Source organism: Callionymus lyra, chromosome 11 (assembly GCF_982586985.1).
Source record: "Callionymus lyra chromosome 11, fCalLyr1.hap1.1, whole genome shotgun sequence".
Classification (NCBI taxonomy): Eukaryota; Metazoa; Chordata; class Actinopteri; order Syngnathiformes; family Callionymidae; genus Callionymus; species Callionymus lyra.
Genome location: NC_141828.1, coordinates 1,210,021 through 1,354,199, shown reverse-complemented (window position 1 = coordinate 1,354,199; position 144,179 = coordinate 1,210,021). Strand labels below are relative to the sequence as shown.

General features: G+C 39.9%; 1 protein-coding gene across 2 annotated transcripts; it reads left to right on the top strand.

Annotated features, from left to right (window-relative positions):
* The first annotated feature begins 26,756 nt into the window (after positions 1–26,756).
* Positions 26,757–121,138, top strand: meis1b (Meis homeobox 1 b). 2 transcript variants are annotated; one of them, XM_087802030.1, is made up of 13 exons: positions 26,757–27,427; positions 28,450–28,670; positions 29,599–29,740; positions 30,391–30,441; positions 30,739–30,789; positions 32,014–32,160; positions 45,767–45,878; positions 70,278–70,423; positions 91,613–91,689; positions 112,907–112,965; positions 114,696–114,785; positions 116,345–116,442; positions 120,471–121,138. In XM_087802030.1, the coding sequence occupies exons 1-12, from the start codon at positions 27,416–27,418 to the stop codon at positions 116,401–116,403; spliced, it is 1,167 nt and encodes a 388-aa protein (XP_087658156.1). In that variant the 5' UTR covers positions 26,757–27,415; the 3' UTR covers positions 116,404–116,442; positions 120,471–121,138. The 2 variants fall into 2 exon arrangements, with proteins under 2 accessions (XP_087658156.1, XP_087658155.1); XM_087802029.1 differs by having other exon boundaries at positions 112,907–112,969; positions 114,700–114,785.
* The last annotated feature ends 23,041 nt before the right edge of the window (positions 121,139–144,179 follow it).

Sequence of the window (144,179 nt, the reverse complement as noted above, 5' to 3'; positions counted from 1 at the left end):
ACTCTGAAGATAATGACACTGTTTCATGAAGCGTCTACAACACATCACTACCATCTAGTGGACTCTGAAGATAATGACACTGTTTCATGAAGCTTCTACAACACATCACTACCATCTAGTGGACTCTGAAGATAATGACACTGTTTCATGAAGCTTCATCAACACATCACTACCATCTAGTGGACTCTGAAGATAATGACACTGTTTCATAAAGCTTCATCAACACATCACTACCATCTAGTGGACTCTGAAGATAATGACACTGTTTCATGAAGCTTCATCAACACATCACTACCATCTAGTGGACTCTGAAGCTAATGATTCTGTTTCATGAAGCTTCATCAACATATCACTACCATCTAGTGGACTCTGAAGATAATGACACTGTTTCATGAAACTTCATCAACACATCACTACCATCTAGTGGACTCTGAAGATAATGACACTGTTTCATGAAACTTCATCAACACATCACTACCATCTAGTGGACTCTGAAGATAATGACACTGTTTCATGAAACTTCATCAACACATCACTACCATCTAGTGGACTCTGAAGATAATGACACTGTTTCATGAAACTTCATCAACACATCACTACCATCTAGTGGACTCTGAAGATAATGACACTGTTTCATGAAACTTCATCAACACATCACTACCATCTAGTGGACTCTGAAGATAATGACACTGTTTCATGAAACTTCATCAACACATCACTACCATCTAGTGGACTCTGAAGATAATGACACTGTTTCATGAAACTTCATCAACACATCACTAGAGTAAAGCTGTAAATACAGTCAATGTAATAGAAGACGTCTATTCTCCTAAGAACTAGGAAGTGACACGCATTTATACCTTCTTTTTACACCACGTCAAATCCTTCTTTATCCCCCAAACTCCTGTGTGAAGCTGCTCTGTAAAGTTGTGAAAACATGAATAATAATCCTGAGAAGGACGTCCAGGTTGCATAAAATGACATCTGTTACAATACAATATAAAATAATCAAACGTAGTTGCATAAAGAAATAATGCGGAAACATATTTTCTAGAATCATAATATTATATTATATCAGTGACTAGATCTTGATTCGCTCACAAGGTTTCAACGGCTGATCTATAATTTAAAAAAAACCAAGAGGCTGAAATACATTCAATGTGTTGCCGAATGTTCAAGAGGGAAAGACTCCTTTTTCCCTTTCCGTCTTTAACAAAGGAGCCCTGGAGCTCAGGTTCATCTTCCTCCAAAAAGACACTTAAAAACATCCAACATATACAAAGACAAATGCAAAAACATTGTTATTTGTGTTTGTCTGGAAAATGTGTCCCTCATGTGTTAAAGTCTCAGGATACGGTGCTTATGACTCGTACAGAACTGGATCAAACTGCCTTTAAGTTTTCTGCACCGTCTTCATGGAATAATCTGCAGAAGCAGCTCAAGCTTCAGGATCCAGTAACTTTTAACGAATTCAAGGCTGTTGTCACAAGTTTGACGTCGGACTCCATCGTAAATTGTGAATGTTTTTAGTCTGTAATCTTGTTTTTTTCTCCTTATGTTGTACTTTTGCACTTAATATTGAACTTGTAATCGTTTATTTATTTTTAAGTGTGTTCAGCTGTCCATCCTTGCCAGGTCTCTTGTAAAAGAGATTTTAATCTCAATGAGACTAACCTGGTTAAATAAAGGATGAATAAATAAAATAAGAAATACCTCCGTGGTGCTCGTCTGTAATGTTCATCTTGTGTTGAAGCCTCGACAGGAAGAATGTTCGGCTTTGATCTTATAGTTAAGTAAATAAAAAACGTAAAGTTTGATGAGAAAATGGCCTTATTTCACGGTGAAGACCACAAAATATAAATGAATTAAAGACTAGATAAAGCCACAGTTGAAAGGTTCTCCAGCCTGTTTGTTCAAGAACTGACCTCTGATGGCGACGCAGCCAGTTCAGTTCGACACTCTTGCTCTGAAGTCAAACGTTGTCGTCCATCGTGACTCTTAAATAAATAGCTCTTGAAAGGCCAGAACTAATTTGATCATTAGATTATTTCACTTTTGATGTGGTAAATGTTTATTTTCTTGTTGAGTTATATCGACAAGAGACACATTAAAGTCATCATGTCATGTGTATTTTAATACTCGCTCAAAGACTCCAAAATTAAATCCTATCTGAACAAAAATTAAAACCAACTCAGTCAAATGTTTAAAAAAAAATCTAAAGTTAGACGTGGATGAGCGACTGCCTTTGAAATACTTTAATCCACACTGCTGTAATGTATTTAATTTCACACCCTGTGATGGTGTTGCCCCTTCTTAGGATTACTCAAGTGAGGAGGAGGGCGGGGGCGCGAGGGCATGACCGGAGGAGGCGGCAGCTGTTTGTGCAGCAGAACAAGAATTAAAAACAGAGAGATTTGAGCGTCCAGAGGAGCAATCACGAAGGTGGCGGAAACACGTCAGCAAAGGTTCAAGCAGAATCTCAGGACGGTCAGGGTGGAGAGCAGCTAAAGTATTTATGGAAGCGTAACAAAGATGAAGCCGCCTTCAGAGTAAAAAGAAGAATGCCACTTTACAATTTGGAATGCTTGTATTTAAATAAGAGGTCGGAGCTTTAGAGTCCAAAGAATGCAGCGATATCTGCATCGTCACACCCCCCCCCCCCCCCTGCCTGGATGAGGGGAAAAGACACCCTAGCAAATCCTATTGTAGAGCTCGGGAGCTTCATGAAAGTTAAGGAGCGATGGATACAGTCTTGGCCCCCTTATGAGATGAGGATCTATCTGGCCGGGCTTTCGGAAGCCCGTAGACGCGTACAAGGGGGATATCGGAGGCAATAATTCCTCGGGACGGGAGCGCACACAGGCTCCTTTATATCGCCCCCTAATATCCAATTTACGGGCTCAGGCCGTTCGCCAGAGCAGCCCCCGAGAACTTAGAATGCACAAACGCCAGCGTGAGATGGAATTAAGGCCAAGTTCTCTTTTCTTCTGTTCGCCAAAAGTTTGAGGCTTACAGAAATATGCAACTGTTTTTCTCCCTCCTTCATCCCTGCCGTGTCCTGCTCCCACCCCATCCCTGGTCATCCGTTTAATAGATGCCCGGCCCGGAGCCTGATCCAGTGCAGCGCCGCACGGAAAGAAACCATCAAATATGAATCATTAAAACTAAAACTTATATACTGTGTTTATAAATATATATGCGAGTGTGTGTGTATAAGCAGGACGCGGTCGTACGAGGAGAAGTTTCATTATATAACGGCAAAGTACGGAAGAGTGACGAGAGTCTATCATGCTTTGATGAGTGAGGATTTATTTGGGTTTTGGATGAAAAAGGAAAACTTAGAAAGTGTATACATGCTTAAGAAGCGTGATATTCCCCCTCTGCTGATCTCCTTATCCTCTCCTTAGCCTTTCTAAGCGGAACACACACACACACACACACACACACACACACACTCACACACTCACACACTCACACACACACACACACACTCACACACTCACACACACACTGTCTCACTCTGCTGTTGCCGGATGAGTGTCCCATGAACCCTGCCAGCCTCGCCTGCCTGTGGATGTATTTACTCATAACAAGGGCTTAGGCCAATAAGAATATATGGTGATTTATACTGAGACCAGCAGGGGATTGTGTCGCCCCTGATGGTTCCAGTATTTTTACACTTTGCTAAACTCTCCGGGGACAAAAATGCCTCCCATTTGTCTGGAAGCCATCTCGTGCTGCCGACGAGCAACAACAATGCAACGATACAGCGATTGAACACGAGGACAGATACGTGTCAATCCACACATTTACATTTGAACGCTGAGAAGGAACCAGCGAGTATGTTGGTGACAACAGGAAAGAAAAGGAACTGAAAGAACAGAACGATTCATTTGATACAAGAGAAAATAAATGAAGCTTCAATCGTGATTAGAAGTCGATCATCATTAAAGTTTCTCCTACAACATTTATCATTGTTTTTATTGCCTCTGTCATTGATTTATTACCATTTATTGTCTTTTATTTGTTTTATTTTAGCCTCTTGCTATCGTACAGTGGGAGGAAACCAGAGTATTTAGAAGATGCCTGCACATGTATCCGGATTTTTACTTTAGAAAATGTGACTTCAAAGATTTTTCACCCATATTGAACCCAAACTTTTTAAACTACTGACATAAATTAAAGTGTATTTATCTATTGAGACATTTTAGAATCACAACTATAAGTTGTTGTTTTTTTAATTTAAAGGAAATGCATTCTTTAGTTTTCAACATATTCACAAGTAAGTGTTGCAATTCAAACTATTCGATCCTTTGGATTAATTATACTTTTAAACATACATCGAAGTAATAATCTCCAGGATTATTGCACGTGTGTCAAACTCAGGTAAAGCCTGAGATTCATGTTGACATGTTGAGACCCCAGTCTTTAGGATAAGATATTTTCAATGTCAACATTTATACAAAGACTGAACGTAAAACTGACATAGATGAAAATGAATTTGATCTTTTGAAGGACGACAAACTCTGAGATCATCAAAGTAGTCCAGGGCGATAAAGAGAGAATCAGAAAAGTATCAGAACCAGACTCTTGCTGTTGAAGACAGTGTTTCACAGGATCCTCAGGAAGAGCTTCATCGCTCAGAGACGGTTTCCTTCTGCAGGTGCTGCATAGAGTCCATTCTACTGTGTATCTGTTAGCTCGGCCATGAGGAGAGTCGGCTTCTACTCTTTCCATCCTGGTCACTCACTGTTGCCATCAGGCAACGAAAGCCAGAGCAAACAGACTTAAAAACAGTTTTTACCCGACAGAAATAATCATAATCAATGCCATAAAAAACTCTAACACGATACAATACTGTGACGATGCAATATAACATAATAAGGACAGACATGCATGTGCTTTACTGCAGATCGGGGTTGTGTTTTCTTATCTGTTTATTAATAAATGTCGTTTTTATCAGTGTCATGTGCAGTTTAATAGTAATTGTTGTAGCAACATTTGTGTTTTTGTTCCATTTAATTCTGCACCAACTGTTTGACACCTTAGCGCTCTATAGATATAAATTACTTATTTATTTAATCTCGTTGTACCCGTTGCCATGACAATCAAGGACTGAACTGAACATGATTGCTGAAACATTTTGGCCCCTCGTGTGATTCATTGATTGGATTAGCGAGAAGGAACATACATGTTCAATGGATACATTGTTTTATTCAAATAATGCGTCGACCTGTTGCGTCGCTCGGATCCACAGAACCGACGTCAGTCTTTGATGAAGTTCATCCTCTCATTATCGTGATGTAATTCATTTCCAAGCTGTCGTCGTTTCTTTCTTCACCTCGAGCCTTTTCGGGAAAAAGTGCTTCCATATGTAACGATCGGTCTTCGTGCTCAGCTCTTTACGCCCGAGCACTCACTCGGACAAAAAAAAAAAAAAAAAAAAGCGGTGACCTCAGACAACCTCTCAATCTGGCTCTTCATCTTCATGGAAATCCGTCATTGTCTCGGTTTGCCGGGTCGGTCCAGCCGGAGTCTCGCCGCGCACGAGAACCTGATGCTGATATCATCTACCTTTCTTCCCAGAAGGGTCACCGAGAGTGTGCCCGAGTCGTAAAATCCCCCATCTCATTATTTCAGCATTTCTCCGGCCGGTGGCAGAGCTGCAGCGCCGTGGAAATGGAGTGATATATTGCAGGTGATCAATAGTCGATCCATAATGACTGTGTTGTTGGCTTTCACTTTAGAATAATTTATATCCGCCGTGATCAATAACTAATCTTGGGCATAGTCACTGCTGAAATAAAGAGGAGAATGATGGCGATGGCCCAGTGGAGAGGCTCTCCTGGAATGTGAGTGACCCCCCCCCCGTTGTACACACACACACACACCTACACACCTACACACACTCTCTCATGTCATTTTTTTTGTATTAAAGTGTTCTATTGGTGCAACTTCCTGAAGAAATAAAGATATATTTCAGGCTAAAACACCAGAAAAATGTGGGTTTTTAACGTCTTGAACGACACATGTGTGAGTGTGTATGTGTGTGTGTGTGAGTGTGTATGTGTGTGTGTGTGTGTGTGTGTGTGTGTGTGCGTGCGTGTGTGTGTTGTTGGCCTGTGGATCTGAGGGGGCTGAACCCTCTGCCCTCAGATTAGCCCCTGGTTGATAGGATTAGGCTCTAATGACTGGGACTTGGAAGACAAAGGGAGTTTCTGCAAAGAGGCTTAGATATGGAAGAATTAGCAGCAACCTTCCATTGCTCTGTCTTTTTCACTTTTCTGCTGCCTCATTCACTCCTTCTCTCCCTCTCCTGCTTCCTTTATGACCTTTTCTCCCTCCCTCTCATTGTCTCTGGCCTGCACTTTGTCTTGTAATGCTTTATTTTTAACTCCTTTGACCTGCCAAAGTGCTTTTTTTTTTGCACCTTCTTTCTGCATAAGTCAACACTTCCAGTCCAAACGAGGATTCACTTCAGGTTTTGTGAAATCACTGCTGAGCGTGAGTCAATATCTGAGGATTCCATAAACAAATCAGGTCTACTCTAGACTTCTAAAGGTCCAGGATTTTTTTAATCACCTTGTGTTTCTTACCATGTTGTGTATGTTTGGGAATTTAAATACTTCCAACAGGGGGCGCTGCCATCCGTACGATCAGATAACGCTAGATCCCAGAATGAGTTGTTGGTTAATAAATAATAATGAAGGATTCAAGTGGAAATTGAGTAATAATTTATTTTCATAGCAGAATAAAGCAGAGAGAGTCACTCACACAGTTGACCAGGTTCGATTTGCAACTGGCAACACCACAACAAAACTGAAAACAATATTTGTGTATTTTTCTGTATTTGCTACAAAAAGAGAAAAGTACTCTCTCGTTGTTGGTTCACTTCCTCTAAGGAAGGCCCTTGAGCAGATTTCTCGCGGCCCTGTGAGGTCCTTTACAAACTGTATTATTCAACTAGAGAGTAAATAAAATGTTTTAAGTTCCCACAAGTGTAAAAGAAAAGGACACCAAGTTGGTGTTGTTGCTATATTTTTTGGTCTGTGAAGAAAATTCCATTTTGTGTTGAATAGTTTGATGGTATTAGGGTTATATTTGGAACTTCTGAATGACTCTTGGTAAGATGTCAGATGTGGCCCTCCTTAAAGAAAGTTGGAACACCCCTGATCTAAGGTGCACGTTAACAATAGTAAGTGATCACAGACTAGGGTTGACTTCCTACATTGGATAAAATATACCTGAGCAGCCATATTGTGATTTCTCTCCAATACCATTGTTATAAATGTACTGTATTGCTATATTTAAACACTTTTAATAGCATTTTAAAATCTTATTTATGTCAATAAAAGTTGTTTACTTGTTCAAATGGATCAGCAGGTTCCAGCAGATAACACCACCCTTTAGAAACCAAGCAAGAAGGACCGTCACGATACCAACATGTCACTAGTTGATTCCAAATAACAGTAAACATTTCCAAAACCATTGTTGAGAAAAGAAGCCTTTACTTTGAATTACACAGCTTTATTAAATGAAGAAAACCAACAAACTATCAATTCAGAAACTTTAATTGGCAGTGTAAGGATACAACAATTTTACTGTAATCGATCATCTACATTTAACACACATTTCAAATAATCACTTGATTAACTGATAATCTTTCATATTTAATTCATATTAAATAATCATTGCCTTGCATTTATATCCATGTTCTCAGCTATTCTTCAGGTCAAACCTACTCTCACACTGAGAGATACACAACAATCTCTCAGCTAGTCAAGGACAAGGACAGACATCTGCGTAAGTCAACGGATAAACAGATTCTCTCTAGACGACATACAACTGCTGTAACTTCCCAAAAACCACCACATGGCACGACCATCTTAGAAGACAAGTGTTTAAAGTATCTGAACAACCATACATGCACGAATGACTAGAGGCGTTTACCTGAATATTCTCACTATAAAAGATCCTCCATTTCGTTGGAACTTTGTGCTCTTTACTCGAATACATCTCTGCGATAGATCCTTGTTTTGCTAAGAGCCCATGATCATGTATGTTGTGTCTCTGACTTTTGAATATTTCACTACGAACGATCATTTTCTCTTAAACTCATTCCTGTGTCTGTCCTTCTTTATCACCACCAGGTATCGAGACTAGGGAGGGGTCAGTTCATCGTAACAAAACCCTAACAGTCGTAAACACAAAAGGTTTTTGTGGTGAAAAAATGGGATGAACATTTTATTTCACCTTCAGGTAAAATGACAAACCTTCTTCAAACATTTGTCTCATAAATGTGAAAAAATTTACATAACCCAAAAATACATCACGTTCAAACAGTGTTTAACAGCCTTCACGTATAATAACAAACAGAAATATTTGTCGTACAAATGTGTAAATAAATAAGAAAATCAAATACATTTTAACTGCAGTGATGAGCATAAAAAAAGAGAACATTTTTGTATTATAAGTGTGTAAATAAATAATTATTATTAATCCAAACGGTGGTGATGAACATAATTCAAGTATAAAACCACACGTTTTCAAATATTTCTCAATGTCGTCTGAATGATGCTGTGAAAGAATAAGGAGAAATTAAGTTTTAGCAACTCATCTTATTATGTTACATTACATAAAAGTATTGTCACATTAAGTTAAGTTAATGTTAAGTATTATAAACGTTGACATCTGCAGTGAAGTATCTCCGTCTCAAACAACAGAGTTTTTGGATCATCTGATCCAGAACCTTCTCCATTACACATGTTTACATCCAACACACAATCAAGATTTTCAGCCAAGAATTGGAAGATTTGAATAATACTGTGGGTCAAGAAGACCCAAACCCACAACAATATATTCATTATTTTAAAAACAGAAAAGCTTAAAAACAACAGACGTGTTTTCTGTATTTCCCAAGAGGTTTTTTGTGCAATTAAAAAAACAACTAAACACAACATCAGTCTGGTTTGAGGTGGAAATAGTTTCTGAGAATGTGAAGGATGTTGAGGTGGAATCAACTTTGGGCTGCTGGTAGTTAGAGGTAAATACATGTTTAGTTTCTTTATTGCATGTTTATCACATAAAGGTTTTCTTCTTCTTTGTTTTATTTAAAAAAAAATTGCTACATTTTCATAGTTTTTAGTTTTGTTTACTTTAAAAAAAAAGAAAAACGTGGTTCACTCAGTTATGTTGTTGTATTAAACTACATTATTAAAAAAACCATTCGCCAGTGAGACGACCACGAAACAAAACAACAACCCAGTGTGACTCAGAGACGAAGTATAGACAAGTTCACCTGAACAAAATTAAGAAACAGAAAAACTCTTGTTGAAAAGCAAAACAGCTGATTTGTTTTGAACCTCAAAGCAACAACACTTTTGCAAAGTAAAATATGAATCTTGACTTCTGAACTCACGATCTACAGTCAGTCATTACCATTTAATCCAAATCTCTGACTCTGATCGCACACTTTTGTTTCAACTCAGTAGCATCAAATCTTAGCGCCGCGGTTATGTTGGGTCACGCGGCCCTATTAGCTCCGACGCTAAAGGCTCCGATGCTCCGAGGCTCCTCTAATTGCCTCGGACTCAGATGCCGCGTGGAGACACAGAGCAACACAACACAACGACAAAATAGAAGGATTTAGGAGATTTTCTGCCAGCTTACATAAGAAGCTGTTCCTCGACTCGAGCAGCGGCTGCTTGTGTTTTTTATGTACGCATGGATTTATCCATTGGTGGATGAAGCCATTAGAGAAGTGTTGCACAATAGGACTGTATTTTAATTTGGATCCATATGTGTGCGAACAGAGAGTGATGAAGGAGAGAGAGTTTGATTCCCTGAGCACCAGCTGGGATTTAATCCGACGTCTGTCAACCTGTCCGGGCCAAAGAGCCGCCGATCAGTAGACACTTTTAATCCAGTGATTGAGCTGTTTATTTAGTTTCTAAACGGCTTTCTGTCTGAACTACAAACCTGTAACCATCGCTCGTAACAAAGCTGGACATCACCTGGACGGTTCATTTGTACCTGGACACTGTAGAGGCTAACTTGCTGCCCTGGAGCTGCTAATGCTTCATCTCCAGCGGTTCCACTTACTCTACATGACTCGACTCGACCCGGTTTGTGTTGTGTTTCCACCGACAGCACGTGGAAGCAGATACTATTTTAAGTGCTAAGAAAGTTTTAAGTTCTTACACGCCTGGTGTTTAACTATGGTACAGTCACAAACGTTGGGTAGTAAATGAAATAAAATATGAATACAAGCCTGAAAGTACATTAATCCAGATTGCAAGAACCCACTTGGCATCTTAAAAGAACGTCTTTTGTACGACTCGCTCCGGAAGTTTTCCAGGCATTGCGACATTTTCCTAGAAAGCCAAGTCAGACGCCCCTTTTCCAATGGATAGTTTTATCAAGTACTTTTTATTAGTGCTGATTAACTTCTGCCTTGTTCACTTCTTCATTCCGCGGATAAAGTTGTTGTCGTATGGAATATTCACAAAATAATACAAATGCCTGAAAATATATTTCAGTTTTGGCCCAGAGATACAGTGAGGAGCTCAGTCATTTGAGAGACACTCAAAGTAGAACCACTCCCTAGAAGAACCAACCCTACTGTCATCTTCTGGACTTGACCGTCAACGCGTGGATGACCAGGCCTGTGGATACATCCAAAATATTTGTACGAAATTTAGCTGAGTTGGGCCGGAACTGTGTCATTGAAAAGCACCATATCTATACCTATACCTACAGTATACCTATACCTATATCTATACCACACCTTCTCTCACAGGGGTCACTGCGACTTTGGGACCTCTTGTCCATGTACTTTGGGAGGAGGCCGCGGGGCAGACCCAGGACACGTTGGGGACACCGTGTCTCTCACATTTATTCGTAGAACCGTGGGTTAAGTTAGGAAGTTAGGTAACCCGGGTTTTTTGTTGCGTCTGGTCCATTGTCTTTTTTCTAATTGTTATTTGTCATCTGACTAGAAGGAGTTTAAGTATCGAGGGGATCGATTCCTCCACTAGATGTCACTAGATGTTAAACCCTTTTAAACTAGCTCAAGATTCAAGTTGTAACTTGTTTGCAGTTGCGTTTATTATCTGTTTTCTGAGTAAAAGTTTCCCCAAATAGACTCGCAGAAACACACATGACTAATTATGCGACTAATTTGGCCTGATGTGTTAATACTCGGCTGCGGTTTCCCCGGCGCTGAGTTCAAAGGCGGCCCGTGGAGCTGGTAGGTCTGCGGAACAGCCTCGCCGCACATGTCTGAGGCCGCCACATGCACGAATCCTCAAAGCCAAATCAAGCGCGTTTACAGTATAATAACGGTGACATCATGCCGTTTTCCTGACTATCCCCGGAGTTCTGTTGGGTCCAATTTGCTCCCAAATACTCAGGCGTACACACACAACAGCGCACGATCATGCCCACCATTCTCCCCCGTGTTGCTCACATGGTTGGCTTTTATCCTGGACCGACACCAGATGAGGACCAGATGCAGCTACACTGCGTTCGGTGGAACAACGAGAGGCGTTTTAACGGAGCCGTAAACGCAGGTACAGACTTTTATGAACTCAGATCAGATTACTGGGTCTGTCCCGACGCCAGGAAGACACAATGTTACAATGATTCTTTTTTTTTTTACAAGCAACTCACCCAATATGAGGCGGGATGGAGCCTATCCCAGCTCCCCAGGGTGAGAGGCAGGTAGCCAGGTCACCATTCACACACACTCGTGAGTGATCGGAGTCTGGGAGGAGACCGGAGTACCCGGAATAAAACCGTTTGTTGTTGTAAGGCGTAAGAAATAAGCCGTACATGCACATAAGAAAGAGACACAAATGGTGATTAAAAATATAAAACTGACAAGGAAACATATCGAAGTGTTTTTTATTTAATGAACATATTTACAGCACAAAAGGTTGCTACATAAAATAAGGTGTATGTTCTGTGTTTGGTTTATTTGTTTCTCCAGACATTTCCTCACATTTTTGTCAGTGACTCTGATGGAATCAACCCCTTGATGTTCCATTAAAAAAGGATAGAAACTTTGAAATGTTGAGTTGATTCAACAAAAATGAAAACAAGAAGATGCTGTTGTAGAATGTAAATCTAAAGAAAAGAAGATGAAGATTTCTTTATCTCTTCAAATCCACTGTGACGCTGCTCACCTCTTCCGATGGTGTTATTTCATGTGCGCTCTGGTTGTCCAGGACACTCCGGTTTCCTCCCACAGACCGAGAACATTTAAGGCTGACACTAAACCAAACACAACTAAAACAACAGATGGAAGGATAGACATTTGAACTTTGATAAAACAATAGCATGAAGATTCTATCGTAAAATGTCAAATGTAAATGTAAAATATGAAGTATTTTGAGATTAAATGAGTTACAGTTAAAAGTCTGTCTGTTCAAATACACCTTGAGGTCATTCTGTGTTTTTTAATGGGTTGATCTTCTCTTCATTCTCTATCCCTTCCTTCTGCCGTTTTCTTCCACGAACCAAAAACCTTTAAAGGCGGCTTTAAATTGTTGTGAGTGGTTCGACTTTTGCGAACCTGAATTTTCTAAAAATCCATAAAAATAAACTTAAAGGTAGAATATATTTAAAAAAAGTGTCCAGACTGTCTTTGGAACATTGAGTTGGTTCGATAAAATGAGAACGTGAAGATGCTTTTTCATTCATTCATTTTCTACCGCTTTGTCCCTTATTGGGGTCGCAGGGAGACTGGAGTCTATCCCAGTTTCATAGGGCAAGAGGCAGGGGACACCCTGGACAGGACGCCAGTCTGTCTCAGGACACACAAATACAGACAACCATTCACACACACACTCATACCTACAGACAATTTCCCCAAAGTTCTCAATCAACCTCTGTGTGTTTTTGGACTGTGGGAGGAAACCGGAGTTCCTGGAGTAAACCTACACAACACGAACATACAAACTCCACACAGAAAGGTCACAAGTTGGCCTAGAAGCGAACCAACAACCTTGTTGCTGTGAGGCGACCGTGGAAACAACCTTGATGTGCGCCGCTGAGAAGATGCTTTTGTGAAATGTAAATCTGGACGACAACAGGGCGAAAAAAAAGCAGTAAATAGTAAAGTAGAGTAGTAGTAATAGTAGAGTAAATAATGCGATAGTAGAGTAAATAATGCGAGAAAATATTTGGTTTGTTTGTTGGCACCTGTTTCCCCTTTGTGTAAAAAAAACCCTAGAATGGTTGATGTGAGCGACCTGCTGAGGGTCTCGTCCGTCTCTTCCGACCAGTATCCAGGGTTGTCTTCAACCTCCTTCTTGTTGGGATTTTTGCAAATGTGAAATTTAAAAACGTAAAAACAAACGTACGAATAAAAATTTGACTGAGATGGTTGAAAAAAAAGGATTCCACTGTAAAATTTAAATATGACGATAAAAGACAAAAACTAGTTTTATATTGACACGAGTGACAAAGAAGCTCATCGGTTCAGGTCCACATTGAGGTGAGTCTGGGTTCCAAGGCAAACCGGGGGACCTGGTTTCCTCCCACATTCCAAAAACAAGGACACTGGTTTGGTGAGTGCTTGGATGGACCGATGATTGTCTTCAGCCCACGTGATGCAGAGCAAAAGAAAATGTCTGACATTTTCAGAAAATATAAACGTTTAATTTGTAACGAACAGAAACAGTGAGTCGACCAGTTTTTGCACTTTGTTCCTTTGATGGATGTGACTGAGTCGGTCTCAGGTTGCACAGAATCCTGGATCTGATCCGTGAAGCTTTCACTCAAGAACTGCTAGAACTCTGAGGCGAAGGTTCCGTCACTAAAGTCTTAATTTGTTGGGTCTACGTCAGGTTCCTCAGTCAGATGTAGTGATGCTGCTTTTCTCTTGATGTGTTTTGAGTTTCGAGTCGATGTTTGGAAACACATGTTTATCAAGATGACGACATCATCAGAAACATGTTGCTCGTTTAGATTTGACCATTGATTACTAATTCTTTAAGTTTGTTGAACAAAACACTTCATGTTATATATATTTATATTGATTAATTCAATACCTGATTCTATATTATTTAAGATATAATAGTGTGAAAAAATAGAGAATAAGTGAGAAGACGAGCATAATTGGCATCACAATTAATGCAAATTTTTTTCTTTGTTTTTTGTTATGTTTAAAATGATTATAACCTATAATAGTAAAACTCAAATTGTATTTGAGTTTGTTTAATTATTGTGTCAGAGTACAGATTGGAATCCTACTACTGACTGATCTGATCTGAATTTTGGAATTCCAATATGTACTAGTAGGATTCCAGATTCTACTAGTTAATTTCAATCTCTACTAGTAGTCCTACTACTGAATTGGGATCTGAATAATGAAATTCCAATCTGTACTAGAACAAATGGGAATACTACCAGGACAATCTCCAATTATAATAGGAGAAATTTGGATTAATCAAAACCTAACTATTACCAAAATCAATATTCAGATCCCAGTTCAGTAGCAGGATTCCAATCTTTACTAGCAGGATTCCAGATCCTACTGGATTCCAATCTGTACTGTGACATATACATATATATATATATATTTAAATAAGATTCTGTGACACGATTGAATCTATAAGGTAGGACATAGTAAGATGTAGGTTTAAATCCACACATCACACTTTGACAATGTTTTATTGAAAGAATCTCAAGGTAAGAATTGACGTCCAGAAAAACTGTCTCGGTCGACAACAAGTGTTGATCACAAATATTTAGTCAATGTTTTTCATCGTATTTTTGTTCATTCATCACATCATGTTGCAAAATAATCTTTCCTCTGGAACTTCTCAACGCTCCGTGGAATGTTGCCACAAGTTACTTGTCCAGGTCGACCTCTTCTGTCACTTTAGTAACCACGGAGACCAAGATAAAATGACATCATTTTCCTGAGATTTACTCAAAATTCATTGGTTCGTGACAAATTGAACTTTCTTTTGGAAGTGATCTTGTACTGACTCACAACTTTTAAACAACTAACAATGTCGTATTTCTCCTTCTGTTATTATTAAAGATGTCAAACTCAGAGTCTTTATTCCAAACACAAGGACAGAAACCGATGGCGGCGGCAGGTGTGACACGACACATGAACAGAGAAGAAAAACAAAAGTGTCAAACATCAGAGTCTCGCTCTCTTGTCGTTTGACACCATAATTAGCCGAAGCTCGTGGTGCTTCCTGATCCAGCAACAACACAACAACAACACAACAAGCCTGTTAGTGTTGTGACAGAGTGAGATAAGACGTGTTTAATTTTACCTTTGGTGTGAGTTTTTCATTAGATTTTATAATTACGACTAATCACGACTTCAAAAGAGGACGATTTAATTTTAAATAAATGAAAAAAATCTTTAGACTTTAATTTAATGTCGTTGTTTTATTTATTTACAGTCAAACCAGGAGTTTTCAAAAAGAAGAATTTTCCACCTCGATAACACAAAAATGAAAAAGCGCCAAACAAACACAATATGCTTTATTGTTGACAATTTAAAGTATTGTTTTTTTTTATAATTTCATTTAATAATTACTATAAAGACATTTTGGAATTTGTTTTAATTTAATAATTTAATTTCAATAATTAAAATACTTTCAAAATAATAGTTTTTTCTTACACAGAAGTTGTTGTTTTTTGATTGGCAGAACTTTCAGCCTATCATGTACACGATCACGTGATCAAGTCTTGATCAATGACTTCTCTTAGTGCACTGGTTAGTTAGGTTACTAACTAGTAACTAATTCTCCACAGATAGTATGCCTCAAACATACTTCTCTTAGTATACTAGAAGTTAGTATCATCAGGATAGTGTACGTACTAACTAGTAACTAATCCTCCACAGATAGTATGTCTCAAATCACATACTTCTCTTAGTATACTAGAAGTTAGTATCATCAGGATAGTGTACGTACTAACTAGTAACTAATCCTCCACAGATAGTATGTCTCAAATCACATACTTCTCTTAGTATACTAGAAGTTAGTATCATCAGGATAGTGTACGTACTAACTAGTAACTAATCCTCCACAGATAGTATGTCTCAAACATACTTCTCTTAGTATACTAGAAGTTAGTATCATCAGGATAGTGTACGTACTAACTAGTAACTAATCCTCCACAGATAGTATGTCTCAAACATACTTCTCTTAGTATACTAGAAGTTAGTATGCATCAGGATAGTGTACGTACTAACTAGTAACTAATCCTCCACAGATAGTATGTCTCAAACATACTTCTCTTAGTATACTAGAAGTTAGTATCATCAGGATAGTGTACGTACTAACTAGTAACTAATCCTCCACAGATAGTATGCCTCAAACATACTTCTCTTAGTATACTAGAAGTTAGTATCATCAGGATAGTGTACGTACTAACTAGTAACTAATCCTCCACAGATAGTATGTCTCAAACATACTTCTCTTAGTATACTAGAAGTTAGTATGCATCAGGATAGTGTACGTACTAACTAGTAACTAATCCTCCACAGATAGTATGTCTCAAACATACTTCTCTTAGTATACTAGAAGTTAGTATCATCAGGATAGTGTACGTACTAACTAGTAACTAATCCTCCACAGATAGTATGTCTCAAACATACTTCTCTTAGTATACTAGAAGTTAGTATGCATCAGGATAGTGTACGTACTAACTAGTAACTAATCCTCCACAGATAGTATGTCTCAAACATACTTCTCTTAGTATACTAGAAGTTAGTATCATCAGGATAGTGTACGTACTAACTAGTAACTAATCCTCCACAGATAGTATGTCTCAAACATACTTCTCTTAGTATACTAGAAGTTAGTATGCATCAGGATAGTGTACGTACTAACTAGTAACTAATCCTCCACAGATAGTATGTCTCAAACATACTTCTCTTTGTATACTAGAAGTTAGTATCATCAGGATAGTGTACGTACTAACTAGTAACTAATCCTCCACAGATAGTATGTCTCAAACATACTTCTCTTAGTATACTAGAAGTTAGTATCATCAGGATAGTGTACGTACTAACTAGTAACTAATCCTCCACAGATAGTATGTCTCAAACATACTTCTCTTAGTATACTAGAAGTTAGTATCATCAGGATAGTGTACGTACTAACTAGTAACTAATCCTCCATGGATAGTATGTCTCAAACATACTTCTCTTAGTATACTAGAAGTTAGTATGCATCAGGATAGTGTACGTACTAACTAGTAACTAATCCTCCACAGATAGTATGTCTCAAACATACTTCTCTTTGTATACTAGAAGTTAGTATCATCAGGATAGTGTACGTACTAACTAGTAACTAATCCTCCACAGATAGTATGTCTCAAACATACTTCTCTTAGTATACTAGAAGTTAGTATGCATCAGGATAGTGTACGTACTAACTAGTAACTAATTCTCCACAGATAGTATGTCTCAAACATACTTCTCTTAGTATACTAGAAGTTAGTATCATCAGGATAGTGTACGTACTAACTAGTAACTAATCCTCCACAGATAGTATGTCTCAAACATACTTCTCTTAGTATACTAGAAGTTAGTATCATCAGGATAGTGTACGTACTAACTAGTAACTAATCCTCCACAGATAGTATGTCTCAAACATACTTCTCTTAGTATACTAGAAGTTAGTATCATCAGGATAGTGTACGTACTAACTAGTAACTAATCCTCCATGGATAGTATGTCTCAAACATACTTCTCTTAGTATACTAGAAGTTAGTATGCATCAGGATAGTGTACGTACTAACTAGTAACTAATCCTCCACAGATAGTATGTCTCAAACATACTTCTCTTTGTATACTAGAAGTTAGTATCATCAGGATAGTGTACGTACTAACTAGTAACTAATCCTCCACAGATAGTATGTCTCAAACATACTTCTCTTAGTATACTAGAAGTTAGTATCATCAGGATAGTGTACGTACTAACTAGTAACTAATCCTCCACAGATAGTATGTCTCAAACATACTTCTCTTAGTATACTAGAAGTTAGTATCATCAGGATAGTGTACGTACTAACTAGTAACTAATCCTCCACAGATAGTATGTCTCAAACATACTTCTCTTAGTATACTAGAAGTTAGTATCATCAGGATAGTGTACGTACTAACTAGTAACTAATCCTCCACAGATAGTATGTCTCAAACATACTTCTCTTAGTATACTAGAAGTTAGTATCATCAGGATAGTGTACGTACTAACTAGTAACTAATCCTCCACAGATAGTTTGTCTCAAATCAAACTCTGCTGCAACACACTAACAGGAAATGACGCAACAGCTTCTTCTTCTACTACTATTTACTGATGATTTCAACCAGCTGTAGGAACACTATCGCCACCTGCTGGCAGCACGTTTGGTTTGGATCAAGAAATATGAGAAACTACATATTGGTGAAATATTTACGCCGTTTACAACGTCAACGTCACTAAGATGGAGTCTTTTATACTCAGATTTGTGAGTGTTTTAGTGTCAATTTAGTGTGTATGGAGCACTACATTTACATACTAAGAATTGAGACGCACTTATGCACTTAAAATTCTAGGTTTAAGTACACAAGTATGTGATTTAAGACACAACTTCAGTGTATTAGTGGCTGATGCAGCTACTGCGATGTTAGCTAATGCTAACCCTGCTAACACTTAGCAACTCATTTCCATATCTCTTCATCTGAACCACATCAAGAGTGAGTTTGTAGAAGAAACTTCAAAACCTCACCCAGTCTTGAGGTGAGAGTTTATTTGGCCTCTTCTGTGGGAAAAACTCTCATGACTTATTTTCATTTCTGCGATTAGAAGAGTTTCCTCTTTTATCGCGGCTGATGACAGACGAGTGTGACGCTGTGGTTTGGTGGTGTTCGCCGTCGCAGTGGCTTGGCTTTCAAGTCCACGTGTGTTTACAGCGACGCTGATACTGATCTGCCGCGAGCCGACGCCGCTTTATTTGCTCTGCCAGCTGTTTAGAAGAGAAAATAAAAAAAACTGCCCGTGTGATGAGTTTGTCAAATAAAAGGAACAGACGGACTTTATTAGTTTTCGGTCGGCGTTCGCCACTTTAAAGACTCAAGAAGTTTTAGTCGATATAACATTTTAGACTCAAGTACTTATGACTTATGAAGCAAGAAGAACATTATTAACCTTAACCTGTTGATTTAGTTTTAATGCTCAGAGCAAAGACTCTTTGTCTCTCTGAAGTTTTTAGTTTTTCTCAATCTTAAAAAAAAAACTCTTATTATTAATTTTCCCTAAATTTAATCCGTATTTTCGGTTAAATTATGTCTTATTTTATCTCACTATTAAATGTTTTATTTCACCAACTGCCTATAACTATAACAACTAACATTACATCTTAACCCTCGAGACTTTAACCTGTTATTATTTATTAATTTAACCATTTTTATATAGTTTTCTTTCTTTCAATGTTTTCTATTTTTTATTTTGTTTCATAAATGTCATTAGTGTATTAAACCCTGGAACCTAATCTATGAAGGATTTAATTATTATATTTTATATTATATATATAATATATAAATTTAAGTGATTTTCACGTTATATTTAATCAAACTAATTATTATTTTTTGTTGTATTTTCTCAACATATCTATACTAACCCTCATTAACTAACCTAACCATAACTATCTCTATATCTAACCCAAACTCTTCATAACCTCTTAAAATGTTCTATTATCACGACTGTTCCTCAGTTTTATTATAAAGACGAGACATGTGGATCCAGAGAAGACTTGAACGTTTAAGGAACTGAACCATCGTGACATGAAGAGATGAAAAAATGTCAGGATGTTCACGGGAGAGATTATCAGCATCAGAACACTTTGGATCTAATATAAAAACCTGCTCATGTTACTATGATTCTGTGAAACACTAGTGTGAAAGTAAGTAATAAAAGATACGAGACGATCTTCTATCACATTTGTTTTACTAACTCTAGCTTTCAGACGTAAGATTCTGTGATGACATGAACCTGCGCCTCGGTCGTTATCATAATAAAACAATAATTTGTTCTTTCATTTTTATTTTTATTCATATCCTCACCGTAACCTGGAACTTACTAAAACTTTTTCTTTGTTTCCTTAAATATAAAAAAAACAACGTTTTTTTTTCTTCAAAACCACATTTATATTTTAGAAAAAGTATTTTGTCTGTTCTTTCATTTTTATTTGAACATACGTTTAAATAAATGTTCTTAACATGACCCTCATCACAACCCTAACTCTAACTATACTTTTTTTTCATTATTATTAATTTGTCATTGAAAACATTCTATTTTAAATGTTAATCAATCTTTTCACCGAAGTCTTAACTCTAACTCAACCCAATACTCCTTAACCTTAATAATACTAGCCTTAACTTTAACCCTGGAACTAACTCTGAGCCTGAACCTAAATCTAAATGTATTTATTCAATTTTTAAAACATTCATTTAGGTTTAGAAAATATATTTCAATTGCTCTTTATTTAACTTAATATAATATTAAGTGATGTTTAGATTTTCCTCTCGATCGTTGACCTGAACTCTGACCTTAACCTTAACCTAACCCTGTTCACAACCATCCAGGTGAGTTAGAATCAGAAACGTATTAAAAAAAACAATTTTATTAACCACAAATGTAACTGCAGACACGTGTGTGTGTGTTAATGTGTGTGTGTGTGTGTGTGTGTGTGTGTGTGTGTGTGTGTGTTACTTCTCCACTCATGATGAATGTGTGTGACGTACACTTGCTCAAGTCGTTCTTTAAACTTCTGAACTTTGCCGTGGAAAAGCACTTTTTTGTGGTTAGCTTCCATGCTAACGTCCGTGCTAGCTCAGACGTGTCCTCAGGGGTCTTCGCTTCATCAGCAGACGACACTGATCCCACCTCTCGCTCCTCTCTGGACCACAAGCTCCGTCAGATGAGTCTTCACACCTCCAGCTGCTATGATCCGCCCCCTAAACACCGCCTCGTTCTGCTTCTTCACGTCTTCTTCTTCCTTTTCTCTCGCAGTGGATTCAGTTCAGTTTATTTTAAAAGATTCATCTTTTAATTTCCTCTCTAAACTGCTCTTCAACTCTCTTCCTCCCAGGAAGGTGTGATCGACCTCCTCCTCCTCCTCCTCCTCCTCCTCCTCCTCCTCCTCCTCCTCCTCCTCCTCCTCCTCCTCCTCCTCCTTCTCCTCCTCCTCCTCCTCCTCACACTCACCCACTCGAACCTGCGACCAGTTCTTATCCTGGTTTCATCGACATCACTCTGAGCCTCTAAATACATGGATTTTACTTTGTTTTTTCTTCAATTTATCTTTTTTTTTGTCCAAGATTATCAACATTTCTTAAAAATTAAATGATTTTAAATCAACTAATCACATAACCTCCTTGGCAGATGTAATAACAACCCTGTGACTTACTTGAAACATTGAAAATAATAATTTTACTTCTAAGAAAACATGTTTGTATCATCAAAATACTACTGTAAGAATAAAGTGACACATAGACACGCCTGCGCCAGAGAAAACATTTCATACATTCGACCAAAACTCATCGATTTTCAATCCAACAGTGGATTTTTACACCAGAGTTCAGCTGGAGTCGATTGATTCAATATTTCTTTTGTTTTCTGCTTCGGTGAAACTAGACGAGAAATGTTCTCATCGCTCGTCGCCCTTGATTTCCAACGTTCACCCCAGTTTCTTGGAGTCCGAACGGATCACGAAGTGTAAAGGAGCTCCTCGTCACTGCTTATGTGTTTATGGAAGCCAGGGAGGTCGGTCACCTTTGACCCAGAAACAAAACAAAGGTATATCTCAAACGCATTTCTTCTCAGCCCACCGGGTCACCTTGACCCAGAAACAAAACAAGGGATATTTCAAACGCATTTCTTCTCAGCCCACCGGGTCACCTTGACCCAGAAACAAAACAAGGGATATCTCAAACACATTTGTTCTCGGGCCACCGGGTCACCTTGACCCAGAAACAAAACAAGGAATACCTCAAACACATTTATTCTCGGGTCACCGGGTCACCTTTGACCCAAAAAACAAAACAAAGGTATATCTCAAACGCATTTCTTCTCAGCCCACCGGGTCACCTTGACCCAGAAACAAAACAAGGGATATTTCAAACGCATTTCTTCTCAGCCCACCGGGTCACCTTGACCCAGAAACAAAACAAGGGATATCTCAAACACATTTGTTCTCGGGCCACCGGGTCACCTTGACCCAGAAACAAAACAAGGAATACCTCAAACACATTTATTCTCGGGTCACCGGGTCACCTTTGACCCAAAAAACAAAACAAAGGTATATCTCAAACGCATTTCTTCTCAGCCCACCGGGTCACCTTGACCCAGAAACAAAACAAGGGATATCTCAAACACATTTGTTCTCGGGCCACCGGGTCACCTTGACCCAGAAACAAAACAAGGGATATCTCAAACACATTTGTTCTCGGGCCACCGGGTCACCTTGACCCAGAAACAAAACAAGGGATATCTCAAACACATTTGTTCTCGGGCCACCGGGTCACCTTGACCCAGAAACAAAACAAGGGATATCTCAAACACATTTGTTCTCGGGCCACTGGGTCACCTTGACCCAGAAACAAAACAAGGGATACCTCAAACACATTTTTTCTCGGGTCACCTTTGACCCAGAGACAACACAAGGATTTTGAACTTTGGAACTTAACTGTCATTTATATAACAATTAAAAATAAGATTTAAACAAAAGACTGGGATAAGAAAAAGATAAGAAAATAGATCAAAACTTATACCTACAGCGTCTGCGTCTCTTGTTTGACAGTTTAAAGCATCATTGATTTTTACATCATAGTTTTTTATTTTATTTTAAAGACTGAAAATATATATTTCTTACAAGTTTAGCAACATTATAGTCAAACATTGTTCTCATTTAAATCTACATTTATTTTACTATCTGTCTTTATTTGAAGTTAGAAGCAGCGTTTCTATCAAACGACAGTCAGTGTATGTTGTGTTGTGTAATAACTTCATTAAAACCTTCAGTATCTCGACAATCATTCATTATTTTCTCAAGTTCGACACAAAGACTGAACGAGTCTTTCTTCGACACTCGTCTCGTCCTCTCAGCAGATGTGTCTGCGACACCATTAGCACACCTGAGATAATACCTACGGTGACAAACGCTGCTGCAGGAGGCGAGAGAGTGTGTGTGTGTGAGTGTGTGTGTGAGAGTGTGTGTGTGTGTGTCGCCTCCATCCTTCCGAGGGGTTAATTCAGACTCAGCAGCAGCAGAAGAGGAGCTGCTGACCCGACAGCCGCAGACACAATGTGAAAATTGACTTCTCTTGAAGGCCCCTCGTGCGTTTGTGTGTCTGTCGTGGTGTGTGTGTTTTCACACACTCGTCGCCGTATAGAAAAGCAGATGTTGAGAACATATGTATCCATAGGTGTGATGTCACGTGTTTGTTTGTCTTCCCAAGACGTGATGCGAGATTTTTAATTTGGAATAAAGAAACTCTTGAAGCGAGTGTGTGTCGTACAGTTGTGTGTTTGTTTTCTATGTGAGTGGAAGATAAGAATAAATGCACACATTGAGCACAAATGACAAAAAAGAACAAGGGAGGATTTGAAAATAATTTATTTGGTAATAAATTAATTTTAACAACAACAACATGTGTGTGTGTGTGTGTGTGTGTTGAATATGTTCACAGTAACACAATTGCATCTTCACACAAACGTTAAAAGCTGAATCACAATAAATCAACACAATCTCTACATCAGTCGATACATCATAAAGTTTGGTGATAGAATCTGAGCTTCATGTTCGAGCTCGTAGTTTGTAAACGTTCGTCCTTCAGCTGCACAACTGTTCCCGAGCAGTACCAGGCGTCGCCGCTAGGAGGCGCAAACGATTAAGCATTAATGTGTGTGAGAAGCAAAAGGAGGTGAAATTCAATTCGAAGGATACAAATGGAAAGAACACACACACTGGAGTGTGTTTGATGAACACAGATAAAATAAATCGTGTGTAGATGTTTGTGTTTGTTAGAAAATGATGTTTGAAAGATTTTGTTGAAGATTTTTAAAGTAGTATTTATATGACGAGCTGATAACTAATCATACATGTTATTGATATTAAACTGGTTGATGTTTAATTGATCCATTTATTCAAAGGATTTTGAAATAATTAAATAAATATTATCACACGTTTGCAAGTACTTTAATTCTTTAAAACTTTAATTCACGAAGATAACACAAAAATAAAAGTATCCTTGTACTGTTTGTGTGTTTGTGTGTCACTGTTACACTTGTTCAAATAGTTTGTTTGTTGACTTTTAAATTGTGCTGCAACATTCTTTACGTCGTAGGAACAGAAGGACGTTTGCGGATCCGAACACGTCCTGAAGCTTCAGGGTCTGAGAAGAAGTTTGACCTCTGAGTGACTCCAGGGCCAGTTGCTGCTTATCAGAGCTGACCTCTGGAAGCCACTCCTCAACTCTTCAGACTCTCTCTTAAAACCTTTAGTTTTAGGCTTTTTATTGTTGACGTCACGGATCCGCCGGTCGATCCAACGTCGTGATTAAACAGGTACATTCTGCCGCGTGAAAAAATAGTTCCACCGGATTTTTATTGATGCCACTCAAGAGCATCACCGTCATCGAAGATTAAAGAAAGAATGACACACTTTGCTTCTCAGACACTTTTTTTTCTCTCGCTCAACCCCCCAAAACGCGCTGACCCCCCACCATAGACAGAGAAAGTGTAGTTTCCACTTTATAGACTCATTTAAGGAACAATTATTGCTTTATTACTCCTGGTTTCACGCTGGTAATGTGGCCTCTATGGCGCACGAACATGTGTGAGCAGACGAACACAAACACCTGGAATAACACAAATCAACTCACCAACACTCACCTGGTCACAGGTGGACTGAGGAACCTGGACGGTTCCGGTGAAAGTAGTCTTTTCATCCGGGGTCTGCGTGCGTAAGAGTCCGCGCGCCTGTGCGGTCTGAGCCCCGCGGGCTCGCGGGACCGGACCGCGGGAGGAATCCACGAGGAATCCACGAGGAATCCACGGTCCGTGCGCGATCCGTGCGCGAGTTGTCCCGTCAGATCAAACCACTTTCTCCACCGCAGGAATCAGCGCGAGAACCTGTGAAGCCGCGTCGTCGTGATGTGACGTTTAAGGATGATCGATGAGAGACGCAGCGTCACGACATATACGTTTATACCTGTATATCTACCTATATATTTAAATATACTGACAAAGGTACACCTTTGGAGAATACTGAGGGGTAATTTGAACACGCTCAACAAGTGACCCATACAATAAAGAAGAAAATAAGTGTTTTTTGTTTTATTTTAATTTTCCATCTGTTATTAGTAAAAAATAATTACATTTGCGTTTTAAACCAGCAAAAGGTTCACTTTGTCTGATTTATTTAACGATTATCTCAAGTCAATTTTATTTAAAAAAAAAGTTTGAGTTTTAGTTATAAAAATCAAGTAAAATGTGTGTTTAGGTTTGTGTTCTTTAATAGAACCAGCAAAAACAATTTAAACTTAATAAAATATTTAGGTTAAGAAGACGCTTGTATTGTGTATGTTTACTAGAATTAATGTTGTACGTTAGAAAACAACGTTTGTTGACGTTTTAAGTTGGATTCAAACAAACAGTATAAATACAACATTACAATAAAACTTTGATAAAACGCAAATATCGCATCTAAAAGAAAAATGTGTAAGAAGTTGGTTAAATAAATTAATATTAAACTAAATATATTTGTTTTATTCATCTGCACTCTTCTAAATTATGTTGCATTTTGTTTATTTAACTTTTTCTTTCACGTTCAAATGACTTAATTTAAGTCTTAACGTTGATGTTTATTCCTCGTTCAGTAAACGCGTAATTGTTGTTTTAATATTTTAACTTATATTTAAGATCCTGAAGCGACTGTTTGTAAAGTTAACGTCAAGTTCGGCTCAAATCTCTGGGTTTCGTTGGTTTTTATGCCAAACGTCCGAACAAACCCTGGACACCAGACTCGATCCGGATCTTCTTATCAAGCCGTGTTTCTGTGTGTGGCGGCCCCTCGTCTCTGTGGCCCCGCGAGCCGATCAATCAGCCCCTGATCGATCACGCTCGCAGCCAATCGAGGGCTCGGGTCCCGGAGCGCGCCTGCCATTGGTGGAGCCGTCAGACTGGAGCGACCCATCTCAGCTCCGCGCGGGGGGAGGCGCGGGAGGAACGAGTCTGTGGATGGAAATAAAGAACATATTTAGGGGCCAATAAACGTGGAGACAAGTTTCGAGATAAATCTTCAGTAACGACGCGTTGATTTTAAAGTACTTTTTGATCTGAATATTCTTTTCGCAGCGTGTCTTTTTAAAAAATGTTTACTTTTATCACCAAAAACTCACAGAAAACTCAGGTGTTTTCAACTTGTTGTCAAATATTATAAACGCACATGTTTTAAGGTGAGATTTGGCGTCAAAAAGGAATCGCGTCCGTTTGTTTACGCGCGCGTGGATTCACGAGAACGATCATAAAAAAAAGATCCACATTTCCATCCATTCCACGATCATTCACGAGCACGAGGACGTGTTGTGTGCGCGCACGGGGTCTCCTTGGGTCCCGCGCGTCCCACTCGTCCCACCCCTCCTGAACGCACCACTTGCTCCAGCCCGGCTCGTTGTGTAAGACGCGACCTGTTATGGCCACCACTGCTTCCGGGTTCGAGCAGTCTGGTCCAGCTCCTCCTCAGCTCCACACACACATCCATTGTACACACACACACACACACTCTCACACACACGCTCCTCGCGCGCGCACACGCGCACACACACTCCACATCCACATGACGCGCGGCATCGATCGTGGCTCCTTTAAGAGAAAAAGGCAGAATTATCACTCCACCTCCTCGTCTTCATCCGTTCTTTCTGCATAAGAAAATCCAGGCTGGAAGAAGCGAGGGATCAAAGAAAGAAGAGGAGAAGCTGCTCGGTTTCCACTCCTCTCTCCAGGACCATCCTTCAGCCGCTACTTTTGACTGACAGCCGGGGAGACGAGCATGAGCGCCGCCACTTCTGTCTGAGGGACTATTTTCTTTTTTTCTTCTTCTTTCTTTTTTTTTCTTTTCTCGGTTAAGGACGAGCGCGTGTGTCACTTCTTCTTCTTCTTCTTCTTCTTCACCGGAGAACCGGAGGATCTTTGGCGCAACTTGAGCGCGCGCGGCGGGGCTTGACTCTCGAGAAGAAGAAGAAGAAAAAAAAAGGCGGATTTCTTCTTTGAGAAAAGAAAAGAAAAATTGCGTGAAACCTCCTGATTCTTTGGGGATTTCTGGTCTCGGGTCCACGCTGGAAGCGCAGGAGGTTCTTCTCCAGTGAACGAGGGACGAGCCGGGAGTCAGGAGGGCGATGGCGCAACGGGTACGTAAGGACGAGATCTACCCCGAGAAAAGTTTCTCCGAGTCAATGTGGTCCCGGTGCCGTGGATCCCTGACACACACACTCACACACACACACACACACACGCGCGTGGATCCACAGAAAGTTGAGAAAGACCCACGAGGACGGGATTCAAACTGCGACTATTTCAACACATTTCTCATTTTCATTTAATTCAAATTAAACTTCACTTAAAAACCCTCGAGGCCACGAGGATCGTGACGTGCGTAATATTCAAATTACATGTTGGTAGAATTAAATAAAAACAAACTCAATGTCACTTTTATAAAGGCGTGTAGAAGTTTTTCCAAAAGTCCAAAACAAACGCGTGACGACACGCTTTTCAAAGCCGAACAGAAGCTTCTATAGTGAAGTAAAAAATAAACTTATTAAACACGGCGTCAGGAGTGAAATTGTCAAAGTAGAAGAGAAAGTTGATTCACTTGTTACGTTTCTAATGGAAGAAACGCGCGACGTCCATTTGTTGCGTCTCTACAAAGAAATCAAGCTTCTTTTTTATTTTAATCTTCACCAAAAACCGTCGAATAATGTGTAATAAACATGTTTTACTCTCTGGTTAACAAGTGTTACTATCGCCTTAAATCTAGTTATTATCGTTTTGAATATTTATTTGGACTTATTTTTGTCGTTGTGAAACTTTCAACAATTAAATGTCAAAACGTATAACGTTAAATATACACGTAAATGTAAATCGATTATAAAGTGTTTAAAGGAAAAGTTTTTTTTTAATTAATATTAGTCAAAGTTTAAAAATAGCAGTAAGTAAATGTAAATTACGTTCTTCATAAATACACACTACTGTTTAAAATACGAGTAGAGAAGCAAACATAAAACACACTTTTGTCTCGTGTTGGATGTAAAGACAGTTTTAATTCTACTTGTTTTTAGATATTAAAAATATAGCTTTAAAGTAAAAGCTGAAAATAGCTTCATATTGTCACTCCTGAAAGAAGAGTGTTTTTATCTGTGCGTCTCTCCCGCAGTACGAGGACCTGCCCCACTACGGGATGGACGGGGTGGGCATCCCGACCACCATGTACGGGGACCCGCACGGCGCGCGCTCCATGCAGGCGGTGCACCTCAACCACGGACCCCAGCTGCACTCGCACCAGTACCCGCACACCGCGCACACCAACACCATGCCCCCCAGCATGGGCTCGTCGGTCAACGACGCTCTCAAGAGAGATAAAGACGCTATTTACGGGTACGTGTTGCTCGTCTGTTCACGCCGGGGAAGGAGCTCTCCTGCCGGGCAGAGCAGCGCCAGGGACCCCGGGGAGGAGGACCCGCGCTGGGGGAGTCCAGTTAGACCAGGAGCTTCAACTTCTTGTGTCTCCTCGTGAAGTCCGACTAGATGTTCCTAAAATACACTTTAATCTGCACATTATTGGAGACTTTATTTATAATTCGCTGAATAATGACTTTATCGAGCCGTAAAGAGAGTTTTTAATTAAACTGTCCATTTATTTCATCAGCCAATTAAAAAATGTTCAAAGCATGTCTTTTATTAAACGTGGAGATAATTCCAACATATTTATCCACACTTGAGTTCAGCTTCATTTGCACTTTGATTCCGACCTACTTGTCAACTTGTTTAATCCAAATGAAAATATATGTTGAAGTAATGTATGACGTTGACATCTACTTAGATAAACTGTTTGCGGTTAAATCCGTTTTTTTATTCACCTTGATAAAAAAAAAAGTTGATAAAAAGTTGATAAAAGAATAAACGTCACTGATATTGTAATTTTATAATATCACATTATAGGTAATTTACCTGAGTCATGTCATTTTTAATTAAAATTAATCAAAAACAAAACCTAATTGAACTTTCGAAACTTGTTAAAATAAATTAAATTACCAAAAATAATTACGTGTGTGTCGTTGACGCCACATATACATTTATTTAATCAGAACTTTTTTGCTTTAATTCACGCAACAAATATATTGACTCCAGGGCTTTTTATTTTATTTTTAATTTTTAGCTAGAATCCCACTGAGTCTGTGCATCATCAGCCCCAGAAGTCCCAGTGGGTTCGGGGTCTCAGAGCAGCAAGACTGGCTCCATCTCAAGCGGAGTCTGTCGTCTTGACCCCGTTCTTATGTGTGTGTGTGTGTGTGTGTGTTCGCAGGCACCCCCTGTTCCCCTTGCTTGCACTGATTTTTGAGAAATGTGAATTAGCGACGTGCACCCCCAGAGAGCCCGGGGTGGCGGGAGGAGACGTGTGTTCATCGGAATCCTTCAACGAGGACATAGCAGTGTTTGCGAAACAGGTCCGGGAAGTTTTTTCAAAAATACTTTTAAAAAAACATGTTGACACTGAAGAGTTTGAACATCATCCTGTTAAACCTTTTCTTACTATATGTTGACAAGTTGATAGTATTAGGTTAAAATTCATCATGTAAATATTGTTATTATTGTTTTTATTTATTGATCTCGTCCTGTGTTGAATCTCATGGTAACATTATATTATTATTATAATTGTTTTTATTTATTGATCATGTGTTGAATGGATCTCATGGTAACATTATATTATTATTATAATTGTTTTTATTTATTGATCTCGTCCTGTGTTGAATCTCATGGAAACATTATATTATTATTATTATTGTTTTTATTTATTGATCTCGTCATGTGTTGAATGGATCTCATGGTAACATCATATTATTATTATAATTGTTTTTATTTATTGATCTCGTCATGTGTTGAATGGATCTCATGGTAACATTATATTATTATTATAATTGTTTTTATTTATTGATCTCGTCATGTGTTTAATGGATCTCATGGTAACATTATATTATTATTATAATTGTTTTTATTTATTGATCTCGTCACGTGTTGAATGGTAACATTATATTTCTGTGTAACTAGTTACTCGCTCAACTAACCATCACTTTTCTATTAACGTTTATTTTTCTAGATCCGAGCAGAGAAACCTTTATTTTCATCGAATCCTGAGCTGGATAACCTGGTGAGAACATTTATTCAAATAATGACGCGTTGAAAGTGTTGCTGTGCAAGATTAACACAAAGTCTAAATGTTGTCGTGTGTGTGTGTGTGTGTGTGTGTGTGCGCGTGTGTGTTTGATGTGAGATGGCCCGGGGTTGTGTGTACAGATAAAACGCTGCTGTCACACACACACTCCATTCATGATCGTGTCTTTAATTCTTATCTCAGCTGATTCTCTGACGTCGACGTTTGACTCAATATTTTAACTTTATTCCTTTTTTTTTTAATCCACCTTTTTCTCCTCCTCCTCCTCCTCAGATGATTCAAGCCATTCAAGTGTTACGGTTTCACCTCCTGGAGCTCGAGAAGGTAATTTTTCTCTCTCTTTTTTTTTCCCTCTAAAGTCCATCTCTGCTCATTTGCATAAACGTATTTTTGCTGGTCGGTTGTAATTAGCGTCAAAATCAATCAAGCCGCCATTTTTTTTCTTCTTGTTCTTCGAGGTTTAATTAGAAGCTGTTACGAGCAGCACGTGCGTGTGCGCCCAAAAACCTGCGCGCGCTAATGAACATTTCACACACACACGCGCGCGCGCGTCGTACAGTTGGTTTTTCTTTAAACACAGAAACGCAAACGACTCTTAAAACTTGTTGTCATTGAAGGCAACACTTGTCACAACTTGTTCGGCCCGTAAACGCATCTTTTCTCCTCGAGAGGTCAAGCGAGTGTTTGCGTTTGACATTTCCGAGGCGCAACCAAACGCCACGTCGCCCATGATAACGTAATAAGTGCGCAGAGTGAAAGCCGGAGCGGGTGACCCTCCTTCTAATGACCACTGCTATAACGACGCAGGATTTGACACGGGTGTCGAGGGCGGCCTGGCCCGGGACTCATCTTGTCAATGTCAATTTCCGACGATATCTCTATTTTCTAAACGATGAAAGTGAAGCTGCGCACTTAGTACAGGTGGTTCGGTCACACCTTCGCCTGCAGGAAGTATGACCCGCGTGTTTATTTGATAAATATATCTAAATATACATCTAAAATAACAATAAATAGATGTTTTAATTGTGATATTACAGCATATTAGGAATGCCGGTTAAAATATATGTTTTAAGAAAACATTTTAATTTTTAATCCCATTAATGACGGTTTTTTAAAAGTCGATACGAACAAATGAAATATTCATAAAGACGTCAATTAAACAAACATATGGAATATGTTTTATAAACTACGTTGATATATATTTAAACTTTAATTAACTACTTTATTGCCATGTAACTTGTTTTTTTAAATGTAATGCGAAATACATTTAAAATAAACTTTTCCATTATTTGGAAGTATCTTTAAATACAAATTGTCTCGTAAGTAGTCTTTTATTTTATTTATTAAGTTGTATTTTTTAAGATGTATTTAATCAACATGATTGACATCTGAAGAATGACTTGTTTTAAAGTGGCACACACATACATAATACATATAATTACATCCTGAAACAAAGTCAAATGAAACATTTCCATCATCTTCCCTCGATGTTTAATTTGTGGTGCTTTGGTTCCCGAGTGAGACGCCTGTGCCTGGATGTCCCTGCAGGTCCACGAGCTGTGTGATAACTTCTGTCATCGGTACATCAGCTGCTTGAAAGGAAAGATGCCGATCGATCTGGTGATCGACGACCGGGAGGGAGGATCCAAGTCGGACAGCGAGGAAATCACCAGATCCTCGGTGGCTCTAGATCAGGTACTATCTGTGTGTTCTAGTGTGTGTGTGTGTGTGTGTGTGTGTTCTGGTGTGTGTTCGGTCCCTGCTGGCTGCTCAGCTATTCTGGGTCACCCCTCCACTGCTCCTGTTATTTGCATACGATTAAGAGCGTTTCACATTCCGTCCATCGCGATGAGAAATTCTGGGAATAATGTTTCTCTCATTGGCCCATTAAGACTTGAACCAGGAACCGACCCGAGGAGATTAGCTGAAGGACGGCGAGGGAGGAGGGGGGGGACGGGGAGGAGAAATATCATGCCCAGCAAACTTGACCTGTTTCATGTCCATTTTAATTTATGGTCTGGATGGTATTAGTGTGTGTTGTTGTTGCTGCGCTGTGGCTGAGCTAACTTGCTTCCTCCAGTGCGGAGCTCACGCTTCATTAGGCGTCATGTCAGTGTTTCCTCCTCAGACATGAGTGCACATTGCTTATCGAGACCCTCCTTCCGCCGAGACGTTTGCTTTGGCAGAGATTGCTCAGCGATCGGATGGTTGATCTTTTTTTTTTTTATATACAAAAACCCATGTTTAATGTGGATTTAACGAGAGTTTCTCGCCGACGCTCTGATCCGGACGACACTGATAATGGCGACAATAATGGTCGCGACGACGTTGGGGAAAGAAAAGAGAAAAGTTAGCATGAAAAAGTGTGTGTTGTCTCTGCAGGGTGGAATCAAGTGGCCAAATTAAAGGATCACTCGACTGGTCCGACATGAAAAGTAATGAAGCGATTAGGCTAAATAATTTAAATCCCTGGACTTCCATATGGTTGAGTGGCTGGTTGGAGTTGAGAGCTCCACAGAATGAATAGCAGGGGCCCCCCGACTCGACCCCCCCGCCCCGTCCCCCCAGTCCCTCCCTCCTCTTAACACTGAGCCCTCGGTCCTCCATGTCTGATTATGGAAATGAGAAAGATCACCCGGAAGAAAATACTTCATTTAATCTGAGAGAATTAAATAACACGAGCGCCACGTTTAAGTCTCTCTTTTGTCTGAATCCTCTCAGGGATTCTTCAGGTTCAGGAACGTTTGATTCCGATCGTACGTCCAGAGCCTCCAGGTTCACCTACAGGAACGACTCTCCAGTCATTCATGGACTGAACTATTTTTAAATAAGGTGGAGTCTCGAGGAGATCTTATAGGACGGAGCGTTCCAGGAGGACGGAGACACAGGGACCTCCTCAAACGTTGTCAATTAAAAAAAAAAAACAACCTTCTTCTCGACATCCCAGAATGTTCCCCGAGTCTTATCTGCGGATGTTCCGCCGTGACGTCCTTTAACAAATCTGCATTGTGTGTGCATTATCTCCCTCCATATGTATTTTAATATAAGCCCTGGGGGCACGAAGTTGAAGTGGGCAGAAGAGAAAAAAAAAAGAACGTGCACAAAGGGGGTGATGTTAACAAGATGGAGAAGAGGGGGCTCATTTATTCACAAACCAATTTATTCCGGCAGAGGCGACTGTAGCGGAGAGAGAGAGAGAGAGAGAGAGAGAGAGAGAGAGAGAGAGAGAGAGAGAGAGAGAGAGAGAAAAAAATGTCAGACACAAAAATACATAGAATTTATTAAACTTTCTACAACTCGCCGGCTAATCTATGCACGACGGTGGCATCGCCGGAGATTCCAGTCTTTACATTTATTTATTTTCTGTGAGCCAAGTATGGACCCCCAGACCCCCAGACCCCCGGACCCCCCCCCCCTTTAACCCGTGACCCCCCCGCCTAAGAAAGCATGGCTCAGAGGTGAAAGAGTCAAGAGAGGCTTGTGAATTCAGGCTCCACCAAAGTGTGTGTGTGTTGCTGCTGAAACATGCATATGAGTGTGTTTGTGTGTATGCAGGAGTGTGTGTGTGTGTGTGTGTGTGTGTTCAGAGGCTGATAAATGCAGCACCCCCCTCAGGTGCTGTGTGAGTGGAGTGACTGGTTAGCACCGGTTGGACTTCCTTAACCCTTTCTCTGCTGCTCCCGGGAGATCCTCACCTTTTCTCCTCGAGTCTCTCAGACGTGGAGATGTTCTCCAGAACAAACCGGGTTCGGAGACACCGGCAGGTGTTTCTGTGTCGGTCAGTCCACGACCAGGACCAGTTTTTCGCTGATGAAGTCTCTGGATCCTGATCGAGCCGAGGACTCACTTCACGGCTCAAGAGCTGCTCGACTTGATTGAAGAGCGACTGGAAATAATTGAAACGTCGTGGAACGAATACTATCGACGTGACTTCAAAGCAGCCTTTAATGGTTGTTTTCATTTAATATTATTATGATTTTACAACTTAATGTTGATGTTTACTTTCAACTATAAAGTATAAATACAACAACAATAATGCTATACTTCTATTAAAGTATTTCAGGTATTTCAAAGGAGTTGAAGCTAACTAACTTTAACTACATCTAACTAACTCTAACTCTAACAATTATAATAATATTATTTTAGATCTTAAACTTCATTATACTTTTCAAACATGATTATTATAATTAAATATCTTTTTTTTATACAATTACATGTTGTTAAGTGTTTCTTAACACATAAAACACAAGTATAAATACAATTACAACAATACTATACTTCTATTAAAGTTGTTGAAGTATTTCAGTGAATCTAACTTTCTTTAAATCCAAGAAGTATTAATCAGAGTAATTATTAAATTGATCTTTATTAGATAAATTGAAGGATTAACAATAACCGATGTCAACATTTTCTATAAGTTTTGTCGTCTTTTTTTTAACAAACTAAAAGTTTCAAAGAAATGTTGAAGCTAACTAACTATAACTAACTCTAACTATAACAATTATAATAACATTATTTTAGATCTTAAACTTCATTATACTTTTTAAACATGATTATTATAATTAAATATCATTTTTTTGATATAATTACATTTTGATAGTGAGTTTCAACTGGTCTTTTCAACAAATAAAACACAAGTATAAATACAACAACAATAATACAATACTTCTATTAAAGTTTACAAAAGAAGTTATTAAAGTAATTCAGTGAATCAAACTTTCTTTAAATCCAAGAAGAAAATCTCAAGTAGAAAAATTAAAGGATTAACAATGAACTGATGTCAACATTTTCTTTAACATTCTTTTTTTTTTTTTTAATGCACTAAAAGTTGCCAAGAAGTTTAGAAGAACTAACTCTTACTATAATAACTATAATAACATTATTTTACATGTTAACCTCCAAAAAATGGTCTTTAATTATAATAATCATGTTTAAAAAGTATAATTACTTTTTAAACATGATTATTATAATTAAATATATTTTTTTTTTATACAATTACATGTTGATACTGAGTTTCAACTTGTGTTTTTAACAAAAAAAACACAAGTATAAATACAATTACAATAATACAATACTTCTATTAAAGTTTACAAAATAAGTTATTAAAGTATTTCAGGTAATATAACTTTCTTTAAATCCAGGAAGAAAAGTGATTTAGAATGAAGTTAATTGATCTCAATTAGATAAGTTGAAGGATTAACAATAAACCGACGTCAACATTTTCTTGTCTTTTTTTAACGCACTAAAAGTTTCCAAGAGGTGTTGAAGCTAACTAATGCTAACTAACTCTAACTAACTCTAACTAACGCTAACTAACTCTAACTATAATAACTTATTATTTACATCTTAAACTTCACTATACTTTGTAACTGAACTTTAAGCTTTAAACTCAATAGAAGTCCTGATATCATGTAAATCCACCATATTAACCAACAATGTTGAAGAGCTAGTTAGTACTTTAACTAGTACTTTAACTAGTGGTCTAAGTTCGCGCACCACAGCGTCATCACTGTATCCTCGGAAACAATCGTTCCTTCTTTGCCGTTACAAGTGCCGGTTTCCAGGTCAGTGAGACCCAGCAGTGTTGGTTTAGGTAACTCTGGCGGTCAAAGGGTGACCTCTGACCCCTCTCCTCCTCAATGAAAAGATACCCCGAGCGCAGAGGTCGCCGGGTATTTCACCCTTAATCAGTGCAACGGCCATCGCTCGTCTACGCCGAGCCGAGTACGGATCGAGTTACGGACGCTTTTCACGCCCGCCTCGCTCGCTGCAACGTTTTCTTGAGTCGCGGCGGAAGATGGTCGTAATGGAGGCTTTTGTCGTTGAATAGAGGCGAGGATTGACCCCCGCTCACCCCCTCGCTCACCCCCTCCTTCAGCCCCTCCCCTCCTCAGAACTCCCCTCACTTTTTTTCATCCTTTTCGGGGAGTGAATGCGCGGCGGCTGCTCAGGATTCAACAAGTGCTACAAAGAGTGCGACCACGTGACGGCGCTTCTTAGCCTCTTCATTATTGCGCCGGAATAGCAAGTAGGTCGTCGTGAATCAGCAAATCAACACCAGCCGCACTTCAAAGACCCGGGATCTCGGAGTTCCCTGCACGCAGGAATCATTTTTTCCCTCCTCGTGGCGGCGAAGTAGTTCCGCATCATCGCCGGGATCCACGAGGAGCCACTTTGTTGCGCTGCAGAGAAATCGCCACAAATCCCAACGGCAAATAAAGTTCCTGGCTTGCGTCTCGTGTTACGTATGACGGGCGGTCGAGGCCGGCTGTGGTTTCTTTGGCTAAGTCAACAATAACCTGGCTTAACACATGTGTGCTTAACTAATGGAAGGTTCCTCGCCCCCCCCCCTGAACCCCCCGCCAGCCCGTGACAATGGCCGCCGTCACAAACACCCTGTCGCCGAGGAATCCACGGGCGAACATACCAGAGCGGCGGCGAGTCCGGCTCAGCTATGCTAATGAGACGACCGGCAGAACATGTCGTTCACAAATTGCTGGTTCGATTCCCGAAGTAAGAGACGGGCTTTGTTTGGGGTTGGGTGGCGTGGAGCGGCGAGCGCTCGACTTGACGTTGTTGTTTGGATTGGAGCGCGGCGTGTAAACACACGGCAGGATGTGGAGGCAAGAAAATCAGTTGTCGGTTTTTCAGGAGTGTCGTTGAAACGCACGCTTTTGGTCGTTTACGTGAGATTATGTCTGTAGTGCTGGAGTGACAGGTGAGGACGAGTGTCGCTCACTGTCAATAATCAAACAATTTTAACTGTCATCAAACTATTTTCAACTATAATCAAACTATTTTCAACTATAATCAAACAATTTTCAACTATAATCAAACAATTTTCAACTATAATCAAACTATTTTCAACTATAATCAAACAATTTTCAACTATAATCAAACTATTTTCAACTATAATCAAACAATTTTCAACTATAATCAAACTATTTTCAACTAGAATCAAACAATTTTCAACTAGAATCAAACAATTTTCAACTATAATCAAACAATTTTAACTTTAATCAAACAATTTTCAAATATAATCAAACAATTTTCAACTATAATCAAACAATTGAAACTTTAATCAAACAATTTTAACTTTAATCAAACAATTTTCAACTATAATCAAACAATTTTCAACTATAATCAAACAATTTTCAACTATAATCAAACAATTTTAACTTTAATCAAACAATTTTCAACTATAATCAAACAATTTTCAACTATAATCAAACAATTTTCAATATAATCAAACAATTTTCAACTAGAATCAAACAATTTTCAACTATAATCAAACAATTTTCAACTATAATCAAACAATTTTCAATATAATCAAACAATTTTCAACTATAATCAAACAATTTTCAATATAATCAAACAATTTTCAACTAGAATCAAACAATTTTCAACTAGAATCAAACAATTTTCAACTATAATCAAACAATTTTAACTTTAATCAAACAATTTTCAAATATAATCAAACAATTTTAACTTTAATCAAACAATTTTCAACTATAATCAAACAATTTAAACTATAATCAAACAATTTTCAACTATAATCAAACAATTTCAACTATAATCAAACAATTTTCAACTACATTTAAACAATTTCAACTATAATCAAACAATTTTCAACTAGAATCAAACAATTTTCAACTATAATCAAACAATTTTCAACTATAATCCAACAATTTTCAACTATAATCAAACAATTTTCAACTATAATCAAACAATTTAAACTATAATCAAACAATTTTCAACTATAATCCAACAATTTTCAACTATAATCAAACAATTTTCAACTATAATCAAACAATTTAAACTATAATCAAACAATTTTCAACTATAATCAAACAATTTTCAACTATAATCAAACAATTTTAAACTTTAATCAAACAATTTTCAACTATAATCCAACAATTTTCAACTATAATCAAACAATTTTCAACTACAATCAAACAATTTTCAACTATAATCAAACAATTTTCAACTATAATCAAACAATTTTCAACTAGAATCAAACAATTTTCAACTATAATCAAACAATTTTCAACTAGAATCAAACAATTTTCAACTAGAATCAAACAATTTTCAACTATAATCAAACAATTTTAACTTTAATCAAACAATTTTCAAATATAATCAAACAATTTTCAACTATAATCAAACAATTGAAACTTTAATCAAACAATTTTAACTTTAATCAAACAATTTTCAACTATAATCAAACAATTTTCAACTATAATCAAACAATTTTCAACTATAATCAAACAATTTTAACTTTAATCAAACAATTTTCAACTATAATCAAACAATTTTCAACTATAATCAAACAATTTTCAATATAATCAAACAATTTTCAACTAGAATCAAACAATTTTCAACTATAATCAAACAATTTTCAACTATAATCAAACTATTTTCAATATAATCAAACAATTTTCAACTATAATCAAACAATTTTCAATATAATCAAACAATTTTCAACTAGAATCAAACAATTTTCAACTAGAATCAAACAATTTTCAACTATAATCAAACAATTTTAACTTTAATCAAACAATTTTCAAATATAATCAAACAATTTTAACTTTAATCAAACAATTTTCAACTATAATCAAACAATTTAAACTATAATCAAACAATTTTCAACTATAATCAAACAATTTCAACTATAATCAAACAATTTTCAACTACATTTAAACAATTTCAACTATAATCAAACAATTTTCAACTACATTTAAACAATTTTAACTATAACTCAACTATAATCCAGATGATACGACACTATTGTCAAACACTCAAAGTAACAAATCCAGTTTGTCGTTGCTCCTCCTGCAGCAAGTATAAAGTACATACAGTACTGAGTACATACAGTACTGAGTACATAGAGTACTGAGTACATAGAGTACTGAGTACATAAAGTACTGAGTACACACAGTACAGAGTAAGGTGTGAGCACAGAATCTTGAAGCTTCCATTCTTCAGTTTCTTTCTCTCCAGAAACACTAATAACTCTGAGAACAGGAGGTTCGCTCCTGAGCAGCAGATCTGCTTCATCTCTGCAAACACAGGTTGATAATATTTGCCCTTTCAGCCTCGTTCACAGTTCCTTCTGGATTCGCTCGACTTGGTGTCCAGTGTTGTTCGCTGACCATCTCGCGGCTAATGGCATTCCTGCTGCTTCCAACTTGAGGAAGCGCCGCCGCAGCGAAAAGGTCAAAAATGGTGTTAAAGGAAACAAGAACAGATGCACCGAAGACTTCTGGGGGATGGTGGAGTCTCACTGTCTCCTGGACCAGAACACATAGTCCTTCAACCTCCTCGACCTGTAGATCCACATCTTGACGTCGACTTCATTGATGCTTCAATAAGAGTCGATGTTGAATTAATATCATAAGATATTTCATTGAGCATCAAAATAGCAACAGTTTTGTCTTCAGCAAAAGGTTCTGAAAGTCCCTGTAGAAGCTGAAGTGTCACTGGATCCACGAGGCCTGAGTGACTCCATGAGTCCTGACTTCACCCGAGGACACGAACCTTCAGTCGTTCTGCTGCTAGTTATTACAGGATAACAATCTGCCTCTGAGTCGGTAAATAGTTTGTTCCCATAATTCATGCAATAATCATGGACGTGTTTCAGATCCAGCCTCAGGATCGAATCACGTCCCGTCGGTTCTGAAGCCAAACACACTGAAGCGTCTCAAGAAAAACTGTTTCAGTAAATCATGTTTATCACTGTCCCGGCCTGTTCCCACTGTCTTATCTTATCTTAAACCGTTTAAGTCATGTGGTCGTTTCCCTTCTGACTACAGGGTTTTATTGTTATGAACGCAATTCATCAACAGAAGTCATTATTTTCATATAGAGCTGAAGAAGTTTAACAATTACATTTTTATTGTACGTACAATTAAACAATTTTCAACTATAATCCAACAATTTTCAACTATAATCCAACAATTTTCAACTATAATCCAACAATTTTCAACTATAATCAAACAATTTTAATCAAACAATTTTCAACTATAATCCAACAATTTTCAACTATAATCAAACAATTTTAATCAAACAATTTTCAACTATAATCAAACAATTTTCTACTATAATCAAACAATTTAAACTATAATCCAACAATTTTCAACTATAATCAAACAATTTAAACTATAATCAAACAATTTAAACTATAATCAAACAATTTTCAACTATAATCCAACAATTTTAACTATAATCAAACAATTTAAACTATAATCAAACAATTTTCAACTATAATCCAACAATTTTAACTATAATCAAACAATTTAAACTATAATCCAACAATTTTCAACTATAATCAAACAATTTTCAACTATAATCCAACAATTTAAACTATAATCAAACAATTTTCAACTATAATCCAACAATTTAAACTATAATCCAACAATTTTCAACTATAATCCAACAATTTAAACTATAATCAAACAATTTTCAACTATAATCCAACAATTTATACTATAATCCAACAATTTTCAACTATAATACAACAATTTAAACTATAATCAAACAATTTTCAACTTTAATCCAACAATTTTCAACTATAATCAAACAATTTTCAACTATAATCAAACAATTGTCAACTATAATCAAACAATTCAACTGTAATCAAACTATTTTAAACTATAATCCAACAATTTTCAACTATAATCAAACAATTTAAACTATAATCAAACAATTTTCAACTATAATCAAACAATTTTCAACTATAATCAAACAATTTTCACTTTAATCAAACAATTTAAACTATAATCCAACAATTTTCAACTAGAATCAAACAATTTTCAACTATAATCCAACAATTTTCAACTATAATCAAACAATTTTAATCAAACAATTTTCAACTATAATCCAACAATTTTCAACTATAATCAAACAATTTTAATCAAACAATTTTCAACTATAATCAAACAATTTTCTACTATAATCAAACAATTTAAACTATAATCAAACAATTTTCAACTATAATCAAACAATTTAAACTATAATCAAACAATTTTCAACTAAAATCCAACAATTTTCAACTATAATCAAACAATTTAAACTATAATCAAACAATTTAAACTATAATCAAACAATTTTCAACTATAATCCAACAATTTTAACTATAGTCAAACAATTTAAACTATAATCAAACAATTTTCAACTATAATCCAACAATTTTAACTATAATCAAACAATTTAAACTATAATCAAACAATTTTCAACTATAATCCAACAATTTTAACTATAATCAAACAATTTAAACTATAATCCAACAATTTTCAACTATAATCAAACAATTTTCAACTATAATCCAACAATTTAAACTATAATCAAACAATTTTCAACTATAATCCAACAATTTAAACTATAATCCAACAATTTTCAACTATAATCCAACAATTTAAACTATAATCAAACAATTTTCAACTATAATCCAACAATTTAAACTATAATCCAACAATTTTCAACTATAATACAACAATTTAAACTATAATCAAACAATTTTCAACTTTAATCCAACAATTTTCAACTATAATCAAACAATTTTCAACTATAATCAAACAATTGTCAACTATAATCAAACAATTCAACTGTAATCAAACTATTTTAAACTATAATCCAACAATTTTCAACTATAATCAAACAATTTAAACTATAATCAAACAATTTTCAACTATAATCAAACAATTTTCAACTATAATCAAACAATTTTCACTTTAATCAAACAATTTAAACTATAATCCAACAATTTTCAACTAGAATCAAACAATTTTCAACTATAATCCAACAATTTTCAACTAGAATCAAACCATTTTCAACTATAATCCAACAATTCAACTGAGTCGCATCAACACGTGATCACATGATTATTCCTGCGGAGTCGAGCGAGACGTAAACGATCATCAGTCAAACACATCATATATATTATTATGAATATAGAGACAAACTCGTTCTCGTCTCAGACGCACAACGAGAAAGCATTGAGTTGGAATGAGTCGCTGATCAGAGCGGAAGCAGAATTTCCAGCAGGAAAATCTTTTCACGGTGAATTAGGTGCAGGAGGAAGGAGGGATGGTCGTGAAAAGAAAGGGAGGAGGAAGAAAAAAAGAAGGTATGAACGTCTCGTCGGGTTTAAGACGTTGATTTCGACGCACGACGTGGAAAATTGAATCGATCCGTCGATTAAGCGTCAAACACATGGTTTACAGACGCTGGTTCCAATCCCATGATGCATCTCTTTGAAGAGCAGCTCTATGTGTGTTGCACAGTTGTTTTAGTACAGGGTGTGTGTGTGTGTGTTCTGTGGTCCACGTGTGTGCTTGTGTTCGCTTGATGTGTTTGCGAAAGGCAGATGAAAGCATGTGCGCGACCTCGCTGACCCAAAGTCACTGTATTGATAGTGTGTGTGTGTGTGTGTGACCTGGATGTACTGGTGTGTGTGTGTGTGCGATGTCATCCACGTGTGTCATAATTGTGTGTTAGATCGGTGTGTGTGAGTCCGAGGGTCTGCGATTATAAATAAACTACACATCCCTGCGGAGATGCCACCAGGCCTTGTCTCGGCCCCGCCCCCTTTCCCAGGGGGCCGCAGTGGCCACGTCCCAATAGTCCGGAACTGCTTTTTGTTCAATTACAGCGAACGCACAATGTTGCCAATGGCTTAACACCCCCCCCCCCTCTATCTTGTAGCAAACAAAATGTATATTTACCATCAGGCCGTTTGATGTTAGTATTTGATCCTCGATTTATCTCCATTATCTCTGTATTTATCTCTATTATCTCTGTATTTATCTCTATTATTTCTTTATTTATCTCTATTATCTCTTTATTTATCTCTGTATTTATCTCTGTATTTATCTCCATTATCTCTGTATTTATCTCTATTATCTCTTTATTTATCTCTATTATCTCTTTATTTATCTCTGTATTTATCTCTGTATTTATCTCTATTATCTCTTTATTTATCTCTATTATCTCTTTATTTATCTCTATATTTATCTCGATTATCTCTTAATTTATCTCCATTATCTCTGTATTTATCTCTATTACCTCTTCAGAAATTTCCCTGAGAGTGTCATCTCAAAGGGATCAATAAAGTGCAGTCTGGTCTTTATTTATCTCCATTATCTCTGTATTTATCTTCATTATCTCTGTATTTATCTTCATTATCTCTGTATTTATCTTCATTATCTCTGTATTTATCTCTATTATCTCTGTATTTATCTGTATTATCTCTGTATTTATCTTCATTATCTCTGTATTTATCTTCATTATCTCTGTATTTATCTCTATTATCTCTGTATTTATCTCCATTATCTCTGTATTTATCTCCATATCTCTTTATTTTGTCACAAGAGTTCAACTTTAAGACCCTTATAACTCAAATGGGTCCAATTTAAATTGCATTTCATTCAATTGTAGAACATATTAAATAACAACGATGTCCATGATCTCAGCAGCTTTCTGCTTTTATGGCCCATAATCCACCTGGATTCAACCCCCCCGCCTCTTACCTCCTAAAAGGTTTTTGGTTCATTTGGTTTTCAAATGTATTTCTTGTTACATATTATAAAGCAGTCATGTTTGGTTTCTGAGCAGCAGCCGCAGCATATGTTCTTGATCACGCGTCCTTCCATTTTCCCAGCACTGCCCGAAAGAAAATGGAAAAAAAGACATCATGAAACTCACGATATTTCATTTTATGTCAACGTTTTCCTCTCCAGCCAGTGTTCTCTTTCATCGCGGATCCAAACCTAATATTTCTAAATGATGATTTGAACGTCCAGGATCATAATTGAACATCAAACAAAGTGAAGTTTCTGACTTATTGTTTATTTTTACGAGCCACGGACGTCGTGAAGTCTTTCAGTCGAGAGGCTGGAGATGAAAACATTCTTCGTTCTTCTTTTGTTTCTATCACTCGTGTCTTCGCACGAACAACAGCAAACACACAAAGTTGATTTGTTAAAGCTGCTCGACACAGGTGTCTGCGGCTCGCCTTTAATTCAGTCGCACAATCCCTGTGTTTGTGACGACAAAATGAAAAGTTATTCTCCGGATCGAAGTTAATTTTCTCTTTTGTTACATTTCAGAGGCAATAAGACACAAGTTTGTCGCCGTTTCCTTTTTTATTTTTTAATGTGGAATAACACACATTTGTGCGTCAACTTTGTGTGAAGCACGTTCAGAGTGTGTGTTTTCTCCACAGCATCGGAACAACAAACTGCTGAACTTGAATTTCTTGAAGAAAAAACATTGACTCGTTTCATCATTTACGAACTTTGACCCGTTTAGAATTATTGTTCAAATGTTCAATCATTTAAAAACTTGTGCAGCTTAGAAAGTATAGTACAAATAATACAAGTTTTCATAAAAGTAAAAGAACACAATACAAATATAAAAACAGCTAAAAAATCTGCTCTTTAAAATAAATAAATATATTTTTCTTCATTAAATAAACGTACTGTTGAAATTCAAAGCTACACATCTATAAATGAACCTTTGTTTATTTTTGTTTCCAGACAAGTAAAGTCAGAATAATAGTTTGTGTAATAATAAAGATATTATCAATGATTTGTTCATGTAATTATCCAGTCAGAAACACAAGAATAAAACAACATAAACATTAAATTAAAAATGTTTAACGTCAAAACACAACAACAAGACTCAGGAAAATATAAATAAATAAATATTTCTTTATCACAAGACATTTACTGTTAGAGTTTAAAGCTTTAAATCAACGCATGCATCCGTGGATTCTGATGATCGTCGTTTCTTCCTGATATCGAACATTAAAACCAAGTGTGTCATTAATAAAAGTTGTGTGTTTGACAATTAGTTTTAAAATCTTCTGCGAGCATCAGGTTCTGCACAGTCGCTCCTGAACCGAACGTTTCTTCCCTCGTTCTGCACTTTAAATCCATGGCATTAGTCATTTATTTTCGTTTGATTTCACGTCCAAACACAGGATCGTGAGCTTCGAAGCTCCACCGTCCCTCGCCCCTCGCTCGCTCTCTCTCTCTCTCTCTGGCCCGGCCCGGCGTGGATGACATCACTCTCTGGCGCCGCCGACATTCTATCTTGACTTGTAGCTGTTTTGTATTTTCATCTGCAAGTGGTTTGAGCCAAGTGGAGGCAGCCGGGGTTTGCATGCCTCAGAACCAATGCAACATGTTCACATTTCTTCACACAATCCTTGAGGAGACACACACACACTCACACTCACACACACACCACGGTGTCCATCAGACATTAACTCACTTGTCTGTCCTCTCTGTTGCTATGACAGACGTCCTGGAACAGGGATCACGACGACACGGCGTCCACGCGCTCCGGAGGAACGCCGGGTCCGTCCAGCGGCGGACACACGTCTCACAGCGGCGACAACAGCAGCGAACAAGGTAAGGACCCGGAGTCTCGGGGTCTCGTGGGGGGGTCTCTGATGTGATTGGTCCGAGAGGTTCTGGACCTGCGAGGGGTTTTGCTTTTCTTGCTCGGGGATAGTTTGGCAGAGAAACGATGGCTCATGTTCCCGGCCGTCCTCGTGCCAACTGGTGACCCGCCTGCATGTTTTAAGTTACGGTCCGAGCTTTACATCCAAACACATTTGGTTTGTTTTGATGGGAATTTGCTTGCATTAAATCTAAGCGGATCAGATGGTATCGTTTCTTTGGCAGACGTACCTGAGCAGAGAGTTTTCCAGGAACATTTTTTTGGTGTTAACTCTTGAGTTTAGCAGTGAAGGAACGTAGAGGATCAGAAGTGAACACTTGAAACTGTCGTGTTGTGCGACTGAAGTGATGTTCAAATGTGGGTTAAACAGGTTCAAAAGGTTGTGTCGGGATCTGGGGTGACACCTGTGTAACTTCCTTTACACTTGTGTGTACTTTAAAGCAGTACATTGTGTCTCTGTGTGTGTCTTTATGTTAGGATTGTGTATCGGCAACAACGTTGTGTTGCGATATATTGTGATGCTGTAGTGAAAACAATAAATTGTTGTTTTTTTTAAATATTTATTTGCAGGAAAACGGTGGTAGTATAGAAACATAACTGTGGGCAGAAAGGAATAGTTTATGTCTATGTGTGTGTCTTTATATTAGGATTGTGTATCGGCAACAACGTTGTGTTGCGATATATTGTGATGCTGTAGTGAAAACAATAAATTGTTGTTTTTTTTAAATATTTATTTGCAGGAAAACTGTGGTAGTATAGAAACATAACTGTGGGCAGAAAGGAATAGTTTATGTCTATGTGTGTGTCTTTATGTTAGGATTGTGTATCGGCAAGAATATGGTGTTGCGACCTATAGTGACGCTGTAGCAATTTTTTGTTAAAATATTTATTTGCAAGAAAACTCTCGTTGTAAAGACAAAAAACTGTGGAAACAAAGGAACATGTTGTGTTTCTGTGTACGTCTGTATATGTTAAAATGTGTACTGGCAAAGATGAGGCGATAGTGTATTATATTGTATATAATAATGTTGTTTAAAACAATTTTAATTTCAGGAAAACTGTCGTACCGTAGTGAATACACAATAGTGTTACATTCTTAACATCAGATGACTGAAGTCAAACAGGAGGATCTATAGTTTTATTGAAGAAGAAACTAAAAACAAGTGAATATTTCAATGTTAAAATTGGATAAAGTGCTGTGTCAGCAAAACATCGTATCTCTGTCTGTGTGTGTGTTAAGGGTGTGTATTACGATACAATATGTATTACATTCAATTGGAAACAACACGATATATTGATATATATATATATAAAAACTGCAAAACTGTTGGAACAAAAATATATTGTTGTTTTTTTTTAATAATTGACAGCAGGAAATTACTATAACAAATAGTGAACACACAACGCTGATACAGTATTATATTAAATACAAGTTTGTCAAATTGTAAACAAAAAACAACATAGAATATTAACGCGTTATCGAGAAAAAAAAACATCACAATATTTAAGCGCATCGATATTTTCTTACACCGTCAGTATTTGTGTGTGTTTAACTAGAAACTAGTGCACTTGTTTTGTTGTGTACTTTTGTGTGTCTTTTTACTATTTCTGTTTCCCATGTGTTTCTCCATAAGTAACTCTACATTTATTTAATTTCAGTATATTCAGCGTAGTTTGTCCATCTGTTCTACTAAATACTTTTTACTGTAGATTATTTGTGTATTTTTCCATGTATGTTTGCAGCTGTGCTGCTTTAAAAAAAATGTCATACTTCATTCATGTCTCCTGGAGTCAAAGTACGACAAGATACTTCTTGGTTTCAAAAGTTGTGTTAAGCTATCGGGTCAGAAACATCGCAGTGTTTGACCTCGATTGTGTGTTTGCGAGAGCAGCGCTGGGACGATCGGGGGGGTCTTCGGGGTTGCAGACAAAAAAAAAAGGACTTCATATATTATTGAAGGCGCTGTGGAAGGCGAACAGTTCGCAGGGTTGCTAGTGCCAGGAGGCAGAGGCCGGGCCGGGAGCACAGGGCGCCGCCATGCCTTCCACACCAGCGAGCAGCCATTATTATCGTCAACACAGTCTGTCCTTCTTCTCGTCGGTGTCGTCCTCCACCGTCCGTGGCTCGGTCTCGCCGTCCAGGCGACGACGTCAGAGCCACGGACGGGGAAAAAAAAGAGGATGTAAAGGAAAGACAAAGCAACATGGAGTGTGTGTGTGTGTGTGTTTGTCTACCCTTGATGACTAATGGTCGTGTGCAGCCAGCCGCCGCCTGATTGGTCGCTTTAATGAGCTCGCTCTGTGCCGGGTTTGGGCTTCTGCTTTTGTCACCTTTGCCCTCTATTGACCAAACTGACACTTCATTTTTCACAACTTTCCAATTATAGGCTCACTCTTTACGTCGGCGAGCCGCTCGCTTCATCTCACGTTCACTCTTCTCTTGACTCACTCTTTCTTTTGCGAGCGACGGAGTCCGTGTGGCTTCTGAGAGTCGGTTCAGCTCAAAATAAATATGTTTTTTATGTTTAAAAGGTGATTGGGATAAAGTATAGATAAACAAAACCAAGCACAATTGCGGCCGAAAAAAAACCAACTTATTTCAAGGGTAACTAGTAATTACAATGTCTTCGTAACGCTCGTCCTTGTTGAGAAGTAAAGTATCTGTAAATACTTGGTTCCACTAGTAAAATATCAGACGACGTGTAATTCTAGTAGACAATCAGATTTCGTTATAAGCCAGATTAGCTCAGTGAGTTTAGCACCTTCTAGCTCCTGTGTGGTTCCAGTGTACAGCATTAATTCAAGCAGGTATAGTAGAACCCAAAACCTTGCTCAAAACAAAAGGCCAGGAAAACAATTTCTTCACTATTTAAGTGGACGAATTGTCATTTTTTGGTAAAGTTTTGATATCATAGCAGAAAACTAACAACCTCTTTTTTGCTCAAACAGATTCTAAAGTATTGCCAAAGTTAATCCGACGTACTATCACTACTACAAACATTCATTAACCGACAACCGATTCCTTATTTTGATGGTTGTGCTGTCAGTCATCTTTTTAAATGCCTGAGAATTGTCTCTTCGTTATTATGAATCCATCTTTAAACGTGGTGTTTTCTGAAGAACCCAGTGAGTTGCTTGCATGTTTGTGGTATTGTAGCTCCTGGTATTAGAATCGACGCGTCAGGACGACACGACGCCTGTGGGGCATCTTGGACAGACTTCCAGGTTTACGTGGGTTCGATCGCTGCCTCGTCACAAGTGTCTGTCAGTCAGTCAGTAATCCCAGTAAGCTGGTTATTTATCTGTTTGTGCCTCTGCCTCCCCCCTCCTCCCTGCACACTCACCCTTTCATCTTCACATCCTCCCTCTCCTCTCTGGTTTTCCCTTGTCTCCCACCTACTCTATCTTTCATTTGCTCGGGATCCTTGTGTATCTTTGTGCCTTTTCCTCTCCTCCCCTTTCTCCGACTCCCACTCTCTCCAAAACGGCACCTTTGTTTATCTCCTTCTACCTTTCCTTCACCTCCCTTTGTTCGCCTCTTCCTTCTAACTTCTTTATGTCCTCTTGTCATCTTCTCCTCTCATCTCTGAACCCACTGTTTCTGCTCCTGCTCCACTCTTTACCCCACTCCTTTTCTCCCTCTCAACGGGTTTATTCATGCCTTTCTTGTGTTTCTCTCCCCCTCCTGCTCTGGAAAGATTACTTTCTCACTGACCTTTCCCTCGTCGTCTCTTCTCGAGCCTGCACTGCCGTAATATCTCCTCCGTCGTTTTCTTCTGCTGGTTCCTCGTCCTGTTCCACCTGCACCTCCTGGCTCTTAATTACAATTTAAAGCTTGTCTTTTCATCACGGCGCTCCCCGTTTGCCCCTTCATCGCTCGACCCTCCTCCTCCCTGGATGGTCCACTCTTCTCTGCAGGCTTTTTTTCTTCTCTGAATCTATTCCTGAGAAAAACACATGCTCTGCTCTGCCCTCTTCTGTCCACGGTTCACTGCCCACTGGTATAAAAATCCACATCTCCAGCACCGGAAATGTGGAACTCACACGCTTCGGATCCGGAGCGATGCCAGAAATGCAAAGTGGTGTCCTCGATGTGAGGTCGTTCCTGACGCTGATGAATTAATAAGAGCATCTCTCTGAAGGAGTCCAGCACCTTCATCAGCGTCTTGAAGCTCACGTACGACGCTTCCACTCGTGTGTTTATGCCGTAAACGCCGGTTGACCTTGTTGTTCCGCACGTTATCGACATTAGCATAGCGCTAAGATAAGCACAACTTACCATCATTAAAGTGATTCATTCGCAGGTGAATCCTTCAAATGACTCGACGTCTCTGGTTCCCCGTGTGATGAGGAGATATCAAGCGGTGAGATCTTTATAGATCTTATTCCGAGGTTCAAAATAAAAGCTCAGACGTCACCCGATTCAACACTAAACTGATAACTTCTTAATGGACGAGAGAAAATGATTTAGGGATTTACGTCTGTTTTTTTTTTTTATTGTTACCATCGTTCTTCTTTATATTCAAGTCATGGAAACTAGTTTGAGCTCAAGGGTCACAAGTGGACCTGGGTTTGACTTTGGAAAGGCCTGTACTAGATGGATGGATGGATGGATGGATGAACAGATAGATGGATGGATGGGTGGATGATGGATGGATGGATGGGTGGGTGGGTGGATGGATGGATGGATGGATGGATGGATGGATGAACGGATGGATGGATGGATGGGTGGATGATGGATGGATGGATGGGTGGATGATGGATGGATGGATGGGTGGATGATGGATGGATGGATGGGTGGGTGGGTGGATGGATGGATGGATGGATGGATGGATGGATGAACGGATGGATGGATGGATGGATGGATGGATGGATGGATGGATGAACAGATGGATGGATGGATGGATAGATGGATGGATGGATGGATGGATGAACAGATAGATAGATGGATGGATGAACAGATAGATGGATGGATGGATGGATGAACAGATAGATGGATGGATGGATGGATGGATGGATAGATGGGTGGATGGATGGATGGATGGATGAACAGATAGATAGATGGATGGATGAACAGATAGATGGATGGATAAATGGATAAACAGATAATGGACGGATAAATGGAAGGATGGACAATGGATGGATGGATGAACATTGGATGGATAAATGGATGAACAGATAATGGATGTATGGATGGATGGATGGATGGATAAATTGAGGAACAGATAAATGGATGGACGGATGGATAGATAGCTGGTGATCCAAGATAACTGCCATTATTCTGTGTCTATACGTCTGACATCGATTGAAACTTTGTCGTCTGAACCGATGACATCCACTCGTCACATCCCAGTAAAAACGATTTATTTCCTGGTGTGGTGACAGTAATCTCATGCTGCGTCCACCACAACTATTTCTCCAGCATTTAAAGTCCATGGTAAGTTGTGAAAGAAGAAAGATGGGAGGATCACATTTGCTGCACACATGTCGTCAGAATCGCTCCTCGACGTCTCGTCTCCCCGAAGAGAAGTCCTGAAGAAAAGCCTGTGATTTCTCTGTAAACATGAAGCTCTGACAGCGAGCGTGACCCCCAGACTTAATGAGTCCCACTCTATTAACCCAGCTGTTTACTGGCTGCTTCCCGCCAGCGAGAAATAGGAAAGTGTGTATCCTCGGATCCTTCTGGAGAGAAGAACACAATCCAAAGATATGAACAGTAGAGTTTGTGTTTGAGTCGCGAGGACGGATGTGGTCTCGCCTCGTCTTCTTCCCTCGCCGGGCTTCGTAGCCTGGCTCGGGCGGCGGGGAGAGTGTGTTTTGAGAAGCTCCGAGGTTTCCTCCTCTGCTTGTCGCAGGGTTGAAGGCGATGACTGGCGATATTAGATATGTATCACCAATTACTCTGAGCGTTGTGAGGAGAGCGCTGCGGTGCGCCAAAGCAAACAGCTCCCCGTCAGGCGGCTGTTATTGTGTCTGCACACTTCGCTCGCACCAGAGTGGCGACTGGAGACTTCTGCCCGAGATTTACTTGCAAGGGTTTTGGGTTTTTTTTCTTCTCCCTCTGAAGTTGAGTAATTCTGCTAACAACAGCTCTTTGACAAACTTTAAATTGCAGCCAAATGCTGCGGAGATTTGATTTAAAAAATGTCTGTGCGGTGGACGGGCTTCCAGCACATCTTCTATTTAGAGCGTTCTCGCTCGTCATCTGTCCAGGTTCGTTCGCCGTAGCCTCAATAATTTCTTTATTTTCAAAAAGAACTTTTCATGATTAGATACACAGACGTTCTTTCCCTCCGCGGTGGATCCCAGACCTGGCGGCCACATGTGACGCTAACATAAAACATCTTTTTCTTTATCTCTTGATATCTATTCCTTGTTTTGGCAGTGATTCTATAATGCCTTCATTTTGTTGCTTCTTGATCTTTTCTTGTTCATCTGAGATTCTCCCTTTGTCAACATTTATTGGTTGAGTACTTCAATCTTTTATATTTGTATTTGTCCCTCCTGCTGTTTGACCAAATACCAGGTGTTGCAAGGAAATAAAGTACATTGAAAATGACCCAGAAATACTCCAGAGAAACCGGACGAAGAGTATATTCAATTCAATTCAATTCAATTTTATTTAAAGTGTCTTATCATAACAAAGTTATCTCAAGACACTATACAGTTGAAATAAGACTACAGTTGATTAAGGAAAAATAGATCCAGCAATTCAACAAAGAGCAAGAAACAAAACACTGTACAGTGAGCAATGGCGAGGAAAAACTTCCTTTTAGAAGCAGAAACCTCGAGCGGAACCAGACTCATTGTTGACGGCCTGCCGCTTTGACCGGCTGGGAGGAAGGATGGGGGGGTAGACGGATGGATAAGGAGAGGAGTGAGGGAGGATATAGTGAGAGAAAAGAGGAGAGTGTAGGAGGGTCCATGGGGGTGCTGGAGAGAACTCTATTATCAGAGTCATAGAAATGAGCTAAAACTATGGATTTATTATTTGGTATTTTATAAACATTGAATACATTTGATTGGAATTGGACCCAATAAAACAAATCTGTAAATCTCAATTAATTTGTATGTAATACAAATGACTTAAATGTATTTGAATTTTCAGGGCGGTCTCCTGTCTCCTTGCAACGACCATATCAAGTTGTCTCCTTAAAACTTCACTCAGTCGAATCCATTATCATTTTTCAAGCAATTCTGTGAAGCAGTTTTTAAGTCTATGTGATATTGAGATCAGGCAGTAACACACAGAGATGAAGTAAACTAATTTAATGTAATATTATATTTTTAATTTAATTTATATATAGTGTTTTTTTTCAATAAGCTTTAAAGATTAATTTTTAAGTTTGGGTTTAATATTTTCAAAGACCAGTTGCATCTGGAGACTCATAATAATGTTGTCTTTAAATATATAAATGTTATTTTTAATATTTATATCTTTAAATACTCAGTGTGGGCTGACGTCGGAAAACTTTCCGATAACATTTCTCTTGATATTTACGGAGACCAGGAAGTTGGCTGAACCTTCTCCTCAACAACGTGACCCTTAAACATCTTTCATTAAGTCCACATTTTAATCTGCGTTCTCTGATCCCACCGATAAGAATTTGCAGCCTCCACGGGTCGTGAATTCCCATCGATCGCTCCGGAGTATTCCCATCGCTGCCGCATCGACGAGGTCAGGCCATGGAGTCGCCGGTTCCGTCCTCGCGCTCTCATTGGTCGGTGGCCGAGCCCGAGGCGGGCTGAACTCGGCCATGGAAAGCAGCGCCAGGCAATCAGCAGCCAGATTAGCAGCGTCCAATCCCGTGGCTTCATGTGGCCTCTTCAAAGTCACCAATTAATTGGTCCGATTGTCCAGCAGACCGTGAGGGAGAACTCGGTGTCTGTCTTTTATGCTTGTCCGCTCAGTCTCTGCGTTCACAATAGTCTCTCTGTCAGAGATCCGCTGTTCCTCCTTTCCTGGATTCATGTTGATAAAGACTGGATTCAGACTCATGTTGACAAATATGTTTACCTAAACTCATCGATGGGTCTTCAGGTTGAGTTTTTTGTGTGTGGGTTTGTCTAGACAATGTCTAGACGTTGCGAGGAAGATCCAGTCCAGTAATTGTCTTACTGGTGTTCAGCTTTCTTGATAATCTGTTTAAACGTGCGTCTCTATGGGGAGATAAAAGGCGTGTGGCTTCCTTGATTAGTCTGCCGACGCCGCCGCCGACGCCGCCCGAGTACAGGAGCTGGAAGAGCGAAACGTGATTCTCCCTCTTCCTCACACCACGAGGCTGCAATGAAAACAAAGACCATTGTTGTGACAGCACTTATGGGCCGAAGCTGTGTGTTTATGAGGAACAGTGTGAGGAGTCTGGCCTCGCCGGAGGAGCTTAAATGAAACAAGGCTAAATATCCTTTGACTTCTACGCTGTTCTCTGGTCACATACGTGTTCTTCACAGGGTTTCTACTCCTGGTAGCAACGTTTATCTAGACTCTGGGATGTTTACTGCAACTCAAACACTGTTATCCAGCTCGACTCCAATCACGACCCTTCTCTCCGACAAATGGATTGAGCTTTACAACTGGGCTTTATCACAGCGAGAGATGCTTTAACATGTAGCCACTTGAAAACGATGGCCCTTAAAAGGCCTTTTTATTGGGCTGTAAACCTGATCTCTCTGGAGAAAGTTGTGTGTCTGTTAAACCACTGGTTTAAACTCCAACTTGCTTTGAATGCAGAATTCTTTTCGTCCTCAAAACGTTTTTTTATTAGGTTCTGAGTCGAAAGAAAGGTTTATAGAAACCTATCGCTTGCTTTCGTGGTTCTAACCGTTTCTACTAGGTCTAAAGAAAAGTTGTTCCTAGTGAAGGTTGTAAGATTAAGACTTAGGCGGCAGGAGTGAAAGGATGATGTTATTTTATGTTAATCTTTGTGTCCTTTTCTTGGGTTATCTCTTTTGATCTATGTTCTTTATATTTGAATTTGTCAATCCTTGCACTGTGTTCTTTTATTTGAACTTTGTTCTTTTGAAACTATTGTCTACTGTAAACCTTATGTCTTGAATTGGATCTCCAGATGTATAATAAAGTCTATCTAATCTAATCTAATCGAATCTAATCTAGGTTGATTATTTACTCATTTCAAATGTTGCTGTAGCTACTACTGACAATATTGGGTTATATGTGGCAAAGACTATTGTTTCCGATTTGGGGGACCAATGCCGATTGTTGTCACCATTTTTCTTTTCTTTTATTATAAATATTCATTACATACAACATTCATTACAATTATTAGTTTCTTGGAAAAATAAAGTTGTTGTTTCACCATTACTTGTTTGGTTTGGAAAGATGAGAGAAAAGTTGTTTTAATTGAATACATAGATGGACCAGTATTTATTAATCTAATGGAACAACTAGTGCAAAACTAATATTTCGTGAGGCTCTGGCTATGATAACATGTGGGAACATCAGGCAAGACTTCAAAAGTAAACACAGGTTTTTTAGAACTTAAGGTCCAGTGAACTTTGACAGAACAGGGTGTGATTTCATTTTTTTTTTAAATGTGTTTTTCTTCGTGAAGCCGTAACTATTTATGCAGTTAGAGGAATGTTAAAAGATAAAATTTAAAACATTTTGGTTTGATCTACCAAATAAAAGGAATTTAAACTATTGCAACCTCTGGGTTTTTTAAGGACATTCATTTTAATCATGAAAAATGAATATTGTTTGTTGACGATACTTTGAATTGAAAAGTATGTTTGCGTGGCGACCGGGGCGGCTCGGCCCGGACCCTCATTTGGGTCGTCCTTCATGCTCCCTCGTTCAAGAGTTGTTCGAGCTCATTAACTGCACCGTTATTGTCCTACAAGTATATCGGAGCTAATTTTGTCAAATGAAGTTTCCGTCCATAAAACTGGCCACTGGGTCTTCCTCGCCATCTGTCCCGCTTCCAACCAGATGTTTGCTGTGATGCTCAATTTTTTCTCCCACCCATTGCACATGCTTTCAAAATCTCAGGACGGGTGGATGTGAGTATCTGGTGTCGCTCGAAAAGGGAAGTCCACTCGTGTTCTCAGGTGCAGCGGCTTCTTTGCTTTTCGGTTTAGTGTCATTTGGCCACATGTGGAGAGAAGGTGAAGTAAACACCAGGACTTCCTTCTCAGCTCGACAAGTTTTCGTAAGGATCGGCCGCTCGTGGTCGTCGCTGCCTGTGGGAAAATCTGTCCTCGTAAAATACCTTTTTTGATAAGGTGTCGCCGGCCATTACTGTGTTTGCCTTTCAGATTTATGAGTATGTTTGCACTTGTTATCGTGTGATGCTGGTGTTTGCGCATCGTGTCTCGATTCTCACATCCGTGGCTCTCGTGCTGCGCCTTAACTAAACACAGCCACTTGGAAAATGTAATTATTGCTATTATTCCGGACAAATCCTCGTTAAGGAGTTGGTATTTATGGAAACTACTGCAATTGCCGTTACCTTTTCACTCTGTTGAGGTTATTTTGTAAATGAAACATACATAAAATGATATTTTTAATTGAGCTTTTTTAGCCGAATTCACCAACATCAGTCACCATGGCGATTTGTCGGTGCGTCCTGGGATGAAAAGTGTTGTTCAGCTGAAAAGTTTGCATCTTCTGAAAAGCGTGAACAGAAGACGAGTCGAGAACAATTGATTTTTTAAAAACAACATGTGTTCTGGAGGAAGCACGTGCAGAGAAACACTTTGATCAAAAACACGTATGGATGGAGATTCGACCTCGAGATGATTCAGTTTCTGGTTTCTTTCTTGTTGTTCTCGTGCTGGTTAGATGTGACCAAGAAATGTAAATGACACTCTGCCTTGGCTCCACAATTTACATGAATCCATATTCAATCCGTGTGTATAGAATATTCCCAGACAGTCCTATGTTTTCTGCGCATGACGGATCATCGAATCTACGACACATTCTTTCTAAAGTACAGCTGAACACGAGTCTTTGTCTGACATTAACCTCCTGGACTGTTCATTTAAAAGCAAACTGGGTTCATGTGTGAGTGTGGAGTGTGTCTGGGGAAGTATCTTTAGCTCCAGTGTTGTAATTGTGGTGCTAATGATGTCGACACACTCTGGCTGTTTGTTTACACGCTCGCTCTTCTTAAACGTGCGACTGCTGAGGAAGCTTTTTATCTAATTACAGGTGTTTTTCTAAACGATAGCGTTTACTGTTTGCCATGAGAAGCATCAAAGGACGGTTACTTGAGTATTAATGTTTGTCGGGAGCTGAACTCGAAGGTTAATCTAAACACAACGTATCTAAAACACGTGTCGTACTCAAGATGCCCGGCGGACGTTTGGCTCGATTCAGTCTATTAGGTTCATTGTGTTGATATATACCTAGAAAGATGCCTTTGAAGTAGAAATAAGGAACTGAGATAATGTCGTATAAAAGAAAAACTGATGATTTTTTAATAGACATACAGACACAGAGATAATCATGATATAAATACAGACTTTGAGAAAATAAAAATCACAATCGCTCTTATACTTCCATGTAATTACACATTGACCCTTGACTTTGACACCTTTGCATTTCAGCCTCTTCTGTGACTGATTGATTGATTGATTGATTGATTTATTCTTCCCTCATTGGGGTAATTTGTGCAGTTAACAAAATAACAAACATACACATACATAAGACATACAGTAAACATGTTAGAAATAATAACAAAAGAAAAGTAAAACAAATCAAATAATGATGAATAAAATAGAATAATAATCCTAATTAAACTTTAATTACTATTATTATTTACTCACCTGACTGAATATTTGGTCACCCATGAATTAAATGATACAACTTAAGAATAAATGCTTGTGAAAGTGAAAGTATGAGTTTAAAGTGACCAATACTAAGTGAGGCAGGATGAAGGGATGAAAAAAAAACAAGGAATTAGCACTTTGTTTAGTGAGGAAGCATTGTTTGGCCTCTTGGCACACACACACACACACACACACACACACACACGAACACACACACGAACACACATAGACAAACAAGCCACTCACACATCCATCCAGGGAACAGCAGCGTTTATTTAGGCTTCTTTTGATCAGGAGATTAGCCTCATCATCCCTCGCACTTAAACAAGCCGAAGGGGGTCCATGTTCAGGAAATCCCGGTTTTCCCGACAGGTCGAACTCAAGAGGCCGAAGCAACACTTCTGATGACATCCACACACTCGACAGGTTGTGCTGGAGTTTCATTGAAAAAGTGCTCTTCCTGTGAGCGAGCGTTGAAAGCGATACACATCTGCGGAGAAACAATGTAGCGCTGATGTCATAGCACTCGTGCCAGCTGATTTCTCCGCCGCTCTGTTATTATTAGCCTCTATCACACTCGCCCAGCTTAAAGCCACAAACAGCAAAGAGCTAATTTTAGACTCCAAAGAGGATAAGGATAAATAGCTTGCTGCTAGTTTGCCATATGGTTCCCGGACGATTATATTGTGCCGGTAATATTCCCTCGCCATCCAACGGTCGTTTCATAATTCCAGAAGCGCTTTTAATTTGTGACACATTTTAAGGGTGTTTTTATTCTCCATATCTTTATGGGATTTTCCCCAAAAAGTCACAGACTTTCTCTGGTTCTCAAACTGTAGTTTCCGTGGAGCAGCAGCTGCTGGGTCCAGTTTTGTCTCCAACAAACTTGTACATGTGAGCCTGAGAAGAGAGAAATAAACGAGTCAGTGGCGCGTCCACACATGCCAATGTTCACATGTAAATGAACACACACAGGCGCTCTCCATTATTCTCTCACTCCCTCAAATTGAAATAATTCAATTTATGGACACAGTTCCAGACCTCCCCGGCTAAGACCATTATGCATGGAGCCCCCCCTCCGCCCCACACACACCCCCTCTTCCCTAACAAAGGAAGGGGAGAATTTACCAGACGGCTCTCCAAACGACACCCACACAAAGCCAATTTCATGCCAGGGAAACACCAGCACAAGCGCCATTTTTTAAATCAAACCTGTTTCCCCCTAAAGATTAGTTTTTTTCTCCAAGACTCAAAGTGGGTCGAGGCTCCTTAAATGTTTATTTAAAAGTCAGTTTATGACAAACAGGTGGATAGTTAGACGGAGAAATAACACGAGATGCTGGGAGTCAAACTCAAACAGAAAAGGGGTCAAAATCTAAAAGTAAAGAAAGAAACAGTTGCAGGTTTTTATTTGAAAAAAAAAACTCAGAGAAAAACTTATTTTTAGAATAAACTATAAATCTATGACACCAGAACAGAGGACACTTCTACACCTTATTATATCTGAATGATAACTTTAATCTCTTAACACATTTGTGTCTTCGTGTTGACACTATTGTATTTTTATGTCTAAACCAGAAGGATCTTCTCGCCTGCAGTTCATACAAAACTCTGCAGCCAGAATTCTGAGCCGCTCTAGTAGAAGAACTTACATTTCTCCTTCAAACTCTTCACTGGCTGCTCTAGTAGAAGAACTCACATTTCTCCTTCAAACTCTTCACTGGCTGCTCTAGTAGAAGAACTCACATTTCTCCTTCAAACTCTTCACTGGCTGCTCTAGTAGAAGAACTCACATTTCTCCTTCAAACTCTTCACTGGCTGCCAGTTTCTTTCAGGATCATTTTAAAATTCTGGTTCTTACTTTCAGATCTATTCATGGTCAGACCTTCATGATCTGATCCAGACTTACACCCCAGCTCATGGTGACTCCTTCAAGAAACACTTTTATTTGTTTCTTAACTTTCTTGTTGCTGCTGTGTTTGTCTCTATGTTGTCTTGATCTTTTAAAGTTTGTATTTTTAACTGTCTATTGTTTTGTTGTTTAAGCGCTTTGTGACGCTGGTCTGAGAAAGATCGTCTCAAATAATAATTACTTGTCAATGTAGATAATATTAATAAATATATTTATCAGTTAATTTCATTCAAAACTATCTTAAAAACCCATACTTTCACGTGCTCTCCCTGCTTGTTTAAAAAAGCTCTCTTGAGGAAAACACAAGTATTTTCCCACTCAGTGTGCGAGATAACGCCGGCATGTTGGCACCGCGGTGGCATAAGCTACTAATAACACATGAGCTGTCGCTGTTCTGGAATAACAGAGGGTTTATAAAAGGATCAGCACCCACTAGGAAGCAGCGAGTCGACGAAACCAGCAGTTGGTTGTTTGTTTTTTTTCATTTATATTTTGGGTGTAAGTTGAATTTGTAATGAGTAAACAAAGCCACACATGTGGGATTTCATTAGAAGGATCCCTTTGTCAGCCCGAGCTAAACAAACAGAGATACGCCTTCCAAAGTAAAGTTAGAACTTCCTTCTCCTCGTCCTGGTGTCCTCCAGCAGCATGTGGTTTGGTGGGGGGTTCGTAGTCCTGGTCCAGATAAGAGACTCTATGTTGAGAGGAAGAAGGAAGCGAGCAGGGTTTACGACCCGCGATCCTCCCGCGACATGTGGACCGGAGTGATATGCCCCCCCCCCCTCGCCATGTCACTTCCTCAGCGAGGGGTGACTTCCTGTAAGAGTCTGACCTCGCCGTCGCCTCGGCGGAACAAAGATGGAGTCAGGAGAGTTGAGCGTATGAGTGTGTGTTCAACACTCTATCTCTGGAATAAAGGTTATCAGGAGCGAGGATCTCACCCGAGTGCTAGTTATCTCTAAAGGTTCCACTGCTCGGGTTACCGTCCAGTGTGTGGATGTCATGAGTGTGGGCACCACAAGTTGTGTTGCTCTACAAACACACAAAGTAAACGCCTCTTCACCCCCCCGTCCCCCTCCCCCGGCCCACCCTGCCGCTCCGATGTTTACCTGCAGGTATTTGTTATCCTTCTCTTCCCTAAGCTGACTGAAGACTTTATCTATCAGCCGAGTCCCTGTGGCAGGTATCCATGTCGGGAGTGTTGGTCAGGGTCAGACCCGGGTCAGGCCTGGACCTGGCATGTTAGATTCCACCTCCAGCAGTTCATCTACAGCACAAGCTTAGTTTTACTTCTTGATTTGAATTGTATTTATATTTAGAAATATTTTTAAATATTATTTACAATTCAAATGTTGAAACTTTTTGTTTTGTTTTTAATTCATTGATTTTTTTAAATAATTAAATAAAAAAACGTTTACATTGAAAAGTTGAATTGTTTTGTATTAAATAAATGAATTAATTATTTTGTATTTTAAATGTTTATTTTGTTTTTAGCTTTTCTTTTAGCTTTTTAAAAAATAATTGAATCAAAGAATTTGAAAAAGAGTTTTAAATAAAGTATAAATAACTAAAAGAAAAACACATAAATTCAATAAAAATGTTGGTATATTTTTTTTATAAAGTTTTTAAAGAGTATTTTCAAAGTGAATCAATACTATACAAATAGAAATAAATAAATACATTTTCTAAATTAAATAATTTGAATTCATAGCCTTTTAAATACAATAAGATAATAGTGATAATAAAAATGGGAAAATAATGAATAGAATGAATAGGAAAAAATGAATGTGGGACTTAATTTTTGTTAATGACAGTATCATAGTTAATTGTTGGCTTTAATGATACTTTCATTAACTTCTTTAAATATAAAATCAAACCTGTGTTGGAAGCGTATTGTGCTGAAGTAACTTTGCGAAGTCTTTCATGGCATCAGCTGATTCCTGTGAAGGGTTCGACCTGCCTTTGTGCTCTTAAGTGCTCTTAGCTTCTTTTTTTTAAGTCCTTGTCCTTTCTGTCGTCCCTTCCCCCTCTTCAAGGTTCATTTGACTCCCTTTACCCCTCGCTCGCTCTCTCTGTGCCCAGTGTGCAGTTGCACCGACGCCGGGTGAGCGCGAGGTGTCAAAAGCCATCTCGGAGCTGGAGAAACAATCGAGGGGGTGAGATTTAAGGGTGAGAAAGAGGCCCAATTTCAAGATCCTCAAAGGTGTTTATGTGAGGAGTTCCCTCCACTGAGGCGGAGGATCCACGGGATCTCACAAGTGCTCCCATTTGAACTTGTTCAGACCTTCCATGGGCAGGTTAGGAAAGGAAAAAAGACAGCAGGAACACAATGGCAAGAGGGGAAAAATCAATAGTTTCACAGCAGAAGTGCTCGACATGAAAGGGTGAATTCATTGCCCTGCACTTTCATTCCAGCCAGTGTTGCACGTGTGTCTCTCTCGACTGATCTGGAAGTGGAAATAAAAGGCGGCCGCGGTGTGTGTCTGTGTGCGACCTGTGTGTGTGCGACCTGTGTGTGTGCGACCTGTGTGTGTGCGACCTGTGTGTGCACGCAGGCGGACGGCGCTTTAATGTCGTGCCGGTGCCCGAGCTGCAGGCACTTTCCAGCGTGTCGGGCAGCCCGTGGTGATAACCCTTTACGGGGGAAAATGGCACAGAGAGAGCAGTCACATTTACACTGACATTTTTGCCATCACCTATGGCTATGTCAACAGGCCTCCCCCCCTCCGCCCCCCACACACACCCCCCCATAACACACTGAGACAATGTTTGGCAAAGATAGAGATGGAGAATATTTGAACAACGGACAATAAAGGCGATGGTTTTGTTTGACGTGATCTCGTCTTATTTGAGGAACATTCATCTAAAAAGGTTTTAGATATTCATGCAAAAGACTAGATTAAATCTGCTGTTACTAGATCTTTTTTTCACAAAACCTCTAATTCAATGATTCAGAAAGTGTTTCTCAAATAATACATGAAACAATGGGTTTAAAAAAATGTTTTTCTTACTCTATTGCCAGATTATTAGGATTTATTCCTAACTAATTTTGTATTTTCTATATCTTTAAAGAAGACATTTTATATGTTTTTTTTATTACAAACAAAGCTTAAATGTTAACGTTAAGCTTAAAAACGTTGGTTATTTGAGGATCGAGTCATGATTCTGTTCAGGTGTGAAACTGATTGAAGAAATATTTCATCTAATAATAGAATAAAATCACAACCTTCAAAACAACACAGTCATTTTGATTGTGTGTAAGTAAGTAAGTAATATTTGTAGAGAACTTTTCCAGACCAGGGTCACAAAGCACTTAAACAATCAAAACAATACTCAATAAAATATTCACTTAAAAGATCAAGATAACACGAGAACAACACAGGAGTCTCAGAGAATCAGGGAACAAACTGCACGAATAAACATGTGTGTGTTAAACATAGTTGTGTAACTGAAAAGTGTATGTGTGTTGTTGCACAAACTCTTATCTCACTAACCCAGATCTGTCACTGTGCTTCTGTCAAGATCGCCATCAATCACCTGCCTTGTTTTCAACATGAACTATAATTACTTCGTTTCAATTATTCGATTACAGGAAACGCTGACTCATCCTTGTTTCGTCTGAAAGTGCAGGTTTCTCTTCTTCTGTGCTTGATGACAGCGTTCCTTGTCCTTATTGTTCATTCTCTCGCTGCGAGCTCTGCCAAGACAAACGTGGGCTTCAGAGCGACGTGATCCGAACACGACGGCTCAACTTGGAGGAAAGATCTTGAAGAGAGTGGAGTGTTTGGACGACAGGAAGGGAAGTCTAGACGAGCCATATTGTTGTGTCGACAGTGCATGTCATTATCATGACGGTTTAAGGGGGTTCCCTCGGCTCCGGGATCCACGGGCGGCGAAACAGAGTCGGTCACAGAGGGTGTTTTGTTGTCGAGTGTGTGAGGATTTCTTTATGACTTTTCCCTCAAAGTTACGTTGCTTGATGATCCTCGAAAAAGGTTCCGCGTTCAAATGACTCCGTGTTCTCCGGGGAAGGCTTTTTCAAAAGCACTTCTGCTTTGGAATTACATTGCATGGAATTCCTGCATTTTTTTCACATGGGAGGGACCTCTGGAGCAAAGAGAACCCCCTCCCTCGCTGGCGGCTTCACCCCCTGTCCTCCCCTTCCTGAGTCTCCTGCCTATGAATGGCCTGAATACAATAAACGCCACTTTTCCTTGGTCCCTGCTCCTCTGGTCTTTACCCTTCTGAGGATTCCTGGGAATGTGATTTGTGTGTTCGGGGGTTTGTACGAGAGCATTCTTGACTTCATGTCTCATGTTTTCAGTGCGCGCCTGTGTGTACGTATGAATTTATCGCCTGACAATTTAAGATGTTCAGAGCGTGGAACAGGATAGCAGGCCCCCGAGGCCTGGGCTTCGCCTGCGCCGCTCACCCCTGCTCGTGTGATCTCTCTCTGGGTGTGAAACTCAAGGAGTGGCCCACGGAGAGATCAGCTCCAGGTCACCGGCAGTCCTGACCAAACACACACTTTCTTCTTCCACCGGAGATATATATCCCGTAGAATACAAATGCATTGTCATAAATTTAAAAGCTGGCTGCACGTCTTGTCTCTCTCCGTCCATCCATGGCCTATAAAGTCCTGCGAAAACACCTCAACGTCTCCCCCACCAAAAAAAGAAAAACCTTCAGCCATCTGTGAATGATTCCTCACACAGGATCCCACTCATGACATCTGGCACAAAGCTAATATTCATAACCCTTATTCCCCGTCTAGGCAGGGCTTTTTTTTACGAAGAGGAAAAAATATTGGAGAGCGAAATGTCATAATTCAGCGTCGGCTGTGACGCGACGGCTGCTCGCACATGACTGACTGCTGAGTCCGCGGCTGTTAATTTGCCAGGCGGCGGAAAAACGGCTGACACCTCGCGATGGCACGTCGAGGGGGCAGGTAGTGCGCTGAGAGACGCTTCATAATCAGATCATAACAGATTAGCCCAGATAGTGCTTGATAATGTCAGGCTGCGCCCTGAGACAGCGTCGCCGAGAAACCACGCCGGATGACGAGAGAACGGGAGGTTTTCACGAGTCTGTTATTGTTATGAACGTGTCGTTGTATGGGCGGGGGGTTCCAACATTCTATACCCAGAGAAGCTGTTTCTCGTAGCCTAAGAAGCTAACGTGGCTAACTAGCTTGGTTAATGCTAACACGCTTAGTGAGCGCTAACCTAGTTTTTCAGTCATTATTTATTTGTTCCTGGTGTGTGTGTGTGTGTGTGTGTGTGTGTGTGTGTGTGTGTGTGTGTGTGTGTGTGTGAGAGTGTGTGTGTGTGTGTGTGTGTTTGTGTGCGAGTGCGTATTTGTGTATACAGCATGTAAGGGGACTGATAAAATATTCCTCTCCTTGGTTGGCCCCAGGGCATTCCAATTGCCCCTGGCTCCTTCCAGTCACTGGCCTGCTCCTTAATTGCCACACACACACACACACACACACACACACACACTGAAACACACATGCATAAGGAAAGACAGAGATAGACACACGTATACAGACCAATGCACATCCATGCATGCATGCATTTTTCACACACGAGTGTCCCCCCTCCTTTACCCCGGACCATCCTTCATTGATTCAGCCTTCGTTACCCCCTCCTCCCTCGCTGCGCCCACAGTGCTGCCCATGGCTGATCCTCTCTCCGCGACCGGAGCTGTTTGGATGCTTCTCTCTGGATGTGGACCATCGAGAGCAGCAGCCTGTCAACAGATGGACTCGTGTCCACCGCCGTAGCTGACTTTAAAAAAAACTTGGTGATGAGGTCATCGATCGGCCATCGGGCTCCTCGGGCGAGAAGGAAACTTCTGCCGCTTCTCCACGACTCGTCCACTGTAGCTACAATATCGTCCCCCCTACAATATCGTCCCCCCTACAATATCGTCCCCCCTACAATATCGTCCCCCCTACAATATCGATCCCCCACTTCCTACGCTGCATATGCGAACATCTCTTAAATATATTTTTTATGGGTTAAAGAAACGTCAACAGGATGTTTACATGACACCAACGAAAGCTGTTTTACTAATAATAACACACAACAGTACAATGCAATACAAACAATCAAGTTCCGAAATAATTCGCTTTTCAAATAACAATAATTTTAGAATGTTCCCCCTTTCTATAACTCATTCTACCTGTCTGTAGTTTATAAACACATCAGTAATTATTTAGTCTTCATTTCCCCCGATTTAAATAAATTATTAAATGTACATAAGCAAATTATTTCTGAACTGGAATGTTTGTATTTCATTGTACAGTTGTGTGTTATTATTAGTGAAACAGCTTCAGCCAATCAGTGGCTTCGTCTCATGTAGCGCGGACACTTCCTGTTGGTGTCAAAGTCACATGATCGTCAGACCAGGAAATGAAAGAAAGTGATTATGTTGACGAAGATCGTCTTCTTGTCAATATAAATGTTTTATGTGGTAAAAAGTATCATTAAAACGTTCTGTTAACGTTTCTTTAAACCATAAAAAATATTTTAAAGAGACTTTTGCATATGCAGCGTGTGATGTCATCACGTAGGGACGATATTGTAGGGGGGACGATATTGTAGGGGGGACGATATTGTAGGGGGGACGATATTGTAGGGGGGACGATACTGTAGGGGCGACGATATTGTAGGGGGGACGATACTGTAGGGGGGACAATATTGTAGCTACACCAGGTCCGAACGTCGCCCGAGTACTCGCCTCGCTCAAAAAGTCAAATATTCTATAGTAGAAGTTTGTTTTTTCTGGACTTCCAGTTCTGTGTCAGGGACGTTATTTATAGTCACTTCAACTCGTCTCTGGACTCGTGTACTCGGAGGTAACCGAGATGACATTTCAACAACATGGCTGCCAGAAACAGTTTCAACACCTTCTTCCTTCGATCTCCGTTCCTTTCATCTGTCAGCAGAAATTAGGCGCAGATCCCAAAAAAATGGTGATTGGTATCACGTTGCCGTGAAAATGGAAATGCCGACGAAGTCGACGACCCTTTCCTGCCTTCTTTCTTCCAGAGCGTCTGCGGGTCAGACCTTAGTTCTTCGAAGGAAGAGGAAGGAGGGGAATACACCGAGGGTTTAGGTTACACTCCTGGGAAAGTGATATGGCAGACGCAAATGATCCGCGATTCTCTGAATCAGCGTCCGACTATTATTTTCATCCGCTGAGGCATCGGTTTGAAGTGCATGTGTCACTGGCGATACAGTACTTTGGTACTTTGGTATGTGGTTAAAATGCTCGATGAATAAGTTTGAGTTGATGCTTAATAAGGGAGATATCGGTCCTTTAAGTTGACTCAGGGTTGATTTAAAGGTGCTAATAGCTACTTGTTAATTATCTTATTCAGCGTAAATCAATAACGGTGATGAAGGAGATTAGCACTGGTGATTTAAAACAATCATTCTTAACGTTTATCTTCTTTTAATGCATCAAATATCTAGATGTAAGCCTACAAACTAGCTACAGTCCCAGCAACATACATTTGAGTCACTAAAATATTCATATGTTTTACATATAGTTCCACAAATGTCTAAGTCTGGGCACTTTAAGCTCATAAATTCTCTCACCCACTCACCACGTCTGTCTACAAGCTGCACAACTCCTGCTGCCATTTGCTTCTGTTTTCCCAACTCGCACGGGACGAGCCCCTAGGTTTGTTATTGTAGGCTTTGCTGAACATGAGCCGGTCTTTACAACGGATTGAAAGCATTTGCTTCCAATGAAAATCTGGTCTTAGATTACAAGGCTTCAGCCACGCTCGCCCGTCTCCTGCGCCGGCTCAGAGCCGGAGCGCTGGAACAGAGGAGTGGGTGTGTTGCCCCCAGTCGAGAGAAAAATCACTTGTTAAGCCTTCGTCTCGAGCTAATGATGTAACCAGAGCCTGCGAATCACTGAATGGTTTTAGCACGAAGATGTGGCTTCAGCCACGAGGTTCATGCTTTCACTGAGACACTTTCTATGGCAATATTAGCTCAGTAAACTGATTTTTCGTCGTTGTAATTAGAAGCAAATGTAAAGTGTGATGTGCATTTGTTACGTTCTGCTTTCTATAGAAAAATGAAGCCTGTTTTAACTCCATTCATATCGTCCATCAGGGAAAATTTCTACTTTTCAATTGACTCCCTGTGTTCGTCTTGGTGTTGTGTTGACCTTTTAAGTATATATTTTATTGAGTATTGTTTTGATTGTTTAAGCGCTTTGAGAGCCTGGTCTAGGAAAGCGCTCTACAAATATTACTTACTTACTTATATAATTGTGTTCCTTGGTCCTGATAAACCGTGTCAATGCTTATCCTGGACCTACACCTGGCTGATCCGATGAAGTATTTTTAGAACTATTACTCCATTGGCCCGGACCTCATTATAATGAAAGCGGTCCATTGGTTCATTTAATAACTAGTGTCCGGTCCAATCAGCTGGACGTCCTTAAACATCGTCTCTAGGACCATATAAGATGAGATTTATTTATTATTATTTATTTATTCTTGGAGACAGTGTTTGTGACTGTCCTGTTGATGGTCCAGATACACTCGTTGAACATGAACCATTTTGTGGTGTCAATGAAGTTGTGAATACACTTATATTAACACAATTCGTGCAGACTTTACTTGATTCTCTGAGACTCCTGTGTTTGTCTCTATGTTGACTTTATCTTTTAACTTATTGAATATTGTTTTGATTGTTTAAGCGCTTTGTGACCCTGGTCTGGAAAAGACTAAATATAAATTACTTAAAATTACAAACCAGTAGTCAAATCACTCTCCGGACAGAACTCTGTTGTAAAAGATTCAATTCAATTCAATTTTATTTAAAGTGTCTTATCATAACAAAGTTATCTCAAGACACTTTACAGTTGAAGTAAGATTAAAGTTGATTGTTGATTAAAGATGATTGTCTTTGGTGCAGAAAACAACAGATGTGAGAACATTCCTAAAATTTTTTTTGGCTTTTCTTATGACTGATATTTTGAAGATCTGGAAACACCACATCATCAATCCACCATGTGTAGCTCCATCTTACCTTTTTGAACATGTTGTGATGAAGCAGCCTCTTGTTTTTACATATGTGCATTATTAATGTACAGTGGGCGGCGTTTGATTGTCAGCATCACAACTTATCTGTGGAAAAAAGCCCCGTGTGTTATCCCTCCCCCAACCAGCCTCCTCAGCATCACCTCGACTTCCACACCAGGTTCATTAGCGAGTGTGTGTGCATATGCATCTACCTCTGCCAGAGTCGAGAGAGAGAGCTCCAGCCAAGAGTGCAGTATGGAACCGCGAGAGCCTCTCTCTCCTAATGGTGTATATAATTCAGGTGCCCTCCAGGCATGCTTTCAGGAATTCTTTTGCCTGAGGTAATGGGGAGCAAAGGCCTGGGTTTTAGGCCGTTGATTATTCCATTGATGTGGCAGGCTGGAAAAAAGTCATCTCCAACCAGATTAGCGCCAACATCCCCATTAATTATCGATGAATCAGGGGCTCAGGGTTTAGCTAGGTGCTGGATGTCGCCTCCTGCGAGCTAGCCTCGCTGCAGTTATCTTCTCCCGCCGCTGCTCGCTTCAGAAGTGCTTTGTGTGTGTAATCAATAAATAACTGGATCCTATTCTGTGCACTTCTTTAGTGCTTCACCTTATTCCTGCCGAGTTCCAGCAGAGAGAAGGGATGCGGGACAAAAAAGTCAGTTATCGCCGGAATTTATTGCAGCGCGAGAAGCGACTTGTTTACCGGCACGCTCATGTTTCTTTTATGATGATCATCTTCATTGGGGGGGCGGCTCATATTTTTGAATAATGATAATAACAATTAGGCTTTTCGCCGCCTCAGAAGCAGGAGCCTCCACGCGGGCGGCGGAGAATGGCTGCTGTAATTGGGTATGGGTTAGTGAGGCAGCGTAGCTTGGTGTTGTTGATTCTCAACGCCGAGAAAAAGGCCCACAGAACGACTTCCTTTCACTTTTCCCCGGCGCAGTCTAAGCTGCCTCCCCTTAGGTTAGGTTAACTGGCCTTAATAGAGTCTTATCAAAGCCCTACAGGTTGCTGTAAGCAGCCATGATGCCATTGTTATGAAAAACAGCCGGCTTTGTTAGTGCTGTTTGTGCCTCTGATATCCTTTTTTCCACCTATTTTGCTTTTTTTCCCCCTCTATCATCCTCCTCTTTTGTAGTGCCGTGTTACTCCCTGCACCTTAGGTAAAATGGCAGAATGTGGCGGGGCGACGCTTCAATAACTGTTTTCCCCCCAGGATAATAAAGACTAAATCTCTCTGTCATTTTCAATTCTGCACGGGCTTGGATGGGTGAGTGGGGAAATGCGACCTTACAAGTCCTTTGTGCTCCCCTCCTCTCTTTTCTCGCGCAAGGATGCGAGCGCTCCAGTGTTTTCAAGTGGCAGGGGGGAGAGAAATGAAAGGCAGGGTTATTTATAAATGTATTAAAATTGAATGCATTTATGAGGTGCTGTTTTCCGAGCGTTCTCCGCTCGCCATTGTTGTGTCAAAGCCCCCGGAATTCATTGGAAATCGCATTTATTCCCTTTGAAACGGCGCGAATGAAGGAAGTCAACAAACCCTGTGTCTGATCGCAGCCGTCTCTTCCTGTTTGTGTGACAGGTGACGGCCTGGACAACAGCGTGGCCTCGCCGAGCACGGGCGACGACGACGACCCGGACAAGGAGAAGAAGCGCAACAAGAAGAGGGGGATCTTCCCCAAAGTGGCCACCAACATCATGAGAGCGTGGCTCTTCCAGCACCTAACGGTGAGTTTCCTCGTCGCGCCGTCAAAGTCGACCCAACAGGTCCTCGTCGTCACACACACACTTCCACACACACGATGCATCCTGATGGTACGACGAGCACTTCAAAAGAACGGCGTCTGCACAATCTGCCGGCGATCTCGCAGCCCGTGCTCTCGCCCGCTCGTCGGATTGAAGCCCCCCGGCCGTCGCCGCTGCAGCAACATAGATGAGGCTTATTAAAAGCAAATCTGTCATTATTTAACAGATGCCGTGGACGCTGGAAACGGCTTGTGGTTTTGCTTCATTCTCACTCAATTACCGCGGCGAACGCCGACGCCGTTAGCGCTGCAGCTAACGCGTACGCGAGTGATCTGAGAGGAATGTCCTACAAATAACTGCAGCCATGTTGGCTTCAGATTTCTTATCCATCATGAAACCATCACATCACAAATGTGTTTCCAATTGTCAAGCATGAAATCGCAGCCGCTTGGATGTTTACCTTGAATGTTAAGAATGGGATTATGGCAGGATTATGACTAAAGTGTGTTTTGTTGGTCACCTGACTTTTGCACCGACTCACGCCTAGAAAACCTGAGAAAAAAATGAAATGTTATTATTACTATAAGACGCACCTAAACCCCTAATTTTCTCACAAATCACTGGTGCACCTTATTATCCAAAGCCCTTGTGTTCGTTCTGGTTGTATTTACGGACTTGGAACACAAATTATATGTTGTACACAGTGCTAGAGAATCTGTTGAAATCTTTTGGTACTAATTTGCTTCAAGTACCAGGGGATGGCTGTGGTTTTACTCTGCAAGGCTGTGCTGCATTGCAAAGCTCAGTAGTATTACTCCAGGAGGCTCTGTAGTATTACTTCAAAAGGCTCTCGAGTATTACTCCAAAAGGCTCTATAGTATTACTCTGAGAAGGTTCTGAAGTATTACACCGGGAGGCTCTGTAGTATTACTCCAAAGGGCTCTGTAGTATTACTCAGGGAGGCTCTGTAGTATTACTCCAAAAGGCTCTGTAGTATCACTCCAGGAGGCTTTGAAGTATTACTCCAAAAAGCTATGTAGTATTACTCCGGGAGGCTCTGTAGTATTACTCAGGGAGGCTCTGTAGTATTACTCCAAAATGCTATGTAGTATTACTCCACAAGGCTCTGTAGTATTACTCCACAAGGCTCTGTAGTATTACTCCACAAGGCTCTGAAGTATTACTCGGGGAGGCTCTGTAGTATTACTCTAGAAGACTCTGTAGTATTACTCCAAAAAGCTATGTAGTATTACTCCACAAGGCTCTGTAGTATTACTCCACAAGGCTCTGTAGTATTACTCCAAAAAGCTATGTAGTTTTACTCCACAAGGCTCTGTAGTATTACTCCAAAATGCTATGTAGTATTACTCCACAAGGCTCTGTAGTATTACTCCACAAGGCTCTGTAGTATTACTCCACAAGGCTCTGAAGTATTACTCGGGGAGGCTCTGTAGTATTACTCTAGAAGACTCTGTAGTATTACTCCAAAAAGCTATGTAGTATTACTCCACAAGGCTCTGTAGTATTACTCCACAAGGCTCTGTAGTATTACTCCAAAAAGCTATGTAGTTTTACTCCACAAGGTTCTGTAGTATTACACCGTCTTTCTTGGATCTTCTGGATCCATTGATCGACCTCCAGGGTCTGTATCTTCATGCGTCCAGTTTGGAACTGGCTTCCTGTCGTGGCTCCTCACGTACACACTGACTTCACCTCAGAAACTCACTGACCTCGAACCCCAGGCACCCCAGAAATGCTTTCGGGGGCCACAAAGGAAAGGTGTTTCGAAACATACAAAAATCCTGTCTCTCTAGCAGTGACACACACACACACACACACCTACTGTGTCATGTTACACCATGTGTTGAATCTTCTGCTGTGTTGGATTTAAAAGTCTTTCCTCAGAAGACACAGTTGAAGAAACATCTTCTACGACCACAATCGACCCGAACACACAAGTATTCAAGACAGACTGAAGATCGAGACGAGTGATCCGGTGTTTACCGAGCCTAGTCAGAAGAGCAGGTCTGGGATCCTCCTGTTTATTTCCTGTGATTTTGCCTCACATTGGGTCCCTCGGGGGGGTTTCCAGTCTAGTGAAGGGGAAGGTGGGTGTTGAGCGGCAGCTGTGAAGGCACCAGCCTTGTAGGTGGTTGTTGGTGGCAGAGTTTCAGCTCCTTGTTCGAGGAGAGAATCCAAAAGAAAGGGTTTTTTATGCTTATTTAATTGTATTTAATTTTGGGTGGTTTAGAGTGAAATAAATGTGTTTTAAGAGTCTAAATATGGACTGGATTTGAACAATAACTGGGAACAAAACTCAAGTAAAGAGAGAGAATGAAGCCTCAATATTAATAATAATCATTTTGACAGACAGAGAGTTTTAACATCAAGAATGTGATGTTGCATCCACGGGTCAGTAGGTGACACTGTCGGGTTTCATAGAATGTAATTTTATTTGTCGGGGATTTATGACTGGACTTGCTGGAGAACGAAAGTTGGACGAGAGCGAGGCGAGCGAGGCGACTTAAGAAGAGAAGTGCTGACATGTTGTCGTTACCGTGTTCAACCGCATTATTCAAGCCGCTCTCTTATTAAACGCTGCGGAGCAACAGTCAAGTTTCCGCTGATGACTCTGGGATGTGAGTGAGTTTCTAGGATGATGACAGTTGCAGCTTGTTGAGCGTCTCTCCTCAAAACGCCCAATGAGCTCATCGGCTGCTGACAGCACTTGAGGGACGAGTCCGGCCGGAGAACTTGGCTTCGTGGCCTCGGATGTCGGTCGCTTCGGAACACGCCAGTAAAACATGCAGTTACTCGACTAACATTTAATAACTAGTACAACACGATTAACCACAAGAACATCATATTATGAGTTAAAAAAAGTTAACAAAACAACAAAAATAACATCAGAACTGGTTGTAACATCATAACTGATCACATTAAACAACAACAAAGACCAAAACAACATAAACATCAACAAAAACATGTATTATTTGGAAGTAAATCGAGTTTTTTCAGTGCGAAAAACAAGTTTTGAAATAAATACTTTTTTACCGATAAACAAAATGTTTGACGACAATAAGTTAAAGTTATCAATTGCATAAAATAAGCCTAAAGAAAACCTACAATGTTTTTAATCGTTTAAAACTCAATAAACTTTAAATATGTATTAAAGGAAAATGAATAAGGATGTCTAGAGTTAAAATGGAGGACAAATAAATCATTTTTTGAAAGAATAAAAAGGGACTTTATTTCATTTTGATAATAATCAATCTTTTCATTTCCTATCATTAGTTTCTAGTTAAACATTTTTGATCAGATAAAAATAGTCTCTCATGTAGAAAAATGAGAATCTGCTCAGCATCGCAGCGAGATTTACAACATTAGTGCGACTCGAATCCTATTTCTTCTAATTCCATTGTTTAGCAGGGAAGCCCCTTCACCCCCCCCCCCCCCCCACACCCTCCCCTTAAATGGTATTTTCTTGTTTAATTTAACAAGAAATGAGTAGTAAATGGAAGCTCAGGCGTCAAATCCCCAACGATCGTCACTCGCTGCTCTCCGCTCCCAGATGAGGAGGCAATTTGTGAAATTATGTGATAGAGTAATTAGACGCAGTTCAACCCCCCCGTCCTGCGAGAGGGCGAGCGTTAGCTCGGGCGTATTAGCCTGGCAGGCTGGGGAACACTCACACACACACTCACACACACACTCACACACACATTATCACTAACTCCGGCTCCTCCTCCTCTATTTGTACACACCGCGAGTGGAAGCGAGGGGCAGCCGTGATCGCAGCTCATAAAAGACGCCCCTCAACCCTCCTCACCCCTTCTTCCTCACCCCTTAAAATGTGTAAAATGCACTTAAAGGGGATATAAAAAAAACTGGAAGGCATAATCCTCGATTAATACAATTAGAGTCTGATTTAAACTCTGGCAGATGTAGCCGAGGCGAGGCGGGCTGGGGGTGGTAACAAGAGGGGTCCCCGGCGCCCCCTCTCCCTCCACACACCGTATAGCAGAGGTTTTTGAGCAGAAACAGGTGTGAAAAGCGATATAATTCATTTCTGCACTGGCAGAGGAGGCCAGGAGTCGTGCTGTCATGGGCTTTGGGTGGTAAAAGAATCCGGGGAGGGTGTGTCTGCGGGGCGTGGGGTGAGAGGAGGTGATGCAGGACGAAAATGAGATGTTACTTCACCCATTAAACACCCGTCGGATGAAGATCTTCTTGTTTGTGGCCCATCCTTTCGATAGAACTAGAGATGAAGAGGCTGCAACCTGACTTCCTGTGTTGTTCTCAGTGTTATCTTGACCTTTAAAGTATTTACTTTATTGAATATTGTTTTGATTGTTTACGCGCTTTGTGACCCTGGTCTGGAAAAGCGCTCTATAAATACAAATTACTTACTTACATACTTACTGTCCCGGTGTGATGATGTCATCACATCGGCACTTGTCCAGGTTACAACAAATGCCTGGTAAAACTGCTAAAAACGACAACAGAACAAACCAAACTATTCATCGTTTTAAAGCTAACAAACATTCAAAAGTTAAAATGTCAACCTGCAAAGTTTACAAAGTGAATTAACTGAAAAACAATCGACAACATAGTGAATCATAGTGAAGTTAGCATAGGAGCTAAAGCTAACAAACATTCAAAAGTTAAAATTTCAACCTGCAAAGTTGAAGTGAATAAACAGTAAAAAAAGCAACATAGTGAACCAACGTGGCTCAAGCTGGCAACGTAAACAAGTTAGCATAGCTGTTAAAGCTAACAAACGCATTGATCATAGCGCTAAGCTAGTACAAAAGGTTTTCAACCTCTTCAGTGTTGATGGACATTTAAACTTATTCTATACATGTTTATAAAGTAAATACAATAGAAAACACTGATTTAACAGTAACTATTAATAACAAGCTAATCACTCTTTTGTGTTATTTTACGAATGTATATCTGTAACTATTGTTATATTAACTGATAAATGTTCACAATAACACTTCAAATGTATAAAAATTCAAAGCAAAGCTTAAGAAACACTCACAAGTATTATTTTCAATTTGGACGTTGCGTTCCTCGAGCTAAACTCGACTGTGAGATCTGTGTCTATAATGAATTCAAATGAATGTCATGTTTTCAAAGTGATCTGATGCGCTCATTAAAAAAATCATATTAGAAGATACATTCCATTTGAGCGTCCGGGCCATGCAGGCGCCTTGTTTATGACTCGGGGAAAAAACCACCAGGAAGTATCTTGAGCGCATCATCTGACTTGTTTTATGTACTTGTGCAGAGAAGGAGGGCCCTCGTCACTGTAGTCCTGTGGCGGCGGCCCCGGCCTGGTGTGTCCGATTAGCTGCTAATTCAATCCGAGTGGCAGCAGAATCGGAGGCGCCACCGTGTTATGATTTCAAAGCGTCGCTGAGACAACAGACGCTCGGACGAGATCCGCTGGAAGGCGAGACTCTGACCGGACCGAGCAGCTGAGGCAGAACAAGAGGACGGTGTCTCCGCAGATACTGAGGGCTCTTGTGTACCTGCGTGTTTATGAAACCATCGTGTAAAGAAGCAAACGGTTCTGATTTCAGGGGTCGGTGTCAGATATGAAGCAGCTGAGTCAACCTGTGCGACCCCCCACCACACACACACCGAGCCCCCCCCACACCTTGTAATGAAAACATCATCAATTATCCTTCTTGACAGGCCCCAGAGACCAAAGGCCCCCCCGTTTGGGGGCTTCCTTTTTTTGTCAACTGACCCCTACACACACACAAATGACATTTCACACACTCGCAACCATTCCACGCCGACGTGTGTTGACGCAACACAACTCTCGGGCAGCGCGGCTCGTCGCTGGTCCATTACGGGAGGGGGTTCCACGGGGGTCTGGAGTCGCTGATGCTATCGCCGGGGCATGTCCTGACACGGGTGACGTGGACTCCTGAAAGGCCATCTGTTCCGTGATTGATGGACAGAATGATGGATGGAGGTGGAGATGAATTGGAGGATAAAAGGACACATGGCAGCAGAGGTCAGCGAGAGATTGTTTACATCAGAGACTGTTTTAAAAGAGTATTCCCAAAGTATCCGTGGAAATAAGGAAGACAACAGTGGCCGTTGTTGTTCTCATTGTACTTCATACCTTCTCAGCCCTTCATACTCGGGGACATCCTTTCGTTCTAAATCTGTTCTGCAGGATTTTATTTTGCCAAGGCCGTCATAGATGTGGTGAGCATGTTTTATAGCCGCCGACCCACTTTAATGAAACTCATAAGTTTGGGTTTCTGTGGTGTCGCTGCTGAGGTGTGTCCCTCCTGCCAAGACTGCATATTAGAAACACTTGTTTAGAGCATTGTTGAAGACGAGAAGTACAGTTCGGGTCCATCAAGATTGAGGAAATTGGGAATGAGTTGCTTGCGTTGCCAGTTTGGATCCACGGCGGTTGATTTTATCTGCAGACGCTCTTAGACTCGAATATGTTCAGACGTTGATTGTATTTTCTCATTACTTCCACATGGCTTTTTTTCTAAGGACCAGATAAATGTTCTTTTGTTAAACAATCATGTCATTTACGTTTATAAAGACTAGATTCAATAAACTACGTTTTTATAGCCGACATTTATTTGTTTTCAGTTGGAAAATAAGGTTTACTTTAAGTACGCATGAGGGAGGCCACACATTTTTTTTTAACTAGATCCACAATTAAAGAAGTAAAAACATCAAACAAAGATGTCTTTCATTTATAAGATGAGAATATAAAGCGTTATATAATATATGATATAATATAATATAAAACACTTTTGTCCAGTTAAAAATGAACTTCTTCACCGACTATTTTGTGGTTATTACATTTGACTCTTGTCAATAAAACCTTATTACATTTCAAAGTTTTATTTTTTATATTTACAATATGCATATGGATCATGTCTGATATGAACTCAAAACATTTAAAAGTTAAAATGTGAACCAGGAAAGTTTACAAAGTGAATAAACAGAAAAAAAAGCAACAACATAGTGAATCACAGTGAAGTTAGCATAGCTGCTAAAGCTAAACAAACATTCAAAAGCTAAAATGTCAACCTGCAAAGTTTAAAAAGTGAATAAACAGAAAGAAAAAAACGACAACATAAAGTTAGCACAGCTGCTAAAGCTAACAAACATTCAAAAGCTAAAATGTCAACCTGCAAAGTTTACAAAGTGAATAAACGGAAAAAACAACAACAACATAGTGAACCAAGATGGCAACGTAAACAAGTTAGCATAGCTGCTAAAGCTAACTCATGTTTACAGCTACTAAGTGAACACACATGGATCACGTCTGATATAAACTTATAATTAATTAAATTAAGTTTAGTCCAGATAAACTCGGCTACAGGCGTTTTCCTCGTACTTCGATGTGTTTGAGCTTCTTTCCTTTCTTCTGTGGAGAACCTCAAGGACAATAAAGTTCTAAACTATGTCACCTGTGAACTCCCGCGGATGAACGCGGGGCCAAGAGCCACCATGTGTTGACGTAGCCTTGCATGAGGGCCCCGGCGTGCTTCCTCCAGAATGTGAGAACTTTACTGATCCCTCAGGTGGGTCTAAAAAAAAATGCGTCACATGGTTTGAGCAAAAAGAAAAGAATGATTTTTCCCCCCGTGATGGTTTGATGTATCATTTCATTCGCTCGTCTCATTATAAGCTGTGTGTATATTTGAGACACAACCTGGAAAACTCTCTCCTGCTGAGCCGTCATGACGTCTTTTGTCTTCACTTGAATGAAGCTCAGGCGCTCGTGGCCGTGACGTCAGCGCCGGGCGTGGCGTGGAGTTCCCCTGCACCGCCGTGGTATTTATGGCGAGATATTGTCATACGAACGATCGTGTTCAACAAGATCTGAGATGAAAGACGTTACTTGTCGTGTTAACATCTGAGTCAGTGTTGGGTTGTGCGACCTCAAGCGTTTTGGATTGTCGTCATGTTTTAATTGAGGAGTTTTTTGATTAAATTACGATTTATTAAATCGGTTCAATGTTAGGTATTTCAAGACCAACCCTTGACTCGTGGAGACTTATTTTAAGAACGAAACTCTGGTTCATGTGAATTTGAATTTGAATATTCGCAGCTTTATTTTACAAGAAGTTGCTCAAGTGCTTTTATTTTAGTTTTATTGTGTAAGTAAGTAAGTAATAAGTAATTTTTATTTATATAGCGCTTTTCCAGACCAGGGTCAGTGTCTGACATTTGTGATCATAGAAGCGAGAGACAATAGGTTTAAACATTTCGCCTAGTATTTTGAACTAATTATTTTTAAATCCTTTATATTAATGTATTTGTTTGTGTATTTCAACGAATTAATTTAGCTTCATCAGAGCTAGCTTTAAGCTCATTAAAAGGCAATAATAATAATTCCAATTATACAGTATATAGACATGAATTTACCTTAAAGCTTTTTTTGTTTCATATTCTAAATCTAAGAATTAATTTAGTGAATGATTGTATTATTTTTGGCGGTTGTGTTATCATGAGGTACAAGTGTATTTGCTATGTTCCTGGAGTGAGAATTGCACGAGAGAAACACGATATTTCGATTGAAAATATATTTATGTCACAAACACTAAAAAAAAAAAAAAGATTATTATTAACCCTGAGACAAGCAAGATAAACTGATGATAGCCGCATGCTTTTAGCATCTGTGTGTAGCATGATTGCGAGCAGTGATATATTAACTCTGCAAAGTGTGAAATCACATTAGTGCTAGCTGTTAGCCATTATCCATTAGGCTGTGTTTGGTGATCCAGAGGATTGCCGGATCTTTTCTGGCTGGAGTCAGCAGTCGATACCTTTTACTTACAGCTCCTGCAGCAGCCGGCGCTGCACACACTCACGGTGCGTTTGTGTGCGCCAGATAGCATATTCCATTTGTGCTATTATTTATATGTGCCGGCTTCATGTGTCGTTTGTAAGTGTGTGTGTGTGTGTGTGTGTGTGTGTGACTCATTCCATGCCAGTGCTTGACGTCTCCAGTTGCTCCGCCATCGTGGTAATCAGTTTGCACATTGGCTGAACTAATTTATCAATTCAGTTCCTCCCACTTGTCTTCTCTCCAAAGCGTGAAGCCTCTCTCTTTCGCCGGCACTCCATCTCAAACAAAACACTTCTCTCTGAAACACCATAAGTGTCTCTCCTATCTTTTATGCATGGCGTCTCCCTCTCCCCGACTCCTCGCCTCTTCCCCGGCGTCTTCCCGTGCAGTTCTGGAGCCGCTTTAATGACCGGCAGCTGAGATCCATCGCAAAAAAAAATCGCTGCTATTGTGTCGCTTGATAAGCAACTTGGTTGAACTGGAGCAGGAAGGGCAATTATTTCTTTGGGTGGGAATATTCATCTTGGATTGTTGATTTGAAGGTCAGGGAACACGTCTGTTAATTAATGTCCGATGCTTATCTAAACTGTTGGACTTTTTCAATTTCTCCACCAGTGTGTATTTCACTTTGAAGTGAAATTGCTTCTCAGTCACTGGAAGTGTTAACTTGACACTAAAGGAGGTCAGACATTTTTTTTCTTTCGCTTTTACGATGCTAAAAAAAGTCGTTCATCATTCAGTTATCAAGTGGAAGTCGTCGCTGGTATATTTGTGAGAAAAGTACTACATCGACATCTGTAACTACAGTTACACATTCTGTAGATATGTTCTTTATAGTATGAGTAAAAGGTGAGAAATAGTCCTTTGAAAATATATTGAAAAAGATAAGATACCTCATTATTTATTCTGCTCATCATACTTAGAACATCCAATAGAGTATTTTAATTGCCTAGTAATTCCCACTTCCCAGGATTGAAAACTCTTATTGTTTTTGTTTCAATATGTTGTGGCTTCAATGCTCTTTTGTCATAGTACAACACAAAAACAGAGACAATTCAGTTTATATGAATTCTGAGCCGCTCTAGTAGAAGAACTCGCATTTCCACGATCCTTAAATCTCTTCACTGGCTGCCAGTTTCTTTCAGGATCAATTTTAAAAGTGTATTGCTTGTGATTGTTCAAGCGCTTTGTGACCCTGGTCTAGAAAGGTGCTTTACAAATAACTATTACTTACTTACTTATATTTGCTATAACAACTTGCACAGAACTGTCCTTTGTACCATAATATTAAAGTGGAAATGATTTAGTACTTAAAAAAAAACGAAGAAGAAATATTAATGACATCATTTCAATGACGACAGGATAAGAAAGTACGATGAACTGTGGATACAAAGCACTTTGATCGCTGGTGTAAAAGAAGGCGCTGTGGCTGGTTGTGTGTTTGTAGTCGCCCGGTGACCCGAGGAGCTTCTGCATGAAGAAAGGTTGTGCAGTCGAGCGCGCCTGTGCCTGTACCCGTGACAAACGGAATATTCTCCCTGTTGGGAACTAAAAGTATTAGTACTCGTCGCCTCAAAATGTGTTTTGAGATTTGAAAAATGATTCAAGTCCTGCTTATAGACCTGGTGTGTGTGTGTGTGTGTGTCCGGGGGTGTCTGAGGATCGACAGCTAGTGAAGCAGGTGCTGAATACAAACATGGTGGAGGCGAAGCTAAACCTACACTTCTTTAACTTCCTAAATCAAGTCTCTGGTCCAGGCGTCTCCTCCTCCTCGCCCTGTTGTGATTGGAATCCTTGTGCGGCGGCTCTCAGAGCTCCGGCTGCTGCTCACTCGTTTGTTACGACACATTAAGTCATTGATTTGTGAAAGTGGTGCACTGATGGAGAAGGCCCTCTGCTGCCCGAGACCAGGACACGCCGGGAAAAACCCTACCAGGAGCATCTGGCCCAGAAGATCAAGCCTGGGACGTGGGGCCGGGTCAGAAGATGACAGCTCACGGTAACAAGAGGAGTTAAACGCAGATGGAGGCAAAAGAAGGAACATGAGATAGTTTAGCTAAATATAGAAGTGGAAGATAGAAGGGGTGAGGGGGGGGGGGGGGGGTTGTTACGCTTTGAATGACAGAGATGTCAAAGAGAGACAGCAGAGCGAGCGAGACGGTTTCATCTCTGGATTTTGTAACATCTTGACAAAGAGCATAAGGGAACAATTCTGGGAAAAACAGATCCGTGTCGTCCTCTTCCTCCCCCACTCCTCCGGGGCTGAACCCGCTTTCTAATTAAAACGACGGGGGCAAAAGGCTAATTATGGTAATAGCATAATAATATCGAAGGGGTTATTAGAATGTTCTGAGGTCCCCAAATTGCTTCCTCAAGGGGATTGGATTTCAGCGGCGTTTATGTTAAGTCACATTTCCTTCAAAGTCAGGTGAAATGAAAGGATTCGCCGCCGATGGAGGCGAAACCCGACGCCGCTCGTTCGACTGCAGACAATGACGAGCGCTTTTTCTTCGCTTCATTGAACTCCGTCCGAAGCGTTTTCACTCTGAGAAGAAGAAGAAGAAGTCCTCGGTGAAGTTGTCGCGACTCGGACCAACTCCTCGACTCGTGTGTCATGTGACCCCGATACATACGAGGAAACATGCGACGCCTAAAAGCACTTTTTCTGTCACGACAATGTCGGCTATTGATGATAGAAGTGAAGATCAGGAGAACTATGGGAAATGTTTGAGCTCTTAAGATAAACTCTTATCAGCTCTTTCTCTTCATATCAGACGAAACAAACATACTTTACTTAAACTCGTACCAGACGTTAACATCAACAAGACATTGATGACGGAGGTTCAGACATTTTAGTTATTGTGCTTTAGTGGTTTCCCTCATTCACGACAACAAACATGGGGAAAATAAATCTCTCAGTATAAGCATTAAAATATTTAGTATGAAGGCAACGTTAAGCAATAAATCCAACGTTAGCTTTAATGAGCTTGAGTTGTTCTTATGCCTGTTTATCCAGTTTATTTATTCGAATCAGGACGATGCATATTCATGGACATGTCAGCGAAGAGCAACAACTTAAGTAAACCAGAGTGAGCACAACAGCTCATTTCCATCTGTTGTCCTGAGGCAGGTGAGATGATACCAAAGACAACATAAACAGGTAAACCATAGACACTGACCTTAGACAACTGACATGTAGGTTAAGATTAAGATTTATGACTAAGATTAAGATGAAATAAAAGTGAGTAATCTAACTGTGAGTCTGGTTAGTTATCATCGTTTCAGTGCAATTTTAAATTCTAAATAGTTGTCACAGTTTCTGAGTCGACTCGACTGTTTGTCTCTGACAGACGCCACCGTTTGGCCACATTTAGTCCTGCGCCTTTGTAGCTGCAGTGCTCTGGTGTTTACTCGGCTGCTTATTTTTTGTACTTAAAATCCATGGAGGGAGGTGGAGCACGTTTATTTAAAACTCTAAAGATGAGGCCATCAGAGTTGTTGTTGCATTATAGTACACTTAAGTTGGTATTACTTGATTGAATGAATGAACTTATTTATTTCAAACTTGTTTTTAAATGATAGATTGACAGATAGATGGATTAACTTGTGTTGCAAAGTGCATTTACACTTATTTGTACATACAAATAAACAAACACCAACTAAACATTAAAGCAGAATAAAAAAACAAACAAAACAAAACCCAGTTGTTCGAAAAAGGAGTAGGAAGAAGTAAAGTTTTTTTGTTTTTTTTTAATTCCTACCACTTTTTAATGATTCTTTTGTTTGTGCCACATATTTTTACACAGATATCATATAATAAATACATATATCTTAATATATAAACACTAATATAGTGTAATATTATGCATAAAATTTGTTTAATATAATGAAATTGTGATGTAAGATTTTGCAGTTAAAATATATTATAAAAAATATTGTTGTTTTCACCATTTTCTTTTGTACAACAATGGCTGATGGAAGATGATTTGAAGTGTGTAGTTGTTTTCTTAGTCAAACGGTTGTGAATCAAAAGTGTGTTTTTCTTTACTCTTTGAGCAGCAGGATGTGTGGACAGGTTAAGATCTCCACTGTGCAAAAGGCAGATCCTCCTGCTCTGGCTCAGCTCAGGTACCTGGTGAGGACGAGTCTTTGGGGGTCTCCCTCGCTCTCCATCTACACAATGTCTCGGTCCCGGGCCGCCCCGGAGGCGAACCCACCTCCAGCTGTGGCCGGCGCTCACCGCAGCGCTCGCTGCAATAGCATTGCTCGGCGGCGCCTCCCTCCGCTCAAATGGGCGGTAATTACGGGCTTAAAGAGGTTTAGTGGTCCAGCAAACTACATAATCACCCCTTGAATTAGCCCCAGCTCATCAGCCTCGATCCAACGAGCAGCGCTCACCGCTAGCCCCGGCTAGCATGCGACGCCTCTTTATCGCCGCAGCAAGTGTCGGCGGAACCCTTCCATGATTCGACTCTAATGGCGCGTACTCACTCCAGGTGAAGGCGTCCGCGGCACAAACATGGCCGACGCTGGAAACGAGTTCCCTGAAGTATCAACAGACCTCACCCTCTCCATTCTGCGGATACACAATACACTACTTTGTTAATGCCTGAGACTTGTTCGTGTGCATACACGCCATAAGCTTCAGCATACACTCCTGGACCCACCCAACCTGACAGCACACGGATAAAGTCACACTTCTGCTGACGCCCTGTGTTACTGTATCTGGTCCTGAAAGAACACCTATCCTGGGGGGGGGGGGGTGTCGCTGTCTAATCGAGGCTTGTGTACTGGAGCTTTAATGACACACTTTTCATCGTTTTCCTTCACCAGCTAACTAGATTTATCTCGTTCCCAAAGGCGAGCGACTCCGAGAGCTTCCTAAATCAACAAAGGCTGTTTTCCAGGAGGGAGACGCTCATTAATGAATGAAATAACTGCAGAACATCTGTTTTTGAGAATTATCTCCGCGAGATAACAAGACGTGATGAGAAAAACAGAAAACGACTCGTCCTTCTCGGTGTGTGCATTGAGAACCGGATGCTGAATAATACATGATACACACTTTAATAAATGTTTATGTTCTGACGCCGTGAGTGAAGCGGTTCTGGACCTGAACTGAGATCTTCATCGAGCACTTTCATCCAGACGAAGGTTCCTCTTCGTCCCCCAAACGATCCGTTTTCCCTCTGTTTTGTTGTTTTGCATCGGAGCATCCACAATCAGAGGAAATTGGGTTAGGGGTGCTTTGTTTTCTTCTGTTGTTGTTGTGCTCACTCTCACTCCCTTTTCTTCATATTTAATCCCTCCTTTCTGTCAGAGGCGGCTTTGTTGCCGGGTCCCTGCTCCCTAATGAAGTCAAAGGGATGTCAGTCGACGCCACCTACAAAGGAAGGAATTTAAAATGGCAAAGCTGCTGCTCCCAATATTAAACACACACAACACGGGAACCTGAATAAGTGAGACTTTCAAAACATTGGCTCGTCGGCGAAGAAGCAGTTCTTCTGGAGGCTGAAACATCTGGAGATGTTGGTGTTCGGTGGAGAACATGCTCACTCTCCAGATACAGATCCGGACAGAATTTTAAGCTAACGGTGTTAGACATAACAGAATATGTTTCCCCTCTCGCCAAAAAAAAGAAAACCCTCCCGGATTAGCCGTCAGGCATTCCTGATGGGCAGCTTGGTTTCCACAGAGATGTACCAGAGAAGCGTGAGTGAAGTCTTGCTTCCATTTCACTTTCTTCTGCAACACCTTCGGCCAACGTAGCATTTAAACAGTAGACGTGGCGGTAAATCATGCGGATCCTGTTGACTGTGGTTTCATTATCGTTTATAGAGTTCTAACTATCGGGGAGGCATGTTTCCGATTAGCAAAACCACACAGTCGGGTTCTGAGCCGCTCGAGGAGCAGCAACATTCTGGTGGTTTCCACCGAAGGCATCAAATCACGAGACGAGAATCAGAACTTATTTAGTGTTTACGGTTGATGAGAGTTATGGTCCAGTGAGATTTTATCATCATTTCTGCCTCAAGATTACATTCACAACATCCTACATCCTGGACATTAGTACGTCTAGGAATTCTTGATCATTAATGTAAGAGTTAAACTAAATATATTTTCTTACATTTAATTTGTTATTAACAAGTATTACTCAATGAATCCATGCTGGTCTCAGTAGAAAGTAAGTAAGTAAGTAAGTAAGTAAGTAATTCTTATTTGTAAAGCGCTTTTCCAGACCAGGGTCACAAAGCGCTTAAACAATCAAAACAATATTCAATAAAATATATACTTTAAAGATCAAGATAATACTGAGAACACAACAGGAGTTCCAGAAAATCAAAGAAAGCTCAATTACTCAACAATAATGATCAATCAATCAAGACATTACGAGTCAAAGTTACTTTTCTACTCAATTACGTTCATGAAAGTGACTCTGAGTGACGACCAACCACCGTTTTTTCCTTCGTAACTTTGAATCCGTCTCCACACGTTTGAAGGATCCAGTTTTGGTTGATTTGACGAGTCATTATTCGGCATGTTTAGTTTCGTTAACATAAAGCGCGGCGCTAACAAGAGTGACTCACTGCCTCCACCTTATTAGTCCCGAGAGAGCGGCCAGGTTTTTCTACACAGACTCCGAGAACAAATTAGCTTCGGAGAAGTTCCCTCTGTGAGATCCGTGCAGCTGGAGCCGGTCGAGCTCTTCCTTTGAGGACTAGAACAAGGGAAGCTGAGAGAGAGAGAGTTGTACAGAATATTTATGCTCTTATCTCAAATTTACCTGCCGGGGGGAGCTGCTCATATCCACATGCAGGACTCCTTCTTTTTTACTTGCTTCATGTTTTGGGTCAGATGGGGAGGACACACACACACACACACACACACACACACACACACACACACACACACATGCACACATCAAGCTTGAAACACAGTCACGATATTACATTCATAACATTTGACCAAAGTCTTAACACATCCTCATAACGTTGGATTGATAAGAAACCAAAACAAGAGGGAAAACACTCCTCCAGACACACACCCACACACACACACACACACACACACACACACACACACGTCAGCAGAACCAGGTGGAAACTCTCATGAAAGGAGTTGTATATTTGGAGAAGACGTATCATTAAGATAGGAGGACGAAGGGAGGGAACGATGCGGAGAAACTTTCCATCTGTTCTTTTAAAGAAAATATTATCACGATTCGAGCGAAAGGTCTTTTCTTTTTTTTCTTTCTCTCCCATTCGCTCGCTCAATGTCGCAACATTTGGAGTCAACAGGTTTAAGCAACGTTCACACAAATGCTTGTTGTGTTGGTTGAAGAAGAATTTCTTCATGAAGCATCAACATAATGGACCCACCACAGGTCACAGTGTTGATTCTGAGTTGAGACCCGGATACATTCACATCATCATCTCCACGTGTGACTGTGATCGCAGCCCAGTGCGTGAGAGCGTCCAGAAGCTGGAGGGAGAAAGTGTTAAGAAACAGGGTGTATTTGTGCGGTCGTGCGGCCCGTGGCGTAGCCGCACACCCTCGACATCACGAGGCCTCACTCTCCCCCTTCATTGATGTACGTCACAGAAGATCCTCTTCGAACAAGCGTCGTCCGCAGACGAGAGACACGAGCGCCGCATGATCACGTCGTATAGACGCAACACGTGTCCGCGGATCAAATGATGTCACTTTGTCACAGCCGCACGTGGACAGCCGAGCGGCGCCGGCCGTTCCGACTGTTTCAATTCAATTAATATGCCGTCGTCTGGAAACATGAAATATGGACGGCCTGGATTGACGGCAGCAAAGTCACACGCGCTCACAGAACGAAAAGACGCTCTCGCCCGAAGGAACGAGTCGATTATAACTTTTTAAAAACGAGCCTCGCGGTGTTTCCTCCGCCGATCAATGGACAAGTAGAAGAACGTCTGCATCTCCTCCGAGTGGGTCCTCCTGTCACCAGAGACAATCCTGGTCATTATGCGTCGGCAGAAGAGAAAAAATAAAAACGCTGGCACCACTCTGATTTTACACGTCTGATTGACTGTTGGGTGTGTGCGGCGTGATATCATGGGACGGCGTATTAATAGCGCCGCACTTTTATGGGCGTTCTCTTGTCATGTCAACAATATTTTAAGTTGGTTTCACGGCGTTCGCTCCTCAGAGGCGTCCATTGTGGACGATGACGCCGCTTCACCACCGACTGATCCACTAAATATCAGCGTCGCGATGAAAAGCACACACTGTTTCCAGAACAAGACGCTGATTAAAAGGCAAAAAAGGGAAAATCATCCTGTTTTTACGACACGAGATTAAAGATGTGATTATGAAAGAAGAGACTCCCTTTGTGTTTAAAAAAGATTTGTCGTTTACACATATATATGTTTCTTTCATTGGGAATCAGTTAAATATCCTGACAGAACATTTCTTTCTTTCAATTTGTGTCCTTTTTATATGATTTGTTTTTATTTTTTGTGGAGCAAATTATTAAGCTTGAAAATCAATGAATCCGAGTCCAACATTGATTTTCTTGACACGGCCGGCGTCGTCTTCAGTTCATGAGAAAAGCAAACATTGTCATGAGTTTCACGTGAATTGACACAGTGTTTCTCTCCGACATGAGACTCCACGACCAAATGGCTGCGAGCAAAGACACAAACACAGCATGTCAAATGATCCAAAGAAGTTTTCGGTGGTTTTGCGTGAAACATGCAAGAACAGCTTGGCGCCAGAGTGTTGTGTGTGTGTTGTGTAGCAGCTTTGAAGCAGTAAGTTGTGTGTCCACCGACGTCCCTGTTGGAGAGGATTTATGGTCCTGGTGGTGACGCAGGATCTGGAATCATGGAGTGAATCAAGTTCGTGTTGTGACTCCTTATCGTGGTTTATCTTTATTGTATTTGCCCTGAGAGTCCTCTTCAGACCCGACCACGATCGTTTGTTCTCACATCCGCTTTTCTGTTAAAACGTTTATATTTATATCACTCGTATCCATTTTAAACACATTTACATTTTAACGATAATACATTTAGACAATGTTTGCAAATTGGCCCCAAATGCAAAGTTCGAGATCCCTGGTTTAAAGAAAGAAATTATTTTCAAAATAAGTTTAGAAATCACAATTTAGATGGATGGATGGAGGAATGAATGAATGAATGAATGAATAGATGGATGGATGGATGGATGGATGGATGGATGGATGGATGGATAAATGTATGGATGGATAAATGGATGGATGGATGGATAAATGGATGGATGGATAAATGAATGGATGGATAAATGAATGGATGGATAAATGAATGGATGGATGGATGGATAAATGGATGGATGGATGGATGGATAAATGGATGTATGGATGGATAAATGGATGGATGGATGGATAAATGGATGGATGGATAAATGAATGGATGGATGGATGGATAAATGGATGGATGGATGGATGGATAAATGTATGTATGGATGGATAAATGGATGGATGGATGGATGGATGGATAAATGTATGTATGAATGGATAAATGGATGGATAAATGAATGGATGGATGGATGGATGGATGGATGGATGGATAAATGTATGTATGAATGGATAAATGGATGAATAAATGAATGGATGGATCGATGGATGGATGGATGGATAAATGGATGGGTGGATAAATGGATAAATGAATGGATGGATAAATGAATGGATGGATGGATGGATGGATGGATGGATGGATAAATGGATGGATGGATGGATGGATAGATACAGTAGATTGATAAACTTTATGAATCCCCCTGGAGACCTCCTTCAGTATATTGGGTATATAAGTTAATGCTAACCTGGCTAGCCAAACGTTAGCTCTACCATTCCTTTGGTGTCTGACTTTTTGTGGTTTTATTGAAGATCATTTGGGTTCACAGGCCTGAACAGAAACAATCAGATCCTCAATTCAAAGAAGTAATAGAAGCAGCAGATCTGGAGGCAGAACCATCACCGGGATCTTAACAGGCTCCGCATTTGTTCAAATGTTACATAAAACCCAGAATATGGCCGATTGTGAAGCGACCGCCTGCAGAACTGAACACGTATCTTAATTTATATGCTTTTGAGTGAAACTTACACCAGGGTTTCTTAACTGTTTTACGACGGCAGCGGACGCAACAGCTCGTGTCTTGTCTCCGACATGAACCGAACATTGTCCTCGCTGAACGGCTCTCAGTTTCCTGCTCTCGTAAATCTTCACGTCCAACAATTGATCCAGTGAATATGTTTGAACAGGTGGCTTCGACTCTCAGCTGCTCACAGTCGCTTCTCTGGAGCTTCGACTCCCGACCAGGTCGTCTACCAACAGTTAGGAAGTTACGTTTGGTGATCTCTGGACAGATTTGAGTTTAAATACAGACCCAGAGAAAGATGTTGGTATTAAAATAAATGTTCTCAACAGTATTTGTACATCTTAAGGGTGATTTCTACGTGTTCGACTGAGTGTTTTGTTATAATTGTTAGGATCAATATATTTGAGATTTTTGCCTAAATTAGGATTTTATCTCAACTATGTGTTCATAAGACAAAGTGATGCTAATGTGAATTAGTTATTTTCAAAAGTCTATGGGAAGTTAGTTTATTTTGGAAATACAAATCTACAGAGTGATTTTGACCGCAACTTGTTTTTTCTTTTTTTCTTCTATACGACTGATTTTGTGAATGAAAACTCCTCAGATGATTGTTTACAAATATAAACGTATCGGTTCTTCTTCTTGCATAAATTAGGATTTTATCTCAACACTGGCATCAGTTTGTACTTCAGACATGATGCTGGTGTCGAGAAGATATTGATTATTACCGATGGTACTTTTTTGGCTGGATTCATCTAAAGAGGAATTTCTACTTGCATTCATTAATATTTTAATGAGGTTTAACTTAAATAACTTGATAACTTTTGCTTTCTATATGACTGGGAGGCAAAAGTAGAATCATTGTTTTTTTTGTTCCCCAAAACTTTACTGACTTTTAAAAAGTGCAAACTTCCATAAAATATACTGACGTACAAATTACTATTCGGACACAAGAGTAATTGATTCAAATCATTGGAGTACAAAAGTATTTGAATCAAAGTATTCGCATCAAATGGTTAACTAAGTAGAAATATTATATATAATATATATACAAAAGTATTTGATTTCAAAAGTAATCAAGTATAGTTATCAAAAGTTATAGCAAAGGTAGTGTTAATGTAATCGAGTAAAAGTATTGGAGCATAAAAAGTATGAAGCAACAAGGAATAAAGAGATGAAAAGAAGCAACAAAGAATTAGACAATATAAAAGAGAAAAAGATATAAAATAAAGAATGAAAACATAAAAAATAAAGAAAAAAGAGGTGAAAACAGAGAAGAAAGAAATAGAAAATTAAATAAAGAGAAAAATATATAAAATAAAGAAGCAAGAGATGAAAACAAGGAAGAAAAAGATTTAAAAAAAATAAAGACGAGAGAGATGAAAACAAGGAAGAACAATATAAAAAAAAACAAGGAAGAAAGAAATTGAAAATATAAAAAAATAAAGAAGAAAGAAAAGAAAACAAGGAAGAAAGAAAATGAAAATAAAGAAGAAAAATATATAACATAAAGAATAAAGAGATGAAAACAAGGAAGAAAGAGAAAGTATTAATATTGTTTGATTAACTTTTTCTTTTCTTCTCAACAAAGGCATCGTTTTGCCTTTTGGACGCGTGTTGAGATAAAATATTGATTAATAATTAAGTCATATATATAAATCTACAGTATAACTTCTATGTGCTTAAACAATATTGTAACGTTTATACCTTAAGAAACTTGCTTTTCTTTATTTCCAAATGACAGATGTACGTGTTCGTTCCTCCGGCCTAAATGAATATTATTCCTTTGATTTCTTCTGGTGACGCGAGGTGACATGTGGTCACGTGACCCGTGATCATAAAAAAACCTGGAGCGCCACCGACTCTAACGATGTCTCGTCTGTATTCCGCGGCGTCGACGCTTCACGGCGCTCTGATCACATATGCGTCGAGCCAGAGGACGGCGGGCGTGAATACATTTGTGTAAGAGTCTGGCTAATTACCACGGCGGCGTCTCCACTTCACTTAACTTTCTAATTGGCTTTGCCTTTTTGGCCGCCGTTCATTACCGGCCTCGCCGTTCCACGAGCGACGGAGACGCGCAGATATAATCAAACACCAACGAGTCTCATTAAACCTTAAATGTAATAAAGAGTCTTTTCACTAAAAGACAAATCAGAGGCTCAGACGAGGAGATTAATGAGGCGTTTTGTTGACAGATTCTCTCTCTCTCTCCACAGCATCCCTACCCTTCAGAGGAACAGAAGAAACAGCTGGCACAAGACACGGGCCTCACCATCCTACAAGTGAACAACTGGTACGACTCGCTTTTTCTTTTGCTTTTCCTACCACAGGGGCTTCTTCCCCGCGGCGATCCCAGTTCTTAATGATCGGAATTAATGCCTCCACCCCCGCCCTCGCCGACACACACTCCACTTACTGACTCATCCTCACCTCGATCAATCCGTCTAAATAGATATTTGGCCCGGAGTGCTTTCTCCAAACCAGCAGCCCATAGTCGGGCTCGACACCAGGATCCGTGTTAATTAACCGTCGAACTAGGATCTGAGAAAAAAAAACATCAGATTCATCCGAACGTGAGCGAGGAAAATAACAGGAGACCAATTATCTGGACTCACCTTGACGGACTGGTTGTTTGTTGCAGATGCTATGATGAGTCATGATCACGAGCAGATGATTCAAGTATTCTGTGGGAGTCGAACCCCCTGACGAGTCTCTTATCTCCACGGCCCTCGTCTCCTAGAGTCCAGAGCTGTGTCTCAAATCGCATACTTGTGTACTTAAACTTAGTCATGTTTAGTGCATAAGTGCGTCTGAATCCTTAGTATGTAAATGTAGTGCTCCATACACACTCAATTGTCACTAAAACACCCACAAAACTGAGTATGAATCGATGGACACTTTCTACACTAAACGACTCCATTTTAGTGACGTTGACGTTACGTCTTCACTGCTGATACCAGCTTAAATATTTCGCCAATCTTTAGTTTCTCATATTTCTTGAAACCAAATGTGCTGCCAGCAGGTGGCGATAGTGTTCCTACAGCTGGTTGAAATCATCGTTAAATAGTAGTAGAAGAAGAAGCTGTCGCGTCATTTCCTGTTAGTGTGTAGCAGCAGAGTTTGATTTGAGACAAACTATCTGTGGAGGATTAGTTACTAGTTAGTACGTACACTATCCTGATGATACTAACTTCTAGTATACTAAGAGAAGTATGTGATTTGAGACATAGTATCCGTGGAGGATTAGTTACTAGTTAGTACGTACACTATCCTGATGATACTAACTTCTAGTATACTAAGAGAAGTGTGTGATTTGAGACACAGCACAAGTGTTAGCGATGTAGCTAACAAACCTAGTCTTCAATGATCTCAAGCCAGATAGTACGTTGAATATATATATTAATGGTAGTACGTGGGGATGCAGGTCATAAAGGTTAAATCAGATACTGGTCCATAAATGGTTTCTTTATAAAAAGAAACGTTATAAATAGTAGGCTCAGACACAAGGAGGACAAAATTACAAAGAACAAGAAAAAGAGGCATCCACAGAGAGAGAGAACAGAAAACGTACATACCAGGGAGTGACAATTATAATCTGGCGCCTGTTGCTGCAGCAGAGGTGGCTTTAAACTCTGCTGCCGAGCTGGTGATCAGTGACGAGCTGCAGCTGCTGTGACAGCAACAGGCGCCGTGGAGCTCAGGATATACAAAACAAGTTTACCTCTTGTATTTTGGTGGTAATAAACTAACAATTCTGATTGAGATCCAGTTATTGATGATACTAGCATTGAACAGTTTTCGTGAATGAACTTCAAACGGGTTGATTTAGCATTTATGAGCCACTGTAGCTGCATCTCAAGGTCACAGTCTAGATCAGTCGTCGGTACTCTGTCTCCGGACCCGACTAGAGGCTGGTTAAACCCAATGACTTGTTTCGCACAAACATGAATTTGCTTCAAAAAACTCCTTTAGCAACACAAGGGATCCTGCGTCCATATTTCCTACAGGTCATGGTTCAGATGCCGGTTCTGTTGTTGTGATTCTATTTTTCAATACTTGTTAAATATCCCCATTTAGACGAGAGGTTTTATCAGGGAAACGGAACTAAAGCAACGTTTTGACCCAGAAATGCTGTTGGTTCCTCCCACATATGCTACATTATGGTATCGCTAACCATCAGTAGCACGAGAGTAAACAGGAAGAACTGAGATGTTTGTTGTTCCCATATTTTCATGGTATTCATAAGTGGAATCTCACTGGTTGTGTATATATTTGTCTGAGTCAATGTCTGCCTTTTCAAGAGGCATGAGGTCGTTAACTCCTCTTAAAATTCCTCTTAATTGATTTTCTGGTCCGTCTGTAATCACTAATTTACTGTTTGCTTCTCGTGGTTGCTTGTTAGCGCAGATGAGCTGCACACGAGTAATTGGAGCAGCGGCTGCAGAAGTTTGACCTCAGGTAGCTCTGGACACCCTGGTCCTGGTCCTGGTCCTGGTCCTGGTCCTGGTCCTGGTCCTGGTCCTGGTCCTGGTCCTGGTCCTGGTCGGGGGAAAGTGAAGGCGAGCGAGAGATCGTCAGTTGAAGCGACACTAAATCCCCGCCGTAACAGCGGATAATGATGTTAACATTATTCGCCGCCATTGTTCAATCTCACATGTGGGATTACGAGTCTGCGGAGGATTCGTGTCGGAGCGGAGTTATCAAATCATGTGACCTCCCCCGTCAGATAAGAGCGAGTGTGTCAGACGGTCACACCAACAGTGTTGGTCACTTTAGTGCAGCAGTCGTTTCATTGGAAGCAAAACACCCTGAAGGTGTGTGTGTGTGTGTGTGTGTGTGTGTGTGTGTGTGTGTGTGTGTGTGTGTGTGTGTGTGTGTGTGTGTGTGTGTGTGTGTGTGTGTGTGTGTGTGTGTGTGTGTGTGTGTGTTTGTGAGACCAACACTGTGTGTAAATCGTGGGAGGTTAATCTTGTCTTGTAGTAGATAAAGCATGAGTGTGTGTGAGTGTGTGTGTCTGTGTGTGAGTGTGTGTTTGTGTGTGAGTGTGTGTGTGAGTGTGTGTGTGTGTGTGTGTGTGTGTGTGTGTGTGTGTGAGAGAGAGGGAACCGGGGGTGGTTAATCTGAGCAGTATTAGCTGTTAAACCCTGCACTCTGGGATTCTTCTGCCCCCTCATATTGTTGACTGTGGGTTTGTTTTGTTTCTTCCGCTCGTTGTTTTTCTCCGGGTCGTCGGTGTTTTTCTCTGGTGCGCTGCGAGTGTGTATTCCGGAGGGCGGAGGGAGGAGAAGGTGTGACGGGGAAAACAGAGGTGATGTCAGGAGAGTGGCCACGTGCAGGCGCAACATCCGGCGTCTCCATGGCAACCGCCGCTGGTTTACCTCCCGATTTAACCTCTTCATTTAAGGGAAGTCAATTTTCCCCCGAGCGACGATTGTCGACGAACACACACCGACAGACACGACTGACTATGAAAGGTGAACCAGAGAGAAAATTGAAATAAAAAAACTAGGGATGATGTAGAAATGAATGAATAATATTTGTCACTTACATTCATGCACAATATAATATTAAATGAAACGATATGATCAATGCAGTTCTGAGAAGTGTTAACTGACGTTAATCATTTCTGTGATTTTAACTTCATAACTCGACGTCGTTCACTTCAATGAGCTCACGTTTGAAGTTTTTACTCTTTTAAAAATAAATAAGCAATGATTGTGTGGATGAAGTGAAGACTGTTAACTTTCTTTGACACATCAATGATGCGTTCAATGACAACGGGGTCGCTATGGTGAGTTTAAGAACGTATGATATTTTTAAACTATGAATATGACACTGTGTGATCAATAGAAACCTACAAAAAGTTGACTTTTGTGTGTTTAAGTTGTGTATTTAGATACAAAAAACTCTGATCTGTGCAGCCTTTATTTATTTCGTTTTATTTGTTTTAGTTATTATTATTAATGTTTTTTTGTCTGAATTGTTTAATGACAACAACCAAACTTGACCTTCTGACCTTCACCTTTCTCACCCTCTTACAAAAAGGTCATTATTTCCCAAAGTAACAAGTAACTGAAAGTAACCGAGTTACCTTTAAAAAAAGTAACTAGTCATGTAATTAAGTTACTATTTTAGGGTTTAAGTTTTACGGTATTTCATCATTTAAAATTGTGTTCAATTTGAAATAATATATTTTGACGTTTGAGTTTTACCGTTTTATCGTACGCTCTTAAACACACCATAGCAATTCCAAGTCATTGAATGCATCATCGGAGTGTTACAGCTGGAAGTTAACGGAAGCAAAGTGTTCAGTGTTGATGTTTAAACGTGTGTAAATGCAAGAAGAAAGTCTGTTTCTGAAGATAATCTAATCTAATCTTAAAAGAGTCACAACTCTCTCGTCCTCATTTTGCTCAAACAGAACCTGGTCTCAGGTGTGTCCCGCTCACCCTATGGATGTGTTAACACACATGTCGCTGTGTATTATTGATGAGCGAGCCTGCGTCAGGGCCGAGCAGATTAAATAAAAATGCTAAAGGCCGGCGAGGGGCTGCATATCGCTCATGAATTATTGGCAGAAATCCTCTGCAACTGGGAATTTGAATGGAGATAGAGTCACGGTCTCTGGTGTGTGTGTGTGTGTGTGTGTGTGTGTGTGTGTGTGTGTGTGTGTGTGTGTGTGTGTGTGTGTGTGTGTGTGTGTGTGTGTGTGTGTGTGTGTGTGTGTGTGTGTGTGTGTGTGTGTGTGTGTGTGTGTGTGTGTCACCACTATTTCCTTTTGAACGCAGCATTTACCTGAGAATCAAACAAGCTTTATTCAAGTCAAACTTTGAATGATTGATCGCATTAACTTCTCTACTCGCCTGCAGTTCATACAAAACTCTGCTCTAGTAGAAGAACTCACATTTCTCCTTCAAACTCTTCACTGGCTGCTCTAGTAGAAGAACTCACATTTCTCCTTCAAACTCTTCACTGGCTGCTCTAGTAGAAGAACTCACATTTCTCCTTCAAACTCTTCACTGGCTGCTCTAGTAGAAGAACTCACATTTCTCCTTCAAACTCTTCACTGGCTGCTCTAGTAGAAGAACTCACATTTCTCCTTCAAACTCTTCTCTGGCTGCTCTAGTAGAAGAACTCACATTTCTCCTTCAAACTCTTCACTGGCTGCCAGTTTCTTTCAGGATCATTTTAAAATTCTGGTTCTTACTTTCAGATCTATTCATGGTCAGACCTTCCATCAGTGATCTGATCCAGACTTACACCCCAGCTCGGGCTCTGAGGTCTGTGGATCAGAATCTACTGATGGTTTCTTAACTTCCGGACCAGAGGAGAGAAATCCTTCCAGACTGTTGCTCCTAAGCTTTGAACGATTATTTGTGCTTTACCTTGATTCTCTGAGACTCCTGTGTTTGTCTCAGTGTTATCTTGACCTTTTAAGTGTATATTTTATAAAGTATTGTTTTGATTGTTTAAGCGCCTTGTGACCCTGGTCTAGTAAAGCCCTGGACAAATATTACTTACTGACTCTCCTGACCAGAGTTTCCTGCTCTCACAGTCCAGCCTCTGCTCCTCCTCCCTCTCCGTCGATGCTTTTAAGATGTTGGTAAAAGGAGGTCTTATTGACAAAACAATCGCTCGGCAGAGCTTAAACACGGCCTTTAAAGCGGCGTTATTAAATTGCAGGCAGGAAGGGGAGGGGCCGCGGCGTAGAGGAAACCTGACGACCTCGCCATCGATTTTTACATCACAACAGTGTTAGAGAACTTAGCGCAGGGAAGCACGGGAATAAAGACATTTTATATGTTCGGGCTTTTAGCAGCGAGTGCTTGGTAATGTGCGACGAGAGGGTCGTGTTGCTCCGGGACGAGAGGGTTGTGTTGCTCCGGGACGAGAGGGTTGTGTTGCTCCGGGACGAGAGGGTTGTGTTGCTCCGGGACGAGAGGGTTGTGTTGCTCCGGGACGAGAGGGTCGTGTTGCTCCGGGACGAGAGGGTTGTGTTGCTCCGGGACAAGAGGGTCGTGTTGCTCCGGGACGAGAGGGTTGTGTTGCTCCGGGACGAGAGGGTTGTGTTGCTCCGGGACGAGAGGGTTGTGTTGCTCCGGGACGAGAGGGTCGTGTTGCTCCGGGACGAGAGGGTTGTGTTGCTCCGGGACGAGAGGGTTGTGTTGCTCCGGGACAAGAGGGTCGTGTTGCTCCGGGACGAGAGGGTTGTGTTGCTCCGGGACGAGAGGGTTGTGTTGCTCCGGGACGAGAGGGTTGTGTTGCTCCGGGACGAGAGGGTTGTGTTGCTCCGGGACGAGAGGGTCCGAACGGGTCCGTGGGACCGACCCGAACACACCCAAGTACAGTCTGTAAAGATGATACTCAGAAGATCGACACACACTTCAGACCATATTGTCTGTAGTTTTGTATGTTCTTGGAACTCTGGTTTCCTCTCACGGAGGTGGATGGAGTCTCTGACAAGTGCTTTCATTTAGAAGTTTTGCTACAGACTGACCTTCAGAAGCAAAAATAAAGCAGCTCGACTAGTAAACAAACTTACTTTAAGTAAAAGAAAATAAACAATAACAGGCAAGAGCCGTGGCCTGGTTTCCCATCCATATAGGATTTTAGTTTGACTTACTTTCACAAGTTTAAAGGTTAAGTTTTTATGGCTTAAACCTGTCGAACAAGAGCAGCAAAGATAAGTTGAGTCGTAGATAAGAAACTCCTCCATGTTTACTAACATTTTTTAAATCGTCACCTTCACTTCCTGTCCGCTTAGTTTCCTAAACATGAACAACGTAAACATGCGTCTTGACGTGTCAAAGCGACCAGTGCGATGAAGTGAATAAAACCTGCTATAAGATAGTTTCACGGTGAACTGATGAATTATGACATTAATTCAGTTTATTTATTTAAAATAAACTAATAATAATTAATCTGATGTGATGTATCATCTGAGTGTCAACTTGAGTCAACTCAGTAAAATAATGTTCTTGTTAAAAACTATGTTCACATTTTATAATCATATTATTTTGAGTCTATGTGGAAAATAAGACGTAAACTTATTACTGAAATGACTCTATACACGTTTAGGGAACGAGGTCATGAGGAAGTGACGTATTTCATTGTTTATAGTTTTTATGTAGCGTGTTCACACCATCAGGAACCTTTACAGTGACAATAATCACACCAAACACCTCAAGTCACGGCACATGTATGTGTCATCACAAGTTATTTTAGTACAAATACATGAAGGTACACAAAACTACCCGGAGCTGCTTTAAGAGTCTCGGGCCAAAATTACTTTGTTCTTCTTTGGTTGCGGCTCAGACAAGACTCGTAAATACTCGGACTCTTCGTTATTGTTCCCTAATAAGGAAACATGACAGAAAAATATACGAGTCTATGGTGGTCTATGGTGGTCTATGGTGGTCTATGGTGGTCTATGGTGGTCTATGGTGGTCTATGGTGGTCTATGGTGGTCTATGGTGGTCTATGGTGGTCTGGACCGACGTGTACAGAACAGGAAGTGTAGGTGACAATTTAAAAACTACATCAACGTATTATTCCATAGTAAGACTTGTTAGTAAACATGGAGACGCAGGTTTCAATGATCAGGTCTTGATCAGTTACACAAGTGTACACAAACCTTTACATTATCTTAAAACAAGCTCAAAGATCATGTGTTGACGAGTCTCAGGACGAGAACCGAGATAATCCTCAAATAATACGGAGGAACAGGTCGAGTGAGAGAGTTTCACGGCGGAGTATGACAGGCTGGAGAGAGAGATGCTGGAACTTGTTCAGAGAGTCTCGTCAAACATGCTTGTGTTGTGTGTGTGTGTGTGTGTGGGTGTGTGTGGGTGTGTATGTGTGTGTGTGTGTCTGTGTTGGAATTAGCCAGCCCAGTTTTAGTCCGTGCCCCAGAGCAAGGATCAGACACTACAGCTTTGTCGAGTTGCTTCAACCTGAAACTCCCTGACATTACTACCACACTTACACACACACACACACCTACACACACACACACACACACACACACACACACACACACACACACACACACACACACACACACACACACACACACACACACACACACACACACACACACACACACACCTACGCACACACACACACACACCTACGCACACACACACACACACACACACACACACACACACACACACACACCTACACACACACACCCATACACACACCTACGCACACACACACACACACACACACACACACACACACACACCTACACACACACACCCATACACACACACTCACACACACACACACACACACTCGCATACCCACACACAGGTACACATTTTACAAAGGACGAGGGATTTTAATTACTACCTTTGTTTGCAAAAATATTTGTTTTATTGTTTATTAACAATTTCCCACGTGTTCAATAGATTCACGATTGTAAGCTGTGTGTAAATTGTGTTGAAGTTGCTCAACGATCATAGATTGTTAACATGATGAGACACATTTTTTCATATATAATATATAATATAGAAAATATATCTCCTATATTTTTAAACTGAAATTAATACTGAAAGTGAAACCTGATGCATTGTGTTTATATAACATTACCAAAGACCTTAAATGGCTAAAACATTAAAGTAGCTAAAATCTGAAATAATGATCTGTTTTTGTTGTTTTTATTCTTTAAAACCTCACGTCATGTGATTCTCAGTGAAGAACCTGAACCTTGTGTTACGATCACTGGACACATGTTCGTCTGTGATCGACTGTTTCTTACATCACAACCTGCTGCCCGAGGCCAAACCTGCACCTCTATTCATCCCTCCTTCTCTGTCTTCATTCATCCCTCCTTCTTTGTCTTCCTTCATCCCTCCTTCTCTGCACTTTTATTCATCCCTCCTTCTTTGTCTTCCTTCATCCCTCCTTCTCTGTCTTCCTTCATCCCTCCTTCTCTGTCTTCCTTCATCCCTCCTTCGCTATCTTCCTTCATCCCTCCTTCTCTGTCTTCCTTCATCCCTCCTTCTTCGTCTTCCTTCATCCCTCCTTCTCTGTCTTCCTTCATCCCTCCTTCTCTCTCTTCCTTCATCCCTCCTTCTCTCTCTTCCTTCATCCCTCCTTCTCTGTCTTCCTTCATCCCTCCTTCTCTGTCTTCCTTCATCCCTCCTTCTTTGTCTTCCTTCATCCCTCCTTCTCTGTCTTTCTTCATCCCTCCTTCTCTGTCTTTCTTCATCCCTCCTTCTCTGTCTTTCTTCATCTTTCAAATCTTAGAAACATTTTCTGTAAATTCTGTTCAGTCACACAATCGTTGGATCTTGGTTTTGAACTGTGAGAAATCCAGAGGCACCTAGTGGCGAGCTCAGTAATTACAACTGTTTGGTTGAGACCTATAGACTCTTCTGTAATTCTGTTACTTCCTCCTCTCCTTCCTTCCTTCTGCTCCTTCCTTCACTATGGGTGGAAGAAAATACAATTGTGATTTTCATTCTTTATTTCCCCCCAAGAGTCAAGTATATAGTACGAGTGGATACAGTAGTGATGACTGAGGACGAGAGGATACAGTGAGTCCAGCAGCTTTTAAAGCTGATGTTTGGACATATTTTGGTTTGAAAACAAATGAAAGCAGTTACGACTTCGTCAAGAGTCATGTGGTCTGTAAATACTACAACACAACCTTGTTACTACACTATCACTATACTGTGTGTATAGTGTTACTGTCGCGTATTATTGTATCGTATCCTCAGATTCTTGATAATACTCCCATTTCTGCTTCTTCTCGTACCGTTATCTTATCCCGAACATTAGATCTTGCCTCAGTTTTTCAAACTCAAAGATCAGGTAATAGATTCCAAAATGTTACTCACAATTTCTTGAAAAAAGTTTTTACCGTAATCTTTAAAAAAATAAAAGTATCAATAGATCTTTTGTTTGTTTTAAAATCATGTGTATAATCATGTTTTTTTTATAGTTTTTGAAGAAGCACATGGTGTGAAAGTGTAGATAACGTCTGATCGTTTGTGTTTCCGTCACTGAAACCTTCCTTTTCCCGTACAAACACATCTTAACATCTTAAAGATACAAATCTCTGTTCAGTGGATTAAAGCTCACGATCCAACAGAATCATGTGAAGTCTTCGGGGGGAAATCCTTCTCTGCAGCCTCGTTCAGATGTTCCTCTCTCTCTCTGCTGCTCACTCCAAATATTTCATCTCGAAAAAAGCTCTGAATCCGAGGGAACCCCATCGTGCCGCTGCTGGGAGTCAGTGGGGGGAAGTGACACCACAGAGGGAGGATATGACATGAGGGGCGGGGGGGGGGGGGGGGGGGGGGTTCAGGGGGATATAGGTCAACCCCTGTGTCTCTAAGAACTGACTCGATGTGGTCGAGTAAACACACGTCTTCCACTTTGAGGCAACAAAGACGGACGACTTCATATTTTGTCTTCATTAATATCAAACGTAACCTGGATTCATTCAAAATCATTTAATATTTACATCAAGAAAAAAGAATTAGTATATTTTTTGTTAGACTTTAAAATGTAACAAGTGAATGTATGTCACTTGCTTTACAATTATCCAGCAATACTTGTCTTTACAACACATTTTTTGTTTGTGTTTAACCTGTTTTCGTAGAGGAAATATGGCATTTTAAACTTAAGGCACATGATGAAGCTTCACGAAACAGTGTCATGTTGTTCAGAGTTCAGTAGGTGGCGCCATCACTTTAAAAATGATGTTTCATTAGAACAGTTGTTCAAAACAAAGTAGTGTAAAGACGCCATCTAGTGGACTCTGAAGATAATGACACTGTTTCATGAAGCTTCATCAACACATCACTACCATCTAGTGGACTCTGAAGATAATGACACTGTTTCATGAAGCTTCATCGACACATCACTACCATCTAGTGGACTCTGAAGATAATGACACTGTTTCATGAAGCTTCATCAACACTTCACTACCATCTAGTGGACTCTGAAGATAATGACACTGTTTCATGAAGCTTCATCGACACATCACTACCATCTAGTGGACTCTGAAGATAATGACACTGTTTCATGAAGCTTCATCGACACATCACTACCATCTAGCGGACTCTGAAGATAATGACACTGTTTCATGAAGCTTCATCGACACATCACTACCATCTGGTGGACTTTGAAGATAATGACACTGTTTCATGAAGCTTCATCAACACATCACTACCATCTAGTGGACTTTGAAGATAATGACACTGTTTCATGAAGCTTCATCAACACATCACTACCATCTAGTGGACTTTGAAGATAATGACACTGTTTCATGAAGCTTCATCAACACATCACTACCATCTAGTGGACTCTGAAGATAATGACACTGTTTCATGAAGCTTCATCAACACATCACTACCATCTAGTGGACTCTGAAGATAATGACACTGTTTCATGAAGCTTCATCAACACATCACTAAAATATACTAATAAGAAAAATAAATGCCTAGAAGCGTAGCTGAGTAGAATCTAAAGTAGAATACATTTTATCAATACATTCACTTGTTTTATGTATATAAGGCTGGTAAAGTATTCTTCAGCGCACGACTCTGAAGTAAGAAAACGTTAAATAAAAGTCGTCTCCTGAGGCAGACGATGACATCATCACATCCAACCGTTTCAAGTTAGAAATCACGCTCGCGGGTCAGGAAGTGTGTCGGAAGGTAAAAAGTCCAGTTGTCTCCTTCGATATCTTAAACTTTACTTATGTTTTTATCCGGCGCTGGACGGCCATGTTTCTGGTTAAAGTCAGACCCGGGGCGATACCCCGCCCCCCCCCGACCCCCTCCTTCCACTCGCCCTGACATTGATGGATGACTGGCAAAGTGAGACGAGACCCTGTGAATGTGTGTGAAGGGAAACAGGAACACTGATAATGAGTGTAGCAGAGGTCATGTGACGCCGATACACTCCGCTCTCCTGTGTGTTGTTGCCACTTTATATCCTGTCCACGGGCAGGTCTCGCTCGTACCTTCTACCACGGTCGCCATGACGCACACAAAGATCAGTGTGTGTGTGTGTGTGTGTGTGTGTGTGTGTGTGTGTGTGTGTGTGTGTGTGTGAGTCAGCCTGTTGCTCCACTCTGTAAAACCCGCTTCGCTGGAAGATTCATGGCTCTCTTAATGGACGCTGGGCTCTTGCATAGTTGAGCCATAGGGTGTGTGTGTGTCAGTGTGCGCTTGTGTTTTATGTGTGTGCACTAATGGGGATTAAGTGACCCCATGACTGCTCTCAGTTGAAAGCCCCTTTTAAATTTCACACTGTTTTCTTATGTTTCCCCTCCGTGTGCTGCGCTGGATCCGACTAATCCAACTCATGTTGTCATGAGCTGGATCGTGTGTGTGTGTGTGTGTGTGTGTGTGTGTGTCGACGGGGCGTGTGTGTGTGTTTATGAGAGAGGTTGGCGTTCGCCTGCCAATGAAGTCCAACATGTAACGCCGACTCAAAAACACAGACCTCTGGACTAACAACAGCCGCGCGACACTTGATTGTGTGACTCTTGCGTAACCTTACCTGAGGCCTGTGTGTGTGTGTGTGTGTGTGTGTGAGTGTGTGTGTGTGCGTTGGTTTATGTGTGTGCATGCATGTGTGGACACGATTGTGTCGCCGCTACCTTCAGGTGAAATATGAGCGGCCACACCTTCTTCCCTAATGCACACAAGCGTGTTGTTAAAGGAACATTCGCAGAAGAAGAAACTGCTTCCGTCAGCGAATGTTTCCATCAAACCGAACGTGTTTGTGTTTGTGTTTGTGTTTGTTTTGCTTTCTTTATTGAATCGACAGCCATATCATCAAGATAATTATTGCTTGTATTTGGAGTTAAAACTGAATAGTTTTTATACCATGTGACGCATTTAGAGCAACAGTGATGTTGACACTAAATAAAACATAAGGAAGGAAAATTAATTCAGTTTTATTTTGGGAATAAATAAAGAGACGACAAGATATATATATATATATATAAATAAAGTCAATCAATAAATAAAGAGACGACAAGATATATATAAAATACAAACAATAATTATGATAATTATTGTTTGTATTTGTTGATAAAACTGAAGAGATTTTATACCATGTGACGCATTTAAAGTTACTTTAAATGTATTGAGTCCAGTAACAGCATTGATGACACAAAATAAAACATGTGGAAGGAAAATGAATTCAGTTTTATTTTTGGAAGAAGTAAAGAAACGACGATATATATATATATATATATATATATATATATATATATATATATATATACTGTATATATATATATGATACAACAAATACAAAGTGAGAAAATAAGGCCATTCATGTGTTGATTGACTGAAAATAAACAGTAAATAAGGATTAAATTGATTTTAAAAAACAAACATTTCCAGCTTATGAACACAGATATGGTTGTTTGTTCTAGAAACATATCATATTTTAAATATAACGTAATTACTACATCATTTAAATGTTTTAAATAAGTCATTTTTTTCTCCTTTTAAGTGGTGATAATAAGTAATAATTCATTGTTTTCCAAATGATTGTAGGACAAACAATTTAAAATAAGTTAATGTCTAAAATAATGTATTTGATCCTGGTTATAATTATGAGATTTAAACATTTTAGTTTGAAATCCACTGCACTTTAGAATTTATTACAAGTTTGTTTTAAAGTTAGTCAGTTTGATGATTCTGTTCTTCATGGTGTCAATCAAACTCGTGTCAAACTTCCTGACCCGGGGTTGACACCGAGGCGGAAGAACGGAGGGATGTGGGTGAAAAGGTAGAGAGAAGGAGGTGATTTATGGAGGATCTGTGGTGGGAGAAGCTCACAGCTATAATTTAGCAACACACCCACATTCTCCGAGACACACACACACACACACGTGCACACACACCTCGGCGCAGAAGAAGTGACTCGTAATAAAATAACTAATTACTTAAGAAGATGGAGATGTAGCTGCAGCGACGTGATGGGATAATAAAGTCCTGCGTCTATAGAAGCTCAAGATCGTCGCTGATTTATGTCCATAATAATGTTGTCGGTGAAGAAACATCCGACGTGGATTCAATTTTCAAAGCAACACACACACCTGTGAAGTGTTGATCCAATGTTACTTTTTTAAAACGTCTTTATTTGTTTTATGTTTTTCTTGTCGTCATGTTGACAGATTTTGTTCCACATTTTTGTGACATTCGTGGAGACGCACTATATTATTATCTCCTGGTTAGTTTGTTGAATTATACCTTCAATGACAGTTTTACTGCTCAGAACACTCTGTTTGTTAAGATCTTCTTGCATCGTTATATCTTAGAACAACAAGAACATGAATCTACTTGTGTTCAACTTTAAAGCTAACCTGAGATAAAATAACAAACACATTCATAAGACATTTAATGGCTTTAAAGAGGATTTAAGAAGAAGATTCTGACGGTAAATAATCATTTTAGGAAACTTATAAAAAGCCTAATGGAGTATTACAAGTGGCAGAGTCTAGTACTGGACAATACTACACATATATACTTGTTACTACACTATCACAACACCAGAGTCAAGTACTGGACAATACTACACATATATATACTTGTTACTACACTATCACAACACCAGAGTCAAGTACTTGACAATACTACACATATATACTTGTTACTACACTATCACAACACCAGTGTCAAGAACTGGACAATACTACACATATATATACTTGTTACTACACTATCACAACACCAGAGTCAAGTACTGGACAATACTACACACCTATACTTGTTACTACACTATCACAACACCAGAGTCAAGTACTGGACAATACTACACATATATACTTGTTACTACACTATCACAACACCAGAGTCAAGTACTGGACAATACTACACATATATACTTGTTACTACACTATCACAACACCAGAGTCAAGTACTGGACAATACTACACATATGTACTTGTTACTACACTATCACAACACCAGAGTCAAGTACTGGACAATACTACACATATATACTTGCTACTACACTATCACAACACCAGAGTCAAGTACTGGACAATACTACACATATATACTTGTAACTACACTATCACAACACCAGAGTCAAGTACTGGACAATACTACACATAAATACTTGTTACTACACTATTACAACACCAGAGTCAAGTACTGGACAATACTACACATATATACTTGTTACTACACTATCACAACACCAGAGTCAAGTACTGGACAATACTACACATATATACTTGTTACTACACTATCACAACACCAGAGTCAAGTACTGGACAATACTACACGTATATACTTACATATACTGGACAAAGCAGTGTTCATGATCTTTATTGGTTTATTTAAGTAACACATCTATAAAAATGTCCAAAAGAATAAATCTGGTAAATCAAAAAACGGCATTTATTCGATTTTAGTAAATAGTTCTTTAGATTTTAGTAATACTTCTCTTGACACTTTGAGTCACATAGTCATTTAAAATGAGTTTTCAGTTCAAGCGTCTTCAAAATGTCAATATGTATCGGAAACGACTCCACTTGTGTGTTTTATTCAGAAGATCTGAACCTATTTTGAATCTTCTTCACAAAGGCTGTGAGATGTTTGTGGTCTCGTCTGCACACACACACACACACACACACACACACACACACACACTCGCTAATACGTGGGAAGGTGTGTGTGAGAATGTGTGGCCCCGAGTCCCCGCATGAATTTGAATCAGCGAGCGAGGAGGGTAACCTTTTGTGTATCCAATCTGCATCTTTCCACTGCTCGTTATTAAATTATCCCCTAATTGGTCACGCAACAAAGGCAGCTGATGAAAAAGACAATTTCTTGCTTTTAATTGGGCATTTCACATGTGCGGCGCGCACACCTGTGTGCGTCTGCGGCGTGTGCGTCTGCTGTGTGATGAGAAGAGGACATTAGCGACGGGTTTGGCAGAAGGCGTCGCCATCGGTTCCACTCCTTCGCCGAGAGCGATGGCGGCGGCGAGATGAATCCAGACATCAGCATCTCTGAAGGAGAAAAGGAACAACAAACGGCCATAACTCTCTCGCTCCCCTCGTGTGACTTTCAAGAGTCCTGGTCTCGGCGTGACATATGGCGAGCATGTTTCTTGATCAACTGTATGGCTGCTTGCATATGTCAGGCATGTGTGCCCTGCTGGGAATCAAACCCCTGGCAGGCTCTGAAGTACACAATGCCATTTTTAAATGTAGGTCATCTGTAGGGTACGAGCGTACGTTAGGCTCACGCCAGGAGATCTGAATTGAAACCAATCAAATGAGACACGGATAAGACATGTGGTGCCGGAGCTCCAGTGACCCGGACCCTCCATGTTTAACTGTTTTTATCACGTACTCTTGAGCTGAATACTTCTGAAAGTACACCTTCTTTAGACATAGAGATAGTTCGTTTGTAACGTGTTTTAAGTTCATGTCCTGATTATTCCCAAGAGCTCGTCCATCTGTCGACTGAACAAGTTGAAATAGTTCACGAAAAAACTTTAGTCCGACTCAAGAATAAACTGTTGTTTAACTTAAGGGTCCGTGGATCCTTAAAGAAGTATCTAATGACATGAAGTTTTACTTATACTTGTACTACTTATACTTATACTACGTATACTTTACCTACTACTACTACTACTGCTTTTACTACTTATACTTGTACTACTTATACTTATACTACGTATACTTTACCTACTACTACTACTACTGCTTTTACTACTTATACTTGTACTACTTATACTTATACTACGTATACTTTACCTACTCATTCTACTACTGCTTTTACTACTTATACTTGTACTACTTGTACTTGTACTTTTAATGTTAATTATACTACTGCTTCTACTACTAATAATTCTACTTGTATTTTTTACTACTAATTCTACTACTGATTTTACTACTTCTACTTCTTCTTCTTCTACTAAGTACGATTTTATGTTAAGATTAAATCTCAAAGTATCTCTTAAACTGTATATATTTATACCCACTTACATATTGATGCACGGACACAACAGTGGAACAAAAACTGTTGTAACTTATTTGAGTTACAGTTGATTGTTCATTTATAGTATTGATCAAAGGCTGCTTTATATTATTGTTACTTTAGTTAAAACAAGAGTTAAAAGAATGAAATCGATAATTCATTGTAATTGAAACGAGTGAGAAACTGCAGGTCCGATAATACGTTAGAACCCGGATGTTGTTGGACCGATAAAGACCGGAAGTAGTGTTTAGTGCAGCTGAGTCGATTCTTGAGAATCAATGATCGAAACCAACTTAAACAAAACTGACGTCCTGACGATTTTTTAAATGTAGTTCATCTACAAAAACATCACGGCTCTCCTTCAACCAGTTCATGCAGCTTCGTAGCAGTCGCAACCTTTGGGCATCATGGGAAAAAAAAAAGGAATTCAAAAGACATGCAACATGTGAACCAGGAGTATTTTGTGCTGACATTTCTTTTTCTAAATCCGAACAAGAGTTTACATTTTTTGTGCCAATGTTATGGTTTAATAAAAGAAACGTGTAGAATCGTGACCAGTCTTACGAGATAGAGGACGAAGGAAAACAACTAAATGTCATTTTGAAACGGTATTTAAAAAGTAAGTTAACGGTGTAGCTGCGAGTGACATGTTGTGTTCATAACTAAGTGTTAACTAAGTTATTGTGTAACGTTACCAATCGATCCTGGAGCCGTTCGTAGGTTCCGGACCCGAGTCGTACCACCAGTGGCGTGTGACGCCAAAATAGCCGAGCTATTGTTGGGCTGAACTGGGCTGAATAGTGCGACTCATTGTGTTGTGATGGGAGGCAAGGGAACGAACAGGCCATAAACACTGGCCCTATAGCACCCAGGGGTCGTACAAAGGTGACCCCCCCCCCCCCCCGCTCCGCCGCCCCTCTTTCTCTCTAACAACCAGCTCTGCTTTTCCCCTTCTCCGCCTTCACTTCTCCAGTCCCTCCATCACTCTTCATGTTCCTCCTCTCTCCTTCTCAGTTCCTCCTTCTCTTCACTGTCGGCTTATTAACGGTCACAGCGAGAGTCTGGTTTGCAGACCAGAACCCCCTCGTCCTCTTTTTTTTTTTTCTTCTTCCTCCTCTTCCAGCGCTCGCTCTCCAGCGCCGGCTTCTCCTGGCTGCTATTATGAGAGGCATTTTATCCCTTTGTTCCAGGCCCCATGGTGCATCTGGCCTCAGATACGGAGACGTTGGGACAGGAAACCGGGCGAGAGTTGTTGCGACGAGGCGGGGGATAGTCGGACCATGAGTTTCCAGCGGTGATAAGGAGCAGGCGAAGGAAACAGATACAGAACATTAGAGCAGTATTTTGGTGTCAGGATGATGTAATGAGCAGAAGAAAAGTTGTTTTCCTTCGTCCTCTATCTTGTAATATCAGTTCTGGAGGTCGAGGCCCGAGTCCACAGCGGTCCGGCCCGAAACACAAGAACTCCCCCAGAAACCAGAACAAGCTCCTCAGATGAAAAAAAAGGAGGAAGAATAGGTGGAGAGAAAAAAAGGGGGCAACAGTTAGCCGGGGCGATGGCCAGGAGTTGACCTCTGCCCGGAGTGAGGAGGAGAGGAGTCGCAGGAATGCTCCTTCTCTCTCCCATATCTCACCCGACAGAACAGGGTGAGGGCGAGGGAGGGAAGGGAGGAGGGGTGTCGGTGATAAAAGTCCAGACGTTCTCTCAGTTGATGGTTCTTTGCCATGTCAGTGCATTTTTTCAATCCTCCCAACGTTCCTCGTGTTCTCCTGCATCGTTTGTCGATTTCAAACGATACTCGTTGTCCAATTATTTTCTTCCTGTTTTTTACTCAAGATCCAAATAAGTCGAGACATAAATGTGTGTTTACTTTGATTATATTGAATACTGCTAGAGGTGGAATCTTAAAAAACATTTAGTTTTGATGTAAGTATGTAAGTATGTACGTATGTAAGTATGTACAGTAAGTATGTAAGTATGTAAGTATGTAAGTATGTAAGTATGTAAGTATGTAAGTAAGTATGTAAGTAAGTAAGTATGTAAGTATGTAAGTATGTAAGTAAGTTTGTAAGTAAGTAAGTAAGTATGTAAGTATGTAAGTAAGTATGTAAGTATGTAAGTAAGTAAGTATGTAAGTATGTAAGTATGTAAGTAAGTTTGTAAGTAAGTAAGTATGTAAGTATGTAAGTATGTAAGTAAGTTTGTAAGTAAGTAAGTAAGTAAGTAAGTAAGTATGTAAGTATGTAATAATGTAAGTATGTAAGTAAGTATGTAAGTAAGTAAGTAAGTATGTAAGTAAGTAAGTATGTAAGTAAGTATGTAAGTTAAAGTAAGTATGTAAGTATGTAAGTTAAAGTAAGTAAGTAAGTAAGTAAGTAAGTAATATTTATAGAGAGCTTTTGTCACAAAGCGCTTAAACAATAAAAATAAAAACCTAAAATAAATACTTAAAACAAGTATTAAGTAAATATTGTCAAGACAACAAAGAGACAAACACAAGTCTTAGAAATGTAGTTTTTTTTTGTCGTGTTTGTTCAAAGATACTTTGGCGTTTGTCATAAACTCATTAAATTGTAGAATAACTAAGTTGGTATCAGTTCCACTAACAGTTGAACACATTAAGACTAAATGTTCCGCTCGCTGCTCGAGCCGAAGCCTGATTGGTCTTTTCTTTCTTTCATTGTGACTGAGCGATTGTTTCCTTTCACGGAGCTAATGCTTCTCTTTACGGAGATGAAATAGAAGCGTCCGCTGGTGCAACAGCAGGAACACATAAATCAAGTCAGAAGCCTCCAGAGCCCTCGCTCCTCGGGGTCACCACAGGTCAAAGGGTCACTTCACAAGGGGTTAAGACTGAGCAAGACCAGAGCACTGCTGCTGTAGGTGTGTGTGTGTGTGTGTGTGTGTGTGTGCGGGCTTGAATGTGTTTGAATGAAGCAAGGAGAGAGATTTAAATGTGTGTGAATGTGATAAACGTTCTGACCGTGAGCTTTTATAGGGGGTCACGGGGTAAAAAGAAGTTTGCGAGGCTGGATGAGCGACTCCTGTGAAAACATACACATGCTAAAAAAAAACCTCGACCATCTGACAGTCACACACACAGTCACACACACGGTCACACACACACAGTCACACACACACAGTCACACACACACACACACAGTCACCTGTCCCGGTGGAGAATCGACTGCATCCTGTAAACTGAACGAGCGAGAGCTCAAGAAGATTGTTAAGAAAGCCTCGGAAAATATGAGTCCTTTAGGTTCAACAGGCACGTGTCACTGGAGGTTTACAAATATTCTGTTCTATGGAGTGTTAATGTCTGGAAGGTTTGGTTTTGAAAAGAAAACATTTTCTTGGAAGTAACATTTGACTCTTGACGTGTGAAGACGCTCAGTTTACTCAAATATAAACCTGTAAACTAGTGAAAACAAGTCAAACACAACTAACTACATAAAATAGTTAATTTAATTGATGATGATTGGATGGATGGATGGATGGATGGATGGATGGATGGATGGATGGATGGATGGATGGATGGATGGATGGATGGATGGATGGATGGATGGATGGATGGATGGATGGATGGATGGACTTTATTAAACCCACCTGGGGATCTTTGAGAAATTGTGTTTCCAGTTCACAGCAGACAATAGTTTGATGAAAACAAGAATAAGTGGAAATAAAAAGAACAAAGTGCAAAAGTAAAAGAACAAAGCACAAGGGATGACAAAGTGCAATTGACAAAGAACATTGATCAAACGAAATAACACAGAGAAAAGGATACGAAGATTAACATAGAATAGAATACATCATCCCTTCCTAATTTAATACAGCATTTATACAAATTATTCTCACTGTCCTGAAGGTTGTCGGTCCCTCAATATAATACTGAACCTACTACAAGAATTTAAACACTGCTTTGCCTAAAACACAAACTGAATTCATGATTTTCTACCCTTCCTTGTCTCGTGTTCATCTGAACTAGAGCCGACGATGTTGCTTCAGCTCGACGGGTCGCACTTGACTTCACGGCGCAATGAGAAAAAAATCAACTCAAAAAAAGATGCTGACACATCATCGTCAGTTGCTCTATGACTTCTCAGAACCTGGGTTCATATTTCCAGGGTAAACAAGGACACGTTGACTTGTGTTCGCCTCACGAACAAAGATAAACGCTCATCAGATGTTTCCTCAACGATCCCAGTCGTCGGGCCGAACATGTCTCAGGCGTGCAGAGAGAAAATCCTCCCTAAGCCTCGCCCCACAAAGACCCCAGTGTTGTTGGCGTCTGCGAGTGTGTATATGCTGAGGCGGCGCAAGTTTGTACAAGTCGTGGAGATATGCGTTGGGAGAAGACAACTGGTGGGTTGTTAGGACGTGACTGCGGCGCCGCCGAGGAACTCTTGCAACGTTTAGTTCAAATACCGCGACTCAAGGTCACTGACAGATAGTTTTCCATGATGGTTTCTGCAGAAACACTGACATTGTTTCCTTCTCCCTCCCTCTCTCTCTCTCTCTCTCTTCAGGTTCATCAACGCGAGGAGGAGAATAGTCCAGCCCATGATCGACCAGTCAAACCGAGCAGGCAAGTCTCCTCTTGTTACTCCGGTTTACTTTCATTCTGAAACTGGAATCCCCGAAAGCTACGAGGCTAGAGTTCAGACCAAGACGTCCAACATATTAATTAAAAACATGTTCTTGAACAAACAGAATCTGTGTTCAGGGTCAACCTGCCCCCCCACCTCACCCCCCCTCATAGAACTAAGCAGTTTCCTTTTTTGGCTTCTTGGCTCGACTCCCCGCCCTTGTTTTCTCAATCCAAACTTGTCCCCATTTGTGGCCGTTTCAGGGGGTGGGGGTGAGTTAGCGGTCCCCCTGGTGCATGGCTTGGACTGCTGTAAACTTTATTACCTGTAATAGGGGTCAGAGGTCGGGGTGGCATTAGGGGCGCAGTAAAGTTCAAAGGCATTCAGTGGGGCCAGGGTCTCGCTTTGGCTCAGCTGACCCCCAAACGGCCTAAATGGAAGACGAGGGGATTTTCTATGTGAGCAAAACAATGGAGGCGAACGAGGAGGCGAACGAGGAGGCGAACGAGGAGGTGCTCGGGTTTCACGTAGCGTCAGCGCTCACTTAGAGCTGCTATTTATTAGACGTGGCGTTCGATGACTTTGACTGGAAGCAAAACTGTTGGGAAAAGTAGATTTGAATGAAAAAATTAAAAGTACTTTCAAAGATCGAGCCCAAAATAAAACTTAGAATCATTAGAAAAAGTAGTTTAATCCAAACTTTTTAATGGGAATTGACACAATAAAAACCGGCGTTCACTATCAGATGATTAACAGACTTTCAGAACTTGAAATGCATTCAAAGTTTCGTCAATAATGACACAAGGAGAACTTCTGAAGGATCAATAAAGTTCTACCAAAGCTAACCTAAGATATGTTACCAGTTTAATGCAGCACTAGATGATATTAAACCAACTTTTTATAGCTAACACTAGTGTTACAACAACGACAATTGTGTGATGTCTTGAAAACACCCGTGAAGTCGTTTGAAGGCAGTTTAGTTAGTCGATGAATTGACTGAAGGGTTTAACTAACAATAAAGAGAAAGAAAGTCTGAATGTTACATGCTGCTGCTTTAAAGTTCAAGTAGTTATTCCGTTAGATTGCTGGATCAGATACTTTGGATATTGTTTAATAAATAATTAACTTTGTATTCATGTGCTGTTAATAATCCAGATTTAAGATATACTTAATCTCACTGTTCAGGGAATATTCTGCTCTCTGTTACCAGATACACTTAAGCTAGCTAGCAGTCAAAGAGTTGAAAATGTAGTAGTCGAAGGGCGTGGGTTGGAAAAGAAAGGAGATAAAAAGAGTCAAATTCTAGGACTTGATCCTGTTTAAAATACATTCAAAATAAATAACATTTCAAGGTGTATGTTGCTGTTGCCTCAGACATGAGGACATCAAGAGACGTTTCATGTTGGTTGGTTTATGCTAAAACAAAGCAGCTCAGCGAGACGTCCAAAAATAGTTCTTCCACTCGGATGGAGTCTGAGCGTAAAACAAAAGTCCTTGTGTGCGTCTCTGTCGGGAAGATCCCTATTAGAGCATTTAGACGCATTCAATCCGACCAGGAGCTTAAGGAGCAGCGCCGGGTCTGCAGACACGGACCAGAGCGGCGTTGAAAGACGGCGTGGGCTGCCTGTGCGTGCACCGGCCGGCAGATGATCCCGCTCTGGACGCCCAGTCTTAATTAAAAGCACTAATTGACCGCTCGTCCCCTCCCTCCCTCTGTCTCCGTCCACAGTAAGTCAAGGAGCTCCCTACAACCCAGATGGCCAGCCGATGGGGGGCTTCGTCATGGACGGCCAGCAGCACATGGGAATCAGACCACCTGGTAAGGCTTTCTCCGCGTGTCTGTCCGTGTCTTCCTCCTCGTCCTCCATCACTCCTGCTCTCCTGTCCACGTTTTCTCCTCCATCCATCATCCTCCCGCCGACTTGGTCTGGAGTCTGCTGGTGATACGTGGGAAGGTAGGAACCCGCCGGTGGTTCCCCCCCCCAGTACCCCCCGACATGAAATCAAACATTGCCGCCTCCGTCTCCCCTCGACACACAAACCAAAACAGGTGTGGTCAATCGCATTCCACGAGCGTCCACTTCCTCGCCTCCCTCACGCTCTCCTCCTCGCTCTCACGCCATCAGCTCTAAGCTGCTGGAGTTTGTCCTTAAGCTGCTCTCCTCCTCTTCTATCCCCTGTTTTCTTGGACTCTCTCAAGTCTTTTCCTCTTCCTCAAAGTCAGCAGGTTTGGATAAACTGTCAGGCGACTTAACTCCCCTCCTTCTCCCCCCGACCTTCAGCTCACCTCTAAATATCCTCGTCTGATTCTTGACCCTTCATTTGATCGTAAACAAGGTCAGATGCCGTTTTAAATAATGGCTTTAATCTTGACCTTCTTGATGAAATCAAATGAATAAACCAGGTAGTTGTTGTACACGCTGACCTCCAGTTGTGTAACTGAAAATGTCATTAATGTAAACCCTTTGAATGGAACTTCCTCAAACACTTCCACAACTCTATCTTAACTCACTTCCTATTTCCTAATTGTAGCTGTAAATAAATGTCTAGTTTAAGAGTAAAATAGACCGTTTTAAACACACTGTGACCCATAAGAATGATGCTTCTGAAATAATGTTAATGTTGTCAAAAGTATCAAAACCCCAAAGAGAATTGACAACATCTAATTGTTATTATTCAATACATTAATTATTTTAATTGTTTTTTTGTACAACCTCAGACCTGGAACTTATCATTGTTTCAATTTTTTCTTTTATAAACTGGTTCCGTTAATTGATAAATGTTGTAACAGACGTTGTTCTTGTGTTTGTTTGGTTAATACTTTATTTATTTTGGGGTCTTTTTTTGTCCTTGTGATATTGAATATTTTTCAAATTATAATCGTGACAACCTTATAATATTAACTTCCGTAATAGTTTCAATTCAGTTCAATTTAATTGAAGTTAAAGTTCCAAATCATAACAAAGTTATCTCAAGATACTTCAGTGTCAAATACAACTATATGAGGAAGTAAAAATGTTGTATTTTGTGTTGTTTGTACAACACTTGCAGTAACAGTTTCTGATACTGTATCCCAATGAGTGCCAGTGGTGAGAAGAAACAGGCAGAAACCTTAAGCAGAACCAGACTAGGTTTCATAATCCAATCTACTAGAACTGTTTTTATTTATTCTAAAATGCAAGTACTTTAATATCTTTCTTTGTTGTCTCTATTGCGTTTTTATTTCTCAACAACAGTTCATATGTTGACATGAGCTTGATAGCGATGCTATGAACCTCGATCTTAAACATTGTAAACACAATCGTTGTGTATAAAGCAAGTGTGCGCACGCTCTGTTGTCGCTCCATCTGACCGACACCGTCTTGTTGTGTTCCTCAGGACCTATGGGTGGAATGGGCATGAACATGGGCATGGAAGGTCAATGGCACTACATGTAGCCCCGCCCACATTTGAGCAATCGCAACACAAAGAGGAATGTAAGTAAACACGCTCGTCTTCTTCTTCTTCTCTTCAGGAATGTGCCGATGACTCACGGCGTTCACTTCAACCGTCAGGAGTTTGTAGCGTTTAGAAGAACGTCAGCGTCGCTGTTTGATGATTTGTCACTTTTTTCCATATTTCTTTTTTTGGGGGGCGGGGGGGGTTTTCACTTGTGTTACAAAGGAGCTGTTTCGTCTCCCGGGGCGACGGTACTGCGTTCTATCAGTCCCACCCTCGCTCGGGTGATAAGAGCCTTTGATCGCAACCTTGTAGCTCTTTCCGTGAGAGTGTAGCTCTTCGCCCTCGCGATCCGAGCCACGAGATCTGAACGGCTGCAGCTCACAGAGGAACGAGACCGAAGACGGGAAATATCCCCAAATTATTGATATGGATCGGGACCACGGCACTGGTACACATTGGAAGGGGAACTAGAGGAATAAGGGGGTGAGGGTTGGGTGGGGGGGGCAGGTATGATGTTGCCACGGCAACAGACTGATTGGCAAAAATGTAAGCAGTTGTCGCTGGTGCAGGGAGAGTGAGCGAAGTGAGCGTCCCTTAAGTGTCGTAAATCTGCCGGGCTGCTGTTGATGCATGAGAAGCGTTAATACACAGTCTAACCATTGAAACCCCCCCCCACCACCACCACCACACACACCCCATCACCCCACACCAGAGGACCCCCCCCCTGTTACCCCAACTCCGTCTATCAAGTGCTCACTGTTTGGCTCTTGTAGGTCACGGCGTTTCACACAAACACCTTCTTTCTGTTTCACTTCAAATCTCTTATTCTCTGCCTCTGTCTCTATCTCACCTCCTCTCTCTTGCTCGCCCGGGGCCAAATGCACTCCCACATTATTCTACACACACTCACACACACACACACATATATATATATATATTCATATACACACACAATCATACACAGTTGTGTCGTCAACAATTGTTTAAAGAAGTAGTTACTAGTGTTCGAGAGACATATCTTGTCATCATTTTTGTGCGTCTTCCCAAGTGTGTGTGTGTGTGTGTGTGTGTGTGTGTGTGCCTGTGTGTGTGCCTGTCCTGGCACAGGGAGGGACCACAAACTAGTGCAAAATGGAGGAGGTAGCCAGCAGGGTATGGAGCTTAGCTGAGCCTAATTGACTATATCCAAATCAAATATGCCATCAACAGAGGTGTGACCAATGGATTTGACTTATTCAGTTTACAAAAATAGAGACCATTAACCCTCCGAAGAACACACACGCCAACATGTGTGTGTGTGTGTGTGTGTGTGTGTGTGTGTGTGTGCGACCGCCGTGAGAATGCCGCGTCCTTGTTTCCATCACAAACGTGAAAACAAAGACGGAAAAAACCTCACATGGTGCGGCTTCGTTCAGGTCCGAGATGCAGGGAAACATGGAAACTGAGACGCTGGTGTGTGTGTCTGTCGAGTGTTTATGCGTGCAAGTGTGTAAACATGAGGTTTTTTCTTTTTTTTTTCCTCCCTCCGTGTCCGAGCCGACTCTTACCAGCAGCTGCGAGCCTTCCCAGCAGACCTTCGCTTTAAACAGCCTCAATTTGCCTGCTGAATCTCGTAATTGGGCCACCAGAGGAATCCTCGGTGAGACGGTGGAGAGAGAGAGAGAGAGGGAGAGAGGGAGGGAGGGAAGAGGGGAGGAGGAGGAGGAGGAGAGCTGGAAGACAAGAGGGAGGTAAAGATGGTAGGAAGGAAGAGATAGTGACGGAAAGTCTTCCGCTAGCTAGCCGTTAGCCGTTAGCCTCCCTTACTTTCTTTGACTTCCGATCGAGTTCGGTCGCTGTCGCGAAGACGGCGGTTCAGCAACAGGGTCTCAATGAGACTCGCTAACGTGTCCGCGGTCGCACGGCAACATCAGGACAAACCAAAGCCAATTAGCGCCTGTGAGCCGCGAGTCCAGCCAGCGATGATTACGGAGCTTATATCCTCCTGCGAAACAATACACCTGTCAGCAGAGATGACGTCCAGCCGCTGGAGCAGAAGAAGCCCAGCCTTTGATAGCATGAAAATGACTCTTGTTTGACCCTTGAGCCCCCCCCCCTAAACCACCACTCTTTCTTCCTCTCCGCTGATGATCAAAATTAGCCAGGGGTGCCCGGCGAAAACTGTAATTTTCAGTTCCCAGACAAAAGATATTCCTGGGCTGAAGGATTAATTATGGCGCTGAGCGTATGGAATTTTCTCGCCGCCCTCGCCGCTGCAGGCTCTTCCCCCCAAAATGTCGTCCAGAACGCTTGAGTGGACGTTGCCTGTAACCCCTTTGCTGCCAAACTCAGCCGGGGACCTTTTGTCCCGGAGTTCATTGCTCAAATCATTAAGCTCAAATTTGTTAACCTTCTTTTTCCGAGGGGTCAACATCCACCTCCTCGCCCCCGAACTTTCATTTTTCCTGCCGGATGAACTTCCACGGCTAACGAACGCGCCGCAGACTCGGGGTCCCGGTGGGGATTCGGAGCCTCTTTTTATGGCCCCTGTGAATGTGCGTCTCCGTCGATCTGGACTCGACGGGGAGCAGTCGATGCTATTGATCGTCTTATTATGTGAGAAATGCTGATTAGCAGAGTGAGCTGGTTCCAACACGCGTGTTTATTTAAACGTTGTGTGTCGTGTCGTTCATATCATTGACAGGAAGTGCATGTCGACATGTGACTCAATATGACAGGAAGTTAAAACCGTTCACAGCAGTAAACCTGTGTATTTGTGTAGGAATGGTTGAGAAAATGTCTTTGTTTTTCTACTATTTTCTTTTGTATTTATAAGAATCTAACCGGTATATAAGTATATACAAGTATATACTTGTTTTGATTGTTTAAGCGCTTTGTGACCCTGGTCTGGAAAAACAAATACAATTACTTACTTACTTACTAACGATGAAAGAGTTGATTGTACAACTTATACAAGATCTATTGATCACAGAGGCAAAGATTCAACACATTGATTCAAGATTCAATCGTCTTTATAGCATTAAAAATACAGGAAAATAAAACTTGATCAAGAATTCTGGCATTAAAAACAAAACACAAATAACAAAAAAAAGTAAATTGACAATACTGTATATTCACTTTAGTTTTACTACATGCACTTTAGTGCAAGTTTCTTTACGAAAACTGGCGTTTGAAAATATATACGCAAAATAGTAACCATTTCATTTCTCAATATTTCGCCGACATTTATTTAAACTCAACATTGTAAATGTGTTGCTATCCTTATCAAAGACCCTCTCAGTAACAGTGACACGGCTCCCGTAATGCTTTGCCGCCCAGCCAACCAATAACAGCCGACATAGCAACATAGACGTAGAATTTAAATACAGTATTGCACTGACCAATCAGCCGTCACTAAACAAAGAATCATGGGAGTTGATGGTTTCGTTGGCACCGTAAGCTCGGTGGGTTTTATAATTAGTTCCTCCCACTAAGTTGTGTAGTTGTTTCTTATCTGCTGTTGAAATAAATCACCTTCAGTGCACTCGGTGTCATCGTCACGTAAATGTGTCCATTTGTAGCCGGTCCAGGGTTTGCCAAGCGGTCCATGAATCACCAGCAGAAACCTCTGCGCTCGAACCCTTAAGGATGAATCAAAAGCTAATTTCCAGTTTTTAGTCCATTTAAACTGATTATCCCGGAAATGTTAAGCGCCGGACCTCGGTATCACTTAAAGTCGATGATCTGTGTTTGCTCTGTAAGTCTCTCCCACTGGTAAAGCAGCATTACTCAGGGTGTAGGATTAACTCTGTAAATCCTCCAGCGCTCGGTGGCTCATAAACCAGTTCCATCACTACTACACCGTCCACTCAGACTCAGATTAGCTCGTGCACTACTGCAGCGCTCGCCAAATATGGCGCTCGCCCCAAAACTGACCAATTTCACGAATCCCGGATTAGCTTCCGGACCGGTTTCATCCCGTGCCGGTTTTACATGAACATCCGTTTCTGATGACCTCCCCAACTTTGTTGCTGCACATGAAGCCCATTGTAAAGGTTCTAAAGTTGTCCTGGTCTCTCCACAGAACTGCAGGGCGACCCGGGGACCACCTGTCACGCAGAGGCCTCAGGATTATGGGGACAGGCTTCCCTGACGTTCTGACGACAAGAGCTCCTGTCCAACATAACTCCACTACATTTATTCGGCTGATAATCCTCGTCTATGCACCGGGCTCAGGTGGTGCTGAGGCTCAAACCCTGAACCTTCATGGACCCCTTGCTTCTTCTAGGGTGGAGGGAGGGGCCGTCAGGTCCCTCTGCCGACCTCTAGACTCACATGGATTCCTCGTTTTTTTTCAAAAACCCATTGCGAGCGCTGACGACATACAAGAGACACGACGGGCGGTTCCGACCCGACTGACCGGGACGTCGACTCCCGGGAACACAAAGACTTCCTGAGAGAAGAACTTGACTCTTTGGGTCCGATGGAATTGGACCAAGGAGAAGCTAAAGTCTGTATCTGACAGGACACTGAGAAACCAAAAGAGGTGCCCTTCATGAACTCTGGTGGACGGATGAGGAGAAAGAGAAAGTATAACTATATCGACACCTAGTGGGGGAAGCGAGCGGGCGGAATATACTGTATACTGATGTAAAGTGGCGCTGGACTCACCAGATTTGGGAATTAACTATTGTAAATGCTGTTGTATTGTTCTGCATATTATGTTGTTTCTAATAGATTTTTTAAAACAAAGGATGTGAACTTTTTTCTCTTTTCGTTTCTGGTTTCTTTCCACACTATGTGTGTGTGTGCCGTCTCTTCATACCAGTCCACCCCCCAGGCCTTCCCTTCTTTGAGTCCCCATGCATTTTTAAAAAGAAAAGATGAATAAACAGACAATTACATCAGTGTGGCGCCGCCTGCAGTCCGTTCTTTTCACACCAACACACTCCATCTCACGCTCCTGGAAGGAAGGTGTTCCGTAGTCTTCAGACCAGAAGGCTCGCCTAAAATCTTTAATTGTTGTCTTAACATGGTCAGTGCAGTGCGTCTTATGTATTCACTTGAGTTGTTCTGACCTCACGAAGCCTCCGAGGTATTACTCTGCGAGGTTACGCCACACGGCTTCCCAGTCAGGAGTCTCCAAGAGTATAAAGATGCACCGCCCAGAGTATAAAGATGCGCCGCCCAGAGTATAAAGATGCGCCGCCCAGAGTATAAAGATGCGCCGCCCAGAGTATAAAGATGCGCCGCCCAGAGTATAGAGTTGCACCGCCTAGAGTATAAAGATGCGCCGCCCAGAGTATAAAGATGCGCCGCCCAGAGTATAAAGATGCGCCGCCCAGAGTATAGAGTTGCACCGCCCAGAGTATAAAGATGCACCGCCTCGAGTATACAGATGTGCCGCCCAGAGTATAAAGATGCACCGCCCAGAGTATACAGATGTGCCGCCCAGAGTATAAAGATGCACTGCCCAGAGTATAGAGTTGCACCGTCCAGAGTATAGAGATGCACCGCCTAGAGTATACAGATGCACTGCGCAGAGTATAAAGATGCACCCCCCAGAGTATAAAGATGCACCGTCCAGAGTATAGAGTTGCACCGCCCAGAGTATAGAGTTGTACCGCCTAGAGTAAACAGATGCACTGCGCATAGTATAAAGATGCACCGCCCAGAGTATACAGATGTGCCGCCCAGAGTAATAATCCGGTGCACTTTATAGTCTGAAAAACACGGTACTCTTAACAATGTGTATTTGATTAATGTGTACAATTTTGGTACAAATAATTATATTCACGTTTAGTTTTAATGTCTAGTAAAACTAAAGGTACAAAGAGATTAAAGAGCTGATATGCAGCTCAAAATCTACGATATTTTAATGACAAACGCAGAAAAGTCTGCTGTTCACATGAATCACTTGATTTACTACTTGACTGTGAAAACATTGTTTTTATGAACACATGACTGTCAAAGTACGGACAAACTCGTCTAGAAATGATGGACAAGTTGACGGTGATACAAATGCAAATTTTTCTGATGTTTTATAAACGATGATCAGCAGTTGTTGAGTGTCATGATGCTTTACATTGTTGAAGTTAAGTTTGGTTTTCAGATCCTCCATGACCTGCTTAAACAAGGGTTTCTAAACTCTGGCCTGTGAGGCAGTGCTGTGTTGGTGAAGCTTCATGAAGCAGTGTCATGTTGTTCAGATGTCAGTAGGTGGCGCCATCTCTTTAAAAATGATGTTTTATAAGAACAGTTGTTCAAAGCAAATAGTGCAGAGACGCCATCTAGTGGACTCTGAAGATAATGACACTGTTTCATGAAGCTTCATCGACACATCACTACCATCTAGTGGACTCTGAAGATAATGACACTGTTTCATGAAGCTTCATCAACAGATCACTACCATCTAGTGGACTCTGAAGATAATGACACTGTTTCATGAAGCTTCATCAACACATCACTACCATCTAGTGGACTCCGAAGATAACAACACTGTTTCATGAAGCTTCATCAACAGATCACTACCATCTAGTGGACTCTGAAGATAACAACACTGTTTCATGAAGCTTCATCAACAGATCACTACCATCTAGTGAACTCTGAAGATAATGACACTGTTTCATGAAGCTTCATCAACACATCACTACCATCTAGTGGACTCTGAAGATAACGACACTGTTTCATGAAGCTTCATCAACAGATCACTACCATCTAGTGGACTCTGAAGATAATGACACTGTTTCATGAAGCTTCATCAACACATCACTACCATCTAGTGGACTCTGAAGATAACGACACTGTTTCATGAAGCTTCATCAACACATCACTACCATCTAGTGGACTCTGAAGATAATGACACTGTTTCATGAAGCTTCATCAACACATCACTACCATCTAGTGGACTCTGAAGATAATGACACTGTTTCATGAAGCTTCATCAACACATAACTACCATCTAGTGGACTCTGAAGATAATGACACTGTTTCATGAAGCTTCATCAACACATCACTACCATCTAGTGGACTCTGAAGATAATGACACTGTTTCATGAAGCTTCATCAACACATCACTACCATCTAGTGGACTCTGAAGATAATGACACTGTTTCATGAAGCTTCATCAACACATCACTACCATCTAGTGGACTCTGAATATAATGACACTGTTTCATGAAGCTTCATCGACACATCACTACCATCTAGTGGACTCTGAAGATAATGACACTGTTTCATGAAGCTTCATCAACACATCACTACCATCTAGTGGACTCTGAAGATAATGTCACTGTTTCATGAAGCTTCATCAACACATCACTACCATCTAGTGGACTCTGAAGATAATGACACTGTTTCATGAAGCTTCATCAACACATTACTACTGTGAGGTAATTTGACAAAAATGGTCCAAATTGACAGTGAACCCAAAAATCGACTTCACTTTATACATTAACACATTTAAAAGTTCATCATTACAAGTTATTTAAGTATTAATTAGTCAAACATATCTCACACGTTGACATTAATGCTAAAGTCACGAGTGTCAGACCAGGAAGCGACAGACGGACGGATGTTTTGAAAATGATTCAATTGACAAACGCGTATAAATCTTTGATTTGTGGTAAAATAATCCTCCTGCTGTTTCGTAGCGAGACCTTATCAAACAGGAAGTGGACTGAGAAGGTACTTTCAGACGGAGAGGATAATATCAAGACTCTGAGTAGTTTGACCTTCACTGTCACAGATTGACTTCAGTTCGACTTCCACGATTTCTCAGAAATACACTCAGCGACGGTGAAGTCATGCAGTGAAGCCCAACCTTATCTCTGATCAGTTTCCTTAACAAACTAAGTAACTAGGAAACAAGAGAGTTGAAATAAAACTGTAGACGCATAATATTTTCATTTATTCACGATTTAAATGATTGTTGATGGTTAAAAAAACTACACTCACTAAAAAGTGAATTAGCTTCTGTTTGTTTAAATCAGAAAAGGCTTTTTTTCAGTTAACAATTAATAATGACTTCCACAAAATGAACTTTTACGCTCAAAGAAATGACGTTTTTTCCTTCTATTGATTCTGTCCGTGTGAAAACCCCACACGTCACACGCTCATCTCCACAACTAGTCCCAGAACATCTTCCTCTGAGCATCAGATCCTTCAGAGACCCAGAGAATCTTCAGCTGCTGCAGCCGCGAGTGACCGACGACCCTCGACGCTGTAAATCAACACGTCCCGCATCTATTTGTGCTTCTCTGGACCTTATTTACACCGAAGAAAGGAGCAGAAAACCCGGGCGACGTTTTAATTGCTGGGCCTCCAGTGTGGCTGGAAAATCCTCGGCTGTGAAATGGGAATTCTTCAGTCGGGCTGCTGGAAGCTGTGGAGACCAGAGAGAAAGAGCGTGCTGGAGTGCCCCCTTTAGGGAGGACTGGTAAGTGTCTGGGGGAGAGCATGACGGAGACCTGACGTCACCCTTTACTTTCATTCAATATTTTCAGGTATTTAGAGTCAAGTATGAATTATTACTTTCCTGTAGTTTGGAAACAATGATTCGTTTAATCCATAAACTTAAGACTTTAAGACTTTAAGACACGAAATATTAATATTCTTCTGACAAGAAATAAAGCAATAAAATGTAAAAGTATATTTTTTTCACACACATCCATATATATATATAGTTATATATTGTTATATATAACTTAATATATAGCTATATATATACATATATCTTTATATATATATATATATATATATATCATTTTATATATATATTGTTATATATAAAGCTATATATATATATTTATATATATATATATATATTATAATATATTTAGTTCTATAGAACTATATTAAAAGTAAAAGTAAACACAACGTTTTCTGGCTACTTTTTCTTTTCTTAAACCTTTAAAAAGGTAAAATCTTCTTAAAACATAAAATAAAGTTCACTCGCGCGAACTATATATATATATATATATATATATATATATATACAGTAGTTCTTTTTAAAGGTTTAAGAAAAGAAAAAGTAGCCAGAAAACGTTGTGTTTACTTTTATGCAATTTCTTTCACCGTATCATTTTAATTATTAAAAACAATTATGGATTATATAGACTTTATTCAGAAAAATTATCTTTTTTTCTAGCATGCACGACAGTTTATTTTGCCTAAAGCTTTTATTATGAGGCAGTTTAGAAGTTATTCTGTGTGTTTTAACTGACAAATAGTTAGAAAACAATTCTCAATGATGTTGTATTTAAATGTATTTAAAAAGAAAATAATAATAATTCAGCATTGGCCAAATATTCGAAGGTTGACAAGGCTTTAGAAATATTTCGGGTTAAAGCCATCAGACAGGAAACGCCAGCGAGGCCTGAAGTCAATACTAGACTTGATGGGATCAACGCGGCAGCAGGAAGTTTGCAGAGACTCTGGAAGTGAAGCTCGTGCAGCAGCTGCTGCTGAGGCGAAGGCGGGAGAGAAAAACAAGAAAAAATCCTTTGCAGGGGAGAAAGAGAGGAAGACCGTTGGGCAGGGGCCATTTTGGATGTCATCCGTCTCCTTGGCGACGGGGCCCCGGTCCTCAAAAGCCCCTTGGGCACGCAGATTGTTTGAGAGGAGCGGCTTTTTGTGCGGCGTCATTTATCACTGTCAGCACATAATGATTCCCCTCGCAGCTCCTTATTGATGTTTGTAATTGCGTTATCTCATAAGAGGCATGATCAATGGAGGCGCGAGGACCACCGAGGGGTCAGTCCGGCCGCCGAGCTGTTTGTGCGCCTCATGCCAGCGACGCTCATTATCCTCCATAACTAACGTCCTGACGTCTCTATGAGAGGAGGACGAGGAGGAAGAGGAGAAAGAGGAGAAAGAGGAGAAAGAGGAGGAAGAGGAGGAAGAGGAGGAAGAGGAGGAAGAGGAGGAAGAGGAGGAAGAGGAGGAAGAGGAGGAAGAGGAGGACAAGGAGGAAGAGGAGGAAGAGGAGGAAGAGGAGGAAGAGGAGGAAGAAGAGGACGAGGAGGAAGAGGAGGAAGAGGAGGAAGAGGAGGAAGAGGAGGAAGAAGAGGACGAGGAGGAAGAGGAGGACGAGGAGGAAGAGGAGGAAGAAGAGGACGAGGAGGAAGAGGAGGAAGAGGAGGAAGAGGAGGAAGAGGAGGAAGAGGAGGAAGAGTAGAAAGAGGAGGAAGAGGAGGAAGAGGAGGAAGAGGAGGAAGAGGAGGAAGAGGAGGAAGAGGAGGACGAGGAGGACGAGGAGGAAGAGGACGTTTGTTAAACACCACAAGTTCGCAAACAGTGACAATCTGAACTTCCGTTAGCTTCACTACTCATGAAAGACACAAATACACATCGAAATAAATAATAAAACAAGTTTTTAATTTCAGCTTCTTTTAAAAAATGGAAACATGAGCCACGTTTTTTGACTCATTGAAATAAACATCATCAGGACATTACTATGTGTTCGATAATAATCAGGATTATGTTATAAGTATAGAAAAATACTATACTGGTAGTATACTGTAACTATACTAGTACTATACTGTAACTATACTGTAACTATACTGATACTATACTGATACTATACTGATACTATACTGTAACTATACTCGTACTATAATGTAACTATACTACTACTATACTGTAACTATACTGTAGCTATACTGTAACCATACGGTACTATACTGTAACTATACTGGTACTACACTGTAGCTATACTGTAACTATACTGGTACTACACTGTAGCTATACTGTAACTATACTGGTACTATACTGTAACTATACTGTAACCATATGGTACTATACTGTAACTATACTGCTACTATACTGTAACTATACTGCTATTATACTGTAACTATACTGGTACTATACTGTAACTATACTGCTATTATACTGTAACTATACTGGTACTATACTGTAACTATACTGGTACTACACTGTAGCTATACTGTAACTATACTGTAACCATACCAGTACTATACTGTAACTATACTGTAACTATATTGATACTATACTGTTACTATACTGTAACTATACTGATACTATACTGTTACTGTATTGGTACTATAAGTGTGTCCATGATGCAACACAAGATGTTTTACGATGTAAATCCTGGAACATGAGGCAGGATTAAGTCTTACATAAAAGTTTATTTTTTTTCTAGTTAGTGTGTTGTTTGTGCCCAGCTTCATGTTGATGTATGTTTGTCATATGTTTTCATGTTTGTCATTATCATGCATGTGAACTTGTATTGAGTACCAGTAGGTTACAGCATATTTACATTATAGTACCAGTATTGTTACAATATAGTTTAGTATAGTACCAGTATTGTTACAGTATAGTACCAATAGGTTACAGCACAGTTACAGTATAGTACCAGTATGGTTACAGTATAGTACCAGAATAGTTACAGTATAGTACCAGTATGATTACAGTATAGTACCAATAGGTTACAGTATAGCACCAGTATAGTTACAGTACAGTACCAGTATGGTTACAGTATAGTACCAGAATAGTTACAGTATAGTACCAGTATAGTTACAGTACAGTACCAGTATGGTTACAGTATAGTACCAGAATAGTTACAGTATAGTACCAGTATAGTTACAGTACAGTACCAGTATGGTTACAGTATAGTACCAGAATAGTTACAGTATAGTAACAGTATAGTTACAGTACAGTACCAGTATGGTTACAGTATAGTACCAGAATAGTTACAGTATAGTAAGTAAGTAAGTAAGTAATTTGTATTTATATAGCGCTTTTCCAGACCAGGGTCACAATACCAGTATGGTTACAGTATAGTACCAGTATAGTTACAGTACAGTACCAGTATGGTTACAGTATAGTACCAGAATAGTTACAGTATAGTAACAGTATAGTTACAGTACAGTACCAGTATGGTTACAGTATAGTACCAGAATAGTTACAGTATAGTAACAGTATAGTTACAGTACAGTACCAGTATGGTTACAGTATAGTACCAGTATGGTAACAGTATGGTTACAGTATAGTTGTTGTTGTCTAGTTGATGTTGTTTAGACAACACAAACTACACAAAAATTACTGGACAACACCAACAAACATTGAATTTATTGTCAACTGAACAAACATTTCTCTTCACTGATGCTACACTTAGAAAAGTGTTTCCATTTATGTAATAATAGGTTTGTATCGTCTTTATTTTGCTGAACCAACAACTTTATTGTAATATTTTAACTAATCACAATATCATTGAAGGACAAAACTCAATGTGAATCTGGACTAAACTATGAGGATTCAAATGACTGGAGTTGAACCTTCATCCACAATCTTCTGCTGGGATTTGAACCATCAACTGTTGACCTGCAGATGTCAAACGTGTCCCTCACGAAAATGAAAGAGTCATTGTTAGAGTTCTGCTCATGAATCCACACAACCTGATGCTGTTTGAGGAGTTTTCCTTCATGGAAACCATGGTTGACTCAAATGTTTGTGTGGAGAATATCAGGAGCTCTCGTCTGTTTGAGAAACATTTACGTCGGCCATGTTTTTGGCAGCAGGTCTTCACCAGCGGCCGGAGAGTAAACTGTGGCTTCTGCACCACTGAAGCACCTTCTGTCAGCACGTCTGCCTCAGAGAGTCCAGTCTGAGCTGCTGGACACATGTCCACAGACGCCAGACCAGGACCGACCGGGTTCATCTTCAACTCACAAGGATTTACTTATTTTTGGCAATATTTAGGAAGTTTGAGGAGCTTAATTCTGTGTTTAGGGAAAGATGGAGTCATGCTGGACACTGGTGGACCAACAACTAACACACACACACACACACACACACACACACACACACACACACACACACACACACACACACACACACACACACACACACACACACACACACAAACTGTGATTTAGTCATAAATCATTAAGTGTTGAAAATGTGAGGATCAATGAAAATGATACTATAATGTAACTATACTGCTACTATAATGTAACTACACTGCTACTATAATGTAACTACACTGCTACTATAATGTAACTATACTGCTTCTATAATGTAACTATACTGCTATTATAATGTAACTATACTGCTTCTATAATGTAACTATACTGCTTCTATAATGTAACTATACTGCTACTATAATGTAACTATACTGCTTCTATAATGTAACTATACTGCTTCTATAATGTAACTATACTGCTACTATAATGTAACTATACTGCTTCTATAATGTAACTATACTGCTATTATAATGTAACTATACTGCTACTATAATGTAACTATACTGCAACTAAACTGTAACTTCACTGCTACTATAATGTAACAATACTGCTACTATACTGTTACTATACTGCTACTATAATGTAACTATACTGCTACTATACTGTAACAATACTGCTACTATACTGTTACTATACTGCTACTATACTGTAACAATACTGCTACTATAATGTAACTATACTGCTTCTATAATGTAACTATACTGCTACTATAATGTAACTATACTGCTTCTATAATGTAACTATACTGCTACTATAATGTAACTATACTGCTACTATAATGTAAATATACTGCTACTATAATGTAACTATACTGCAACTAAACTGTAACTTCACTGCTACTATAATGTAACAATACTGCTACTATACTGTTACTATACTGCTACTATAATGTAACTATACTGCTACTATACTGTAACAATACTGCTACTATAATGTAACTATACTGCTTCTATAATGTAACTATACTGCTACTATAATGTAACTATACTGCTACTATAATGTAACTATACTGCTACTATAATGTAACTATACTGCAACTAAACTGTAACTTCACTGCTACTATAATGTAACAATACTGCTACTATACTGTTACTATACTGCTACTATAATGTAACTATACTGCTACTATACTGTAACAATACTGCTACTATAATGTAACTATACTGCTTCTATAATGTAACTATACTGCTACTATAATGTAACTATACTGCTACTATAATGTAACTATACTGCAACTAAACTGTAACTTCACTGCTACTATAATGTAACAATACTGCTACTATACTGTTACTATACTGCTACTATAATGTAACCATACTGGTACTATACTGTAACAATACTGCTACTATACTGTTACTATACTGCTACTATACTGTAACAATACTGCTACTATACTGTTACTATACTGCTACTATACTGTAACAATACTGCTACTATACTGTTACTATACTGCTACTATACTGTAACAATACTGCTACTTTACTGTTACTATACTGCTACTATAATGTAACAATACTGCTACTATACTGTAACAATACTGCTACTATACTGTAACAATACTGCTACTATACTGTAACAATACTGCTACTATAATGTAACTATACTGCTACTATACTGTAACTATACTGCTACTATAATGGTATTATAATGTAACTATACTACTACTATACTGTAACTATACTGCTACTATACTGTAACTATACTGCTTCTATACTAGTACTATACTGTAACTATACTGTTACTATACTGTAACTATACTGCTACTATACTGGTACTCTAATGTGACTATACTGCTACTATACTGTAACTTTACAGCTTCTATACTGTTACTATACTGTAAATATACTGTAACTATACTGGTACTCTAATGTGACTATACTGCTACTATACTGTAACTATACAGCTTCTATACTGTTACTATACTGGTACAAAACAAAGAAAAGAGGTGTGACAGATCAAATGTTTTGATTTCATAATGTAAAAATGATAAAATAAGACTTTTTTTTCAAATGTTTTAAATATACTTAAGGGACAAGAAGTTCTCATACAAAAAGTGCAAAAGAAAAAAACAGTAACACATTTTTATCTGGTTATTTAGAGTATTTAGAGTTCAATGAGTTCTTTTTTAGAAGAAATACAAGTTAGTCACGTGACCCACAGCACTTCTTATTCCTACATCCTCCTTTTCTTCTTCATCCTCCCTTCTTATTCTTCCCTCCATCCCTTGTGAGAAAATACAATATTTGTTGAAAGACAAGCAGAGCTGCAGCAAACACACAAGTGTGAACATATTTAAAGTCATAGACACTGAAAACTGAAGGAAAACCTACTGTTGTTACACCTTCTATGTACGACCATCATCTTGATCCCATTAAACATTGATTAAAAACACATTTTTGTTATAATATCGTCATCAAAACATGTTTATTTTCCTTCAACATGTCCGTCGCTGAACACAAAGTTGAGCAGGACTGGATGTTGTGGTGGTCCGGGTCTGGGATGTGCAGGTCCCTGCAGGCCCACTCTGGAGTGTTTTGCTCGCTGCGGCACAATTTATGGACCATGGACCGTTTATAAGAAGCAATGTAGTCTATCAGAGAGAGCGAGGTTTGGTTTCCATGCAGGAAGCCGTGTTTTGAAATAATATACACTGTGATGAACGTGACGTGACGCAGCAGGAGCAGCTCCGGCCACTTAGCCTTCCCACCATATATGAAGCTTCTGTTCGTAGATCCTGTGAGCGATGGCGGTCGAGGAGCGGCTCCACTTTACAACGATCATTCCACAGCCAGAGAAAGAATCATGTAGTATGGTTACAGTATAGTTACAGTATAGTTACAGTATAGTTACAGTATAGTTACAGTATAGTTACAGTTTAGTTACAGTATAGTTACAGTATAGTTACAGTATAGTTACAGTATAGTTACAGTATAGTTACAGTATAGTTACAGTTTAGTATCAGTATGGTTACAGTATAGTTACAGTATAGTTACAGTATAGTTACAATTTAGTATCAGTATAGTTACAGTATAGTTACAGTTTAGTATCAGTATGGTTACAGTACAGTTACAGTATAGTTACAGTATAGTTACAGTATAGTTACAGTATAGTTACAATTTAGTATCAGTATAGTTACAGTATAGTTACAGTTTAGTATCAGTATAGTTACAGTATAGTTACAGTTTAGTATCAGTATAGTTACAGTATAGTTACAGTTTAGTTACAGTATAGTTACAGTATAGTTACAGTTTAGTTACAGTTTAGTTACAGTTTAGTATCAGTATAGTTACAGTATAGTTACAGTTTAGTATCAGTATAGTTACAGTTTAGTTACAGTATAGTTACAGTATAGTTACAGTTTAGTTACAGTTAAGTTACAGTTTAGTATCAGTATAGTTACAGTATAGTTACAGTTTAGTATCAGTATAGTTACAGTATAGTTACAGTTTAGTTACAGTATAGTTACAGTATAGTTACAGTTTAGTTACAGTTTAGTATCAGTATAGTTACAGTATAGTTACAGTTTAGTATCAGTATAGTTACAGTATAGTTACAGTTTAGTTACAGTATAGTTACAGTATAGTTACAGTTTAGTTACAGTTTAGTATCAGTATAGTTACAGTATAGTTACAGTTTAGTATCAGTATAGTTACAGTATAGTTACAGTTTAGTTACAGTATAGTTACAGTATAGTTACAGTATAGTTACAGTTTAGTATCAGTATAGTTGCAGTATAGTTACAGTTTAGTTACAGTATAGTTACAGTATAGTTACAATTTAGTATCAGTATAGTTACAGTATAGTTACAGTTTAGTATCAGTATGGTTACAGTACAGTTACAGTATAGTTACAGTATAGTTACAGTATAGTTACAGTATAGTTACAATTTAGTATCAGTATAGTTACAGTATAGTTACAGTTTAGTATCAGTATAGTTACAGTATAGTTACAGTTTAGTTACAGTATAGTTACAGTATAGTTACAGTTTAGTTACAGTTTAGTTACAGTTTAGTATCAGTATAGTTACAGTATAGTTACAGTTTAGTATCAGTATAGTTACAGTATAGTTACAGTTTAGTTACAGTATAGTTACAGTATAGTTACAGTTTAGTTACAGTTTAGTTACAGTTTAGTATCAGTATAGTTACAGTATAGTTACAGTTTAGTATCAGTATAGTTACAGTATAGTTACAGTTTAGTTACAGTATAGTTACAGTATAGTTACAGTATAGTTACAGTTTAGTATCAGTATAGTTGCAGTATAGTTACAGTTTAGTTACAGTATAGTTACAGTATAGTTACAGTATAGTTACAGTTTAGTTACAGTATAGTTACAGTATAGTTACAGTACAGTTACAGTATAGTTACAGTATAGTATCAGTATAGTTACAGTATAGTTACAGTTTAGTTACAGTATAGTTACAGTACAGTTACAGTATAGTTACATTATAGTTACAGTTTAGTATCAGTATAGTTACAGTATAGTTACAGTTTAGTTACAGTATAGTTACAGTACAGTTACAGTATAGTTACAGTATAGTATCAGTATAGTTACAGTATAGTTACAGTTTAGTTACAGTATAGTTACAGTACAGTTACAGTATAGTTACAGTATAGTTACAGTTTAGTTACAGTATAGTTACAGTATAGTTATAGTATAGTTACAGTTTAGTATCAGTATAGTTACAGTATAGTTACAGTTTAGTTACAGTATAGTTACAGTACAGTTACAGTATAGTTACAGTATAGTTACAGTATAGTTACAGTTTAGTATCAGTATAGTTACAGTATAGTTACAGTTTAGTTACAGTATAGTATCAGTATAGTTACAGTTTAGTTACAGTATAGTTACAGTTTAGTTACAGTATAGTTACAGTATAGTTACAGTATAGTTACAGTTTAGTATCAGTATAGTTACAGTATAGTTACAGTTTAGTTACAGTATAGTTACAGTATAGTTACAGTATAGTTACAGTTTAGTATCAGTATAGTTACAGTATAGTTACAGTTTAGTTAAAGTATAGTTACAGTACAGTTACAGTATAGTTACAGTACAGTTACAGTATAGTTACAGTACAGTTACAGTACAGTTACAGTATAGTTACAGTACAGTTACAGTACAGTTACAGTACAGTTACAGTATAGTTACAGTACAGTTACAGTATAGTTACAGTTTAGTATCAGTATAGTTACAGTATATGAAGTAATACTGGCTTCAGACGCTCACACCAACAAAATGATCATTTAAAGAATAATGTTTTGAAGTGAATACAATTAAAAAACTGTATTGTAGCGCCGACACTACTGTAAACAGAGCCGTGTGCAGAAAGGCATCATGGGAGTTCACTGTTTTATCGGCACCATATGTAAGATGGGTTCGGTCATCAGTGTCTCGCACTCAGTTAACCATATTTAACAACAAATAAAACATTCATTTCATTTTTGCCTGCATGAGACCTTGGCTCCTGTTTTTTTTTAATCATGTCTGTGATGTCACTGAAAGAAACAGCATCTTTGTAAAAGTCAGAACCTGTAAGAGAAATGGGCTGAAACTGGAGTTCATGGAATCATGATGTTCATTCAGGAAGTGATGCTTTTATTTTGAAAAATACATTATTGTTTTAAACATAATAATGTTAACTATTAAATTATTAATTCACCGCTTCCTTCCTTCCTTCCTTCCTTCCTTCCTTCCTTCCTTCCTTCCTTCCTTCCTTCCTTCCTTCCTTCCTTCCTTCCTTCCTTCCTTCCTTCCTTCCTTCCTTCCTTCCTTCCTTCCTTCCTTCCTTCCTTCCTCCCTTCCTTCCTTCCTTCCTTCCTTCCTAACCTTCTTCCATCTTCCATCCATCTTTCCTTCTTTCCTTCCTTCCTTCCTACATCCTTCTTTCCTTCCCTTCTTCCTTCTTACATCCCTCTTTCCTTCCTTCCTTCCTTCCTTCCTTCCTTCCTTCCTTCCTTCCTTCCTTCCTTCCTTCCTTCCTTCCTTCCTTCCTTCCTTCCTTCCTTCCTTCCTCTGTCCTCACTTTTATCCTTTTTTCATCCTTTCTATCAATCCTTCCTCTTTGGTTATTCCTTCCTTCTTTCCTCCCTCCTTCCTACTTTTGTTCTTACTTCCTTCGTCCTCCCTTCAATCGTTCCTTTCGTCCCTCTTACATCCTTCTTTCCTTCTTTTGCCCTTCCTTCCTTTACCTTTGCTTCTTCTGTTTCTCCTTCCTTCCTTCTACATAAACTAAAGATTTTTTTCATACAGGAAATGATGCTTTTTATTTGAAAGAACCATTAATATTTTCAAGACAATTTCTTCAACGAAATTATTCTATCTTTCTTTGTACTTGTATCTTTTCTATTTTCATCCTTCATTCTTATGTCCTTTCTTTCTTCTCTCATCCTTCAACACTTTATCCGTCCATCCTCCTTTCCTTCCACATAAAACTGAAGATGGGCAGAATATTCTTTATGCAGGAAATTATACTTTTATTTAGAAAAATACATTATAGTTTGAAGAGTTTTAATCTTAGTTCGACATCATCATGAACCAGATTCACGCGAATCAATCCAAGGACTTCCTGATGAAGTCACAGATAACTTCTGACAATGAAGACAAGGACTCCAGAGAAGACAGTGAGTCGAGGAAACATGTCTCTTGTTTTATTTACTGCTGCCTCGTCGCCTGTAAACAAAACACTTCCTTCATCCCGTCGAGTGTTTTTTTGTTAAGAAGCGCCGACACATGACGTCACCGCAGATCAAGTGACTCCTCGGTCATGTGGTGCCGACGGGGCCTCCAGACCAGGACCAGGACCCGGGAGACGTCGTCACTCCTCCAGTCATGTGGCTTGAAGACGAAGCGGAGCTGATGTCAGCGACGGAGACAAAAAGGGACGTCGTTAGATTTATGGTCTTCATGTAGTCCTGCATCTGGACCGGAGATTGTTCACGTCTCACAGTCGTGATGTGGATCCGTGTCATGAAGAGGGTCTCGCTCGTCTGCTGGTCCCACATCAAACGCTGGAGGACGTGGAGCCAGGATTCGCTCGTGGTCACGTGACTCACTAACGTTCTCAGTCAACAGGTGGAAACACTGGTGAGAGGCATCAAGGAATCGAGTCTTTTAAAAGCTGCTCTGAGATCAGTTGTGACAAAAGTCATTTGAAGTGTGAACGTGCGTCGAATGTATTAAAGAAACTCGAAAATAGAGTCGAAATTATGATGAAAAGATGTTTATTCTCTGTAAATATATAACGTAAATAATAAATAAACTAAATCATTTTGAAATAAATATTTTCTTGTTCGTATAAACAGCTTTACAACCTAATGTTTATCTCTTTTCTGTCCATCAACGAGAGTTTTGGTATTTAAGAAAAAGAAAGTTGAACATGGGATGTTGAGGTGGAAGTTGATCGTCAAAATGTCCAAAATGCACAATAAAAAACAATAAAAAAAACATTTTTGAAACTTTTATAAAGGTTTTTTATACAAAATGTAGAAAAAATTATAAATTAAAAGAGTTTTCTTTTTTCAAGAAAATTAAAACTCTGGTAAAAAGTCAACACCGGGACAAATTTGTGACATAGAAGAACGAGGAAAATACGATTGTTTCTTCGGTTGGACTTAATCACCTGAAAAAGGTTAAAAGTTTTAACCTAACCTTTAATCTAGAGCAGCATGACTTCATAAACCCTGCAAACTTGAATCCGCCAAAGAACTCATTTCCCTGACGAGAGATTATTCTCCAAAACCTGCAGGAGGAGTGAAGCCATTATTACATCATAATGGACTCTCGTAACCTCTTGTTCGCCCAGATTTCAGAGCAACTTTATAAAATAATAAGTGTAAAATTTTATTTTAGTATTTGATTTGCTACTGTTGTTGTTGCTTTTATTTTAGTGTTTGCTCTTGTTGCAATTGTTGTTGCCATATTTTTTGCTGCCACTGTTTCTATTTTTGCTGCCGTTGTTGGTTATAAAGTCATTGTTGCTGGCATTGCTGTAGTTGTTGCTATAGTTGTTGCTATTGTTGCTGTTGTTGCTTATAAAGTCATTGTTGCTGGCATTGCTGTAGTTGTTGCTAGAGTTGTGGCCATTGTTGCTTTTGTTGGTTATAAAGTCATTGTTGCTGGCATTGCTATAGTTGTTGCTAGAGTTGTGGCCATTGTTGCTGTTGTTGGTTATAAAGTCATTGTTGCTGGCATTGCTGTAGGTGTTGCTAGAGTTGTGGCCATTGTTGCTGTTGTTGCTTATAAAGTCATTGTTGCTGGCATTGCTGTAGTTGTTGCTAGAGTTGTGGCCATTGTTGCTGTTGTTGCTTATAAAGTCATTGTTGCTGGCATTGCTATAGTTGTTGCTAGAGTTGTTGCCATTGTTGCTGTTGTTGCTTATAAAGTCATTGTTGCTGGCATTGCTGTAGTTGTTGCTAGAGTTGTGGCCATTGTTGCTGTTGTTGCTTATAAAGTCATTGTTGCTGGCATTGCTATAGTTGTTGCTAGAGTTGTGGCCATTGTTGCTGTTGTTGCTTATAAAGTCATTGTTGCTGGCATTGCTGTAGTTGTTGCTAGAGTTGTTGCCATTGTTGCTGTTGTTGCTTATAAAGTCATTGTTGCTGGCATTCCTATAGTTGTTGCTAGAGTTGTGGCCATTGTTGCTGTTGTTGCTTATAAAGTCATTGTTGCTGGCATTCCTATAGTTGTTGCTAGAGTTGTGGCCATTGTTGCTGTTGTTGCTTATAAAGTCATTGTTGCTGGCATTCCTATAGTTGTTGCTAGAGTTGTGGCCATTGTTGCTGTTGTTGCTTATAAAGTCATTGTTGCTGGCATTCCTATAGTTGTTGCTAGAGTTGTTGCCATTGTTGCTGTTGTTGCTTATAAAGTCATTGTTGCTGGCATTCCTATAGTTGTTGCTAGAGTTGTGGCCATTGTTGCTGTTGTTGCTTATAAAGTCATTGTTGCTGGCATTCCTATAGTTGTTGCTAGAGTTGTGGCCATTGTTGCTGTTGTTGCTTATAAAGTCATTGTTGCTGGCATTCCTATAGTTGTTGCTAGAGTTGTGGCCATTGTTGCTGTTGTTGCTTATAAAGTCATTGTTGCTGGCATTGCTATAGTTGTTGCTAGAGTTGTTGCCATTGTTGCTGTTGTTTGTTTGTTTGTTGTCTGTTGCTGTTGTTGCTGTTGCTGTTGTCATTTCCATGAATGTAAAGAATCATCAGGAGTTGAAATTTCTGGTGCAGATTTTGATTTTTAACAGCTGTTTTTAATTTTCCAATCCCAGTGAAATACAGAGATTTCCAAGACACTCCCGCGTCAGAGTGACACCTATGGACTCGGAAGTGTCTCTACTCATCTTCCTTGACCTCGAGCGAACAACCTCGTTCATGTCGTTACGGCGGCTCTGAGTTGTGGTTGTGTGTAAAAAGCGACTGGATGTTTATGTGTAGAAAGCGACTGGATGTTTATGTGTAACAATCAAACACAATGTGTTGGTGTCATGTGGCATCATTAAAGACAGAATGAAGCTCACAGGAGCCACAAAGCACTTCAACTGTGACCACGAGTGTCTGCACTAGAACCACTGGCTATGTTTACCCAGAGTTCCCTGTTCCTGTAGCATGTTAGCCTTTGAGCTTTTGCTACGAACAGGCTTCAAATATAGACTTGTTTAATTGTTTTCAAAACACTTTCTCATGTCGAAGTTACACATCAAGAAGGTATTTTGGATGTTTTTAAGTGTATTTTTGGACAGAGATGAAAATAATGACAACTGAGCTCCAGACGCTTCATTAAAATGGATTTAAATATTTTCCTGTGACTCTTAAAAGGAACAGATTACTTACTGAAAATAATCACGTGATCATGCAGTTGATAGTTTTGTTGTTGTTGCTATTGTTGTGTCTGTTGTTGCCGTTATTGTTGTTGTTGTTGTTGATTTAGTTTTTTCTATTGTTGTTGTTAATGATGATTCTGTTGTTGCTGCTATTGTTGTTGTTGATGTTTATTTTGTTGTTGCTATTGTTGTTGTTAATGATGATTCTGTTGTTGCTGCTATTGTTGTTGTTGATGTTTATTTTGTTGTTGCTATTGTTGTTGTTAATGATTATTCTGTTGTTGCTGCTATTGTTGTTGTTGATGTTTATTTTGTTGTTGCTATTGTTGTTTATTTTGTTGTTTCTATTGTTGTTGTTAATGATGATTCTGTTGTTGCTGCTATTGTTGTTGTTTATTTTGTTGTTGCTATTGTTGTTGTTGTTGATTTTGTTGTTTCTATTGTTGTTGTTAATGATGATTCTGTTGTTGCTGCTATTGTTGTTGATGTTTATTTTGTTGTTGCTATTGTTGTTGATGATGTTTATTTTGTTGTTGCTATTGTTGCTGTTGTTGATTTTGTTGTTTCTATTGTTGTTGTTAATGATGATTCTGTTGTTGCTGCTATTGTTGTTGTTGATGTTTATTTTGTTGTTGCTATTGTTGATTTTATTGTTTCTGTTGTTGTTGTTAATGATGATTCTGTTATTGATGTTGATGTTGATTTTGATCATTTTGTTGTTGCTATTGTTGTTGCTGTTGTTGATGTTGTTGCTCATTCTGTTATTGTTGCTGTTGTCGTTATTATACATTTGAGAAATAATCTGTTTTCTAATTCACGTGACATACAAAGTCGAGGTGCCCGGGGGCCCGAGGGGTACAGCAACTCAAAGTCAGATCCAGGAAACCTCAGAGCCTCCTTCGGTCCGTCGTCAAGAGTTCTTCCGACCCGAGACCCGGCGCTCGTCTGCCATTTGTCCACATATGGATTGTAAAGGTTTGTTTACTCTACGCTCCGGCACCATCATTCTATCGAGAAGACAGCGATAAGAGCCTTGAGTCTTTATGAGTCAGCAGTATTTAAAGATGTAAATCTTCGGTTCAACTGAGACGTTCGTCAGAACCGAGTCCAAGAAAATCACCCCGGGTCTCTCCTGATGGAACGCTGGAACTCATGAAGCAGGATTTAAAGATCCTTTGTAGGTCTAGTTGGTCTGGAGGTTCTGCTTTTCCATCCCATCACATGTTGCACACAGAGCACCTTTATGTGGCATCGTTCTCCTTAGAAGGACTTCCTGCTCGTCGGACTCGTGTTCTGGTCGCAGGAGAGCGAGGAAAACATCTGGCGAGTGGAAGCACAGACGCACATCAATCACTTGGCGGGATGTTGTTTTCGATCAAATGGCAGGAGAAAGTAGCAAAAGGGACAAATAATCAAAAGAAGAAGGAAACTTTTTTCTCTTCTTCCTCCTCCTGTCATTCTCTCCATCTGTGCTGTGGAAGCAATAAAGCTTTTCCATTTACTGCCATAAAAGCATCTCTGAGGCACATTTCAAAACATCTGTATCCAACCAGGATAAAAGCACATTTGTCGACGTATCAGACGTTACAAGATTGATCACTGTCTCTGCTGGACCACAGCAATTATTTTTGATGTCTTCAATAAAAATAAAAGAACATGTATACACACACACATACTGGTCTGATGAAGCTTCATGAAGCAGTGTCTTTATCTTCAGAGTCCACTAGATGGTAGTGATGTGTTGATGAAGCTTCATGAAACAGTGTCATTATCTTCAGAGTCCACTAGATGGTAGTGATGTGTTGATGAAGCTTCATGAAACAGTGTCATTATCTTCAGAGTCCACTAGATGGTAGTGATGTGTTGATGAAGCTTCATGAAACAGTGTCATTATCTTCAGAGTCCACTAGATGGTAGTGATGTGTTGATGAAGCTTCATGAAACAGTGTCATTATCTTCAGAGTCCACTAGATGGCGTCTCTGCACTATTTTCCTTTGTTTTGAACAACTGTTCTCATTTTTAAAGTGGTGGCGCCACCTACTGACCTCTGAACAAAATGACACTGTTTCATGAAGCTTCATCAGACCAGCAGTAACACATATATTTATATACATTTATGTAACTGGATCCTTCCTTGGGTTGAAGCGTATAAGTGTCTTTAGGTTCCTGCTCGCGAGTTGGGGAATAACGGAACGTGTCGTTGACGATCTGTCGTCAGGTCTTTGTAACGACTTCTCCAGGTGAACAAAGAACTGAATCAAGTTTCTTAATTTTTGCCGTAGGTTCCTGATGTCATCTATGGTCGGGAGAGACTCAAAGTAGAACAGCCGCTCCCTCCATTGAGAGAAGCTAGTTGTGATGTCACGCTTTCAGGATTGTCGCCGCCATCCCTGATTGATCCGAGCTCATCTCAATGGATGGAGACCATTTTACGGCCCGACGTATCGTTGGCTCACAATCAAAGTAGATGAATGTTCATGTTGATATGGTGACGGGATAAGATAAGATAAGGAACAAAGATTATTGTCATCGACAGAGATTTACAGAGACGACCGATAACAGCTAAATGGATTCTAACGAAACACAATTTCTAGGAATGTTTGACAAACAACGAGATAATCAGGACAATATCAGACTTTCTGACCGTAAGTAAACATTTTGTTTGGCCCGAAAATTAGATTAGGTAGACTTTATTAATCCCTCTGGAAGATCTACTTCGGGAAAGTGGGTTTCCAGTTCACAGCAGACGATAGTTTCATTAAAATAAACAGACACACAAAGTGCAAATAAAAGAACAACTTGCAAGAGATGACACTGTGCAGATATAAAGAACATAGATCTAAGGAAACAAAGGATTTTGAACTTTTTATGAAGGAGTTTGACACTCCTGTCCTATGAAGCTTCCCTTTCACACAATGCTACCGTTCCACCCTGCTTGCACTCACTTCTTCGCTTTCCTCGCTTCCCCCTCCTTTCATGTATAAGTAAGTAAGTAATTATAATGCCTACCTTTACCTCTCCAGCAAAATGGGCTTCACTTACGCCAGCGACCCTGAGTACGAACAGATCTCAGTCTTTTAACATTTGTCGAAACCAAACCTGTTTGTATCACTTTTTAATTCAACTTGTGAGATTTTAGTTAAGATGATATTTTTGCAGTTGTTTGTTAGACTCCTTTAATAAACATCTTAAGACGTTTCTATTTGTTCAGGCTTTTCCTTGATTTTCTGGAACTCCTGTGTTGTTCTCAGTATTATCTTGATCTTTAAAGTATGTACTTTTTTGAGTATTGTTTTGATTGTTTAAGCGCTTTGTGACCCTGGTCTGGAAAAGCACTATATAAATAAATATTACTTACTTAGATGTGACCATCTAAAGCAAAGGGTGTCAAACTACAACAAGTCGTGGCCGAACAACATGAATACGGTCGTAGGCGTTTGTTCTCCTTCAACAACCAAAAACCAGTTGAACTCGTACCGTTGACATCGATCGTCTCTGTTCCGGATCTTAAACACCGGCGTCCTCGTTCGTCAACATATCAAACATTCACTTTGTTGACTTTGATAAAAGCCTCGTCAGATCGAGAGCCACGAGTGGTCTCCGGCATAAATCTGCCTCTCAATACATGCCAACTTTGAAAAACCTTCAACCTTGACTTCTTCGATCTGCACCTTAAAATAAAAAGGATTTGGCGCCTCGTCCTCCCCAAATATTTCTCCGTCTCGAGGTGTTTGCCACAGCGATAAATCCTGCTGAGCTGGACTCGGACGCCGCTCAGTATCTCATGTCGCCACTGGAGCTCCGTCTGAGCTCAGTGGACGGCGTGTTGTAAGCCGGTTGGAAATATTCAGCCGGGATTTATCGCGGCGTATTTCATCCGAGGCAACGGCCGCTCTGTTCCCATGTCTGTTCTGCACTTGTGAAACCAGGGTGTCTTGCAGAGAAGCACATGTGGACGAGGCTGTCAGTCGGCTTGTTAAAGTGAGTGGAAAGACGTTTATTTTGTTTGTTTTCGTCATCGATAATGAATATAAGGACTGGAGGTAAACGATTAAGACTGTGCTGATCAAATTATTGTAATTGAACTAGTCGTTATTTTATCTTAGTTACAACAAAATGTCTTGTAAATTGAATTAAAAAATATCCTAAATCAAGTATTCAGTAAAATAAAAGTATTTTCTTAATTTTAAATATTGTTGAAAATGTTTTTTTTTTTTTTTTTGTGGTAAATTTAGGTGCTGAATAGATTAAAATAAATAAATAAAATTGCTGACAGATATATTTATCATCAGACAAGACGTATCGTCAATATTCATGTTTAAATTATGTGACAAATCACAGTAATAATAAATCATTATATACAAGAAAGATTTTAAAGAAATCATATCAATAAAGATGAAATAATGAAGGTGTTACGAGCAAAACAACCAAAAACAACAAACAAAGTCAAAATATCAAACCTTTTAAACTGAGAAGAAAATTTAAAAAAATTAAGAATGTCTGATCTTTAATGGAAACCAAACATCAGTTTCTGTTCAAATAAAGTTTAAATGATTCAAACTGTGAGTCAGTTGAAATAATTTATTGATGAATAAAATATTGATGTTCGTGGTGAAAGTTCAACAGATTTAACGTTTAAAATTCAACTCATTTAATTTCATTCCCAGTTCATGTGGATCAACATTAACTACATCATCTGGACTCAATTAATTACATCAAACAACAAAGTTATTATTAACTTTATTATCAACGTGAAAACTCTGGTTTATTTTTCTGATGTTTGTATATGATGTGATTTATGTTTGTTAACCTTTGTTTGGTTTACATTTTTAGAAAGTCATTAACAAAAACAAACCATGAACCCAAACAAAAAAAATTACAAAAATCCTCTTAAACACTTAATAAATATGATCCACATAAACAAAGAATAAACATTCATCATTATATTTTATATATGTGTGTCTTGTTTTTTTTACTTACTTGTGTTTTCATTTAAATCCTTTTTTATGTAAATCTTTCTAATGGTGTCTGGGGAAGTTTTTCCATTATTTTGTGTTTTTTTCATGTGCGTTCCTGTCTTTCGTACTTTTATTCGCATCATGTGTCAAATTGTTACAAATATTTGAAGGTCAACATCTGTCACATGAAAGCTGAATGTTTGATGCCCCAAAATATGATTAAAATAACTTCGAAAATTCAACATAATCATTAAA

Coding starts and splice junctions, on each gene's coding strand:
- meis1b (XM_087802030.1), top strand. Junction 70,424..91,612: donor GGCTCTTCCAGCACCTAACG/GTGAGTTTCCTC, acceptor CTCTCTCCACAG/CATCCCTACCCTTCAGAGGA. Junction 112,966..114,695: donor CGACCAGTCAAACCGAGCAG/GCAAGTCTCCTC, acceptor CTCCGTCCACAG/TAAGTCAAGGAGCTCCCTAC.